We start from the raw sequence: 144,179 nt of genomic DNA on the forward strand, positions 1-144,179 counted from the left end.
ACATCAACAATCGAGTCCAATTAACGTATGAAACCAATCAATTTCACGAAAATCCTCATTGAAATCGAAAACCCCCAAATTTTCAATTTCAAAAACCCTAAATCAAAAATCAATTCGGGTTTAGCTTTTCTTACCGAAATTCTTGTGAATCCGGAGTCCTCATTGCTGTAACTCTCGTTCCCGGCGTCTCTTCCTCAGGCGGTGGTCACGGCGAGCTCGCGGCGGCGTCGCTTCGCTCGGTCGAGGCGCGCGCGCGTCCAGTGACTCCGGGTCTCGGTCTCGGTGGCTGTCGGCCGAGCTTTCTCTTCGCGAGCTCAACTCCGTCTCGCACTCTTTCTCAGTCTCTCTTTCGGCTCTCTCTCTCTCTCTCCCTCTCTCTCTCTCTCACTCCCGCTCGGTTCTCTTCTTCTTCTTCTTTCTTTTCTTTTCTTTTTTTTTCCTGGTTGCCGATTCTTTTCTTCTTCACTCGGCCAAGTGATACTTATCACTTTGAAGAAGATGAGTCATAGATGACGTGGCAAGCTAGGAAGAAAACATCTTATTCACAATCCAAACTCTTTTCCTTGTTTTCTTTCAAATGGGTCCCTTAAAAAATTGTTACAACCACGTCCTTTGACATAATTATTTAATTAAATCCATAACCGTACGGATTATAATTATAGGATTCGAACCGGGAATTTTCTCGTTCGTTCTCGAATAATTTAAATATATTTAAGGTTTCTCGGAATTAATTCTCGTCCTTAAGAATGTCTTTCTTAAATTAATTTCCGGAATATTTTCTCGGAATTAATTTATTATTCGAGATAAACTCGATAATTCCTTTACTCATTCCGAGATTTCTCATTACCTTAATATATTTAAATCACTTGATAAACTCATTGGACCATAATTCGTTCGAGAGACGAAAAAAATATAACGAGGAATCTACTTCACTAATTTCCTTCCGGATTCCTTTCACGTTGAAATCAGCTAGGTCGTTAAAATATATTTTCACTTTCACAATCCTTCTTACATTCGTGAAAATATTCTAAAACCTTATCGACCTTAATATTCTTAATTCCTCATTCTCGATTATTTCCTCGTTCCTTCGAGAAATTCCTTGATATTATTTCCTTTGAAATCTTGAAATCTCACTTGAAATGTGAACCGAGGGAGTATAGAGAAAATCTTCTCGTTTATCTGAGACGAGAGAGGAATGAAATTCTATATAAATTCAAACGAGAGAGAGAAATATAATTTCATTTATTTATTTGCGAGAGAGAGAATCATATGGAGACGGCGTTTAGAAAGTTAGGTTGTGCGGGTCTCACAACCCCTACCCCCTTAGAAAAGTTTCGTCCTCGAAACTTAGGAAAACGACGGATACTTATTCTTAAGTTCCCATATCGCTTTCTCTTATTTGTGCCATTCTCATTGCACTCCTACTAAGGGGACGATTCTGCTTCTCACAGCTTTTCTTTCTATCGAGAGTTGCCACTATCGACCCTCCTTCCACACCTTTCTCAGAAATTTACTTCTTGGTCGAGAGAAGGTCAGGAGAGATTTCTACATGCTTCCTCAGCTTGAGAGTTTCATGCACATAAAAGTGGTTACATACGCAGTACTAGCAGACAATCACTGCTACAACTTGCTCCAGGACCTCAAAGGATCCTATACATCTCGCAGCTTAACTTACCTTTTCTCAAATTCCATCACTTCATACGTTAGTGAATCATTTGGGAGCTCTTTGTCCCGAATTTTTGAGAGGTCCTTAACGCTTACTTACATAGCTTATGATTATTTTTCCATAACCTCTAAGCAAATCAAATATCTTGATCAGAAATGATAGGCAAAGGAACTCCATACAGGCGTACTTCCTCGTTGATAGATAAAATCCAGCTTACTTATCAACGGAATAGGTGGTTCCTATGGAAAGAAAGTGGCATTTCTTTGTCAATTCGTCTACAATTACCCAGACTGCATCACCGTCCTGGGGAAACCCAACATGAGATCCATCATGATCTCATCCCACCTTCTTTGTGGGACGTCCAGGGTTACCATAACCCTATGGGTTTTCGATGTTCAGCCTTATCTTGCTGACTTCTAGACGCATACTGCCACATTTCTCTTCGTATTCAGCCACCAATATACCTCTTTTCTGGGTCCTAGCACATCATTCTCATTCCTGGAAAGATAAAATAAGGAGTTCCATGAGTCCCTGATAGCGATTGGCTGCAGAGATTATCATCAGCAGGTACATGAACCTCTCCGTTACACATTACAATTCCATTGTTGTACAGTTGGAACTCGCCCCTTCACTTACCATGGGCGTCAAACCTCTTATCAAACAAATGCACGCCAACATAACGCCCTTCTTTAATCTTTATGAGAAGGGTCAATGCAGTACTAACACGTACTAAACTTTTCCTTATCAACCATAGTTGCGTTCTCTAACCTCACTCAACGTCCTTGCCTCAACAAATTATCATCATCAAATCTTAATTTCTTCGGGGGAAATGCAAGAAATGGAGTTGACATTAGACACTCATTACCTTCTGGTAATGTCCACACATCTCTATGTTCGTCCCAACTTGCTCGCGTATTCTTATCATGGTATGCGATCATTTCCCTTAATTGCTTCAGTCCTTGTTGTGTCATCTATACCTCATTCTTTCAATGAGGACATCACTCAAAGGATTATCTCTTCAAGCCAAGACTCACACTTTGAGAGTCTGGCCTAGGGTCATTTCTCTTGAATTCCACTAAAATTGACCTTTACATGTTATTCATACCTCGCTCTAGTCTCCCGAGTATATGAAGATATCGTCCACAAGGACGATCATGAGTTTATCTAGAAATTCCTCACACACTTGGTTCATCGAATTCTTAAACGTGGTAGAGACATGAGTAATCCAAAAGACATGAAAATAACTCACGATGCCCAAATTGCTTCCAATCAGTTGTCGTCAAGGTATCTCCACCTTGAATCTTAGCTACTAGTACCTTGATCGTAGCTTGGTCTTTGAGAAGACTGTCGTTCTCACTAGCTGGTTGGATAGACTATTGTCCAAACATGATACATATTCGTTCTTAATCGTCACTTGGTTTATGACATCCTTGTCATTACAAATCTCAGAGTTCGTTAGCTTGGTTAACGTATAAAACACCTTGAGCGTAAGAAAAACTCTTATCCATCAACCCTTCCGGATACCTCTTTGAGTTCTTTGAACTATGTTAAGGTGGTTTGATACATATCTCGCTATATGGCATATCTCGATGAGTTAGCTCCATACGCATCTTAATTTTAATTTTTTTTTCATGTGGAATTCGTATCACGTTGTCCAAGGATACTTCCAAAAAGTCACTTATGACACAGATATGTATTGGCTCGATCTATCTTGTTGATATCGCTTACGTTCGTTAGGGATTCAAAAGCGTTAATCCATAGCACTCCCTTATTTTAAAACTATCAAAGGGAACAATCTTCAGAGCCACCCATGAAAGTAATATGGCTTACTTCCGAGAGCACGTAACTCACCCTTGTCCATGTTAGGGTTTACAACTATGAAATGCCTACACTTGTTAGTCCATTATGAGTATTACGTCATATCGACTTGTCTAGGCTTACCTAGATGAGTCGCTAAGTGTCAGCCTTGGGCATAGACAAGTACGTTCTCAACTTTAACGTAAACTCAGAAGATCTCTTTCTAGACTAAACTTGTTACACAAAGGGTTTAATCCTCAAACTACACATGCTTGTTACTCAAATTCATGCCACCCTTCCTTGAGTGTTCGCCTATTCCATAAAACTTCACGTTCTTTTATTGAGTCATCTTACCACTCCTTGGTTGAGACCTAGTGCTAAATTCCTTTTGGCCTCAACGATCAAAGCGTTGCTGGAAGTAATTCTTCCTTTGTTTATGCTAGCAAACGGTGGTAACATCACAATGACTGCGACTTCCAAGTCTCCTTGTCAAACATTAATCCACCATGCCCTCTGAACTACAAGGGCGTAGATCCAGAGTCTGGTCTTGCCTCTACTTGCTTCACCGACGTGATAACCAACTTATGCATATGCTTGATTTCCCTCGCTTGATAAGTTGAAACCAGAGCTGAAGATGATTGAACTAGTTCATTGATCTCGCATCTTTTCATTGCATGGATCTATGTGCTCGTGGATCCTCCTTGTCATACCAACTTCACTTGAACACCTTTTGTTAACAAAATGGCTCTCATTATTGTCATCTTGGTATCATGCATTGCCATGAAAATTTTACTAGCTTATAGGTCATTTAGACCCACTAGTAAACAATATGCGACACGTTATGTGCATTCTAGCTACATATAGCCAATAGCGGCTGAATATTTTCACTCCAATTCTCAACAACTGGTGGATCATGACTTATGTTAAACACTGAAGACTCTGCTTCCAGAATTGCATGTCCACTGTCTCTTCCACTTAAAGGTCACCTTAGGAAAACGGTAGTGCGGCTTCTTCGCCTTTAATCCCAAAATTAGGTGAAGAGCTCATACGACTTGTTTTCGACAACTGGTCCTTGGACTTGGCCAAACTACCAATCCAGATTGAGCGATTGCACCATCCAGCGAGTTTGTTGCCCCTCTTCTCATCATGACATTTGAGCTCTCTAACGATCGCTCGACTTCAGTTACTCGAGCATCGAGGGTCACACTTCCCTCAACCTGTTTATTTGAAATTTGATCACACCAAGTGATACTAATGTACATTGGAGTGATAACACATACCCTTACACATCACTCAGAGTATGTACAATCCTGCAGGATGGTCTCTTTAACTCGCTTCGGCAAGCATAACCATTTATCTCACAAGGATCCTTCATAAGTTCCTTGGCTATCGACTAGTCTGTTCACAGCTAGTCAAGACTTTTTCTTAACTAAGTAACCATATACTCAAAATTGTTTATATTATCATCCAAAATCATTAGGCGATCATGTCATCTGCAAAGTGATCTTCCGCCGCTGGTCAAGGGTTCTACAACAGATCTTGCTCCTCTTATTCGGAGAAGAGATCATCAATCAGCCAAGAGTGACTGGGAATGGGGAGTGGAGTTACTTTGTCATCACATATCAGGGTACGTCAGTACTACTCATGAGTACAAAGGCCTGCAACCTCATGCATCAACCGATACCCCTTCTACGAGGATCTGTTCACAGTCCACGTAGGCATATGTCTCTTTCTAGACTCATTCGTTTAGCTGCTTCAACAGCTGTTGAGGAACTCCTTAATCCGCATTCCACACTCCATAACTGATTCTCAGCACCATGGGTTAGGCATCTTGCCTTGCGCTCCCTATTATCCAGGGTGAAACATCGCAGAACACATTGACTTATCATTTGGGATACTCTGCCCAAGACCTATTCAAGCCCATCACGGCTCCACAGAGCTCTATGCTCGTCAATTTACATGCACGAGTCTAATGAAACGGAAATAGATCACTAGCATACGATGATGGTTTAAGGATGATTGCGTACCTCCTTCGTTAAGGAATTACTCGCGTCCAGCGTTCACTTATCGTGAACTTGGGCTCCTTGCTTCATCTAGAAGCCTTAGGAACACTTCGCTGTACTCTAACTAACCAAGCGACCATCTGCTCATAAGCCGACGATCAAAGACGAAGGGGTACGAGACCACAATTACTAGTCCTGAAGATATGGAAGGTCAAGCTAAGAGATCACTTCATTCGTAACAAGAAGACCTTCTTACGCTATCACGTTTTGTCGACCCATAGCTCCCCGAATAACCATTTAAAACATGGTTAATACTGTAGATGCTCAAGCCGTAAACGAAATACTCAGTCAACCGATAGATCTCACAGTCTACAGAAACGACTAAACCTGAGCTCTGATACCAAAAACTTTGTCACGACCCGCAGGACACCCGTCGCCCTCGGACCGCGACCTTTACCTATACTCATATACTATCAACTCATTCATTATTTATAAATCACATTTTTGAAAAGAGTAGCATTAAAGTCATGAGTAGTTTGTAGAAAAATACGGTAAAATTTTTCTTTTCTTTTTAAAATGCTTTACAACTACTTATGACCGCTACTCGTAAACACGGCCTAGGCCTTCAGCGCGTGTTTACATTTTACAAAACTTTAATAAAATACTTACTTAATATCAAATGAACTAGAAACAGAGTTCGAGCTGGTTTTAAAGAAAATAAAACCTTACATGTCTTTCCTACATGTATCTGTCCTTGCCGCAGGTCGTCATGAGATCTACGTTGAGTAGCACTTCCGCTTCGCCTGAGCTTCCTTCATCTACAGGGAGGGGGTATTGTGGGGTGAGGCACACCGACTCAGTAAGCAGGATATCTAACCTAGTGCTACATGAGATGCACGAATGCAGATGATGAATACAGACAATAGATGCTGATGACGAATGAAAATGACAACAGCAGGTAGCAGATTCAGCATAATATCGATCATTCAGCATCAAGGAAATATCTAACTGGCTAACACGAACAATTCTTACCGAAGTTCATTCATTCATTCAGGAATCCGGCATTCTACGGTTCCCTCAAAATCTCATCCATCTCACGCATCCCGGCGCCTTACATCAGTGGACTGGGCCCAATCGACACTTCAGTCCGCAGCCGCTCATGAGAGATGAGTAAGCTATTCCGAAAACTCGAGCCTAGCTCTCGGAAAGCCGAAGTTTTAATGTCTGGGATCCACTAGCACATGTAGGAGGGCCTTGACGCGCGTATGGTAGAGGGGAGCTAACCCTCACCAATCCCTGATTAGTTCAGGGTTCATATTTCCCTCAGGACAGGTAAGCCACTCATCGACTTACCTGAAGCCACCCATCGACTTCCCATTAAAGGGCCTTCAGGAATGCCACTCGCTACATTGCCGACAAGAGTTCGTTATGTTTTACAGGAGCTGTCTACAGCCTACCTGCCTATCCTACTACAGGAGGAGATCTTATCGGGATAAAGCCCATCATTAACATTATTAGTTTCATTGTATGGCTCTTTACGTATTTTAGAAGGAGTTGTCGACAGCTGTGAGGCTGGACCTTCTCCTAGAGCAGTTTCTCTCGGGATTGAATCCGGAGAACACCGTCTTTCCTCCTCCTGTTGTCCTCCTCATCAGGACAAAGGGTTAAAAACCTATTACAGAAGCTCAACATAGCTTTAAAGGCTTCAAGGTTCTTAACTTGCTAATCGTTTAACCCTACCATTTCATTATCTTATTAGTTAGTGGCCGAAGCCTTATTCGGTCATCTTGTCTAACTGAGGGTTTCTCTTTGTTTAGGATTAAACGAATAAACATAAACAATTATTCTACTAGGCACCATTCCCCTTTTGGCGCCTCAAACTTAAATCCCACTTACCCGGAATAGTTCGTCGGAGAACTTGGTGAATTCCGGAGTTTTCTTGCTTTACACGCTTTCCGAGACTCTACACGTTCTGAAGCGCTAACACGTTCCGAAGCGTCGAGAAACTAAAACCCAAAATTGAAATCTCATTAGTCAATGATTCAGGAGGTGATATCAAGCTTAACGTTTGTTATCAGGATTCACTGCTAGTCGATTCAGGGGTTCGAGAATTTAATTCACTTATTTCCCGGCTTTTCGGAATTTAAACTTATTCAAGACTCGTACAAATTCGTACCAGAGAACAAGTACGAAATAAAATCCAAATCATTGATCGAGTCTTAAATAAATTAAACGCATAATCCGAAAAATCATACAAACCGAGAATTTCCAAAGCGAATTAAATTGACTTCTTTAACGTTAAATAAATAATTATAAATTATTTATTTAAATACAGAAAATACATCACATAACCAAATCAAAGAGTATTTAAACGCTATAAGCGATTTAAAAAACTCACGAGTTTATCGAGCTTTAACTACGATAACTCTTTTTCTTAGAATCTTCAAAACCGGCTTCGTCGCCTCCGCCTCGTCCGGTTTCCGTTCGTCCGTCTAGATCTGTAACCAAGTCATTGAATCCAATAACGAGTCAATTTCACAATTTCAAACTCGTACCAAAATTCCCAAACTTGTCAACAAACCCAATAACTTGTCACAAAATCCACATTGACTCAAACCCGAACCAAACCAAGCAAACACTTAACCCGAGGCTCAGAAATATCATTCCAAAATCAGATCAAATCAGTCAAAATGATAAAAATGCTCGTGGTCAACAAACCTCTGACCAAACCAAATACACGGCCAAGGAAGAACACACTTGGCCATAACGAGCATTTAATCAGAACAACACTTTCAACCCGAAAATCCAACAGCCCTGAAAACATCACAGCCTCCACAAACAGCAATCAAACCCAACTATCCAACTCATATCCAAACACATACACGGCCACAACAACAATCGGCCACGACAACAACAAAAATCAAGTATCCCGAATTCACAACCATTTTTCCTCAAAATCCAAATCAATTAACGAGCTCTACATATCACAGAAACATCAAATAATCCGCAGAATCAAAAAGCCCCAAATTTCAAACCCCAGTTCATCTAATTTTCGGCCAAAATCAACAAACCCAGAAATCCGAATTCAAAACTTCAAATTCAGGTCATATACATCAACAATCGAGTCCAATTAACGTATGAAACCAATCAATTTCACGAAAATCCTCATTGAAATCGAAAACCCCCAAATTTTCAATTTCAAAAACCCTAAATCAAAAATCAATTCGGGTTTAGCTTTTCTTACCGAAATTCTTGTGAATCCGGAGTCCTCATTGCTGTAACTCTCGTTCCCGGCGTCTCTTCCTCAGGCGGTGGTCACGGCGAGCTCGCGGCGGCGTCGCTTCGCTCGGTCGAGGCGCGCGCGCGTCCAGTGACTCCGGGTCTCGGTCTCGGTGGCTGTCGGCCGAGCTTTCTCTTCGCGAGCTCAACTCCGTCTCGCACTCTTTCTCAGTCTCTCTTTCGGCTCTCTCTCTCTCTCTCCCTCTCTCTCTCTCTCACTCCCGCTCGGTTCTCTTCTTCTTCTTCTTTCTTTTCTTTTCTTTTTTTTTCCTGGTTGCCGATTCTTTTCTTCTTCACTCGGCCAAGTGATACTTATCACTTTGAAGAAGATGAGTCATAGATGACGTGGCAAGCTAGGAAGAAAACATCTTATTCACAATCCAAACTCTTTTCCTTGTTTTCTTTCAAATGGGTCCCTTAAAAAATTGTTACAACCACGTCCTTTGACATAATTATTTAATTAAATCCATAACCGTACGGATTATAATTATAGGATTCGAACCGGGAATTTTCTCGTTCGTTCTCGAATAATTTAAATATATTTAAGGTTTCTCGGAATTAATTCTCGTCCTTAAGAATGTCTTTCTTAAATTAATTTCCGGAATATTTTCTCGGAATTAATTTATTATTCGAGATAAACTCGATAATTCTTTTACTCATTCCGAGATTTCTCATTACCTTAATATATTTAAATCACTTGATAAACTCATTGGACCATAATTCGTTCGAGAGACGAAAAAAATATAACGAGGAATCTACTTCACTAATTTCCTTCCGGATTCCTTTCACGTTGAAATCAGCTAGGTCGTTAAAATATATTTTCACTTTCACAATCCTTCTTACATTCGTGAAAATATTCTAAAACCTTATCGACCTTAATATTATTAATTCCTCATTCTCGATTATTTCCTCGTTCCTTCGAGAAATTCCTTGATATTATTTCCTTTGAAATCTTGAAATCTCACTTGAAATGTGAACCGAGGGGGTATAGAGAAAATCTTCTCGTTTATCTGAGACGAGAGAGGAATGAAATTCTATATAAATTCAAACGAGAGAGAGAAATATAATTTCATTTATTTATTTGCGAGAGAGAGAATCATATGGAGACGGCGTTTAGAAAGTTAGGTTGTGCGGGTCTCACAACCCCTACCCCCTTAGAAAAGTTTCGTCCTCGAAACTTAGGAAAACGACGGATACTTATTCTTAAGTTCCCATATCGCTTTCTCTTATTTGTGCCATTCTCATTGCACTCCTACTAAGGGGACGATTCTGCTTCTCACAGCTTTTCTTTCTATCGAGAGTTGCCACTATCGACCCTCCTTCCACACCTTTCTCAGAAATTTACTTCTTGGTCGAGAGAAGGTCAGGAGAGATTTCTACATGCTTCCTCAGCTTGAGAGTTTCATGCACATAAAAGTGGTTACATACGCAGTACTAGCAGACAATCACTGCTACAACTTGCTCCAGGACCTCAAAGGATCCTATACATCTCGCAGCTTAACTTACCTTTTCTCAAATTCCATCACTTCATACGTTAGTGAATCATTTGGGAGCTCTTTGTCCCGAATTTTTGAGAGGTCCTTAACGCTTACTTACATAGCTTATGATTATTTTTCCATAACCTCTAAGCAAATCAAATATCTTGATCAGAAATGATAGGCAAAGGAACTCCATACAGGCGTACTTCCTCGTTGATAGATAAAATCCAGCTTACTTATCAACGGAATAGGTGGTTCCTATGGAAAGAAAGTGGCATTTCTTTGTCAATTCGTCTACAATTACCCAGACTGCATCACCGTCCTGGGGAAACCCAACATGAGATCCATCATGATCTCATCCCACCTTCTTTGTGGGACGTCCAGGGTTACCATAACCCTATGGGTTTTCGATGTTCAGCCTTATCTTGCTGACTTCTAGACGCATACTGCCACATTTCTCTTCGTATTCAGCCACCAATATACCTCTTTTCTGGGTCCTAGCACATCATTCTCATTCCTGGAAAGATAAAATAAGGAGTTCCATGAGTCCCTGGTAGCGATTGGCTGCAGAGATTATCATCAGCAGGTACATTAACCTCTCCGTTACACATTACAATTCCATTGTTGTACAGTTGGAACTCGCCCCTTCACTTACCATGGGCGTCAAACCTCTTATCAAACAAATGCACGCCAACATAACGCCCTTCTTTAATCTTTATGAGAAGGGTCAATGCAGTACTAACACGTACTAAACTTTTCCTTATCAACCATAGTTGCGTTCTCTAACCTCACTCAACGTCCTTGCCTCAACAAATTATCATCATCAAATCTTAATTTCTTCGGGGGAAATGCAAGAAATGGAGTTGACATTAGACACTCATTACCTTCTGGTAATGTCCACACATCTCTATGTTCGTCCCAACTTGCTCGCGTATTCTTATCATGGTATGCGATCATTTCCCTTAATTGCTTCAGTCCTTGTTGTGTCATCTATACCTCATTCTTTCAATGAGGACATCACTCAAAGGATTATCTCTTCAAGCCAAGACTCACACTTTGAGAGTCTGGCCTAGGGTCATTTCTCTTGAATTCCACTAAAATTGACCTTTACATGTTATTCATACCTCGCTCTAGTCTCCCGAGTATATGAAGATATCGTCCACAAGGACGATCATGAGTTTATCTAGAAATTCCTCACACACTTGGTTCATCGAATTCTTAAACGTGGTAGAGACATGAGTAATCCAAAAGACATGAAAATAACTCACGATGCCCAAATTGCTTCCAATCAGTTGTCGTCAAGGTATCTCCACCTTGAATCTTAGCTACTAGTACCTTGATCGTAGCTTGGTCTTTGAGAAGACTGTCGTTCTCACTAGCTGGTTGGATAGACTATTGTCCAAACATGATACATATTCGTTCTTAATCGTCACTTGGTTTATGACATCCTTGTCATTACAAATCTCAGAGTTCGTTAGCTTGGTTAACGTATAAAACACCTTGAGCGTAAGAAAAACTCTTATCCATCAACCCTTCCGGATACCTCTTTGAGTTCTTTGAACTATGTTAAGGTGGTTTGATACATATCTCGCTATATGGCATATCTCGATGAGTTAGCTCCATACGCATCTTAATTTTAATTTTTTTTTCATGTGGAATTCGTATCACGTTGTCCAAGGATACTTCCAAAAAGTCACTTATGACACAGATATGTATTGGCTCGATCTATCTTGTTGATATCGCTTACGTTCGTTAGGGATTCAAAAGCGTTAATCCATAGCACTCCCTTATTTTAAAACTATCAAAGGGAACAATCTTCAGAGCCACCCATGAAAGTAATATGGCTTACTTCCGAGAGCACGTAACTCACCCTTGTCCATGTTAGGGTTTACAACTATGAAATGCCTACACTTGTTAGTCCATTATGAGTATTACGTCATATCGACTTGTCTAGGCTTACCTAGATGAGTCGCTAAGTGTCAGCCTTGGGCATAGACAAGTACGTTCTCAACTTTAACGTAAACTCAGAAGATCTCTTTCTAGACTAAACTTGTTACACAAAGGGTTTAATCCTCAAACTACACATGCTTGTTACTCAAATTCATGCCACCCTTCCTTGAGTGTTCGCCTATTCCATAAAACTTCACGTTCTTTTATTGAGTCATCTTACCACTCCTTGGTTGAGACCTAGTGCTAAATTCCTTTTGGCCTCAACGATCAAAGCGTTGCTAGAAGTAATTCTTCCTTTGTTTATGCTAGCAAACGGTGGTAACATCACAATGACTGCGACTTCCAAGTCTCCTTGTCAAACATTAATCCACCATGCCCTCTGAACTACAAGGGCGTAGATCCAGAGTCTGGTCTTGCCTCTACTTGCTTCACCGACGTGATAACCAACTTATGCATATGCTTGATTTCCCTCGCTTGATAAGTTGAAACCAGAGCTGAAGATGATTGAACTAGTTCATTGATCTCGCATCTTTTCATTGCATGGATCTATGTGCTCGTGGATCCTCCTTGTCATACCAACTTCACTTGAACACCTTTTGTTAACAAAATGGCTCTCATTATTGTCATCTTGGTATCATGCATTGCCATGAAAATTTTACTAGCTTATAGGTCATTTAGACCCACTAGTAAACAACATGCGACACGTTATGTGCATTCTAGCTACATATAGCCAATAGCGGCTGAATATTTTCACTCCAATTCTCAACAACTGGTGGATCATGACTTATGTTAAACACTGAAGACTCTGCTTCCAGAATTGCATGTCCACTGTCTCTTCCACTTAAAGGTCACCTTAGGAAAACGGTAGTGCGGCTTCTTCGCCTTTAATCCCAAAATTAGGTGAAGAGCTCATACGACTTGTTTTCGACAACTGGTCCTTGGACTTGGCCAAACTACCAATCCAGATTGAGCGATTGCACCATCCAGCGAGTTTGTTGCCCCTCTTCTCATCATGACATTTGAGCTCTCTAACGATCGCTCGACTTCAGTTACTCGAGCATCGAGGGTCACACTTCCCTCAACCTGTTTATTTGAAATTTGATCACACCAAGTGATACTAATGTACATTGGAGTGATAACACATACCCTTACACATCACTCAGAGTATGTACAATCCTGCAGGATGGTCTCTTTAACTCGCTTCGGCAAGCATAACCATTTATCTCACAAGGATCCTTCATAAGTTCCTTGGCTATCGACTAGTCTGTTCACAGCTAGTCAAGACTTTTTCTTAACTAAGTAACCATATACTCAAAATTGTTTATATTATCATCCAAAATCATTAGGCGATCATGTCATCTGCAAAGTGATCTTCCGCCGCTGGTCAAGGGTTCTACAACAGATCTTGCTCCTCTTATTCGGAGAAGAGATCATCAATCAGCCAAGAGTGACTGGGAATGGGGAGTGGAGTTACTTTGTCATCACATATCAGGGTACGTCAGTACTACTCATGAGTACAAAGGCCTGCAACCTCATGCATCAACCGATACCCCTTCTACGAGGATCTGTTCACAGTCCACGTAGGCATATGTCTCTTTCTAGACTCATTCGTTTAGCTGCTTCAACAGCTGTTGAGGAACTCCTTAATCCGCATTCCACACTCCATAACTGATTCTCAGCACCATGGGTTAGGCATCTTGCCTTGCGCTCCCTATTATCCAGGGTGAAACATCGCAGAACACATTGACTTATCATTTGGGATACTCTGCCCAAGACCTATTCAAGCCCATCACGGCTCCACAGAGCTCTATGCTCGTCAATTTACATGCACGAGTCTAATGAAACGGAAATAGATCACTAGCATACGATGATGGTTTAAGGATGATTGCGTACCTCCTTCGTTGAGGAATTACTCGCGTCCAGCGTTCACTTATCGTGAACTTGGGCTCCTTGCTTCATCTAGAAGCCTTAGGAACACTTCGCTGTACTCTAACTAACCAAGCGACCATCTGCTCATAAGCCGACGATCAAAGACGAAGGGGTACGAGACCACAATTACTAGTCCTGAAGATATGGAAGGTCAAGCTAAGAGATCACTTCATTCGTAACAAGAAGACCTTCTTACGCTATCACGTTTTGTCGACCCATAGCTCCCCGAATAACCATTTAAAACATGGTTAATACTGTAGATGCTCAAGCCGTAAACGAAATACTCAGTCAACCGATAGATCTCACAGTCTACAGAAACGACTAAACCTGAGCTCTGATACCAAAAACTTTGTCACGACCCGCAGGACACCCGTCGCCCTCGGACCGCGACCTTTACCTATACTCATATACTATCAACTCATTCATTATTTATAAATCACATTTTTGAAAAGAGTAGCATTAAAGTCATGAGTAGTTTGTAGAAAAATACGGTAAAAATTTTCTTTTCTTTTTAAAATGCTTTACAACTACTTATGACCGCTACTCGTAAACACGGCCTAGGCCTTCAGCGCGTGTTTACATTTTACAAAACTTTAATAAAATACTTACTTAATATCAAATGAACTAGAAACAGAGTTCGAGCTGGTTTTAAAGAAAATAAAACCTTACATGTCTTTCCTACATGTATTTGTCCTTGCCGCAGGTCGTCATGAGATCTACGTTGAGTAGCACTTCCGCTTCGCCTGAGCTTCCTTCATCTACAGGGAGGGGGTATTGTGGGGTGAGTCACACCGACTCAGTAAGCAGGATATCTAACCTAGTGCTACATGAGATGCACGAATGCAGATGATGAATACAGACAATAGATGCTGATGACGAATGAAAATGACAACAGTAGGTAGCAGATTCAGCATAATATCGATCATTCAGCATCAAGGAAATATCTAACTGGCTAACACGAACAATTCTTACCGAAGTTCATTCATTCATTCAGGAATCCGGCATTCTCCGGTTCCCTCAAAATCTCATCCATCTCACGCATCCCGGCGCCTTACATCAGTGGACTGGGCCCAATCGACACTTCAGTCCGCAGCCGCTCATGAGAGATGAGTAAGCTATTCCGAAAACTCGAGCCTAGCTCTCGGAAAGCCGAAGTTTTAATGTCTGGGATCCACTAGCACATGTAGGAGGGCCTTGACGCGCGTATGGTAGAGGGGAGCTAACCCTCACCAATCCCTGATTAGTTCAGGGTTCATATTTCCCTCAGGACAGGTAAGCCACTCATCGACTTACCTGAAGCCACCCATCGACTTCCCATTAAAGGGCCTTCAGGAATGCCACTCGCTACATTGCCGACAAGAGTTCGTTATGTTTTACAGGAGCTGTCTACAGCCTACCTGCCTATCCTACTACAGGAGGAGATCTTATCGGGATAAAGCCCATCATTAACATTATTAGTTTCATTGTATGGCTCTTTACGTATTTTAGAAGGAGTTGTCGACAGCTGTGAGGCTGGACCTTCTCCTAGAGCAGTTTCTCTCGGGATTGAATCCGGAGAACACCGTCTTTCCTCCTCCTGTTGTCCTCCTCATCAGGACAAAGGGTTAAAAACCTATTACAGAAGCTCAACATAGCTTTAAAGGCTTCAAGGTTCTTAACTTGCTAATCGTTTAACCCTACCATTTGATTATCTTATTAGTTAGTGACCGAAGCCTTATTCGGTCATCTTGTCTAACTGAGGGTTTCTCTTTGTTTAGGATTAAACGAATAAACATAAACAATTATTCTACTAGGCACCATTCCCCTTTTGGCGCCTCAAACATAAATCCCACTTACCCGGAATAGTTCGTCGGAGAACTTGGTGAATTCCGGAGTTTTCTTGCTTTACACGCTTTCCGAGACTCTACACGTTCTGAAGCGCTAACACGTTCCGAAGCGTCGAGAAACTAAAACCCGAAATTGAAATCTCATTAGTCAATGATTCAGGAGGTGATATCAAGCTTAACGTTTGTTATCAGGATTCACTGCTAGTCGATTCAGGGGTTCGAGAATTTAATTCACTTATTTCCCGGCTTTTCGGAATTTAAACTTATTCAAGACTCGTACAAATTCGTACCAGAGAACAAGTACGAAATAAAATCCAAATCATTGATCGAGTCTTAAATAAATTAAACGCATAATCCGAAAAATCATACAAACCGAGAATTTCCAAAGCGAATTAAATTGACTTCTTTAACGTTAAATAAATAATTATAAATTATTTATTTAAATACAGAAAATACATCACATAACCAAATCCAAGAGTATTTAAACGCTATAAGCGATTTAAAAAACTCACGAGTTTATCGAGCTTTAACTACGATAACTCTTTTTCTTAGAATCTTCAAAACCGGCTTCGTCGCCTCCGCCTCGTCCGGTTTCCGTTCGTCCGTCTAGATCTGTAACCAAGTCATTGAATCCAATAACGAGTCAATTTCACAATTTCAAACTCGTACCAAAATTCCCAAACTTGTCAACAAACCCAATAACTTGTCACAAAATCCACATTGACTCAAACCCGAACCAAACCAAGCAAACACTTAACCCGAGGCTCAGAAATATCATTCCAAAATCAGATCAAATCAGTCAAAATGATAAAAATGCTCGTGGTCAACAAACCTCTGACCAAACCAAATACACGGCCAAGGAAGAACACACTTGGCCATAACGAGCATTTAATCAGAACAACACTTTCAACCCGAAAATCCAACAGCCCTGAAAACATCACAGCCTCCACAAACAGCAATCAAACCCAACTATCCAACTCATATCCAAACACATACACGGCCACAACAACAATCGGCCACGACAACAACAAAAATCAAGTATCCCGAATTCACAACCATTTTTCCTCAAAATCCAAATCAATTAACGAGCTCTACATATCACAGAAACATCAAATAATCCGCAGAATCAAAAAGCCCCAAATTTCAAACCCCAGTTCATCTAATTTTCGGCCAAAATCAACAAACCCAGAAATCCGAATTCAAAACTTCAAATTCAGGTCATATACATCAACAATCGAGTCCAATTAACGTATGAAACCAATCAATTTCACGAAAATCCTCATTGAAATCGAAAACCCCCAAATTTTCAATTTCAAAAACCCTAAATCAAAAATCAATTCGGGTTTAGCTTTTCTTACCGAAATTCTTGTGAATCCGGAGTCCTCATTGCTGTAACTCTCGTTCCCGGCGTCTCTTCCTCAGGCGGTGGTCACGGCGAGCTCGCGGCGGCGTCGCTTCGCTCGGTCGAGGCGCGCGCGCGTCCAGTGACTCCGGGTCTCGGTCTCGGTGGCTGTCGGCCGAGCTTTCTCTTCGCGAGCTCAACTCCGTCTCGCACTCTTTCTCAGTCTCTCTTTCGGCTCTCTCTCTCTCTCTCCCTCTCTCTCTCTCTCACTCCCGCTCGGTTCTCTTCTTCTTCTTCTTTCTTTTCTTTTCTTTTTTTTTCCTGGTTGCCGATTCTTTTCTTCTTCACTCGGCCAAGTGATACTTATCACTTTGAAGAAGATGAGTCATAGATGACGTGGCAAGCTAGGAAGAAAACATCTTATTCACAATCCAAACTCTTTTCCTTGTTTTCTTTCAAATGGGTCCCTTAAAAAATTGTTACAACCACGTCCTTTGACATAATTATTTAATTAAATCCATAACCGTACGGATTATAATTATAGGATTCAAACCGGGAATTTTCTCGTTCGTTCTCGAATAATTTAAATATATTTAAGGTTTCTCGGAATTAATTCTCGTCCTTAAGAATGTCTTTCTTAAATTAATTTCCGGAATATTTTCTCGGAATTAATTTATTATTCGAGATAAACTCGATAATTCCTTTACTCATTCCGAGATTTCTCATTACCTTAATATATTTAAATCACTTGATAAACTCATTGGACCATAATTCGTTCGAGAGACGAAAAAAATATAACGAGGAATCTACTTCACTAATTTCCTTCCGGATTCCTTTCACGTTGAAATCAGCTAGGTCGTTAAAATATATTTTCACTTTCACAATCCTTCTTACATTCGTGAAAATATTCTAAAACCTTATCGACCTTAATATTCTTAATTCCTCATTCTCGATTATTTCCTCGTTCCTTCGAGAAATTCCTTGATATTATTTCCTTTGAAATCTTGAAATCTCACTTGAAATGTGAACCGAGGGAGTATAGAGAAAATCTTCTCGTTTATCTGAGACGAGAGAGGAATGAAATTCTATATAAATTCAAACGAGAGAGAGAAATATAATTTCATTTATTTATTTGCGAGAGAGAGAATCATATGGAGACGGCGTTTAGAAAGTTAGGTTGTGCGGGTCTCACATGCAGGCAGCGAGAGCTTGTCGGAAAGCCTCGAGGTAACACGGGCTTTTGGCTCCCCCTCCACACTTTTCATGATTGAATAGAATCTCATTGAAGTCCCCTCCACACAGCCAAGGCCCCATGGCTGAATCGTAGACCCTTTTCATAAGTTTCCAAGAGTGTTTTCTTTGGGACGCGTTCGGGTTACCATAGATGCCCGTAAAACGCCACCATTTGCCATCCTCTTCCGTTATCGCCACGTCCACATGGAATCTAGAAAACGACCTCACGTGGATATCAACACCGTCTTTCCAATAGAGGGCTAAACCCCCACCCAAACCTACCCGGTCCACCGCAAGACACCCATCATATCCAAGTTTCACTCGAAGCCTCTCGGCCGAGGCCTTCGCAAGCTTCGTTTCAGAGAGAAAAATGAAATGGGGCGAGTGGTCTTGGACGTGGAGCTGTAGGGTCTCCACCGTCTAAGGATTGCCGATCCCTTGGACGTTCCACACTAATCCGATCATTGCTCCCGGTCGCCCCGGGTAACGGGGGGCGCCGATATCAAATTTTGGGTGGCCACAGTAGAATCTCCTTGGAGAGAAACTTCCGTACCCGATGAAGCGACGATAGTAGAGCCTGAGGAGGGCCCGTGGTCTGTCTCCTCTTCTTGAACCCACGAGGAAGTTTTCCTCTTCTTCCATCTTTCCGCGGTGGTTTCAGACTTAGACAACCCGGAGAAAATATTCTTTTTGGCATGTGGACACCTCTTTCTCGCCTTTGCGGTTGCCTGGAGCTGTCCATTGGAGAACAAATTCTGATTCTTGATGCTAGACGCTGAGAACACACCATCATCTTTAGAAAAAAGCGAAGGCTCAGACAGACAAAATGGTGCGTTCTCAATTTGAGTAGGGGGTGCGGGCGTATTGGGCTTTGAAAACCCATACTGAGGCCCAAAAAAGGTTTACAAGGGGAGAGGCCCACCTGGCCCTAAGCAGACATAATGGTTGGGCCCGCCGAAAGAAGCCTACCTGCTGATGTCTCTACAAGAGGGCTAGCGTTTGAATCATGATTCCCAACCCTAGATTTCCCTTTCGTAGCTCTCAAAGAGGAATTCCCATATACTCCGGTTTCTCTGCCCCTATGCGTCAGATCATCCTCCTCTCCAGATCTGGAAATCATTTTTCCCCGCTCCTGTATAGTACTCAGAGGCACAGCGCTCGAAGAGTTGACCTTCTCCGGTTGTGCACTATGTTCAAGGCGGGTTTCCCTCACCCGATGGGTGTCTCGCGTGGTCCCCACCTCCTCAGGCCTTGCCGGGTCTGCCAGCACATCCTTCCTCGTCTTTTCTTCTTCCTTCCCGGCGGTCCGTTTCCGGACTTCCTCCGAGAAACATGAACGAATTTCAGAGGAGGCTAAAAGCCACCATAGTACGGCACCTGGAGGAAGCCTTCTTTACGAACCACCAACTCCGTCGCCCTGGTGCACTCCGATTTTCCATGACCCAGCCGGCCGCACTTGAAGCAAAAATTGCCCAAATTTTCAAATTTGGCTTGGATCCAGGTAGGTGGTTGATTTTCCCTGTCCATGAAGAAGCCATGGACGATGAGTTTGGAGATGTTAATCTCCACTTTGAATCTCACCCAAGCCCCGTGCTTATCCTGTGGTCTTATTCTGTATTCCACCATTTTCCCGAAGAAAGCCGCAACCCGCTCTACCGTCTTCTGGGCCAGTGTCATCGTATGATGACGCCATATCGTATGATGAAATATATGATTTTTATTAACGTTTTATATGCATGACACTCAAAATAATCAAAGTGAAAAAATAAGCATTGAGAGTCGTGTCACCTCGAGCTAATTAAGAAAATGATAAATAAGAATTTTTTTTAGCTGATTTACATATATCCAAAAGAAGAAATGTCTCAAATGATATAAGCTTAATAAGATTGACAAGAGTAAAGTACCGTTTTCACCCAATATTGACCAATAACATGAAACAATGAACTTGCATGAACTTGCCTACGGTATCGGACTCGAGGTACGAGAGATACCATGATAACGAGATTAATACCGTATAGATAACTATAAAGCCTATGATGCGGTAGTATATAGATGCAGCCATTGTATTAATACCCCTGACATTGGGAATTATATAAGTTAAGTTGTATGAAGAAATAGAAGCACGGCTCACCTCACTATCGGCATAGACCGGTTATTGGTAAGAAAAGATTTTTTTTTTAACAGCTTGGGGAATGGAAACTGAACTTCCTTTTGGTTCTCCACGAAAACAACTTTCCTTTTTTTAACCTATTTTTAAAGAACTAAAAAAAAATGTAAAAATAGCTTTTTTAGAATTATACAAATTTTAAAAGAACGAATCCTATTTTTTATAAATAAAACAATTCCACAAAAATTATGATTTATTTTTATTATAAAAAAGGCGAAGAAATAGACTCATCATTCCATTCCAATGGATTCAAGAACGAGAAAAAAAACAACAGCCTCGTTCTAGTATTTCAATTGAAATACCGATAAATGGTATTTTCGGAGAAATAGTAAAGCAGCTATATAGTTAATGCGAGTCAATGTTTTTCCCAGTTTGATGAAAACTCCGCTCATTTCATAAAGTATTCTACCAGGTTTAATGACAGCTACCCAATATTCATTATCGAAATATATGTACGAGTACTCCAAGGGAACCCCAAAATAAAGTGTGATAAAACACTACTACAAATCGAGCTATTTGCGTCGCTCGAAAAGTGACGCAATAGGTCATTTGCGTCACTTTATAGGCGACGCAAAAGGCACTGCCGCAATAGGTCTGGGACGTCGCTTTTAAAAAAGCGACGTTCCACGTGGCGCCACGTCAGATCTAACGCACAAATCGGTTGGGGCGTCGCTTGGTTAAAAGTGACGCAATAGGCTCCGCGTCGCTCGAAAAATGAGCGACGCAACAAGTATAAAAGCGACGCAATAGGCCCGACGTCACTCGTTTATCAAGCGACGCAATAAATAATTTATTTTAAAAAAAAATTACTTTGAGCGCGAGATTCAAATTTTAAATTTTAAAATTCAAATCTCATGCCCTCCAAAAGTAAAATTCGAAAAACTTAAAACCACAAATAAAAATAATTAAATTAGAATTTTAAAATAACTTACTGGGATGAGAGGCTCGGCCGTAAGCATGGATACATGGTCGGAGTGGCTAAAGGCGGTCGAGGAAGTCAACACCGAGTAAAAATCTTGAAACCACAAGAAAATATGCATTATAATCGAAACCTAAAATTAGGCCGAAACCTCATAAAAATGTTAGTTTAAAAAAAAAAAACCAATTATATAAATGACCACAAACATACCTTTGACGGAAACAATGATGGTCAAAATCGTGAGTACCTGACGAACCTTCCAAGACCGAGTAAAGGAAACCAAGGTTGAAAATCGTGGGTTTGACAGTGATGAAAAACCTTGGGTGGTCTCGTAAGAAAAATGAGTGAAGAAGAAGAAGAAGAAGAAGAAGAAGAAGAAGAAGAAGAAGAAGTGTGGTTGAATTCGCTATGTTCGGATTTTATACATGGAATCGTGCGTCGCTCAATTTAAAAGCGACACCCTAGATGATAAAAAGTGACGCAATAGATCAAAAGTGATGCATAGATTTAAAAGCGACGCAATAAGTCAAGCGTCACTCATTTATTGAGTGACGCAATAGGTTGGGGGCGTCACTCGTTTATTGAGCGACGCAATACATAAAAAGCGACGCAATAGGCAGGGCGTCACTCGTTTATCAAGCGATGCAATAGGTAAAAAAGTGACCCCCGCCACATGTCACCATATAATTGGACTTTGTGAACTTTCTAGCGTCACTTATTTAATAAGCGACGCTCAATTTAATCCCGCCAATCTAGCGTCGCTTTTTTACAAAACGACGCCCGATTAATTACACGTGGCGAATTGTGGCCACGCCACATCATATTTTGACAAGAAAAAGAGCAATTGCGTCGCTTAAAAACAGCAGTGACGCAATAGGGGCGACGCAAATAGCCCTTTTTGTAGTAGTGAAATTATATAAAGATAAACCACTGTTTACAGTTAAAATACTAATAATCGCTTCATGCATCATCTCATCACTTACCTATTTTTTTTTAGTTTTATGGTGTTCTCGTTGTAGCTCATTTTTACGAAAAATGTTGTGGATGTGTTATAAGTAAATAATCTACTTCATTTGAAATGAGTGTGGACCAACAACTTCGATGGAAAGACACTACTACAAAAGTGACTTTTAGAAGCAACGCTTGGAAACAGCAGCATCAAATGGATAAATTTAATAAGCAAGTAATGCTACGATTTAGAATGCACCTATGAGTCATAATGGGATAAATTTAACAAAAAAAAAACACTTACGATGTTAGTTGCGACGTGTGATTGGAAGTTCATGGAGATATACACTTTCATTTACTTGTCGGAAGATAAATCGCCAAGATAACCTAATCATCTACTAAATATAAAGAGACATAGATAAACCCCACATCCACACATGGTTAGACACATACTTCCCTGTTGATAGAGTCCCAACTATGACCTTTAGCGATATCAATTGTTTTCTCTAGTCGTAGTCATCGAGATTATCAAAAAATTTCCATTCATCATATAATTTTTAAGACATATTTAGGAAGTAGGCCTTCATCGTTGTGCATGCATGGGCGACTTCAATGTATTTCCTTTTCTTCCTCAAGTAGTAGAATAGTACATGAACGTGCTACTTACAACCGAACATGTCATGTAAAACTATTAGAAGTGTAGGTCTAACTCACACTCAAAAGCTAGATCAACAGTGGAATAATGTCACACACTTATAAGAAGCACATTTCATAATTACCCAATCGATGTGAGACATTCTAATACACCCTATCACGCCAAGATAGATAACTGGAGCGTGAATTTTGTGAAAATGAACATCCACGGGTGGTCCTACAATCAAAATTGGGGCTCCTCTGATACCATATTGGAAGTGTAGGCCTAACTCACACTCAGAAGTTAGTTCAGGAGTGGATGGATGTCACACACATGTATGGAGCACATTGCTCAAGTACGCAATCGATTTGGGACATTCTAATAAAAACTGTAGTTCATGACAAATGTTCATGAAAAAAAAGAAACATGTCATTAAAAAATTTATTTAATGACATACATGTTATGGAAAAACTTTAATTAAGGACAAGAATGTTAGGAAAAAGTGTATTTAATGACAAAAATGTCATCCAAAAGTGATATAATAACAATTTGTACACCATAATCCAGTGATGTTGGCAATATGGTGCTTTGTGAACGATAGGGTTTTCCCCAATTTTAAATAAACATGTTACTTACAATCGAACATGTCATGAAAAACTGCAGTCCACCATGACAAACATTCGTGAAAAAAATTTCATTTTGTGAGAAACTTGTCATTAAAAACTTTATGACATGTTTCAAATAGCAACACTTGAGAAGTTCCCCCCTCGTATTTACCTGCCCTCATAAGTCATGATAATGTGGTTGAGTATCTGGGATGATAGAGAACTTCAATATATCAAGGAAATGCCCAAAACATGATTTAGTGAAGAGTTGATACTCTTTATTGCAGCATTGCCTACAAATTTCTCTATAGCACCAAAAAAAGAATATTACCTCTAGTATCCCACCTAATTAATTTGGTCAAAGCCTTCAAACTATTCATGTATTTAATTTGAAGGTTGTTATTAAAATAGAGAAAATGTCAATAGATCTTCAACAATTTTATTACCAAGAAGAACTAAAATCTTAATTTTGTAAGCATGAAATACCTAAAATTGTATCATGCGAAACATAAAATTCTAAAATGCAATATTGCAATCGAGGTCTCAAAGAGAATGTAGAGAAGAAGAAGAAGAAGAAAGAAGAAGAAGAAGAAGAAGAAGAAGAAGAAGAAGAAGAAGAAGAAGAAGGAAAATGATTCTTCGATAAAATGAAAAAGAAAATATACAAAGTATATAACACGTGGGCAACAATAGCCAATAAGAATCCTTAGAGGTTTGATGATAGTATTGAGGCTCATATTCTGCAGATATATAAAGGATATAGTGTTTATATTAGGGAGATAAGTGATCATAATCAACCACTGTATTCAGGGTGTAAGCAGGTGTAAGAGTTGACTCTTGAGTTTTGATTAGTCTGCAATGGAAATCATGAAGATATGTGGGAGCTTTGACAGGCCTTGTGGGTCGTCTAACAGCAGTACTAGGTTAAGTGGTAGATGACTGACTAGTATGTTTGATCATCTAAGTGATCTTGATAATGATCTCTTTGGCTGTAAGTCTCAAAGGTTGTTGATTGTCTGCAACAATTGGACAGTTTTTTCTGAGCTGATTGGTGATCTATATGCGCATCATCTTGGCTGATCAAATGTGAATATTTCTCATCTAGTTGAGTTGATTGTGTGTACTCAAGATGATCATCTGCAGTTCTATCATCAAAGCAATGGGGTGAAACTAAATTGGGAAACAAGTTATCATCAGGGTGAGAGTTAGAGATTGTAGTGAATGGAAAAATAGATTCATGAAAATCACATCTCTAGAAATGAAAATTTCTTGAGTGGTTAGGTCAATGAGTCTATATCCCTTCATGCTAAAAGGATAACCAATGAAGACACATCGTCTTGCACGAGGATCAAACTTTGATCTATGACCCTTGAGAGTGGAAGCAAAACAAAGGCATCCATAAACTCTCAAAGGGTGATGGTAAAAAATTTGTTTGTCAAGACTGTGTAAGGTGATTTATTGTGAAGAACGGGTGTTGGTGTGTGATTGATGAGATAAACAGCAGCAAAAATACACTCAGGCCAATAAGAGATAGGAACTCAAGATTGAAAGTAAAGGGCTCGTGCAACATTAAGAATGTATTGATGTTTTCTCTCCAGAGCTGAATTTTATTGTGGAGTTTCAGCACACGAATATTAATGCACGATACCTTTTTGTGAGAAATATTGATCAAACACAAGCTCTTTTGCATTATCAGGTCTGAAAGCTTTAATAGTTCTAGCTAGTTGTTTTTCAATCTTCCACAAGAGTAAAAAAAATATCTATAGCCAGAATGAGACTGAACATGAAAAGGCCCCCAGATATCACAATGAATGATGTCAAGTAAATTGTCACTCAAGTGATTAAAACTATGAAAAGGCAATCTTTTTTGTTTAGCTAGAGGACATATGCAACAAGGCCTAGATTTATTATCAGACACGAAATGTAAAAGTGGGTTGAGAGACTCCAATCGCTTATAGGAAAAATGCCATCGGCGATTGTGCCAAACCTTAGAAGATATGTTGTTGATGGCAGCTTCAGAGCAAGGGTTAAGGATGTAGAGGTCATCTTGGTAATCACCATTGCCAATCGTCCTCAAAGTCTGAATGTTCTGCATAATAAAACAAGTGTATGTGAATGTAACTTTGACATTGGAGTTTTCTGTTAGTGCACTAACGGATAACATTCTTGAGAGTGAGCAAAAAATTGATTCTAATGTCACCAAAATGATAAACACTGATCACGGTGTGATTTGGCAATGTAAGAGTGGAATTGAGAAGAGGCTTAAGGCTGACAAACATAGATTTATGAATGTAAATGTGCTTATACGCTCCTGAATCTAATAGTCACTGCCAATCAATTAAAGAGAGATCATCACAAATTTTAAAGGAACAACGCGCACCTGAGTCATATAAGGCAAGATTGATCTCAAAATTTGTAGGAGCACCAGATTTGGAAATAATGCAGTTAGCTTGTTGGAGATCAGGTTGATCAAGCGATGACATTGTGCATCGGAGAGACCATCAATGGATTTCAGCTGATCATCCTCCACATACACTGCTACATTGGTTTGACTCTTGATTCACTAATTGTAACTAGGAGAATATCCATAGATTTTGAAGCACTAGTCTATGGTGTGACCAAGAATCTTACAATGCGTACAATAAGGACGATCTTGTGAGAGGTTGGACAATTCTCGACACAGTTGTAAAATGCGTGGTCCGTTGCTCTGCTGGAAATGCTCTTCAAGCTCTCGCCAAATTTCACTCGCCAAGTTCCTTCCATAGACGATGCTCGAAGAGATTTCTTTGTTGAAGGAATTGAGAATCCAATAAATAACGATATTGTTATTTTTAGTTCAAGAATTAAGCAAGAAAGCGTCAGATCCATCAGGTTTCTTGATTGAGCTATCAATAAACCCTAGTTATACTTCACCGAAATGGCCATGAACATAGATCTTGACCACGAGGGATAATTTTCGCCATTGAGAAGCTGAAACACTAGCACCGCTCTGGGATTGTCTGGACTGGTGTAGGAAGTAAGGACTGATTGGATCGTAGATTGGAGACTTCGTCGACGATGCTATTTGGGGAAGAATTTCTTGAATAGACTTAAGCGCTCTTTCCGGCATCGTCATGATGCTGAACTACGCAAGGAAGATGAAGATCTCTGTGACTACTGAGACTCGAATTTATGAAGAAGAATTGTGGAAAAATTATGCTCTGATACCATATTTCAATCGAGGTGTCACAGAGAATGCATAGAAGAAGAAGAAAGAAGGATAATGATTCTTCGATAAAATGAATGAAAAGATACAAAGTATATATTGGCATTGAGCTCCAACGGTAAGAAACACGTGGGCAACAATAGCCAACTAAGAAAGAAGACTGCTAAGCGAGCAGTAAAAACAAATAAAAGAATAAAACAAACGACAATTAAATAAGAAATGGCTGAATATCTATTTCTATAGCTGTGTCGTATTATGTAAAATCTAATGTTCAAATACATGTGAATCGGGCTGTAAACAAATTAATTACCCAAACATTTTAACCAAAACTACTAACTTTGATGAAGATGTCTTTTGAGTTACAAGCTTTACTATGAAATCATCCCATGAAACAAGCTTAGAATCTGCATACTCAACACTTGGGGGACTCAAAGTTTTGGCATTTTGCTAATATATTCGGCGTTCCATTCCTCTTTGTTTCGACCATTGTCACGCACCTTCTTCTTTCTTTCAATTAATAGCATTCCTCTTCGTTTCAACCACTACCGTTGGTTCTTTTATGATGCCATTCTTCGCCGTTGTCGTCATCCTCGAACTTTTGTGCAACAACGAGGATTTTGTGGTCTCTAAAGGATTTTGACCGCCGATATTTTTGTGTCAGTTTAGGGTTTTTGCTTTGTCATGATGTCAAATCAATATAGATTAAGATGAGATGAAGGGGACGAGAGCATGCAAGAAACGTCGCGGAGATAAATAAGATAGAAGAGCGAGAAATCCGAATGTAGAAGAGTGAGATAGAAACAGTGCATGAGTTTGAAGAAGTGAGAAATCATACATACGTACCGTTATAGAAGTAAGAATAAAAATGAGTCTTTTAGTTATATAGTCATTTCATTTATAGCATTTTGTATAATAACTAACATTTTGTTAATTTTATGTATAAAGTCACATTGACTTATTTACGGTACTCAAAAATACAAAAAAAAAAAAAAAAAACTCAAATAGACGAGAATGTTTTTGGGCGTATTTTTGTATTTTTGAGTGCTGTTAATAAATTGAGGTGTCTATTTACAAAAAAATTACAAAAAAGTTGGCTATCTAACAATTCTTAGACTTTCGGTGACTTATTTGACTAATTTTTTGTAAATCGATAAACATATACAAAAGGTAATTTTGTCATTTTTCACCTCATTTTCAAATAAAAAGTCATTTTTCACCTCATTTTCTAAAGGTAATCAATCATTATGCTTTTGGCCGTTTCCCAATTTGGACAGATTTAGGGCAAATTTTATTTAACAGTCAAGCTTTGCTTTTAATTATTATTATAGCCGATCGAGTTGTTTGTAAAATCGTACATGTACATCCGCGATAGGTCGAGGATTCTAACTTCTAAAGCACCAACTGTTTTATGCTTATTCTGGTGCGTAGTTATATTTTATTCATAATAAATAATAATTATAATCACAAATAATAAGCTAGCTAAAAGTTTCTAACACGGACGGGTATAACAGTCGAGCGAAAAAGTAATTTCAGACACTTGTCAATGTTTTGTAGTGGTGGTCTTCTGTAAACGACTGACACGCGGCAGCCCTAACTGTTAGGAATATATAGGACAAGACATATCATACTTAGTGTTCTCGTTTGTAGTAACGGACAAACACACACAAACAAAAACATAAAAGAAATTATAAATTATAAATGATAAATAGAGAAGTGATATGTAGCATTTAAAGCCACATTTTTCTCTTCTCAAAAAAAAAAAAAAAAGCCACATTTTTCTAGTCATATGGTAAATGAATGAATATTTAAAGTTAAGAAGATAAATAGTAACACGTGTACTGTCTTATTCTGTCGCAGTTATATGTTTTTACTTTTCTTGGAATCTTAAGAACTAATAACACAAAGTTAACTGATTGTAGAGCTAAAACAAAAGTACATGTAAACTAAAATATATGACATTAATTAGCAAACCCTTTTTCTTTCTCCGGATATGGTGTTCTTTTATCGTTTCCTCTCTTGAACACAAAAACATATTGGAGCCTATAGTTAGCGATCGTACGGCTTTTGCATAAGAGGACCTGAAAATAAAATAGACCCTAAAAGAGGAAGAAGTGGAAGATCGCACAAAAGAAGAAGAAGAAGCATAAAAAATAAACACAGTGGTATAAATATGGGAAGAGGAAAAGTAGAGCTGAAGAGAATCGAGAACAAGATTAATCGACAAGTCACTTTTGCGAAGAGAAGGAATGGGCTTTTGAAGAAAGCTTATGAGCTCTCAGTTCTGTGTGATTCTGAGGTCGGACTCATTATTTTCTCCAATCCTGGCAAGCTCTACGAGTTTTGCAGTGGCTCTAGGTATATATATTAATTGATTTTTTTTTTCTTCATGTGATTATATCTACTATTGTGTATATACAGATCTACTTTTAGGTATAGTTGTGTGAGAATTTTATGGTGTTGGTATATTTTTGGTATTGCGATCTTGGGTTTTGTACTACGTTTTGCAGGTATTGTCGTTTTTTTTCTTTTCCTTTTCTTTCTAAAAAAATATTCACACCATAGATGAGATATATTTCTGAGAACTGAGTATTTCTTTACTCCTCTTCAATGATCCAGTGAGTAAACTCTGATTTTGTATTTTCATATAAAAAAAATTGTTTCACTTTATAGCATTTTTGAATCAAGAGATCTGCTTCAAAATGATAGCTCCTTTAATTATCAATCATAAACTGTCACAAAAATCCGTGTCTTGAAGGGGGATTATCATATATATGATTTTTGTTCCCTAAGTTATTTGGTTTGTATTCTCTGCTATGTGTACTCTTTTTCTTATTTCTACTATCTTCTTTTCCATTTCTTTTCTGAATTTCTACATGTGCAATCTACCTGAAGGTGATGAAACTACCACTTCAAATTGTGTAACATGATTTTTAAATCCATATAATTTAATACATGTGAACTACAATACTTTTGATTTTTGTTTTCTTTTCTATTCTATTTTTAACTATAACATATGCACAAAGGTCCTGTTTTCCAAATCATCATTTATATTACTTTCTAGAGTTTTTTCATCAGATGTAAAACTATAATTTATGATATTTTGTACTTAAACTTACGTTTGGTGAAGCATATTCTTTTAGGACGTAAATTTGCTTGCAATGTATTCTGTTATGTGTAAAAGATTCAAGAATAATAAAAAATAAATTCAACCGAGTCTATTCTGTTTTTTGACTCGATCCATGATCAATATGTACTAAATTCGTTCTGGAGTGACGTGATTACTTTTAATATATGACTTAGTTTCCTGGGATTTAAAGCATATATTTGGGACTTGTTTTAAGATTTTCTTAGAGAATTTTCCCATGATTATTGATCAACTCGATTTAGTTTTTTTTAATAGTATTTTTATGCTTTGGTCAAGTGATCCTGTGTGCACTTTTCCTTAGGTTTTTCATGTGTGCGGTTGTTTTTTAATTTATGATTTATTTTGAAGAATATTCATGATATATGGTGGCTATTGAGATGATTTTTGCATGTATTCACTGAACTGGATTTTGTTCTTCTGAGTTGCATATACAAGATAATGCAATACGCAGAATATTTGTGATATACAGCTTGTAATTTATTGATGTGAATGAGAGGCCATATGTGTTTGATTCTAGAGAAAATTATAAATCAAAATAGGCATCACCTTCCTTTTCTTCATTTCTTTCCCTATGCTAAAAATTTAGCCATCACCTATAATGAATCTAACACATACATGTCAAACACTTTGATTCATATTTTTTTCTTCCTAAAAGTTTACTATTTATGCCTTGGTCAATTTGTTGCGCTTGTTCATTGGTTCACTCCTTCTCTGGATTGCTCGTGATAAGTTGTTGCTCTTGCTTATGGTTGATTTTATGATTCATAAGAAATTTCTATAGCGTTTCAAGTAATTTCCCAAAAAAAGTTTTTTTATTTGACAATCTGAATTGCTATCATTGAACTTCAACTCTAATTTAATAAGAAACTCCTTTAAAAAGTAGATATTTTCTTGCAAACAGGTACGTACAAAGAATACATATCATATATATAGTTCTCATTTAAAAAAAACTAACGTAAACAGGATGGAAATGAAGTACATCTTTGGTCGATATCACTAAGTATTTTTTTTTATAAGTTTCCTGATATAAAACTTTTCTTCCAAGAAAGTAAGGAAAATAGATAAATAGTTAATAGTAGTATAATACACACACGTATGTATATACATATATATATATATATACATGTAAAACTAATATTGTTGGTATAGTTTATTGTAAATAAATCTATATATCTTTAAGCCTATCTGATAGAGAGGTGTATAAAATACATTATATACTGAATCAGACCTCTCTATGATAAAAACTATATGACTTTGATTAAGTCCAAGTGACATAAATTGAACAGTATACAGTACACTACACATATATAGCATAATAAACTAATAACTAATGAGCAGTATTTTTTTTTAAACGAATGAGCAGTATTATTACGTTGTACTGATAAATCATCATCAAGATCAGTCCATGAGATTTGAATCAGTACATCTTTAGTTAGAAATTAGTGGGTCCCACTCTTAGGCAGCTAAATATTGTTGATAATCATGATCCAGTATGGCCAAGACAATTGAGAGATATGAAAGCTGTTGCTATGGAGGTCAGGATGGGAAACAATCTGGAAAGGAAAATATTTCACAGGTACATACATACGTAAAATATTTACACAAAAAGCAAAGTTGTGACAAATGTGATGGTACCTAATAATTTAAAAAGAGAGACGTAAAAGTATTTCTAATACGTCATAATTCGGTTGTAATTTTGTCACACCCCTAATTTATTTTAACCTGGCCAGTTCTGCGAGACAGTGATATACAAATTATATTCATTGAAAAAAAAATGTTGCTTATGTATATGCACCTACTAAAAAAAACCATATGATTGCAAAGCAATATATAGTAGTAAAGGCTATTAAACCTATCTTATTAATTTGTTTGTGCTGTATATGTTGTTGAGATGATCTATATATATATTAATAGAGCTTATATTACATATCTATATCAGTAATCATGGTGATGAGTTTCCCAATCAGCAGAGCAGCTACCAAGAGTACTTGAGGCTGAAAGCAAAAGTCGAGAGCCTGCGAAAAACGCAGAGGTATAATAACCTATTATTTAAAGTCGATAATAATAAGTGTAGGTTTAATTAATTTAGAATTCATTAATTTTTTTCGCTTGCTAACAGTGCGACGATGTACATATATATGAGTTCCACGTTGATTTAATTTTTTTTTTTTTAATTTCTCACATTTTTAGGCACCTTCTTGGGGAGGATTTGGAGCAGTTGGGGCTGAAAGACTTTGGACATCTTGAGCATAAGCTTGACATGTCGTTGAAGCAAATTAGGTCAATAAAGGTATTCTGAATATATTGTCTTGACTACTAATATATATATATATATATATATATATATGTGTGTGTATGTGTATATATATATGTATATATATAATATACATGATCATATGAAGCATGTGTGATCAAAACTAAAATTATAATAATATCAATTTTATTTCGCTCTTGGATTTACCCCAAATGGCAACAAATAAGTTATATTTGCAATATATATGAGTTTAAAAGCCGTGGTAGGTATCACGGTATTTTAGATTTATCTTGAGAAATATTTTTTGCAGGATTATAAGCATAATATATAAGAACGTACATGCTTACTCTATATCCATCATTAGAAAAATTAAATTATTACGAGATATCTAATTATAGCTCAAAAGTAATGACACTTTTAATAACTAGGTTTCACAACTTCTACGTATCCGAAAAATTCAAGTACATGAATATAATTGACGAAAAAAATCACGATTTTATTAGACTTGGCTAATAATTATCTGTCCGCTATAACTTATTAATCGATTATTAACTATTGACCAATTTATGGATTGAATCGTCTAATTAATTTATTAATACATATAATTTTGGCCATTAGATTGAAATAATTCTAATGTTGGATACCTAAATGGTTTAATATAAAAATCTAATTGAATCGCATAACACAAGTAATATACCCTAATGAATATTTTATTAGGTATGTTCAAATATATGATGATGGATATAATTTAGGGCTAAACTCGATTTGATTGACAAGTTATATTTAATAATTCGGAATCCACCATGAAATTCTCTCATGATTCAATATTTCAGATTAGAGAAAAAATTGAGGGCCGGATTGAAAATTTAAATTTAGCAAACCGAATAAATTTTAACATTTTTTGGTTATAGGGCTAGAAAATTTACCTCTAGCAATACAAGAGGCTTACGCTTGTAAGGCAAGCGAGAATGTCGTGCTGGTCGAAATGGAGAAACTTGATGTCTGGTCTAGAGAGAGAAAGTATCAAAGGCGGGAAGGAGAGGCCATGACGTGGCCATAAATATTTATCTCCTACTTTGATCCATTTGTTTACCAAATTTAAATACATGGCTAACCTTAAGTGGTTTAAACGAGCAATGATTTGACATATCGGTTTAGGTTAAAAGTTAAAACGGATTTGGGAAGAAAATAAACTAAGAGGTTAAATTCATGCCCTCGTACGTATGTGAGCATAACTTTTTGTGACGATATAGACGAGTCTGGATGGGTATATTTTTATACCACTAGACAATGTCATTTTCTGATTGTGATAATTTTGACTTCTATATGTCAAATTCGGCGTAATGTAATTTGTCACTGCATATCACACTAATATAAATAGTTTCCAGAGAAAAACTAAGCTTGGATTGCCTATACTTTTATGTTATTTTCTAAATAGGTCTTATATTTCATCTATTTTTAAGAACATGTTGACTGTATCTTGCCTTTCACGACTAGTTATGCATGAAAGGAAGGTAATTTAAATGTTTATTGTTATTTAATGAACATGCAGGAACAAGAGCTGATTGAAGCAAACATTGAACTAAAAAGGAAGGTAATTTAAATGTTTATTGTTATTTGCTTTACGTTAACAATAAAATTTGTGTATTTGCTGCTATGATATCATTGATGCTTTTTTTTTTTCAATGAATTGAAATTTTATAAAAAAAAAAAAAAAAAGTAATTGCTTCAACCACCACCGTTTGATAAGTTTTTTCAAATTTCCACCAAAAGTTTAATTTGATCAAAATTACCAATAAGTCACTTGTACAAATACAATTTTATCTTCAACATGATATCAACAATTGACATTTATTATTGACATAGATGTCTACAATTAACGTTTATTGTTGACATCTGTGAGTTTTGAGTTCTCTGTTTGTTGATATAAATGTCAACAATTGACATTAATTGTTGATGGTAAACTTGTATTTGTACAAGTGATTTAATAGTATTTTTGGTCAAATTAAGTTTTTGGTGAAAAATTGGAAAAAAACTTATCAAATGTAGTAGTTAAGATAATTTCTCTTTATAAAATGAGGTGCATATTTCCTAGAAGCACATTGTCTAATTATATACTAGTGTTATAGCAACGACATTTATAAGATTACAAGTTAATTGTATTATTGTCAAACGAATTTGAGATTCTCATGATACTTAACAATGTTACATAACAAAGATATCTATATATATATATATATATATATATATATATATATATATATATATATATCAACCACTACTACAAAACTGAGATTCTACAACACTTAAAAACAGTTGTAGAATGATTCTACAACGTTTATTAAGCGTTGTAGAATCCTGCGTTGTAGAAGCTTCTACAACGCTTATGGATCCGTTGTAGAAGCTTGAAGGTTTCTACAACGCTTACGGATCCGTTGTAGAAGCTTCAAGGCTTCTACAACGCTTACGGATCCGTTGTAGAAGTTTCAAGGCTTCCAAAATATCTCGCCGCGGCGATGTACATTTCTCGCCGCGGCGAGACTTTCTACAACGGATCTCTAATCCGTTGTAGAAAGTCTCGCCGCGGCAAGAAATGTACATCGCCGCGGCGAGAATTAAAAGTCGCTTTTCAATAGAGCGACTTGAAATATTCGTTTTACAAAGTTATATTTCTTTTATTTCAACCCAAATATTTTCCAAAATGTCATAGCAATTAAAAGAATATATTTTATATTGCACCAACGTGAAAAAAATGTATATATTGAAAATTCTCAGAGAAAATTTACAAGAAAATTGCAGAGAAAAGTTACACAACGGAAAGAGGCTGAACAAGATGTTACCGGTATCCACACTGACGGGTTTTCTTTGATAGTACAAGCCATTATGAATATAAGGAAATTGAGGCTCCTTAATAGTGATATAGGAAATTGTGGCTCCTTAATAGTGATATAAGGTACGTGCTGAAAATAAAAAAAAAACATAAAAAAAAATCTAAAGCTTTCAGGTTAATTGTATACTAGTGTTATAGCAACGACATTTATAAGATTACAAGTTAATTGTATTATTGTCAAACGAATTTGAGATTCTCATGATAAAGTAACAATGTTACATAACAAAGATATCTATATATATATATATATATATATATATATATATATATATATATATATATATCAACGAATCACATATGTAATCTAACTATATGTGTGTGTGTGTGTGTCGTGTGATGCATATCATTAATAGTGTTGTTATATTAATAAACTATGTCTTCTTTAATTTTCGTAGGCGTGTACTCTTGCAAAAGGTAAAGAAAATTAAAAAGTAAATGCTTCACATATGAACCTTAGAAGAGTGTTTACCAGACATGATGATGAAAATTTATGGGTTTGTTATACACCCCCACTTGTTAATTAGTTGGTAATTGGTTGTACATAATTCTCTCACTTAAATAGATCAAGTTTGAGTATTAAACGAGTGTTTGCCCGATTGGGACGCAACATATATTGAAATTTGACTCATTCACACACATAATACTAATTTTTACTAATACTATTCCACCATTCCATAAATACTTTGCTACATTTAATCTGTCATTTGAGCATCAAAGTAATTTAAAAAAAAAACACTAATATATAAAGGGTATAGATCTCTTTCATCATCTGTCTGATGGAAGAGAATAAAATATCAAATAGGGTCTAATAAAATTTGCTGATCATGATCATATGTAGTTGGAGATTCTTAGTCTATGTGAAACCAGAGGGCAAAATGGTACATTCGAGAACCAACCGATGCAATTCAACTTTGAGCGTCTTCAACCTGATTATGCTATGCATACTAGGTAACAAATATCACTCTTCCTTTAAATGATTATTTTTGTTTGGGTCGATTTAATAATAATGATACAAAGTTAGGTGTAATTTTGTGTTTTTTAAACAAAAAATAATTAATTATTTATCACCTGTATATTTAATTTAATTTGTATTTATTTTCCTTAAATTTCTTGTTGCTATTAAACTGCAGTTACAATGATAATCTCCACTTTGCGGATAGAGAGCAAGCGAGGGTGCAAAACCTCATGGATAGGTCTGCTTGTCTAGATAGATGTTTTGATCTTTAAAGGTCTTTATTGCTCTTTAAAATTATTATTATTATAATATTATGTTTCCTGTGGGGCAACAAGACAATACGGACTTTTTTCTACTTTGCGTGTGATTTGCGTGGAATTGGTAGCTTGTGAGCTGAAAGAACAATTTATGGAATTGGTAGCTTTGCGTATGAATTTATATTCTGACTTGGAAATATGGTTGTATATTAAATTGCACATGGGATGCGCTTCATGGTTGATAAACAAGTACTGTACATTAAAGTGAGTGTTAAGTGATTGTCCTAGCCCTAGCCCTAGCCCTAGCCCTAGCCCTAGCCCTTACATTAAATTGCACGTGTACGTATTTATTAAGAGTTTGGTATCCCTTCAATGTTTCCTGGTCAAACTAAAAAGCTATTAAAGTTTGAACAAGGAAAAAAAAAAAAATACATGCACTACATGTATATTCTTACATGTGAAAAAAGAAATGATCGTATAATACTATTATCTGTATGAATTTATATTCTGACTTGGAAATATGGTTGTATATTAAATTGCACATGGGATGCGTTTCATGGTTGATAAACAAGTACTGTACATTAAAGTGAGTGTTAAGTGATTGTCCTTTCTTTAATCTTTTGATTCTTTCCTCCTTCCTTCTTTCTTTCCAAAGAGCATCTATATCTAGTAAATGAACAATTTTATTTTATTTATTTATTAGATGGTAGAAAATAGGTTGTAATAATGCATATTTCAAACCCTAAGGTATAATTATTAATTAATTGCCAATATGTTGTATATTTTGTTTGGAGTTTTCGCTTACTCTCACGGATGAAGTTTGATAATATTAGAGATACTTTCTTATTCTCGAATCAATTCTTTTATGCCACGTGTACTTTGTTCGGCAAAATGTTTATTTTCTAAAGAACTGGACATCTTCTACGTTCCCTCAAAATATCTGTGGAAAATACATTTACACTTTAAGGTTAAAGAGCTATGTGTCAAGCTAATTAATTACTTCGGTGGTCAGCTAAGTATTTCAAAGCTCTCTCTCTCTCTCTCTCTCTCTCTCTCTCTCTCTCTCTCTCTCTCTCCAATGCGTACAGCTGCGAATATTATGTAACGAAAATGCAAAAAAAAAAAAAAAAAAATCAAGAATCTTCCCTTGGATATATGCATCTAATAATAATTATCTAGATATATTTTGTTATGCTAATAACATGACATTTTAAATGTGGAACAAAAAAAATAGATATATAACATATATTGGAAAGGAAAATCATGATGTATAATCAACGTATATACAAAGAAGAAGAAGATAATGTATAACCAACGTATATACAAAGAAGAAGAAGAAGAAGAAGAAGAAGATAAAAATAGAGCCTAAATGATCTCATCATCAACTTCTTGCTCCTCTAAAAGAAATTGGAGTATGTTGTAAATTATTGTGCTAATCAAATATCAATACGCATCATATATTTAGTAATCAGCAGTTTTATTTTTCTACTAGGACAATTTAATTATCATAACTGTACACTTTTTTTAGAACATGCTGACAATTTTAAAAGTGGGGCTATTCAGTTAAACTGTTTTTTCATGATCAAAATAATAAACAATACTTGTTTAGTATGTTTTTAAATGGTCAAAAGGGATACTTGTTTAATATGTTTTTAAATGGTCAAAAGGGACGGAGCTCATTTTTTTTTTTTTTTAGAGAGAGAAAAGGTCCACACAGACCTTGAGAATTTAATTGGTCATTTCATCCAATACTTCCTCTTGCAACTCAAGAGGAAGAGTACAAATCCAAGATACATCAACATTACAAATCCAAGACATAGATACAAATATAAAAATAGTAGGGAAGGGAAAGGCAAAATCAACCACGTAAATATGGGTAATTTAAATAAATAAATAAATAATTTGCTTTTCGAATATTACACACTTCAGTGACTTCACTGCAGAGTAGTCACTTGGACCCATCCTTGTACTACAAAAGAGAAACCATTTTTTTCTTTACAAAATATTGATCCAATGGTGAGAGTGAGACAACAAAAAATTTAGACTCTTTCCCACGACATAGCCCTAGCCCTAGCCCTTACTAGGGGTAATATAGGAATACATGACAAGACAAAGGTGTAAATAAAAAAGTAGCGATAACATATGTATAAAAAAGTGAAGAAGAATCTATGGTAGATTGGTGGTAGATAAACGCCGTCAACAGAAGCAGTGAATGTTTTATTTTGTGTGTGTGTGTGTGTGTGTGTGTGTCCGTACAAGACCCCTGAAAAATCTCATCCTCTCTCTCTCCACTGCAGCCAATAACGACATGCACACACTTAGACAGCCAATCATAGATCGACAACGCATCATAAAAAACCACCGTTGATTTTACCTCAAAACCACCACATCTCTAATCTCTCTCTCTCTCTTTCTCTCTCAAATAAGCCACGCTGAATTCACAATTAACACAAAACCCTCCATTTCAATAAGTTTTCCTTTTTATTAATTACCTAACCCTTTCTTTAAATATAGTGTACCCATTTATTTCTCATGCTATCTGAGACACCTTCACATTTGGCAAACAAGAAACGCTTTCCTTTCCCTCTCTTAAATTGGGGGTTTTTAGTTTCCAGGTTGGATATTTGTTTCTTTTTATGTTCGAGGACTTTCCTTCTTTGTGCTTTTTATTTTCCCCACAAGCAATAATAATTATTATTATTAGGGAGAAAATAGAAATAAATAAAATGGGAAGAGGTAGGGTTCAGCTGAAACGGATTGAGAACAAGATCAATCTGCAAGTGACTTTTTCCAAAAGGAGAAATGGTTTGATGAAGAAAGCCCATGAGATCTCTGTCTTGTGTGACGCTGAAGTTGCTGCCATTGTCTTCTCTAACAGAGGAAAGCTCTTTGAATACTCCACTGATTCTGGGTAACAATTAATCACTCTTACACATATATATAGTTTTCTCTCTCATATCATATAAATCATATACCCTGATTATTAATTCATTTTTATTTTTCTGGGGGTTCTTCTCTTTCATTGCATTCTTTGTTAGAGATGTAAAATTTGGTTCTTTATTTATTTTGGGAGTTTTTACTGAAGTATATAGAGTGATCACAATCATGAGTCAAAATGGAAGATTTGACCAGTAATGCTATTTTATGGATTTAGGATAAGCTTAAAGATATATATATTTGGATTATATTTTACCAGTTATATATGTTTATTCTGGGTTAAGGGTTAGGTTAAAGATATGTTCATCGATACTGATCAGTAGGGTTGGATTAGATTTCGCTTTTGAATCCGATCTATAATATATAGTGATCTTCACTTCTATAACTCTCTCTCTCTCTCTCTCTCTCTCTCTCTCTCTCTCTCTCTCTCTCTCTCTCTCTCTCTCTCTGTGTATATTTCTTTGTCTTATTGTTACCAGCTTTCTCTTACCTAATTATATTTAAAGTAGAAATTGTTTGGATTTGACCAAACGAGCTGTTGGTAATACAGTGATATGGTGTGGGAGATTCGGATAGATCTTTCTGGTGAGCTTTATGGCCTAATTTTGTGTAGCTTTATATAAATCAGAGGGTCTTTTCTACTAACCCTAGCACTAGTTTATTAGTCTTGCTTAATATGATCTGATAAAATTTTCATTACAGCACCAAAAAAAATTATTTAGCGCATAATATGTGACTCTTAGAATCTGCTCTACAATTGCTAAAAATAACATAAATATATCGTACATATACAATTTTTATAATATATTTTTATATTGACTAGACTTTTACTTATTTTTCTCTACTGGAATTGTACCTCTTGTAAATTTGCTGGATATAACTGTTTAGAAATAAAAAGATTTTATGTATACTTTAAATATTTATATTCAAAGTATGTTAAAACCTAGATTTAGTATTTATAATCGATCTAGTGTTTTACAATTTCTTATAATAACAAAATCAAATGCTGCATATTAAAACATTAGACTGTTTATCAAACTCCAAGCCTAATTTTTATACTAAATTAAGTAATTACAAATAACATGTGTGCTTCTATGAAGATCAATTTAACTTGCTTCCAATGGCTTTTTTCACTTATGGTTTTAGCACGTCCTAACTTATATCAAACACTAAAAAAATGTGTAAATTGCAATAAAAAAAAATGTTACCACTCCATCGAGACAAGGTACAGTATGCTATAATCGTATGATATATAAATGTTATTTTTAGGATTTGTACAATAGATTTGAAGGATCATATATTATGAGTCAAAATATGTTAGAGCCGTAAGTAAAAATAATAATAATAATAATAATAATTATAATATTGACAAAGTATTCAGGAGTTTTTTTTTTTAAAAAAAGGTATTCAGGTTGTTGTTTTGAACTATTAGATATACATATATGCACATTATGTTGCAATTCTAGCTACATGGAGTATTGAAAATGCTTCAATCAAGTAAGTATATCATTGTGGCTATGTTGGTACTGTTTCATTGTTTATTATTATTGATGTGGGTTATAACAGAATGGAGAAGATATTGGAACGCTATGAGCGGTGCTCTTATGCAGAGAGATCTTTGTCAACAATGCAGTCTCAACCTAACTTTCAGGTTTCTCATATATTATCTCTCTCTCTCTCTCTCTCTCTCTCTAAGCAGGTATCAAGAACTAGTTTACCTACATTGTTAACTTCTGTTTTGAAATTAGCATGCTGATGTGTTTTCTTGTTAATTTTTCTACTGTTAAAAAAAAAAAAGCTATGTTGTCTAAGAGAACTTCTAGTTCTAACTATGTCTAAGAGCCCCTATATATATTATATAACATCATAAGTACAGATTTGCCTTCACTTTTCTGTTGATGGTTTAATATAATCATTCTTGACAGTTTTTGCAAGTTCTTGCACTACTAGAAATCATGCTTTTCACAGCACATGTTTTCACGGCGTTTGGCAAAAAAACGCTGTTAAAACATCATTTTTTTTATTGTCGAATCGTAAGAAGACACGTGGCTTGTGAAGAGAAACGCTGTGGAAAACATAAGACAGCGCTTATATATAAGCGCTTTCATTTTATTCCCTCGAATTACAAGAAGCCATGTGGAGAAGACGTGGTTTGAAAAAAAAAGTTTTGACAGCGTTTATATACAAACGCTGTGAAAAGTTAATTTACAATTATAACTTGACACGTGTAAGTTTCAGAATTTAATTTAATTGTATTTGTTTATATCGTTAGTTTTTGTTTCACAGCGTTTATGGGAAAAGGCTGCAAAAATATGGCAGTTTATTCTTTTTTTTTTTTTGAAAACCAGGCAGTTTATTCTTTCATTCTATTTCTAAGCATAGAAAAAACCCCTAAATCTGAGTATATACCCTTCTTCTCCATTTCTCCAAATACTCACGTTCTCCACGGACGCACCCTCTTTGCTCACTCTTTGTCGAGTAATGTCAAGCCATTGACAACCATTACCGAATCCTCCACCCTGTCAACGACGCCTACGGCCTCTGGCTCACCTCCATCATCTGCGAGATCTGGTTCGCCGCCTCCTGGGTTCCCCAAGTGGTGCCCCATCGTCCGCGAGACCTATCTCAACCGCCTCTCTCTCAGGTCTCTTTCTCATTCTCTCTCTCTCTCTCTCTCTCTCTCTCTCTCTCTCTCTCTTGCAACGCACCCCACCCTCTTTACTCAGCTTCCTAATCTCAATTCCATATCCACGGTTTCGTTGGTCGGGGCATTTTTTTGAAGCTGAAGTGTTTGTGGATGGTTGACATTGTGGCTTGTGTTCTGGTCTTGAGAAAATGTGGTATCATGGATTTGCAACAGAATGAAATTTCGGTACCGGAATGCGATTAGGACTGTGGATTATTGATCTATTTTCGATTGGTTAACTTACATCTGATCACTGTGAAGGCCTAGTCAGGGAATGAAAATAAGTTTTATTTTTTTTATTTTTTTAAAGATGAAATTGCAAGTCTCTTCGGAGACACCGAGAAAATAAGATGAAAATTGCTAAGTTATGGGTATAAAAAACGTTCTTTCTTTCTCTGAAAGCTCTTTAATTGGTTTGCTGAGAGTTTTGTGGGTATGCAAAGGAAGCTTTGTTTCTGGTGCTTCTTCTTTCTTCTTCCACTGTTCCTCTCATCTCTTGTTCTCTCCACTCACCATGGTACTTTTTTCATCACACTCCTCATCTATTTCTTTATTTTTCCACTGTTTACTCTCGATATAATACTAAGAAGTCTCTAAACTTTTATCTTCTTAATTTTTTATTTTTTTTAAATCCTCTAACCTTGTTTTTAGAATTTCATTTCTTCGCCTTTTACCAGCCAGTTACACATACTAGCATACTCCAATTTGAACTTTACTATTTTCTATATTGTAATTTCACTTGAGACCAAGCTATAGTTTTATGGGCCATTTTTGTTACAGCCCATGAAAATTGAGGATTTTATGAGTACTTAGGTTTTTGTATACTGGTTTGTTTGTGATAGCTATTTAAATTCAGGAGTTATGCATTGCTCTCTTTTGTTCTTACAAGGATGATTATTGTTTAGGAAACTGCATGAACACCATTCAAGTTTTTAGCCAAAACTGAATATGCAAAACGATTACACTCAGTCGAGACATTCACTGAGACTTGTCATGACTCGTGATGGGAATAAATGTTGAAACTTGAACATCTTTATTTTTTTAAGCTTCATATACAGATTTACTAAACTTATCTGGACTGTGTGTAGTGAAAATTTCTTATTTTTATGCTTAATGGAACGTATTGTTATCAACAGCTTATTCATTTATCTATTCAATTAGTACTCTGGCTTTTCATTTTGATTACAAGAAAAAGAGTTTGGTACATACCCAACTCAATATAGCTCATGTACTAATTACGCCAAAAAGCCAGAATTGCCTATACTCCAATTTCATTAAAAAAAAATATTTGAAAACGCAGAAAACCCCGCGAACATTCTGGTGGACATGATCAACAGAAACCGAACTGCTCGGAAGCTTCCGAAGCTAAACGACAGTCCGGGACTCGGCTGCATGGCCTTGCAGTTCGCGGAGTCGTGCAATAAGACCAACTGCAGCGAGAACGGCACATCAGATTGCAGCCCGTCGGAGGACGACTTCACCGAGATTTTCGCCCCCAACTGTGGCGTGGAGCTCCCGACTCTCGGGCCCATCACGGGCCGGATCGTGGCCTGCCGGAGAAACTACGCGGGCCCGCCGATGGCATTCTCGGAGCTCCTTTTCCGGCCCAAGGTTCTCGCAAACAGGTCTCACTCTGTGGTCGGTGTGGGATTGGTGGGCGGCCATCACTTGCTTTTACCTAGTTGTTTTTGTTAGTTAATCTTTTTGTTCCAACTTTGTTTTGTGAGCACGTCTTTGTTGGAATGAATCTTGACTTGATAATTTCTGATCTAAGTCATCGATCATTTTCTTTTATTTATTTTTTTTCCTTTTCTGGAGAGCAGTACAGAATGCCAGATGCCTATGATCAGGAGGGTGTCGTTAATCAGGAAAAGAGATTTGCTGTGGCCATCCAACGTTATAGGTCAGCATTCAACTCTTCTTAGGAGTGTGTCCATGATTTCAGTTAATTAGCATTACAGGAATGCTTAACAGTAACACTAATATACTATACATCTCGACTCTATTTTATCTTTGTCTTATGTAGAGACCCCACTGCCTCAGAGAAAATGAACCCTTTCACAGAACAGGAGGCCTGGGAGGATCACCAAATCGGTGAGTTCTTTTGGTTCAAATGTCCTTATTGGGGGAGGGTTCATTTCGATTTAAGCTAAATAAATTTATCCTGAATTTGGCATTTTAGGCAAGGCAACCATGAAGTATGGTTCAAAGAACAAAAAACAAGCGACTGATGATTATCAGTGAGTTTATTTTCCTCCTTTTTTTTATTCTTAAATGGTTCTGTCCTCATTTTTGAGTGAGACAAATCTTTCAAGCTTGACCCTTTGTATAGTTGACACTCGATTCTTTCTGCTTTAGGTTTGTGTTTGAGGACCAGATTGAATTTATCAAGGCAGCCGTTACGGATGGCGATGAGGTATGTTAATAGCATTTCATTGTTACTGTATGATTTATTGTTGCTATTGCTTTTAGTTCTCGACAGTTTGATGGCTCATCTGTTTGTTTCATAATTTTTTTTCCACCCAGTTTGACAGAGAGCAGCAGACTGAAATAGAGAAATCAAAAGCCCAATCGGAATTTGAAAAACTTCAGGTTGATTTTTTTTTTTCTTGTGTTCCTGACAAACTATGTTTTTCCAGATATTTCATTCGGAACAGAAGTCACTAGAAATATGTAAACTGTTTGAGACACATCATAAATTCAAGGAAAAAAGTACTATAAACTGATATGCTTTAGATGGTGTACGATGAATGTTAAAAACAAGACTTGCCTCATTGCATACATAGTGTTGTTGCCTTGTGTTGATGTTACCTTTTTTTTTTTTTTTTAAATAAAAACCATTCAGGAGGATAGAAAAACTTTGCCCATGTTTAAATAAAAACCATTCAGGGCTCAGTCTGGCTTTCCCTAGCTCATTCTAGGCACCGTGATTTTAAATCAATCCATCTTTGCCAATTGTTATTAATAAAATAAATCTGCTTCTGTTAAGGAAAAAAGTATGTCACAGGTATTTAGAAAAAAAATTCTTCATCTGATTCAGCTGCTTGCTGTTATAAAGGAATCCTCTTACTCTATTTACAACCAACTCTTTGCTTTTATAATTTCTTCCCATTCTGGGTTTTTAATAACTAAAGAAAGAAAATTTTGGAACTAGATAGCATCATAGGCACTTGGAGATCTCTTGTTTTGTTTTTTTAAGAATAGATTGTTTTGGAGAAGATTCAAAACGACAACCTATAGTGCTCTAGGCCTGACCTCCAAGTTACAACCTGTAATGCTCTTAATCCTGAAATTCAGATAGCCTTTACTACATCTTCAAATTTGTAAAATCTTACGATGTCTCACTTGTCTTGTCTTTCAATGTTGCAGTGTTGTGATGGTGGACGAGGCTCACGAAAGAACACTTTCTACTGACGTTCTTTTTGGATTGGTAAAAGTAAGTAGAATATGATTCTTTAACTCATATTCATAGTAATTGATTTTGGACTATTTTCAGAAGAAGGTTAAGGGTATTGGAAATGACGGTTGACAGGATATCGGACTATTTTCTGAGCTGATTAGCATTTTGACATTGAACCATTCTCACTAAACAGACTTGCCATAGTTTGATTTATAGGAAATTCTCTGACATTCATGGTTTCTTGGAACAGGATATCGCGCGGTTCAGACCAGATCTAAAGCTGCTCATCTCCAGTGGGAGACCACCTTGCATTACTTAAGGTTTGGATCACTGCTGTTCATTTTCATTCGTTTATTTTATTTTTGACGTAAAACAGTCCTGATCAAGTTTTCTCCTCATGCATATTCAATACGTAATATATTGTTTCACTCACAAACAACTCGTTTTTATATATTATTAGTTTGAAAAGTTGAAGAGTTATACGGATGAGGCAATAGATGCGTATCGAGAAGAATGGTACCAAATGGTGTTAAACTTTATGGACACGGAAGTCAAATCGTCAAATGTGAATGTAAAGTGAGTGTGTTTCTGGTGCATGAATATTCGTTTACATGGTTTGATATGTTTCGGTTTAAAAATACGGTACAAAGTACGAATAATAGAATTTGATTTTGAAATTATTGAATGGATTATTAAAAATTTGTATTGGTATGTTTAGGTTCGGATTTTGGAATATATATTGAAACTGTGTGCATGAATTTTTTGTAATATTCAAATTTTTATATATATATAAAAAAAATTACATTACACAACGCTTGTAAATAAACGCTTTTAAAATTTATCACCTTCCAAAACGACACGTGGATGGCACTTTTGAAAAGAATAGACAACGTTTGTATATAAACGCTGTGAAAATTTCTTACCCGCCATGAAGACACGTGGATGCCACGTTGGAAAAGAATAGACAGCGCTTATATACAAACGCTGTGAAAAACATTAGACAGCGCTTATATACAAACGCCGTGAAAACTTTTTCGCCCAAATTCTTATGTGGCTCCTACGTGGCACCACTTTAGACAGCGTTTATTTTAGGCGCCGTGGAATACTTTTAACATCATGCGATACAACAGCGTGCAAAAAACGCCTTCAATCATATTTCACAGCGTTTAAAAAACGCTGTTAATCAATGTTTTTGTAGTAGTGTTGGATCTATATTTTAGATTAGGAGATATATACACATTAGTTAAAAGAAAAACACTCCTAATATTTATAATTTCATACTATTCTTTCTTTTTCTCATGCACTAACTTTCTAATACAGGGTAACTGGACTGTTGAATTTGCTAGGCTCTCGTCTAAGATTGATCTTTTTCAACAAAACCGAAGGTACAGTAACTATTTTTGTATGTTTTCTTATATGTTATTTCAATAATTAGTCTATCATCACTCTTATATAAATTAATTAAATAATCTCTTTTGAAACCTTCAGGCATTACTTGGGAGAAGATCTACACACTATGAATCAAAAGGACCTCCAGACTTTGGAGCAACAGCTTGAAACTTCTCTTAAGCATATTCGATCAAGAAAAGTAGATAATCTTATATATCATATCCCATCATATATAAACAAACGTGTTAAATAACCAAAAAGCTGATACAACTCCTATAATGTAATTGCAGAATCAACTCATGTACGAGACCATATCCGAGCTTCAAAAAAAGGTAACGTGTGTATATATATATATATATATAACGCATTATTTGGTAACGGTAAACATATCAAATAATATCGAAATCATAATTTATTAATCACAACAATATAAGATATGATTAATTTGGTATCTTACAAATGATTAATTTTTAGGGGAGCGTTGAATATATTTCTAGTTACATAATTTGTAAGTATTTCAAAGGTTCTAGCTAATTTGTTTACAATTGTCAAACGTATCAATATGATAATTTTTAAAGTCTCAGACTGTGATATAGCTTCCTTAATTGTGTTTTTCTTCAGGAGAAGACAGTGAGAGACCAGAACAACATGCTTGAAAAACAGGTACAATGTTTTGAAAAACAAGTATACGTATCAATATGATCATATAATGTATCAGCATGCTTGTTAATCCGGTATTTTATTTATGTATGCTCAGATTACAAATTAGATTTTCTGTGGTAAAAACATATACTATATAGACAATCAAAATTAGAGGTAACATTTAAATGTAGGAAAAGAGACTGATGGACGAAATTTTGTATTGAAAGTTTATAATTTTGTGGTATTATGTATATTATAATAAACAATTATTCTTCTGGATTGATTAACAATAGATCAAGGAAAAGGAGAAAAACGTTGAGCAGATGCAATGGGAGACACAAACCCATGTGACAAATTCCTCCTTTATGATTCCTCCAACTCCAATTAATCCCTGCTTGAATATGGGGTAAGTAAATATATATATATATATCATCCTTACCCTGAAATATCTTATATAAGTTGCTCTAGCTAAAATTCCAAATGACTTGTAATTATATCAAACTTGTCAAATGGCGTATCATTTGTATATTTAGAAATATATAGAGTGATCACAATCATGAGTCAAAATGGAAGATTTGACCAGTAATGCTATTTTATGGATTTAGGATAAGCTTAAAGATATATATATTTGGATTATATTTTACCAGTTATATATGTTTATTCTGGGTTAAGGGTTAGGTTAAAGATATGTTCATCGATACTGATCAGTAGGGTTGGATTAGATTTCGCTTTTGAATCCGATCTATAATATATAGTGATCTTCACTTCTATAACTCTCTCTCTCTCTCTCTCTCTCTCTCTCTCTCTCTCTGTATATTTCTTTGTCTTATTGTTACCAGCTTTCTCTTACCTAATTATATTTAAAGTAGAAATTGTTTGGATTTGACCAAACGAGCTGTTGGTAATACAGTGATATGGTGTGGGAGATTCGGATAGATCTTTCTGGTGAGCTTTATGGCCTAATTTTGTGTAGCTTTATATAAATCAGAGGGTCTTTTCTACTAACCCTAGCACTAGTTTATTAGTCTTGCTTAATATGATCTGATAAAATTTTCATTACAGCACCAAAAAAAATTATGTAGCGCATAATATGTGACTCTTAGAATCTGCTCTACAATTGCTAAAAATAACATAGATATATCGTACATATACAATTTTTATAATATATTTTTATATTGACTAGACTTTTACTTATTTTTCTCTTGACTGGAATTGTACCTCTTGTAAATTTGCTGGATATAACTGTTTAGAAATAAAAAGATTTTATGTATACTTTAAATATTTATATCCAAAGTATGTTAAAACCTAGATTAGTATTTATAATCGATCTAGTGTTTTACAATTTCTTATAATAACAAAATCAAATGCTGCATATTAAAACATTAGACTGTTTATCAAACTCCAAGCCTAATTTTTATATTAAATTAAGTAATTACAAATAACATGTGTGCTTCTATGAAGATCAATTTAACTTGCTTCCAATGGCTTTTTTCACTTATGGTTTTAGCACGTCCTAACTTATATCAAACACTAAAAAAATGTGTAAATTGCAATAAAAAAATGTTATCACTCCATCGAGACAAGGTACAATATGCTATAATCGTATGATATATAAATGTTATTTTTAGGATTTGTACAATAGATTTTCAGGATCATATATTATGAGTCAAAATATGTTAGAGCCGTAAGTAAAAATAATAATAATAATAATAATAATAATTATAATATTGACAAAGTATTCAGGAGTTTTTTTTAAAAAAAAAAAGGTATTCAGGTTGTTGTTTTGAACTATTAGATATACATATATGCACATTATGTTGCAATTCTAGCTACATGGAGTATTGAAAATGCTTCAATCAAGTAAGTATATCATTGTGGCTATGTTGGTCCTGTTTCATTGTTTATTATTATTGATGTGGGTTATAACAGAATGGAGAAGATATTGGAACGCTATGAGCGGTGCTCTTATGCAGAGAGATCTTTGTCAACAATGCAGTCTCAACCTAACTTTCAGGTTTCTCATATATTCTCTCTCTCTCTCTCTCTCTCTCTCTCTAAGCAGGTATCAAGAACTAGTTTACCTACATTGTTAACTTCTGTTTTGAAATTAGCATGCTGATGTGTTTTCTTGTTAATTTTTCTACTGTTAAAAAAAAAAAAGCTATGTTGTCTAAGAGAACTTCTAGTTCTAACTATGTCTAAGAGCCCCTATATATATTATATAACATCATAAGTACAGTTTTGCCTTCACTTTTCTGTTGATGGTTTAATATAATCATTCTTGACAGTTTTTGCAAGTTCTTGGATCTATATTTTAGATTAGGAGATATATACACATTAGTTAAAAGAAAAACACTCCTAATATTTATAATTTCATACTATTCTTTCTTTTTCTCATGCACTAACTTTCTAATACAGGGTAACTGGACTGTTGAATTTGCTAGGCTCTCGTCTAAGATTGATCTTTTTCAACAAAACCGAAGGTACAGTAACTATTTTTGTATGTTTTCTTATATGTTATTTCAATAATTAGTCTATCATCACTCTTATATAAATTAATTAAATAATCTCTTTTGAAACCTTCAGGCATTACTTGGGAGAAGATCTACACACTATGAATCAAAAGGACCTCCAGACTTTGGAGCAACAGCTTGAAACTTCTCTTAAGCATATTCGATCAAGAAAAGTAGATAATCTTATATATCATATCCCATCATATATAAACAAACGTGTTAAATAACCAAAAAGCTGATACAACTCCTATAATGTAATTGCAGAATCAACTCATGTACGAGATCATATCCGAGCTTCAAAAAAAGGTATCGTGTGTATCTATATAATATAATAAGTCAGAATGATAATTTACTATTCATAGACCCTTTGTGAACTGCCTCCGTAACCGCGTTGCGAGATCAGGTCATGACGTAATTCAGGGCGAACGTGTTCGCTACGTGAGGCACGGAGCCTGAGGGTGTGTTGGATAAGAAAACAAAGTGGATATTTCTGGGAGAAGTACCAGATTCAGTTGAAGTATGCTAGTTGGCTGCCCTCCAAGCTGGAAGCTCAACAAAGCCAGCCTCTATTCCGATAGAGATCTGTACAATTGCTAAGGGGCAGCGTTACACAAAAAGATTGAACGAGATGTAAGTTCGTAATATGCTCAAAGCAACTTGCCAACGCCCCCATGAGAGGGAAAAGAGCATAACCAACATGGCCAATGCTAGTCGCAAGATCGAAAGAAAAGGTGTTGAGCAATTTGGAATGCAAGTCCATAATGCAATGGTCACAACCTCCCTCACTCTCTCAAACTGCTCTCTAAAACCATCTCTCTCTCTACATTCTCTGTAATCCAAACACCACCGAACACAATGTCTCGTCGCGGTGGCGGTCGAGGATTCGTCCCTCGCCAGGACGAAGGAGGACGACAACAAAGAGAACGAGAATGTTACGATTCTCGATCGCCGCGCTTTCTCGGTGAAGGATTTCCTTCTAGGTTTCGCATTTCTTGACACACACTCTCTCTCTCAAAACTTACTCTCACCTCCGACTCTCTCTTTGTCTTATTTTTATTTTTGGCGCTATAAACACAAAATCGCGGTGACTATCCGACGGCCCCTCGTGGCGGCTCCACCGGCGAGGCCGACGTCTGAGCCGGAGCGGCTCTCGCTGCTGGTGGCGCAGCTGCCGCTTCAGATCTTGCGGCCGGTGCCGGAGCAGGAGAGGCTCGAGCGGCCGGAGCAGGCGCGGGACTTGATCCCTGAGCCGGAGCGCCGCGACCGCGACCGCGACCACGCATGGCGCCGGAGCCGTCGCAAGGGGCCATCGGAGCCGGCTGGTCCTGGCGAGGGACGAATCCTCGACCGCCTCCATTGTGCTCGGTGGTTGTGATGAGATCGATGCCGCTTCCATTGTCGAATAGGATTCGAGAGACTTCGCATCCGGAGATATCTAAGGTTATCACGAGGGCGTCGTCTGGTCCATCTAGCTCGTCTGTATCTCTCTTACGCGCCGCTTCCGTTGTTGACTAGGATTCGAGAGACTTCGCATCCGGAGATATCTAAGGTTATCACGAGGGCGTTGTCTGGTCCATCCAGCTCGTCTGTATCTCTCTTACTGAATGAGATGATGTCTTCTGGGTAGTTTGTCTGGGTCGCTCGTTTAGCCGAGTCGTTTCCTCTGGTGTGTCTTGATCGAGTTCACCAATTTTTGATGGAGCCTCGATCCGCCCATGATTACCTCGACATGGGTGGATGAGGGGTATGACTGCGCCCTTTGTGAACTGCCTCCGTAACCGCGTTGCGAGATCAGGTCATGATGTAATTCAGGGCGAACGTGTTCGCTACGTGAAGCACGGAGCCTGAGGGTGTGTTGGATAAAGAAAACAAAGTGGGAACTCGACGTCTGGCGGTGTAGTTCGCCGCGATCTTACTTCTCTTTACCTTTGTTTTCACAATTGTTTCTTCTCCCAAAGACGTATAAATTCATTCAACAGAAAATGCCGACCAGTCACGATTGATGTCATACTTCTTCCTGCACAATCAGATCTATGGAGCCCGTCAACCAATTGATGTTCTCCCTTGGTGATAGTGCACAACAAATATCAGTTGCTCAATATTTCTGGGAGAAGTACCAGATTCAGTTGAAGTATGCTAGTTGGTTGCCCTCCAAGCTGGAAGCTCAACAAAGCCAGCCTCTATTCCGATAGAGATCTGTACAATTGCTAAGGGGCAGCATTACACGAAAAGATTGAACGAGATGCAAGTTCGTAATATGCTCAAAGCAACTTGCCAACGCCCCCATGAGAGGGAAAAAAGCATAACCAACATGGCCAAAATGCTAGTCGCAAGATCGAAGGAAAAGTTGTTGAGCAATTTGGAATGCAAGTCCATAATGCAATGGCCACAACCTCCATCACTCATGTTATAAACACTCTAAACAGACATTCACCCTTACTTCATTGCTGGAGCTTGCCGGAGGACAACATCCAACACTTGTATGGTTTCTTGCGGCATATCGTGCTGTCTTCCTTGAAGAAACTGGCGCAGGTGATGGAGGTCGGGCTTCGACGCAAACTTGACGACTACCTTGAATTCCAGGTCTCGCCTACGTTATCTAATTTGATAACGAAATCCTTGGACTGGAATTGAAGTTCTCCTGCAGTGTACAGACTCTTCATTCCATCGTAGGCGGGTTTCTTACCACCCATGTTTGATTCGCTAAAGAGAGTAACCATCTTCTCTACCACCTTTCTATTAAGGTTTTTCGATATAACCTCGGGAGTTATGGTTACCTAAAATGACAACCAACAAAATTCTGGTAACACAAAATTACAAAATAACTTTTGTTGTTTTAGGTCATAATTGGGACGAATCCTCGACCGCCGCCGCGACGAGACATTGTGTTCGGTGGTGTTTGGATTACAGAGAATGTAGAGAGAGAGAGAGAGAGAGAGATGGTTTTAGAGAGCAGTTTGAGAGAATGAGGGAGGTTGTGGCCATTGCATTATGGACTTGCATTCCAAATTGCTCAACAACTTTTCCTTCGATCTTGCGACTAGCATTCCAAACACTGATCACGGTGTGATTTGGCAATGTAAGAGTGCAGTTTGAGAGATCGAAGGAAAAGTTGTTGAGCAATTTGGAATGCAAGTCTATAATGCAATGGCCACAACCTCCATCACTCTCAAACTGCTCTCTAAAACCATCTCTCTCTCTCTCTCTCTACATTCTCTGTAATCCAAACACCACCGAACACAATGTCTAGTCGCGGCGGCGGTCGAGGATTCGTCTCAATTATGACCTAAAACAACAAAAGTTATTTTGTAATTTTGTGTTACCAGAATTTTGTTGGTTGTCATTTTAGGTAACCATAACTCCCGAGGTTATATCGAAAAACCTTAATAGAAAGGTGGTAGAGAAGATGGTTACTCTCTTTAGCGAATCAAACATGGGTGGTAAGAAACCCGCCTATGATGGAATGAAGAGTCTGTACACTGCAGGAGAACTTCAATTCCAGTCCAAGGATTTCGTTATCAAATTAGATAACGTAGGCGAGACCTGGAATTCAAGGTAGTCGTCAAGTTTGCGTCGAAGCCCGACCTCCATCACCTGCGCCAGTTTCTTCAAGGAAGACAGCACGATATACCGCAAGAAACCATACAAGTGTTGGATGTTGTCCTCCGGCAAGCTCCAGCAATGAAGTAAGGATGAATGTCTGTTTAGAGTGTTTATATATGTTGGATGTTGTCCCAGGGTCAGGTCGAAAAAAGACCTCCCAACAACAGTATACCTGCATCAAAAAAACATATGTATAAGAAAACAAAAACATATATAACAACAATCACTGATAGTATTTAAACACTCTAAACAGACATTCACCCTTACTTCATTGCTGGAGCTTGCCGGAGGACAACATCCAACACTTGTATGGTTTCTTGCGGCATATCGTGCTGTCTTCCTTGAAGAAACTGGCGCAGGTGATGGAGGTCGGGCTTCGACGCAAACTTGACGACTACCTTGAATTCCAGGTCTCGCCTACGTTATCTAATTTGATAACGAAATCCTTGGACTGGAATTGAAGTTCTCCTGCAGTGTACAGACTCTTCATTCCATCGTAGGCGGGTTTCTTACCACCCATGTTTGATTCGCTAAAGAGAGTAACCATCTTCTCTACCACCTTTCTATTAAGGTTTTTCGATATAACCTCGGGAGTTATGGTTACCTAAAATGACAACCAACAAAATTCTGGTAACACAAAATTACAAAATAACTTTTGTTGTTTTAGGTCATAATTGGGACGAATCCTCGACCGCCGCCGCGACGAGACATTGTGTTCGGTGGTGTTTGGATTACAGAGAATGTAGAGAGAGAGAGAGAGATGGTTTTAGAGAGCAGTTTGAGAGAATGAGGGAGGTTGTGGCCATTGCATTATGGACTTGCACTCCAAATTGCTCAACAACTTTTCCTTCGATCTTGCGACTAGCATTCCAAACACTGATCACGGTGTGATTTGGCAATGTAAGAGTGCAGTTTGAGAGATCGAAGGAAAAGTTGTTGAGCAATTTGGAATGCAAGTCCATAATGCAATGGCCACAACCTCCATCACTCTCAAACTGCTCTCTAAAACCATCTCTCTCTCTCTCTCTCTACATTCTCTGTAATCCAAACACCACCGAACACAATGTCTCATCGCGGCGGCGGTCGAGGATTCGTCTCAATTATGACCTAAAACAACAAAAGTTATTTTGTAATTTTGTGTTACCAGAATTTTGTTGGTTGTCATTTTAGGTAACCATAACTCCCGAGGTTATATCGAAAAACCTTAATAGAAAGGTGGTAGAGAAGATGGTTACTCTCTTTAGCGAATCAAACATGGGTGGTAAGAAACCCGCCTATGATGGAATGAAGAGTCTGTACACTGCAGGAGAACTTCAATTCCAGTCCAAGGATTTCGTTATCAAATTAGATAACGTAGGCGAGACCTGGAATTCAAGGTAGTCGTCAAGTTTGCGTCGAAGCCCGACCTCCATCACCTGCGCCAGTTTCTTCAAGGAAGACAGCACGATATACCGCAAGAAACCATACAAGTGTTGGATGTTGTCCTCCGGCAAGCTCCAGCAATGAAGTAAGGGTGAATGTCTGTTTAGAGTGTTTATATATGTTGGATGTTGTCCCAGGGTCAGGTCGAAAAAAGACCTCCCAACAACAGTATACCTGCATCAAAAAAACATATGTATAAGAAAACAAAAACATATATAACAACAATCACTGATAGTATTTAAACACTCTAAACAGACATTCACCCTTACTTCATTGCTGGAGCTTGCCGAAGGACAACATCCAACACTTGTATGGTTTCTTGCGGCATATCGTGCTGTCTTCCTTGAAGAAACTGGCGCAGGTGATGGAGGTCGGGCTTCGACGCAAACTTGACGACTACCTTGAATTCCAGGTCTCGCCTACGTTATCTAATTTGATAACGAAATCCTTGGACTGGAATTGAAGTTCTCCTGCAGTGTACAGACTCTTCATTCCATCGTAGGCGGGTTTCTTACCACCCATGTTTGATTCGCTAAAGAGAGTAACCATCTTCTCTACCACCTTTCTATTAAGGTTTTTCGATATAACCTCGGGAGTTATGGTTACCTAAAATGACAACCAACAAAATTCTGGTAACACAAAATTACAAAATAACTTTTGTTGTTTTAGGTCATAATTGGGACGAATCCTCGACCGCCGCCGCGACGAGACATTGTGTTCGGTGGTGTTTGGATTACAGAGAATGTAGAGAGAGAGAGAGAGAGAGATGGTTTTAGAGAGTAGTTTGAGAGAATGAGGGAGGTTGTGGCCATTGCATTATGGACTTGCATTCCAAATTGCTCAACAACTTTTCCTTCGATCTTGCGACTAGCATTCCAAACACTGATCACGGTGTGATTTGGCAATGTAAGAGTGCAGTTTGAGAGATCGAAGGAAAAGTTGTTGAGCAATTTGGAATGCAAGTCTATAATGCAATGGCCACAACCTCCATCACTCTCAAACTGCTCTCTAAAACCATCTCTCTCTCTCTCTCTCTACATTCTCTGTAATCCAAACACCACCGAACACAATGTCTAGTCGCGGCGGCGGTCGAGGATTCGTCTCAATTATGACCTAAAACAACAAAAGTTATTTTGTAATTTTGTGTTACCAGAATTTTGTTGGTTGTCATTTTAGGTAACCATAACTCCCGAGGTTATATCGAAAAACCTTAATAGAAAGGTGGTAGAGAAGATGGTTACTCTCTTTAACGAATCAAACATGGGTGGTAAGAAACCCGCCTATGATGGAATGAAGAGTCTGTACACTGCAGGAGAACTTCAATTCCAGTCCAAGGATTTCGTTATCAAATTAGATAACGTAGGCGAGACCTGGAATTCAAGGTAGTCGTCAAGTTTGCGTCGAAGCCCGACCTCCATCACCTGCGCCAGTTTCTTCAAGGAAGACAGCACGATATACCGCAAGAAACCATACAAGTGTTGGATGTTGTCCTCCGGCAAGCTCCAGCAATGAAGTAAGGGTGAATGTCTGTTTAGAGTGTTTATATATGTTGGATGTTGTCCCAGGGTCAGGTCGAAAAAAGACCTCCCAACAACAGTATACCTGCATCACAAAAACATATGTATAAGAAAACAAAAACATATATAACAACAATCACTGATAGTATTTAAACACTCTAAACAGACATTCACCCTTACTTCATTGCTGGAGCTTGCCGGAGGACAACATCCAACACTTGTATGGTTTCTTGCGGCATATCGTGCTGTCTTCCTTGAAGAAACTGGCGCAGGTGATGGAGGTCGGGCTTCGACGCAAACTTGACGACTACCTTGAATTCCAGGTCTCGCCTACGTTATCTAATTTGATAACGAAATCCTTGGACTGGAATTGAAGTTCTCCTGCAGTGTATAGACTCTTCATTCCATCGTAGGCGGGTTTCTTACCACCCATGTTTGATTCGCTAAAGAGAGTAACCATCTTCTCTACCACCTTTCTATTAAGGTTTTTCGATATAACCTCGGGAGTTATGGTTACCTAAAATGACAACCAACAAAATTCTGGTAACACAAAATTACAAAATAACTTTTGTTGTTTTAGGTCATAATTGGGACGAATCCTCGACCGCCGCCGCGACGAGACATTGTGTTCCGTGGTGTTTGGATTACAGAGAATGTAGAGAGAGAGAGAGAGAGATGGTTTTAGAGAGCAGTTTGAGAGAATGAGGGAGGTTGTGGCCATTGCATTATGGACTTGCACTCCAAATTGCTCAACAACTTTTCCTTCGATCTTGCGACTAGCATTCCAAACACTGAGCACGGTGTGATTTGGCAATGTAAGAGTGCAGTTTGAGAGATCAAAGGAAAAGTTGTTGAGCAATTTGGAATGCAAGTCCATAATGCAATGGCCACAAACTGCTCTCTAAAACCATCTCTCTCTCTCTCACTCTACATTCTCTGTAATCCAAACACCACCGAACACAATGTCTCGTCGCGGCGGCGGTCGAGGATTCGTCCCAATTATGACCTAAAACAACAAAAGTTATTTTGTAATTTTGTGTTACCAGAATTTTGTTGGTTGTCATTTTAGGTAACCATAACTCCCGAGGTTATATCGAAAAACCTTAATAGAAAGGTGGTAGAGAAGATGGTTACTCTCTTTAGCGAATCAAACATGGGTGGTAAGAAACCCGCCTACGATGGAATGAAGAGTCTGTACACTGCAGGAGAACTTCAATTCCAGTCCAAGGATTTCGTTATCAAATTAGATAACGTAGGCGAGACCTGGAATTCAAGGTAGTCGTCAAGTTTGCGTCGAAGCCCGACCTCCATCACCTGCGCCAGTTTCTTCAAGGAAGACAGCACGATATACCGCAAGAAACCATACAAGTTTTGGATGTTGTCCTCCGGCAAGCTCCAGCAATGAAGTAAGGGTGAATGTCTGTTTACAGTGTTTATATATGTTGGATGTTGTCCCAGGGTCAGGTCGAAAAAAGACCTCCCAACAACAGTATACCTGCATCAAAAAAACATATGTATAAGAAAACAAAAACATATATAACAACAATCACTGATAGTATTTAAACACTCTAAACAAACATTCACCCTTACTTCATTGCTGGAGCTTGCCAGAGGACAACATCCAACACTTGTATGGTTTCTTGCGGCATATCGTGATGTCTTCCTTGAAGAAACTGGCGCAGGTGATGGAGGTCGGGCTTCGACGCAAACTTGACGACTACCTTGAATTCCAGGTCTCGCCTACGTTATCTAATTTGATAACGAAATCCTTGGACTGGAATTGAAGTTCTCCTGCAGTGTACAGACTCTTCATTCCATCGTAGGCGGGTTTCTTACCACCCATGTTTGATTCGCTAAAGAGAGTAACCATCTTCTCTACCACCTTTCTATTAAGGTTTTTCGATATAACCTCGGGAGTTATGGTTACCTAAAATGACAACCAACAAAATTCTGGTAACACAAAATTACAAAATAACTTTTGTTGTTTTAGGTCATAATTGGGACGAATCCTCGACCGCCGCCGCGACGAGACATTGTGTTCGGTGGTGTTTGGATTACAGAGAATGTAGAGAGAGAGAGAGAGATGGTTTTAGAGAGCAGTTTGAGAGAATGAGGGAGGTTGTGGCCATTGCATTATGGACTTGCACTCCAAATTGCTCAACAACTTTTCCTTCGATCTTGCGACTAGCATTCCAAACACTGATCACGGTGTGATTTGGCAATGTAAGAGTGCAGTTTGAGAGATCGAAGGAAAAGTTGTTGAGCAATTTGGAATGCAAGTCCATAATGCAATGGCCACAACCTCCATCACTCTCAAACTGCTCTCTAAAACCATCTCTCTCTCTCTCTCTCTACATTCTCTGTAATCCAAACACCACCGAACACAATGTCTCATCGCGGCGGCGGTCGAGGATTCGTCTCAATTATGACCTAAAACAACAAAAGTTATTTTGTAATTTTGTGTTACCAGAATTTTGTTGGTTGTCATTTTAGGTAACCATAACTCCCGAGGTTATATCGAAAAACCTTAATAGAAAGGTGGTAGAGAAGATGGTTACTCTCTTTAGCGAATCAAACATGGGTGGTAAGAAACCCGCCTATGATGGAATGAAGAGTCTGTACACTGCAGGAGAACTTCAATTCCAGTCCAAGGATTTCGTTATCAAATTAGATAACGTAGGCGAGACCTGGAATTCAAGGTAGTCGTCAAGTTTGCGTCGAAGCCCGACCTCCATCACCTGCGCCAGTTTCTTCAAGGAAGACAACACGATATACCGCAAGAAACCGTACAAGTGTTGGATGTTGTCCTCCGGCAAGCTCCAGCAATGAAGTAAGGGTGAATGTCTGTTTAGAGTGTTTATATATGTTGGATGTTGTCCCAGGGTCAGGTCGAAAAAAGACCTCCCAACAACAGTATACCTGCATCAAAAAAACATATGTATAAGAAAACAAAAACATATATAACAACAATCACTGATAGTATTTAAACACTCTAAACAGACATTCACCCTTACTTCATTGCTGGAGCTTGCCGGAGGACAACATCCAACACTTGTATGGTTTCTTGCGGCATATCGTGCTGTCTTCCTTGAAGAAACTGGCGCAGGTGATGGAGGTCGGGCTTCGACGCAAACTTGACGACTACCTTGAATTCCAGGTCTCGCCTACGTTATCTAATTTGATAACGAAATCCTTGGACTGGAATTGAAGTTCTCCTGCAGTGTACATAATCTTCAGTCCATCGTAGGCGGGTTTCTTACCACCCATGTTTGATTCGCTAAAGAGAGTAACCATCTTCTCTACCACCTTTCTATTAAGGTTTTTCGATATAACCTCGGGAGTTATGGTTACCTAAAATGACAACCAACAAAATTCTGGTAACACAAAATTACAAAATAACTTTTGTTGTTTTAGGTCATAATTGGAACGAATCCTCGACCGCCGCCGCGACGAGACATTGTGTTCGGTGGTGTTTGGATTACAGAGAATGTAGAGAGAGAGAGAGAGAGAGAGATGGTTTTAGAGAGCAGTTTGAGAGAATGAGGGAGGTTGTGGCCATTGCATTATGGACTTGCACTCCAAATTGCTCAACAACTTTTCCTTCGATCTTGCGACTAGCATTCCAAACACTGATCACGGTGTGATTTGGCAATGTAAGAGTGCAGTTTGAGAGATCGAAGGAAAAGTTGTTGAGCAATTTGGAATGCAAGTCCATAATGCAATGGCCACAACCTCCATCACTCTCAAACTGCTCTCTAAAACCATCTCTCTCTCTCTCTCTACATTCTCTGTAATCCAAACACCACCGAACACAATGTCTCGTCGCGGCGGCGGTCGAGGATTCGTCTCAATTATGACCTAAAACAACAAAAGTTATTTTGTAATTTTGTGTTACCAGAATTTTGTTGGTTGTCATTTTAGGTAACCATAACTCCCGAGGTTATATCGAAAAACCTTAATAGAAAGGTGGTAGAGAAGATGGTTACTCTCTTTAGCGAATCAAACATGGGTGGTAAGAAACCCGCCTACGATGGACTGAAGAGTATGTACACTGCAGGAGAACTTCAATTCCAGTCCAAGGATTTCGTTATCAAATTAGATAACGTAGGCGAGACCTGGAATTCAAGGTAGTCGTCAAGTTTGCGTCGAAGCCCGACCTCCATCACCTGCGCCAGTTTCTTCAAGGAAGACAGCACGATATACCGCAAGAAACCATACAAGTGTTGGATGTTGTCCTCCGGCAAGCTCCAGCAATGAAGTAAGGGTGAATGTCTGTTTAGAGTGTTTAAATACTATCAGTGATTGTTGTTATATATGTTTTTGTTTTCTTATACATATGTTTTTTTGATGCATGTATACTGTTGTTGGGAGGTCTTTTTTAACTAGGAATTTCCGATGAAGATCATCGGAATCCATCGGATTCCGACCGAATCCGATGGATTCCGATGGTCTTCGTCGGAATCCATCGGAAATTTCCGATGAAGACCATCGGAATCCATCGGATTCGGTCGGAATCCGATGGATTCCGATGATCTTCATCGGAAATTCCCAGTTTTAAAAAAAAAAAAAAAAAATTCACCTCTAAATCTCATTCAAATCAACCTTAAAAAAAATTAACCTCCAATTCGGTCGAATTTGGTGTGGTGGGCGTTGGAACTCGTCGGATTTAGTGTGGTTGGGCGTCGGAATGGGGCTCACGTCGGATTTGGTGTTCTTTGGTGTGGAGAGAAAATGAGAGTGAGAATGAAATAGATGGAAAAAGATGGAGAGAGGGTTTATTTTTGAATTAAGGGTATTTTCGTCCAAAATTGGTACAAAAGTCCAATTTTGGATATTTTTTAACTAACGGGTCTAATTGAGATATTTCCATAACTTTTGAGTCTAGAAAATGAAATTTCTCTATAACAGTCGAGCGAAAAAGTAATTTCAGACACTTGTCAATGTTTTGTAGTGGTGGTCTTCTGTAAACGACTGACACGCGGCAGCCCTAACTGTTAGGAATATATAGGACAAGACATATCATACTTAGTGTTCTCGTTTGTAGTAACGGACAAACACACACAAACAAAAACATAAAAGAAATTATAAATTATAAATGATAAATAGAGAAGTGATATGTAGCATTTAAAGCCACATTTTTCTAGTCATATGGTAAATGAATGAATATTTAAAGTTAAGAAGATAAATAGTAACACGTGTACTGTCTTATTCTGTCGCAGTTATATGTTTTTACTTTTCTTGGAATCTTAAGAACTAATAACACAAAGTTAACTGATTGTAGAGCTAAAACAAAAGTACATGTAAACTAAAATATATGACATTAATTAGCAAACCCTTTTTCTTTCTCCGGATATGGTGTTCTTTTATCGTTTCCTCTCTTGAACACAAAAACATATTGGAGCCTATAGTTGGCGATCGTACGGCTTTTGCATAAGAGGACCTGAAAATAAAATAGACCCTAAAAGAGGAAGAAGTGGAAGATCGCACAAAAGAAGAAGAAGAAGCATAAAAAATAAACACAGTGGTATAAATATGGGAAGAGGAAAAGTAGAGCTGAAGAGAATCGAGAACAAGATTAATCGACAAGTCACTTTTGCGAAGAGAAGGAATGGGCTTTTGAAGAAAGCTTATGAGCTCTCAGTTCTGTGTGATTCTGAGGTCGGACTCATTATTTTCTCCAATCCTGGCAAGCTCTACGAGTTTTGCAGTGGCTCTAGGTATATATATTAATTGATTTTTTTTTTCTTCATGTGATTATATCTACTATTGTGTATATACAGATCTACTTTTAGGTATAGTTGTGTGAGAATTTTATGGTGTTGGTATATTTTTGGTATTGCGATCTTGGGTTTTGTACTACGTTTTGCAGGTATTGTCGTTTTTTTTCTTTTCCTTTTCTTTCTAAAAAAATATTCACACCATAGATGAGATATATTTCTGAGAACTGAGTATTTCTTTACTCCTCTTCAATGATCCAGTGAGTAAACTCTGATTTTGTATTTTCATATAAAAAAAATTGTTTCACTTTATAGCATTTTTGAATCAAGAGATCTGCTTCAAAATGATAGCTCCTTTAATTATCAATCATAAACTGTCACAAAAATCCGTGTCTTGAAGGGGGATTATCATATATATGATTTTTGTTCCCTAAGTTATTTGGTTTGTATTCTCTGCTATGTGTACTCTTTTTCTTATTTCTACTATCTTCTTTTCCATTTCTTTTCTGAATTTCTACATGTGCAATCTACCTGAAGGTGATGAAACTACCACTTCAAATTGTGTAACATGATTTTTAAATCCATATAATTTAATACATGTGAACTACAATACTTTTGATTTTTGTTTTCTTTTCTATTCTATTTTTAACTATAACATATGCACAAAGGTCCTGTTTTCCAAATCATCATTTATATTACTTTATAGAGAGGTGTATAAAATACATTATATACTGAATCAGACCTCTCTATGATAAAAACTATATGACTTTGATTAAGTCCAAGTGACATAAATTGAACAGTATACAGTACACTACACATATATAGCATAATAAACTAATAACTAATAAGCAGTATTTTTTTTTAACGAATGAGCAGTATTATTACGTTGTACTGATAAATCATCATCAAGATCAGTCCATGAGATTTGAATCAGTACATCTTTAGTTAGAAATTAGTGGGTCCCACTCTTAGGCAGCTAAATATTGTTGATAATCGTGATCCAGTATGACCAAGACAATTGAGAGATATGAAAGCTGTTGCTATGGAGGTCAGGATGGGAAACAATCTGGAAAGGAAAATATTTCACAGGTACATACATACGTAAAATATTTACACAAAAAGCAAAGTTGTGACAAATGTGATGGGACCTAATAATTTAAAAAGAGAGACGTAAAGGTATTTCTAATACGTCATAATTCGGTTGTAATTTTGTCACACCCCTAATTTATTTTAACCTGGCCAGTTCTGCGAGACAGTGATCTATAAATTATATTCATTGAAAAAAAAATGTTGCTTATGTATATGCACCTACTAAAAAAAACCATATGATTGCAAAGCAATACATAGTAGTAAAGACTATTAAACCTATCTTATTAATGTGTTTGTGTTGTATATGTTGTTGAGATGATCTATATATATATATATATATATATATATATATATATATATATATATATATATATTAATAGAGCTTATATTACATATCTATGTCACTAATCATGGTGATGAGTTTCCCAATCAGCAGAGCAGCTACCAAGAGTACTTGAGGCTGAAAGCAAAAGTCGAGAGCCTGCGAAAAACGCAGAGGTATAATAACCTATTATTTAAAGTCGATAATAATAAGTGTAGGTTTAATTAATTTAGAATTCATTAATTTTTTTCGCTTGTTAACAGTGCGACGATGTACATATATATGAGTTCCACGTTGATTTAATTTTTTTTTTTTTATTTCTCACATTTTTAGGCACCTTATTGGAGAGGATTTGGAGCAGTTGGGACTGAAAGACCTTGGACATCTTGAGCATAAGCTTGACATGTCGTTGAAGCAAATTAGGTCAATAAAGGTATTCTGAATATATTGTTTTGACTACTAATATATATATATATATATGTGTGTGTGTGTGTGTGTGTGTGTATGTGTATATATATATATGTATATATATAATATACATGATCATATGAAGCATGTGTGATCAAAACTAAAATTATAATAATATCAATTTTATTTCGCTCTTGGATTTACCCCAAATGGCAACAAATAAGTTATATTTGCAATATATATGAGTTTAAAAGCTGTGGTAGGTATCACGGTATTTTAGATTTATCTTGAGAAATATTTTTTGCAGGATTATAAGCATAATATATAAGAACGTACATGCTTACTCTATATCCATCATTAGAAAAATTAAATTATTACGAGATATCTAATTATAGCTCAAAATTAATGACACTTTTAATAACTAGGTTTCACAACTTCTACGTATCCGAAAAATTCAAGGACATGAATATAATTGACGAAAAAAAATCACGATTTTATTAGACTTGGCTAATAATTATCTGTCCGCTATAAATTATTAATCGATTATTAACTATTGACCAATTTATGGATTGAATCGTCTAATTAATTTATTAATACATATAATTTTGGCCATTAGATTGAAATTCTAATGTTGGATACCTAAATGGTTTAATATAAAAATCTAATTGAATCGCATGACACAAGTAATACACCCTAATGAATATTTTATTAGGTATGTTCAAATATATGATGATGGATATAATTTAGGGCTAAACTCGATTTGATTGACAAGTTATATTTAATAATTCGGAATCCACCATGAAATTCTCTCATGATTCAATATTTCAAATTAGAGAAAAAATTGAGGGCCGGATTGAAAATTTAAATTTAGCAAACCGAATAAATTTTAACATTTTTTTGGTTATAGGGCTAGAAAAATTTACCTCTAGCAATACAAGAGGCTTACGCTTGTAAGGCAAGCGAGAATGTCGTGCTGGTCGAAATGGAGAAACTTGATGTCTGGTCTAGAGAGAGAAAGTATCAAAGGCGGGAAGGAGAGGCCATGACGTGGCCATAAATATTTACCTCCTACTTTGAGCCATTTGTTTACCAAATTTAAATACATGGCTAACCTTAAGGGATTTAAACGAGCAATGATTTGACATACCAGTTTAGGTTAAAAGTTAAAACGGATTTGGGAAGAAAATAAACTATAAGAAGTTAAATTCATGCCCTCGTATGTGAGCATAACTTTTTGTGACGATATAGACGAGTCTGAATGGGTATATTTTTATACCACTAGACAATGTCATTTTCTGATTGTGATAATTTTGACTTCTATATGTTAAATTCGGCGCAATGTAATTTGTCACTGCATATCACACTAATATAAATAGTTTCCAGAGAAAAACTAAGCTTGGATTGCCTATACTTTTATGTTATTTTCTAAATAGGTCTTATATCTCATCTATTTTTAAGAACATGTTGACTTATCTTGCCTTTCACGATTAGTTATGCATGATCTATACTAACCATACTGTTTGTTATTCACTACCTTTGCAGAACCAGTTTCTAAGTGATGATCTGTCTACTCTTCGAAAGAAGGTATATATGAGCACTTTATGTGTTGTAAGAAAAACAATATTGATAAAAATAAATGCTATATATTTGATATATGGCTCTGAGAGAAAAAAAAATGTGGATTTAATGAACATGCAGGAACAAGAGCTGATTGAAGCAAACATTGAACTAAAAAGGAAGGTAATTTAAATGTTTATTGTTATTTGCTTTACGTTAACAATAAAATTTGTGTATTTGCTGCTATGATATCATTGATGCTTTTTTTTTCAATGAATTGAAATTTTATAAAAAAAAAAAAGTAATTGCTTCAACACCACCGTTTGATAAGTTTTTTCAAATTTCCATCAAAAGTTTAATTTGGCCAAAATTACCAATAAGTCACTTGTACAAATACAATTTTATCTTCAACATGATATCAACAATTGACATTTATTATTGACATAGATGTCTACAATTAACGTTTATTGTTGACATCTGTGAGTTTTGAGTTCTCTGTTTGTTGATATAAATGTCAACAATTGACATTAATTGTTGATGATAAACTTGTATTTGTACAAGTGATTTAATAGTATTTTTGGCCAAATTAAGTTTTTGGTGGAAAATTGGAAAAAAACTTATTAAATGTAGTAGTTAAGATAATTTCTCTTTATAAAATGAGGTGCATATTTCCTAGAAGCACATTGTCTAATTATATACTAGTGTTATAGCAACGACATTTATAAGATTACAAGTTAATTGTATTATTGTCAAACGAATTTGAGATTCTCATGATACTTAACAATGTTACATAACAAAGATATCTATATATATATATATATATATATATATATATATATATATATATATATATATCAACGAATCACATATGTAATCTAACTATATGTGTGTGTGTGTGTGTCGTGTGATGCATATCATTAATAGTGTTGTTATATTAATAAACTATGTCTTCTTTAATTTTCGTAGGCGTGTACTCTTGCAAAAGGTAAAGAAAATTAAAAAGCAAATGCTTCACATATGAACCTTAGAAGAGTGTTTACCAGACATGATGATGAAAATTTATGGGTTTGTTATACACCCCCACTAGTTAATTAGTTGGTAATTGGTTGTACATAATTCTCTACTTAAATAGATCAAGTTTGAGTATTAAACGAGTGTTTGCCCGATTGGGACGCAACATATATTGAAATTTGACTCATTCACACACATAATACTAATTTTTACTAATACTATTCCACCATTCCATAAATACTTTGCTACATTTAATCTGTCATTTGAGCATCAAAGTAATTTTACAAAAAAAAAAACACTAATATATAAATGGTACATAGATCTCTTTCATCATCTGTCTGACGGAAGAGAATAAAATATCAAATAGGGTCTAATAAAATTTGCTGATCATGATCATATGTAGTTGGAGATTCTTAGTCTATGTGAAACCAGAGGGCAAAATGGTACATTCGAGAACCAACCGATGCAATTCAACTTTGAGCGTCTTCAACCTGATTATGCTATGCATACTAGGTAACAAATATCACTCTTCCTTTAAATGATTATTTTTGTTTGGGTCGATTTAATAATAATGATACAAAGTTAGGTGTAATTTTGTGTTTTTTAAACAAAAAATAATTAATTATTTATCACCTGTATATTTAATTTAATTTGTATTTATTTTCCTTAAATTTCTTGTTGCTATTAAATTGCAGTTACAATGATAATCTCCACTTTGCGGATATAGAGAGCAAGCGAGGGTGCAAAACCTCATGGATAGGTCTGCTTGTCTAGATAGATGTTTTGATCTTTAAAGGTCTTTATTGCTCTTTAAAATTATTATTATTATAATATTATGTTTCCTGTGGGGCAACAAGACAATACGGACTTTTTTCTACTTTGCGTGTGATTTGCGTGGAATTGGTAGCTTGTGAGCTGAAAGAACAATTTATGCATATTTGTTATAAGATCCTTTTTTTTATTTCTCATCATAAATACCTCAAAAATTCAATTGTATCTAAGACATACATATAACTAATTTTAGATGTGGTTCATAACTTGGTCTAGTGGTAATTCTTATACCGTTTCTCATCACAAGTGAAAAATGACACTCCTAATAAAAAAAACGACAAGCAAACGACTCTTAAAGCTGAGTCATGAAACGGCTCTGGAGGCTGAGCTGCAAATGACTCCGAAGGTAGAGCCTCTACTAGCTTTGAGCTCCAAATGTTCTCACAAACGGTTTTGAAAGCTGAGTCGCAAAACGGTTTTGGAGGCTAAGCCACAAATGGCTCTGAAGGCAGAACCTCTAATGTTTTCACAAACGACTCTGAATGCTGAGCCACAAAATGACTCTGGAGGCTAAGCCACGAGCTTCTAACGGCTCCGAAGGCAGAGCCTCTAACGGCTATGAGCCCCTAATGTTCCCACAAGTGTGAAACCACAATCCGAGACAACTCAAAGCTCAACTCTCCCTATGAATATCATCCATGATGTAGAAGAAAGGACAACCAATTCTAAGAGAAGAAAAATACTACAACTTCTCTCTCTTTATTCTTCTCTCTTTCTCTCTATAAAAATTCACTCAACACATACCCACAAAATAATGCTAGAATTACTCCACATCTCTCACAGTTGATTTATAAAAACACAAAAGATGAATGATCTACTTATTTTCTCTCTAGAATTGAAGAAGAATTATTCTCTCCCTCTCTCTCTCTCGTATTTTTTTTTCACAAACAAAGGCTGAAAATTATGCCACATTACATTCCTTCTAAAAATGTATCAAAGAACTTGAGAAATCAAATTCTCATGTTCTTCACTTAGTAATAGGAACATTCTATTATATATCACATTTTGTATCTTCTATTTCAGCAAAGAAAAATGAAGATCATGACAAACCACACCACCCACGTCGAGTTCCCAAAGGTCTCCACCACGGTTGTAATCAAAGATCGATACACGTCACAAGCTCGCACCTCGACACGTCATGTCTCGTGAATGTTGATAAAAAAAATGCATTAACAGTAATTCCACATTTATATCCACCATGAGGTCCTGGATTCGATCTCATGAGCTGCAAAAATGCATGCTCCTTATACTGATTAATGTCCATTTATTATAATATAATTTTGACCGATATGTGCTCTTGCATTGTGAGTATATATATCATGTAACATTGACCGATAGTACCACTTCTAAAAAATAAAAATAAAATAACTTATCTTTAGCTAATAAACCGATATACATACATAGACATGCATTAGAAAAACGAAACACCCATATCGATTGGAGAGAGTATCAAATGCAGAAGCTAAAAGTGTGCCAAGTGTGGTTGAGGAATGCCTTTTTTTGCCCTTTTAGTTGTTTTATTTATCTGCTCTCCGAAAATGGAAAATATATACATGCTCATCGTATAGTAGTCTTTTACAGAGATCCTAAACATATTGTGTTGGTCATGTAATTGAGCTTTTATCATGTTACCATTTATTGATGTCCAAATTTGAGCTCATTCTCTTCCTCCCGTGTCAATTTCTCATATGAAAGTATTTCCACGCGAAATAAACTTATCAGGAAAATTTACAGATAAAAAAGGAAATTTAAAGTACGAAACATGAGTTTGCACGTGTACGTATTTATTAAGAGTTTGGTATCCCTTCAATGTTTCCTGGTCAAACTAAAAAGCTATTAAAAGTTTGAACAAGGAAAAAAAAAAAAATACATGCACTACATGTATATTCTTACATGTGAAAAAAGAAATGATCGTATAATACTATTATCTGTATGAATTTATATTCTGACTTGGAAATATGGTTGTATATTAAATTGCACATGGGATGCGTTTCATGGTTGATAAACAAGTACTGTACATTAAAGTGAGTGTTAAGTGATTGTCCTTTCTTTAATCTTTTGATTCTTTCCTCCTTCCTTCTTTCTTTCCAAAGAGCATCTATATCTAGTAAATGAACAATTTTATTTTATTTATTTATTAGATGGTAGAAAATAGGTTGTAATAATGCATATTTCAAACCCTAAGGTATAATTATTAATTAATTGCCAATATGTTGTATATTTTGTTTGGAGTTTTCGCTTACTCTCACGGATGAAGTTTGATAATATTAGAGATACTTTCTTATTCTCGAATCAATTCTTTTATGCCACGTGTACTTTGTTCGGCAAAATGTTTATTTTCTAAAGAACTGGACATCTTCTACGTTCCCTCAAAATATCTGTGGAAAATACATTTACACTTTAAGGTTAAAGAGCTATGTGTCAAGCTAATTAATTACTTCGGTGGTCAGCTAAGTATTTCAAAGCTCTCTCTCTCTCTCTCTCTCTCTCTCTCTCTCTCTCTCTCTCTCTCTCTCTCTCTCTCTCTCTCTCCAATGCGTACAGCTGCGAATATTATGTAACGAAAATGCAAAAAAAAAAAAAAAAAAAAATCAAGAATCTTCCCTTGGATATATGCATCTAATAATAATTATCTAGATATATTTTGTTATGCTAATAACATGACATTTTAAATGTGGAACAAAAAAAATAGATATATAACATATATTGGAAAGGAAAATCATGATGTATAACCAACGTATATACAAAGAAGAAGAAGATAATGTATAACCAACGTATATACAAAGAAGAAGAAGAAGAAGAAGAAGAAGATAAAAATAGAGCCTAAATGATCTCATCATCAACTTCTTGCTCCTCTAAAAGAAATTGGAGTATGTTGTAAATTATTGTGCTAATCAAATATCAATACGCATCATATATTTAGTAATCAGCAGTTTTATTTTTCTACTAGGACAATTTAATTATCATAACTGTACACTTTTTTTAGAACATGCTGACAATTTTAAAAGTGGGGCTATTCAGTTAAACTGTTTTTTCATGATCAAAATAATAAACAATACTTGTTTAGTATGTTTTTAAATGGTCAAAAGGGATACTTGTTTAATATGTTTTTAAATGGTCAAAAGGGACGGAGCTCATTTTTTTTTTTTTTAGAGAGAGAAAAGGTCCACACAGACCTTGAGAATTTAATTGGTCATTTCATCCAATACTTCCTCTTGCAACTCAAGAGGAAGAGTACAAATCCAAGATACATCAACATTACAAATCCAAGACATAGATACAAATATAAAAATAGTAGGGAAGGGAAAGGCAAAATCAACCACGTAAATATGGGTAATTTAAATAAATAAATAAATAATTTGCTTTTCGAATATTACACACTTCAGTGACTTCACTGCAGAGTAGTCACTTGGACCCATCCTTGTACTACAAAAGAGAAACCATTTTTTTCTTTACAAAATATTGATCCAATGGTGAGAGTGAGACAACAAAAAATTTAGACTCTTTCCCACGACATAGTCCTAGCCCTAGCCCTTACTAGGGGTAATATAGGAATACATGACAAGACAAAGGTGTAAATAAAAAAGTAGCGATAACATATGTATAAAAAAGTGAAGAAGAATCTATGGTAGATTGGTGGTAGATAAACGCCGTCAACAGAAGCAGTGAATGTTTTATTTTGTGTGTGTGTGTGTGTGTGTGTCCGTACAAGACCCCTGAAAAATCTCATCCTCTCTCTCTCCACTGCAGCCAATAACGACATGCACACACTTAGACAGCCAATCATAGATCGACAACGCATCATAAAAAACCACCGTTGATTTTACCTCAAAACCACCACATCTCTAATCTCTCTCTCTCTCTTTCTCTCTCAAATAAGCCACGCTGAATTCACAATTAACACAAAACCCTCCATTTCAATAAGTTTTCCTTTTTATTAATTACCTAACCCTTTCTTTAAATATAGTGTACCCATTTATTTCTCATGCTATCTGAGACACCTTCACATTTGGCAAACAAGAAACGCTTTCCTTTCCCTCTCTTAAATTGGGGGTTTTTAGTTTCCAGGTTGGGTATTTGTTTCTTTTTATGTTCGAGGACTTTCCTTCTTTGTGCTTTTTATTTTCCCCACAAGCAATAATAATTATTATTATTAGGGAGAAAATAGAAATAAATAAAATGGGAAGAGGTAGGGTTCAGCTGAAACGGATTGAGAACAAGATCAATCTGCAAGTGACTTTTTCCAAAAGGAGAAATGGTTTGATGAAGAAAGCCCATGAGATCTATGTCTTGTGTGACGCTGAAGTTGCTGCCATTGTCTTCTCTAACAGAGGAAAGCTCTTTGAATACTCCACTGATTCTGGGTAACAATTAATCACTCTTACACATATATATAGTTTTCTCTTGTAAGAAATAATAGTCTCTAATCCAAACACATATGATTAGAAACATAAGCCTTAAAGCGGAAGCTAAATGGATCAAGCGTTTACCTCCGGCCATTGTTGTCGGAAAAACGTCGGAGCTTCAACGGTGCTTCGGAATGGCTTCGCCGGCGTCTCGCACTCCACGGAACGTCGTTTTGCTCTTCTAAACCTTGATAATCTCGAACTAGATGGTGTGTGTTTTATGAATGAGAGTTATCGGCTTAGGGACCAAAACGATCGGTCTCAATTTATAACCCCGAATTCTTTCCCATCAAAGTAAAACGGAAATGAGACATTAATTGGATATTATTTCGTTTGATTTAATAGACCATTATTATGAGATTATATCATAACGTATTCCTTAATATAGAATATATTGAATATACGATATTAATGTATATGTATATTCTATATACGTTAATTATATCTTACATTCTCCCACTTGGTCTATAAAATCTAATATACGTCACAAAGAAAAAATTAATATATGGATCATGGCGATAGGTCCTCTATAAATAAGTATTATCTTCCATGTATCACATATATAATTTCTTTCACATAATATCCCATCAAATATAATGAATAAACCATATGTTTATTCTAGGTCCAAACTTAAGAAAATACTTCTCAATTCAATAATGAAAATGAATGTGCACAAACCATACGAGAAATATTAAACTGAATACGAGTTTCATAAATGGAAATGTAGCGTACTATGAAAAATTACATTATGGAACCAAGTCCCATATTTTCCACATGATCCTTAAATTTCTTTGGTGGCATGCCTTTAGTCAAAGGATCGGCAATCATCAACTCAGTGCTAATGTGTTGGATGAGCATTTTACCATCCTTAACACGTTCTCTTATGGCTAGATACTTGATGTCGATATGCTTACTTCGACTTCCACTTTTATTATTCTTAGCCATAAAGACAGCAGCTGAGTTGTCACAGTACAACTTAATAGGCCTAGAAATAGAGTCTACAACTCTAAGTCCAGATATAAAACTCTTCAACCAAACACCATGTGATGTAGCTTCAAAACAAGACACGAACTCGGCCTCCATGGTGGAAGTAGCGACCAGTGTCTGCTTCGTGCTTCTCCAAGATACAGCTCCGCCGGCTAGCATAAACACATATCCTGAAGTGGATTTTCTGGAATCTATGCAGCCTGCGTAGTCAGCATCAGAGTAGCCAACCACCTCCAATTCATCGGTTCGTCTGAACATAAGCATGTAATCCTTTGTTCCTTGAAGGTATCTCATAACCTTCTTTGCAGCTTTCCAATGGTCAAGACCTGGGTTACTCTGATATCTACCCAATACTCCAACAGCATATGCAATGTCAGGTCTGGTACAGACCTGAGCATACATAAGGCTTCCTACAGCGGAAGCATATGGAATATTCTTCATTTGATCACGCTCAAGATCATTCTTTGGACATTGATCAAGACTGAATTTGTCACCCTTCACAACAGGTGCTATACTTGGCGAACAATCTTTCATCCGAAATCTCTCTAGAACTTTGTTGATATAGGTCTCTTGAGACAAACCCAAAATGCCTCGTGATCTTTCTCTATGGATCTTAATGCCAATGACATAAGATGCCTCACCCATATCTTTCATATCAAAGTTCTTAGAAAGAAATTGTTTCACCTCGTACAACATTCCATTATCATTAGTCGCTAACAAAATATCATCCACATATAAAACAAGGAAACATATATTACTCCCACTGACCTTCTGGTATATACATTGATCCATGACATTCTCTTCGAAACCGAAAGAAGTGATGACATCATGAAACTTTAAATACCATTGGCGGGAGGCTTGTTTTAAGCCGTAAATGGATTTATTAAGTTTGCAGACTAAATGCTCACCGTGACTAGAGGAGAATCCTTCAGGTTGTTTCATGTAAACCTCTTCCTCTAGATCTCCGTTAAGGAAGGCCGTTTTCACATCCATTTGATGTAGCTCGAAGTCAAAATGAGCTACTAATGCCATAATTGTGCGAAGTGAATCTTTCTTTGATACGGGCGAAAATGTATCAGTGTAATCAATTCCTTCTCTTTGAGTGAACCCTTTGGCTACAAGTCTTGCTTTATGTCTCTCGATGTTGCCTTGTGAGTCTTTCTTTGTTTTAAAGACCCATTTGCATCCGATGGCTTTTACACCATCAGGCAACTCGACAAGATCCCAGACTTGATTCTTTCCCATAGAGTTCATCTCCTCAATCATAGCCTCGTGCCATAAGTTAGATTCTTTAGAACTTACAGCTTGTGAAAACGTTTCAGGATCATTCTCGGCTCCAATGTTGCCATCCATTTCTTGCAGATATACTTCATAATCACTAGGGATTGCTGAATTTCTAACTCTAGTAGATCTTCTTAATGGTGCTTCATCATTCTCTTGATGATCTTGTTGTTCAACAGGCTGTTCAACATGATCTCGATCAGCAACTTGATCTACAGGATCAACATTATCAGCTCGTGGAACTTCAATAGTTGGTTGTCGTACACACGATTGAACTTGAGGAGTGTGTATGATAATCAATCTATCACTTGAACTAGAGGGTTCAGCTTCATCGTGATCCATTGCAGGGACCGAATCATGCAATGGTTCACTCCCACTAATCAAGTCATTCTCAAGAAATTTTGCATTCCTTGATTCCACAATCCTAGTACTATGAGACGGACAATAGAATCTATAACCTTTAGACTTCTCGGCATATCCAATGAAATACCCACTAATAGTCCTAGGGTCTAGTTTCTTTTCTTGTGGATTATAAATTCTCACTTCACACGGGCATCCCCAAATGCGTATATGTTGCAAACTGGGTTTCCAACCTTTGAATAACTCAAAAGGCGTTTTCAAAACAGCCTTGGTTGGAACTCGGTTTAATATATACACAGCCGTCTTTAGTGCTTCAGTCCACAAGAATTGAGGAAGTTTCGTGGTACTCCTCATACTTCTCACCATATCCATTAAAGTTCGGTTTCTTCTTTCTGATACACCATTTTGATCTGGAGTACCAGGCATCGTGTATTGGGCAACAATCCCATGTTCTCGAAGAAACTTCGCAAATGGTCCAGGTGCTTGTCCATTCTCTGTATATCTACCATAATACTCACCACCTCTATCTGATCTCACTATCTTAATTTGCTTACCGCATTGTAACTCTACTTCAGCCTTGAAAACTTTAAAGGCATCTATAGCTTCATCCTTAGAACGAAGTAAATAGAGATACATATATCGTGAGAAATCATCTATGAAAGTGATAAAGTATTTTGGACCACTAGCATCCATGTCTGGACAACAAATGTCAGTATGTATGATTTCTAACAATTCAGTACTTCTCTTTGCACCCTTTTTAGACTTATTGGTTTGCTTTCCCTTTATGCAATCCACACAAGTCTCGAAGTCAGTGAAATCAAGAGTACTAAGTACCCCTTCATTCACCAACCTCTTGATTCTTAAAATGGAAATATGTCCCAATCTCCGGTGCCACAATAGAGAAGAATTTTCCTTCATAATACAACGTTTCAACCCAGCAGTAACATTCAAAGAGTTATAAGCAGTATTATTTTGCAAAGTAACAGAATAAAGACCATCATGAGACAATGTACCATAACCAACAATTTTGGATTTATTTAATAATGTAAAACGATCATCCAAAAAGTTAAAGCCAAAACCAAAAGGTACAAGTCTCGAAACTGAAATTAAATTCCTTGAAAAACTAGGAACATAAAAAGTCTTTTCCAAATGCAAAATAAAACCAGTACTCAAAACCAAATTGCAAGAACCAACAGCCTCCACATGTGAGCTCATTCTCCCTCCTGAGAGGATGTAGCACTCACTTCCCACTGGCTTCTGTAGGTTTTGCAATCCCTGCAAGGTATTTGAAACATGGATTGTAGAACCAGAGTCAATCCACCAAGTATTATGACCAACATCAGTTAGATTTGATTCATAACATACAAACGAAAATTGAATACCTTTCTTCTCAAGCCAATTCTGGAACTTAGAGCATTCTTTCTTCATGTGTCCTTTCTTATTGCAAAAGAAACACTTTGGCTCTTTCTTAATGTCCGGTTTGACAGAGAGCTTGCCTTTGCCTTTGGCACGATCTTTCTTCTTCCTTTCGGAGAAAGTCAGATTCACTTTCTCACCCTGTTCCATAGCCAACCTATGCTCCTCTTGAACACACATGGTCATGAGTTCATTAATTGACCATTTATCCTTATGTGTGTTATAAGAAATCTTAAATGGACCATATTGTTGGGGCAGAGTGCACAGAATGAAGTGAACCAGAAAGGTTTCAGACATTTCAACTTCCAGCGTCTTTAATTGAGCCGCAATATCCCTCATACGCATGATATGATCACGCATACCTCCTATTCCAGTGAGCTTAATGGATGAGAACTGCATGATGAGAGTACTTGCCAAAGCCTTATCTGAAGTGACAAATTGATCGTCAATTGCTTTCATTAAGAGACGAACATTGTCATATTCCTCAATTGAACCCCTAACCCCAGCAGATACTTTGGTCTTTATGAACATAACGCAGAGGCGATTAGATCGCTCCCACTTTTCATAAAGATCAACCTGATCAGGGGTACTTTTCTCAGTGATTTTAGGGGGTTCAGCCTTCCTTATGGCATAGTCAATATCCATCCATCCCAACTGAAGGAGAACTCTTTCTTTCCAAACCTTAAAGTTGTCCCCTTTGAGTTCGGGAACATCGCACTTAACATCAGAGTAACTAACAGTTTGACTAGCTGCAATTTAAAGAAATTAAACATGCTTATTAAACTTATGTTTTGAAGAAATTAACTATATCATGATTTACCAATGTAAAACATGTACTTAATGAATCTAGAGACATAAAATTTGCCTGTGGGCTGAAATTCTAATTCCATTAGATTCACACGTTATGATAAAACTAACAAACTATGTTCCTTTTCCTAATACCTGTGGGTTAATTAGGGAATATAATTTGATATTTTATCCTAATTAATTATACAAATATTATAAAATTTCTTGTGGGTATATTTTATAATATATTATATAATTAACTACAACTATTGTTTTATGTGATTTTATTTCTAAATTATAACTTAAATTAATTAAAGATGCTGTGGCTACTCTCTAATTAATTAAGATTATATAAATCACTTGACCTTATAATTATTTTAATAAGATTCTAACAATATAACCGTAACTGTATTATGCTAAATGTTATACATATATTACAAACGGTAATAATAATAAAGTGTACAACACAAATAACTAGCACAATATCATCGTATACAATAACACTTAAAATTTGCATATAAACTCCATCAAGCAAATTAAAGAGCAGCATATGTATATATACGATTAAAAAACATTAAATAAAACAATCAATATATTTCATGTACAGAATTAAAAGTAATGCTATTTGTAAGAACAAAAACAAAAAGCATAACCGTATTGATGTATTACTAAAGTCAAAATTGATAAAATATAACAACTCTGCTTTATCAATCAATTCGTACATCAGTGCCATTATTTTAAACCGAATACTAGCTTAATGGGTTAAAAAATAAAAAAATAAAAAATAAAGCCCAATTAATAAAATACACAAACCAAAGCCCAAAAGAGCCAAGCCCGTAACATTAGAAACAAGACAGCATAATGCTTTAAACGACATGATGAATAAAAAACGACAATAATATTTTTAACAGCGTAAAACAAAAAACTACATGTCGTTTTTAGTCGTCTTCAACCTCCAGACGGGTTAAGATAACCCGGTTGAGACCCGTTTAAAGACCCGACTCGTTCTCCCTCATTACAGCACCAAATTAAGTGGTTCAAAAGCCAAAAAAATCAGAAAACAATTTTCCAAAAGATTCGTATAAAAATATTCGTGTTTTAACGTCACAAAATTAGAATCCGAAAAGCTCCATGAAAAAGTTTTCCAAAAACAAGACAAAGGTTTATGAATGCTCTGATACCAAATGTAAGAAATAATAGTCTCTAATCCAAACACATATGATTAGAAACATAAGCCTTAAAGCGGAAGCTAAATGGATCAAGCGTTTACCTCCGGCCATTGTTGTCGGAAAAACGTCGGAGCTTCAACGGTGCTTCGGAATGGCTTCGCCGGCGTCTCGCACTCCACGGAACGTCGTTTTGCTCTTCTAAACCTTGATAATCTCGAACTAGATGGTGTGTGTTTTATGAATGAGAGTTATCGGCTTAGGGACCAAAACGATCGGTCTCAATTTATAACCCCGAATTCTTTCCCATCAAAGTAAAACGGAAATGAGACATTAATTGGATATTATTTCGTTTGATTTAATAGACCATTATTATGAGATTATATCATAACGTATTCCTTAATATAGAATATATTGAATATACGATATTAATGTATATGTATATTCTATATACGTTAATTATATCTTACATCTCTCTCATATCATATAAATCATATACCTTGATTATTAATTCATTTTTATTTTTCTGGGGGTTCTTCTCTTTCATTGCATTCTTTGTTAGAGATGTAAAATTTTGTTCTTTATTTATTTTGGGAGTTTTTACTGAAGTATACAGAGTGATCACAATCATGAGTCAAAATGGAAGATTTGACCAGTAATGCTATTTTATGGATTTAGGATAAGCTTAAAGATATATATATATATATATATATATATATATATATATATTTGGATTATATTTTACCAGTTATATATGTTTATTCTGGGTTAAGGGTTAGGTTAAAGATATGTTCATCGATACTGATCAGTAGGGTTGGATTAGATTTCGCTTTTGAATCTGATCTATAATATATAGTGATCTTCACTTCTATAACTCTCTCTCTCTCTGTGTATATTTTTTTGTCTTATTGTTACCAGCTTTCTCTTACCTAATTATATTTAAAGTAGAAATTGTTTGGATTTGACCAAACGAGCTGTTAGTAATACAGTGATATGGTGTGGGAGATTCGGATAGATCTTCTGGTGAGCTTTATGGCCTAATTTTGTGTAGCTTTATATAAATCAGAGGGTCTTTTCTACTAACCCTAGCACTAGTATATTAGTCTTGCTTAATATGATCTGATAAAATTTTCATTACATCACCAAAAAAAATTATGTAGCGCATAATATGTGACTCTTTAAATCTGCTCTACAATTGCTAAAAATAACATAAATATATCGTACATATACAATTTTTATAATATATTTTTATATTGACTAGACTTTTACTTATTTTTCTCTTGACTGGAATTGTACCTCTTGTAAATTTGCTGGATATAACTGTTTAGAAATAAAAAGATTTTATGTATACTTTAAATATTTATATTCAAAGTATGTTAAAACCTAGATTATTTAGTATTTATAATCGATCTAGTGTTTTACAATTTCTTATAATAACAAAATCAAATGCTCATATTAAAACATTAGACTGTTTATCAAACTCCAAGCCTAATTTTTATATTAAATTAAGTAATTACAAATAACATGTGTGCTTCTATGAAGATCAATTTAACTTGCTTCCAATGGCTTTTTTCACTTATGGTTTTAGCACGTCCTAACTTATATCAAACACTAAAAAAATGTGTAAATTGCAATAAAAAAAATGTTATCACTCCATCGAGACAAGGTACAATATGCTATAATCGTATGATATATAAATGTTATTTTTAGGATTTGTACAATAGATTTGAAGGATCATATATTATGAGTCAAAATATGTTAGAGCCGTAAGTAAAAATAATAATAATAATAATTATTATTATAATATTGACAAAGTATTCAGGAGTTTTTTTTTCAAAAAAAAAGGTATTCAGGTTGTTGTTTTGAACTATTAGATATACATATATGCACATTATGTTGCAATTCTAGCTACATGGAGTATTGAAAATGCTTCAATCAAGTAAGTATAGCATTGTGGCTATGTTGGTCCTGTTTCATTGTTTATTATTATTGATGTGGGTTATAACAGAATGGAGAAGATATTGGAACGCTATGAGCGGTGCTCTTATGCAGAGAGATCTTTGTCAACAATGCAGTCTCAACCTAACTTTCAGGTTTCTCATATATTATCTCTCTCTCTCTCTCTCTCTAAGCCGGTATCAAGAATTAGTTTACCTACATTGTTAACTTCTGTTTTGAAATTAGCACGCTGATGTGTTTTCTTGTTAATTTTTCTACTGTTAAAAAAAAAGCTATGTTGTCTAAGAGAACTTCTAGTTCTAACTATGTCTAAGAGCCCCTATATATATTATATAACATCATAAGTACAGTTTTGCCTTCACTTTTCTGTTGATGGTTTATTATAATCATTCTTGACAGTTTTTGCAAGTTCTTGGATCTATATTTTAGATTAGGAGATATATACACATTAGTTAAAAGAAAAACACTCCTAATATTTATAATTTCATACTATTCTTTCTTTTTCTCATGCACTAACTTTCTAATACAGGGTAACTGGACTGTTGAATTTGCTAGGCTCTCGTCTAAGATTGATCTTTTGCAGCAAAACCGAAGGTACAGTAACTATTTTGTATGTTTTCTTATATGTTATTTCAATAATTAGTCTATCACCACTCTTATATAAATTAATTAAATAATCTCTTTTGAAACCTTCAGACATTACTTGGGAGAAGATCTACACACTATGAATCAAAAGGACCTCCAGACTTTGGAGCAACAGCTTGAAACTTCTCTTAAGCATATTCGATCAAGAAAAGTAGATAATCTCATATCATATCCCATCATATATAAACAAACGTGTTAAATAACCAAAAAGCTGATACAACTCCTATAATGTAATTGCAGAATCAACTCATGTACGAGACCATATCCGAGCTTCAAAAAAAGGTAACGTGTGTATATATATATATATATATATAACGCATTATTTGGTAACGGTAAACATATCAAATATTATCGAAATCATAATTTATTAATCACAAAAATATAAGATATGATTAATTTGGTATCTTACAAATGATTAATTTTTAGGGGAGCGTTGAATATATTTCTAGATACATAATTTGTAAGTATTTTAAAGGTTCTAGCTAATTTGTTTACAATTGTCAAACGTATCAATATGATAATTTTTAAAGTCTCAGACTGTGATATAGCTTCCTTAATTGTGTTTTTCTTCAGGAGAAGACAGTGAGAGACCAGAACAACATGCTTGAAAAACAGGTACAATGTTTTGAAAAACAAGTATACATATCAATATGATCATATAATGTATCAACATGCTTGTTAATCCGGTATTTTATTTATGTATGCTCAGATTACAAATTAGATTTTCTGTGGTAAAAACATATACTATATAGACAATCAAAATTAAAGGTCACATTTAAATGTAGGAAAAGAGACTGATGGACGAAATTTTGTATTGAAAGTTTATAATTTTGTGGTATTATGTATATTATAATAAACAATTATTCTTCTGGATTGATTAACAATAGATCAAGGAAAAGGAGAAAAACGTTGAGCAGATGCAATGGGAGACACAAACCGATGTGACAAATTCCTCCTTTATGATTCCTCCAACTCCAATTAATCCCTGCTTGAATATGGGGTAAGTAAATATATATATAATATATATTATTCTTACCCTGAAATATCTTATATAAGTTGCTCTAGCTAAAATTCCAAATAACTTGTAATTATATCAAACTTGTCAAATGACGTATCATTTGTATATTTAGAAATATATGGTAATAATTGAATATATAACTAGTCACCTAAGAGTTGTTGGCCAGTGCTAATGTTATGCCTTAGTCAAAAATGTTGGCGTTAAGTTCAAGTCCCTAGAAAGGTAACCGTTTAGCAGTTGTCAAGTTTACCAAAGGTTGTGAGGCATGAACGAGACCTATATGGCTAAACTAAACCCTATTTTAAAGTATATATTACGGCTAGTCAAAGACAATTTATTGGTGAATAATATTAATGATATATAATAGTATATAATCAAGTAATAAGATAATGTATTGTAGACAGATTGACAACACTTTGGCATCTGCCTATTACTCTTTTTGAAACTTGACAATTTACCCTATACATAATAATAGTATATAGCACTTTTATTGTTTCTTTAAATGTACTAGGGAAAACTTCATAACGTTGTATTTAAATACTGTAAATATTATTTATTGCTCATTTATTAACTACATAATTCCAGTTATATGATTTTAATATTTTTATCAAATTTATTATTTTTTTTATTTTTAAATCTATGTCAGACCTTTTGGAGGGGCTATATCATTATTTTTAATGATATTATTATTATTACAATTTGTTGCAGCGGAATGTACAATAGCAACGACGAAACCCCAGAGGCTGAAAGGAGAAACGATCTAGACCTAACCCTCGAACCACTCTATTCGTGCCACCTTGGATGCTTTGCAGGTTCAAATATGTAATATAAAAATCAAAGAGTTTCTGTTCAAGTCTATATATATCGCTGAGTGTGATTTTTTTGGTTTTGTTTTTGGGAAAATGTTGGAGTCCTATATTGGCCTCTCATTCTTCTATGACTAGTTAATGTAATAAAACTAAGTAAAGAACCTTTATATGCCGTGTGATGATGACATGAGAGATACATTAAAAGAACTCATGCTATAAAATTATGAGTTTCGTAACTTTTTTTTATATGTTTATATGGTAAAGAATAGCATGAATGTGTTACCTTCTAATCGTAAAATGTAATGTTTGTTTTTTTTTTCTTTATAGGTATTCAATCATAGATACGTATTAGTTTAAGGTAAAATATATTTTAATATTTGATCTTCAAAAAAGCATGTCAATGTAAAATAAACTTTAGACAGGCCCGCCCAGTAGAGATGAAAAAATAATTTTCAATAATGTATATATAGATATTCCTGAGCTACGTTTAGTGTTTTTTTTTTTTTTGTGTGTTGAAAACTTGTATGCTGTAGATATTAAAACATATGAGTGGGTCTTATATAAAATCTACTCGTTGTAAACACAAGGACATCCATATTTAAGTATATGTATAGTATAGCTATGGGCTATAGCCAATCTGTGTGAAACCCGAAAATAGTCATTAAAAATTTTATATACATGACAATGTTGTTGTACATGTCATTTAATGAAAAAAATGGCTTTAGGTATATAAATATTCCTATATACTCTTAAACTTGGTGATCTGTTCCACCCCAATATATATGTATATATAACAAAAACAAAACAACCTTAAATGATTTTTGTCGTTTTGTAGAGGGGCTAGTGTGTTGTAGCCTAACTTGTCGTGAGAGACTCGTTTGTATATTTTGGCTTAAGTTTTCAGACGGACTCGGGATGTTGAGTATATTTTGGGCCTTAATTATGATTAAGCTTTTTAATCTCTAAGCCTACTAATAAAGCTGGCCAAGCTGACTCTAAGATTATTTTAGGCCTATAAGCGAATTTATTTAGACTACTTAATGTGATTGGGCTTAAAATATATTTATGTTTAACTTAAACAATTGTTTGACCTCCTTAGAGGTCAAGTCAACTCTATAAGATGTTGTGCGACCCTATTTTATAGGAAAAATTGTATAAAATAGTCGTTTGAAATTTAATGATTAACAATATAATCAAAATTTCAACTTTTTAGCAAAGTACCAAATTTATGTTACAGTAAAAATTAAAATGTTTGACGATTATTATAAATAATTTATCACTTAAAAAAAATTAATCTTTGGATCAAATTTTTTTTTGAAACCAGATTATTGCACATTTTGACTATTTCACTAAATTAAGATAAACCTTGTCTAATTTGCAAATTCATAACTTTAAATTGGCTATTTAGCTACATCACATTTGTTTTTATATATTATTGATACCACTCAAAAATTAGAAAAAAGAATTCATCTTCTTAAAAATGGTATGAGATTTTTGTCCCGATACCATTTAAGAGGTGAGACGGGGTTAAGATCCTCATTGAATATGTCATATTCAAATGTCATTTCAGTGTATTTTTTAAGTTGTATTTGTATTTTTATTTTCTTTACTTATTTAAGTTAATTTGAAATGAAGTAATTAATAATAAGTGAAAGAAAATTAAAATATGAGACTCTTGAAACCATAAATATCTATTGGTATCCGTCTGTCTCGAACCCTCGGAACGGTGCGACGGGCCCTCGAAAGTCTCCGGGTTGGCCCAGATAATCCACACGGCACAAAGGGATCACCGGGCCTCTGGACAGCCGGTGGTCGTCCAGGCGCCAACCCCTCGGCCTTTGGGACGATTGGCCACCGACCCATGTTGGGTGGCATGGCCTGGTTGGCCGGTGGCCGTGCAGGGGGCAACCCTTTGGCTTCTAGGTTGTTTGGCCTCTCGACCTCCAAACCCACTCGACCACGGGACTCCTCCCAGCCGCTCAGCCACATGCTCGGCATGAGTGTGCTTAAGGGTTTCTCGAATTTGCGCTCTAAACACTAAAACCTCTATTTTCCACCTCAATCTTCCATTTGACAATTCTTCTTTTCTTCTTACTTCTAGGTCATCTTGGAGGACGTGAAGGACAATTCTTGGTTAGTGACGGACTCGGGATACGAAGTTCAAGACACCCAGGCTCGAACGCGATCACTTGGTTCGACCTTGGGTTGAACCGTTGAAGTCTCTTAATAGTTATCCGAAAACGAGCGACAGTACATCTTTAATATAATATCATTTTTGGTGTCATAAAAAGAAGAAATTATATCGACTAGCCAAATAACTACACTCCATTAAAATTATAGTCAAATTATTTAAATAATTAAAGAAATAGTTCAACGTATATCTATGTCTTCATTATATAATGCATGTATCATGTCTTAGTTTTGACTAATTTCTTAATTTTTTTAAATAGCTTGACTAGAATTTTAACTTAATGGATTGGAATGGGCTATATGCCTAACTCACCCATAAAAAAATGGTTTTAGATTTTCTAAATTCTAATTTTGATGATTTCGGATGTCTCATTTCTAACAATATATATGAGACATACCCTATTTTCTCGCATTTATTATGGATATTTCCCGGAAAGTCTAATTTCTAAATATTTTTATTCAAATTAGTCTATTTGGTGAGTTTATCTGGCTCCTCGGTGTGTATATATATGTGTGTGTATATATATATATATATATATATATATATATATATATATATATATATATATTTGCACTTGCACCAACCTATATAATGATAGTTCCACGTGCTATATTAAGTCCACCTACAGCTCACCATCATTTACCTATCAATTAACGTTGTTCCTAATTTATTATAATTCTTATACTTTATATTTTTGGCAGTGTATTATATCTCTTTCATATATATTTTGGGCTGTGTACGTATTATGTCCCTTTGTAAGTTAGTTTAACCGTCATGTGGATCATATCAAGATGTGAAAAAATTGTTTTTGTTAGCTTTTTTTTTTTTTTTTTTTGCAATTTATCGCAAAAATAGTATATTTAAATTTTTTATTACGAAAATAGCTATTTTAATTTATAAACCATCATTTTTCTTGATTTTTTTTATATTTACAATTTTTCTAAAAAATTGTTAAATGTTTTAGACTCTATTCAACTTTATTTATAATTTAGAAGGAAATAATTACTTACCGTTTGAAGCATTTTTTTTAAGAGTTTGAAATAACACCTATTTTGAAATAGTATGTTGGAATAATATCACTATTACAAATTCACATTTCTGGTGCGGAAGGGTATTAGGTGCGACATGGCGCAGCTAAGCACATATTTGGTGCAACATGTCGCACCGGGAACTCATCTAGATGACTAAAAATTTCGCTTATGTTTAGTGGTATTCGGTGCGACATTTTGTTAATTAATTTTTATTTAGAAGAAATTGTATATTTGCCCCCTGATTTATGGCCTCACTGACAGAAGATGACTTATGATATAAAATCGAGGTTATTGGACCTCAATATCACGATCGACAAAATTGATGGGCCTTCCGTGTATTATAAGCCCACTCCGTCAGTTAAATGGTGACGTGGTAGTCACATGGTACAAGAGGTAAATGAATTTACGAGAATGTCCTTCAAGTAAATTGCTTTGATTTTCATTTTATTTTCAGTTCTCATTTTTATTCCATTCGAAGAGAACCCCCAAATCGATTGAGCTAGGGTTAGCGTCTCCGATTAAAATTCAAATTCATAACTTCTGCACGTCTAATTTAGGTGTCGTCGGTATGGAGAGAAGCCATAGCACGTCTAATCGCAAGAAATCCGACGTCGTTGTTGGCGAAACATCCACGCGCGAGCCGCCGACATGTTCGTGCGAATTGAAGACTGTGGAGAGGACGTCAAGGACAGGTCGTAACCCAGCAAGACGTTTTTTTGGTTGTGCTCTGTATAAGGTTAGTGTTGTTTTTTTTTTCTTCTTAAATTTGTGTGTTTGGGTAACGTGGATAATTTGTGTGTTTGATTGTGGGGGAATTGTTTGGTTTCTCAGCATAAAAATGACCCAGGTTGCGGATATTTTAGATGGATTGACCCTCCTAGTTGTACCCTATCGACAGATACAATTACAGAAATGATGAACAAAATGAACGAAAATGGGGAATCAGAAGCTGAGAGTCCAATTACCTTCGTTCATACTAGAGAGAATTTTGTCGGATTAGCTAGTGAAGCTTTTCAAATCAAGTTCTTGTTATGTGTAATTGTATTGATTTTGTGTTTGTTGTTATTCAAGTAATATGACAAGTAAAATGTGGTCTGTTTTTTACTAGGTACGTTATGTAAATTGCAGTGTAATGATATATGTATGCAAGTATTCTATGGCAGATGTATTTTGAATATGTGTTCATTTAGAAAAAGAGATATATATGTATTTTGATATATGTATGCAAGTATCCACTCAGTGTTCTAATTAAATTGAGTGGATTTAATAAGAGTAACATCACATAAAAAAAGAGATAAAATGAAATAACATATAGAAAAAGACATAACTTGTAATGTCACAAAAAAGTGGATCACAATGTTTCAATGTCACAAAAGAGTGGATTTGAAGCATTTTACAGCTTTTACATACATCAAACTGAAACAACTAGGTAAATTAAGGATGAATTCCAATGTTCCAAAATATGAACCCTTACTTAGCTTTACAAAGCTATTTTACACAGTTCTAAAATGTTCCAAAAGTGGGTTAGGGCTTTACATATTCATAAACACTACAAATTACTCGGTGAACAATCTTTTACGCCCGCGTTGAACTTCATTGTTGGTGTTGACCGTCCTGAGATTCCTAAGTCGAGGGCTCATCTGAAATCTCCAAAAACAATGAGGAAGAAGAATTTGCCACCAAATACATATTTGACCATATAAAATCGAGGTGAAATGAAATGGTCCTAATTTGCTTACCCTGATGCCAATCCTTTGACTTGGTTGACTGGGTGTTGGTTGTGTCGGCTGAGATGGTAGCGGAGGTCCGTCATCATTGTTTCTTCTGCCTCGACTCCGTGTTGGTTGTGTCGGCTGAGATGGTAGTGGAGGTCCGTCATCATTGTTTCTTCTGCCTCGACTCCGTGTTGGTTGTGTCGGTTGTGATGGTTGTGAGGTCCGCGCTTGTCTCTATTTTGCATTTACAGTGTGGGTAGTAAGTAGCAGTCAATCTTTGTAACTCAATATCAGAGTATTGAATGTACCTGTTCCTCTTGCTGGCGTCTGAAACACGTACGTGCGTTGTGACCGTCTTTGCCACATTTTGAGCATGCTGTTGCGACGTAGCGTCTTCTCATCTTCGTTCCACCGGGAGGAATAACCTCATCGTGCTCAACCCTCCTGAATTTTTTGGGTCTACCTGGTTTGACCCTGTCTTCTGGCATCTCCATGGGTGTGGATGTTGTTTTGGGCCACTGTTCTGGAGGATTGATTGGAAAAATCTTGTGCTTGTATGTCTCTCGGTAACACTCTTTTTTGTACCAATGGGAGACATAATTCAATGGTTCTTCATGCCTTTGCCATATGCAGCTAATGGCGTGTGAGCATGGTATACCTGCAACAAATTCAATCGTTAAGCTTGATAAGGAAATAGTAGGAATATAAATGGAAGACCGGGTTTACAGCATTAGTGTACCAGACAAATCCCAGCGTCCACACGAGCATGTTTGGTGACCAAGATCCACTTTATACATGCTTCCATACATGTTAGACACTTGATAATCCAAATCACCCGCCCAATGCGCAATATTTTCTGCACTTAGTACCTTGTTGGCTTCAATAACCTTGAAAATGCGTGGTCCAACCTCTGACTTCCACTTCTCACCGGCAAGTCGTTGCTTGGTGAACCTGCGAAGTATATACATTCTAATGCGCTCAAGCATAGAGAGTATTGGCTTCTCTCTAGCCAACAGAATTGCTCGCGTGCCGTTGAAACTCTCACACAAGTTGTTGAGTGAGATCTCGCACTTAGGACCGGTTCTGAAACGACTTCTAGCCCAGTGGTCAATTCCTTTGCTCATAAGCCACTCAAAGGCCTCAGGTTCCTCGTCTTTGATTAAACCCATTTCGGCTTCGAAACGAGCCGTGGAATACGACAACGCCGCGTGCATCATCTTTGTTTTCAGAAACAACCCTTTATGTACCTAGGATGCAATAGAATCAGTCAGTATATTCAAATACAAATAGAAAATTCACTGGTTCTAAGTTCACGTTCAAATCACATATCTAAGAAAATTACCTTTGTGAAGTTTTTCTGCAAATGCCGTGCACAATGTCTGTGCTCCGCTTGAACAGAGCCTTCTTCCCACATCCCTGATAAAGCTTCTTGTAGCCCTTTTTGCTTATCAGATATAAATGTCCATTGGTGGCCATTCACAATGTTCAAGTCATCTTTGAGAAAGTCCAAGAACCAGGCCCAAGAAGATTTGCATTCAGACTCGACAACAGCATACGCGATCGGAAACATGCCGTTGTTTGCATCAATTCCGATGGCCGTCAACAGTTGACCGGTATGATGACCCTTTATGTGGCAGCCATCAACCCCAATAACAGGCCTACAATATTTAAATCCTTCTTTGCAGCCTTTGAAACACACGTACATCCTTTTAAAAACCGGGATATCGTTCTCACCATTTTCAGTCTGAAACTTGACAGTTGAACCGGGATTTGTAGCCACTAACTCTGCCCCGTAGTCCCATAGCTTGGCATATTGCTGTTTGTAGCTCCCTTCAATTTCCATCAGAGCAAGCTTTTTTGCCCGGTACGCTTTATCCCGACTACACTCAACTAAAAAGTCTCTCTGCAGTTGGTTCATCACATCCCTTGCTGACCATGAATCGCAGTCTTTGAATTGTTGCATGTACGTACGTGACATCCATTTTGATGTCGCAAACCTGTTCACATTAACCCGTGGGCATGTATGTTCACTCCTGTACGTCTTGATTTGGAAAAAACCTGTTTTAACCAATAGCAGGTCAGCGACTAACTAACTAACATTCTTCAAATCCAAATCCAAATAGAAAACATTAATATAGCAGCTTATACTACTGTTTTATTTGTGACATAAATAATTAATTAATTACTACTGTTTTATTTGATAATTACTACTAAGAGAAAGCAATAATTACTACTGTTTTGATAATTAATTAATTACTACTGTTTTCTATTTGATAATTACTACTAAGAGAAAGCAATAATTACTACTGTTTTGATAATTACTACTGAGAGAAAGCAATAATTCTAAGTAGAAATGCTTATAAAAAAAAATTAATTATTATATAGTCTTTGGGCCTTGGGCAATTGGCCCACTTCAGCCGGGCCTATTCTCAAGCATACTATGAACATACCTGTTCGCGTCGACAATGAAGCAAAACACGTCCAATTGCAGCTCGGATGCTCGCACTCTGCACAGACTCTGTTGTAGTCGTTCTTCTTAAAATGAATGGCTTTACCACTGCGTATTGAGTACTCCCTTATGGCGTCCTTGAAGAGCTTGCCGGTTTGGAATGTCATACCCAGCTTGAAGACCGGGTTTTTTAATTCAGATTCTTTAAACTCCACGAAGTTGGGGAGTTTCTTTTTGAAATTCCTCGGACCACTAGAGCTTTCACCGGGTGGTCTGACCTCATCTTCAGACGATGAATCTTCAATTCCGATGTACGCATCCATGTCGAAGTCACTGTCATTCGAGTCATCATCTTCATCACTAACGTCGTTCATTCCTTTACCTATGTACGCCAGACCAAGGTCAACAGCATCACCATCAACTTCTATGTCGTCTTCACTTGCTTCAAAACCAACATCTTCAACGTCACCCTCGGCATCTTCAACGTCACCCTCGGCATCTTCAAAATCGTCAAAGCCTTCAAATTCTTCAAGTTCATGTGGCTCATCAGCTTCACGTGGCTCATCAGCTTCACGTGGCTCACCAGCATCATGTGGCTCACCAGCTTCACGTGGCTCAGCAGCTTCATGTGGCTCAGCAGCTTCATTGTGATATTGCTCTAGTTGGATCAGCTCCTCCATGTGAATCACGTCCACTGCATCAACTTGAACATCAAAGTGGTCGGATTGTACTTGCTGATCGTCCTGCTCCACCGTTGCCGGTCCAGTTGGGTGAGAACCATCGGGGTGATCACAATAAATGTGCACTTCCCATTTCGTTTTAAGAGTCTCTGACAACAGTTCTAAGAGCAACTCATCAGAGCATATGCACTCTAGTTTGTCACACAAGGTAGACTTCATGAAGTATAGCGGCCCCGTAGTGTATCGAAGCGTCACCGTCAATAGCTTGTCCAAACAAACCATCGAAATCCTATCTACGTCTACACTTTCGATGCGCTCTACAACTCCACCTTCATAGCTCCAATCACGATCAGTCGTTGCAAACAAGAGCGTACCTCCATGGTGAACGTTCAAGACAAAGCAGTTCAATGTTTCAACTGTAAAAAAAAATAACGACAGTCGAACAAAGAGCCGTTATTAGTGCAAAGGGATATCACTGCTTCAAAGAACTAACAAATCTCGTACATGAATAGAAAAACAAAACCACATAAAAGAACAACAACACAAACCCGGCTTCCAATTAAATATAGCCAACCAACCAACCAAGACTAAGCATAAATTTAATCTACCGACACTAAGGACCCACTGTATATTAAAAGGGGAAAAAAACCATCGCACACACTAAAACCATAAAAAAACAAATAAAAAACTTCTTTTCATACCCTGGACCCATTCGACAAAAGCATTGTGGTCCCCAACTATATTATCGACTTTAAATAACACTTAAAAGACACAAAAGTGTTCATACCTGTACATTCGTTCTCACTCGGTGGAGACTCCTTCGTCGGAACAGGCGATTTTTGCTTCTGTTTTGGTTTTCGAGCCGGTGATTTCTTGGGCAGTGCGGTCGATTTCTTGGGCAGTGCGGTCGATTTCTTATTCGCACTTTCTTTCCCTTTCGACTTCGAGCGAGAAGATGCCACAGACCTTCGTGCCGGTGACGACTTCCCGGGAGATTTACCTTTCGCCATTACTGGTTTTTCAGTTCTAGGGTTTTACTCGATGGAATTTGGGATTTTTACATCCGACTGTTTTTTTTTTACTTAATTACTGTTTTTCTTTATTTAATTTATTTTTACACCTCAACTTATTTAACTTAGATGAATAAACAAACAATTAAATACACTCCCTCAGCCGACTAACAAAATAACGATTTTACCCTTATTTACTAGAACACGTGCGTTCCACGTGATTATTTAACTGACGATTGGGCATCTTTTTTGACGAAAGGACCAAACTACTACTTTTTTATATAACAAGGGGTTAACAAATAGTTTTAAAAAGATAGGGGGCATTTTGCAGTAAGGCCATAAATCAGGGGGCAAATATACAATTTCTTCTTTTATTTAATTATAGATGAATTTTGATTTAATGTTCTAATTTTTAATTTTTCAATTTTTTTTTAATTAAACTAAACTATTCGGTGCGACGTGTCGCATCGAATATAATGGCGGGAAGATTATTAGGTGCGACATGTCGCACCTGATATGAAATCACCCGCCAATTTCAAGATTTTTGGCAGCAAAACATTTTGAGGTATTTTGGCACCTGAAAGAGTTGCACCTAAAGGTATCCATATTAGCGACGGATTTTTAGGTGCGACTTTGTCGCACCAAAAGTCGCACCTAATAAACTATTAGGTGCGACGTTTGAGGTATTTGATGCGACAATCGTCGCACCGGAAGACTATATTTGTTCTAGTGCTTGAGAATTTGGATAATAAATAGCATATCTTGTGAGCTTCTGATTTTCGAAAATTATGTGAATGGGGTCTACTCAAAGGAATTTAGTAATTACCGCGTATTTGAGTGAAGTCTACTTGATGATATTGAGTAATTTAGTTGATGATTGGTTATGTTATAGGTTTGGTTCGCCGGAGAAGTAATGTTGGTGTAAAGTTCTTCTCGACGTTGTTGGGAGACTTATCGTTCATCAACTCCAATATTCGTGGGAGAGCAATATAAGCTTTAAGAACCCATCGAACGGTCCTCAACGCCCTCCATTCTCATTTTCTTCCATTTTCGGGTTTAAGGTTTATGTTTATTATTTTTTGTTGTTGTTTTCTTTGTCTCCGGTTTCTACAGCAAATTAATAATCTGTTTTCTCTTTTGTTTATATTATTTCCGTGCAAACTTTCTTTATTTCCCGCTTTATAAATATTATTCTTGTAATATTTCCGGTATATTACACTTAAAAAAATATTGTTTTTGTAATTTCCTCAGATAAAATTAACCATAATTTTTTTTTTCCTGGTTAACACGAGAGTATGCAAGAAAATTACTAATAGTGTTTATAATATTGAAAAACTAATTAATGTCACATGATAATACGATGATTTTGTATTTGATATTGTTATTATATATAAAAGAGAAGAAAAATTTACTATTCACATTGAATCAGTTTATTATTCACAATTGAATCAGTTTCATATTCACGTAAAGATGTAATGATAAATTTATCTTTTAATTTCAAAATATTAACAAATTGTCATCATTGATCTAACTCTAACAACATCTAATATTTCTATATAATAGTACAGTAATAATCATCATTATATCTGATAACAACGAATGCAATTTTTTTTTAGCTAGATATTTCTAGATAATAGTATAATCATCATTATTGGTAAAAAAAAAAAAAATTAAAAAAAACTTGAATCTAAATATTTCTAGATGATTTTCATCTACATGCCTTTAGTTTGAACTAGATACTTCTAGATAATAGTATAATCATCATTACTGGATAACAATTAAAAATTTTAAATCTAGATGATTTTTATCTAGATGTCACTATAAGTAGGTTTTTTCGTTTTTTCATTTTTTTTAATTTTTGCAAAGTTTTAGCTAACATAAAGCTATTCATCATGTCGTTGTTTCTATCATTAGTCATTTTTTACACCAAAATTAAATAATTACTTTCACCATCTTCTTTTTTTCTTGCATTTTGGTGTTCGTATGTTTTCAATAAGGTAAGTATGTTAATGTTAAACAACCATCAAATGAGCAATAGCGAAAAAAATTCATTGTAAATTAGTTAATCTATTAAATACATTTAAGTTATAGCGGCGAAGCGAGTGAATGTTAGTTGTAATTAAATAGTGAACAAATACACCCATTGTAAAAATATTGTCTTTGACTATTTAAAAAAAAAAAAAAAACAAAACAAAATTCTGGCCAATTAAGAATAGTCTTATTTGGTAATATAATCATACCATTTTTAAAACTAATTTGGTTTTTTTGCAATATTTTGTTTAACTAGTTGAATTTTTTACATATAATCGAGTCTAATTTATTATTAGTCATTTCATAAAATTTATCTACGAGAAAATGGCGACAAAAAAACCTATTGTTTACGATTTGTAACACTTAAGTACCAAAATTTGAAAAGTTGTGGGAAAATACCCAAGGTCAAATATTTGTCCCTCATTAATACCTGAAACATCAAATAAGATGACATGACACGTGTCATCATCTGATTATTTTAAGTGAATTAAAAAATAAAAATAATAATTTACAAAATTAAAAGAAAATCTCTCTCTCTCACCCTTGAACAAACACCGACCCAAAATACATATATTCGTACCCAATATTTAAAATCGGAAATAACATGAAAGTGAAAAGGGTCAAAGCAAGGCAAACGACGTGGTAGCTTCACCGCCAATGAACTCACCTTCGGTACCGAAAACGATGCTCTAATCGACGTGATCGCCGCCATCCCAACACCGACGTCGCCCTCTGGCGAGTTCCGAACCTGCATCGAGAATATCGATGTCCATCGGTCCCGGCTGGTGGTTGCTTTCGTGACGGAGAACGGAGACAATATTGACGAAGACAACTTCAATATCGATTTTGATTTTCTCCGACGATCATTGACGGAGTCGAGTTCATAGGAAGAGTCTACGGACGAGAATAGTATTTGTTTGGCGGTGGAGTTGAATGAAAACATTGGATGTATAAGTTGAGTCAGTGTGTACGTTGGTAGTGGAGTTGTGTGTGTGAGTGAGAGATATGTTTTTTTTCAATTTTTTTTTTAATTCAGACAAAATGATGACGACACGTGTCATGTCCTCTAATTTAATGTTTCGGGTACTCAACGGACAAATTTTTTACTTTTGATAATCTTCCCACAACTTTTTAAGTTTGGAATATTTTATCTAAAAAAATGTCTATTAGTAATATAAAAATAATATTATAGTATTAACTATTTATGATGAGCATCACTCTATTGATCAAGCTAACGAATGGCAATTTCGATATTTCTGATAAACTGCGAGGTCAGTTAGTTGAACGAAACAAAGACAACCTTGCTATTGCTACCTTTCTTTCTTACCATCCAAGCGAAAACAATACAGCACCCAACAATCTCTCTATCTCTCTCTCTCTCTCTCTTAATAAACAAATTAAATCAAAGATTGTCTTACCAATCTCTCTCTCTCTCTCCTCTCTCTCTCTTGTTTTCCTCTGCAACAGAAAACACCTTTGAAACCCGAAACCCTAATCGAGCTTTCTCTTCCTCGATTCGGGTGTCTCTTTCTCTGATTTCTCTCTCATAGGGTTTGCGAGCGTCGATGGGACAGCAGTCTCTGATCTACAGCTTCGTGGCTCGCGGGACCGTAATTCTCGCCGAGTTCACGGAGTTCTCCGGAAACTTCACGAGTATAGCTTCGCAGTGCCTCCAGAAACTTCCAGCGACCAATAACAAGTTTACTTACAACTGCGATGGTCACACCTTCAACTACCTCGTCGACGATGGATTCTGTAATTCTCTCTTCTCTCCGATCTATTAGGATACGCTTTCTATTATCCAAGAATAGTTGTGTTTTCCGATCTCCGATTTGTTGACTTTTTTTATGTGGAAACAAAGAGATCGTTTCACTATGGCTTGTTTTCGTAATGTATTATTTGATTCTCGCGGTTTTGTTGTTTCTCAGTAGACTTGTTTTGTATAAGAAAACTGCAATCGGAATGTGCGAATTTTCAGTTTATTGGTTTCGTCTGGTTACAATTAAGGGAATAAATTAATGATATACATGACTTTGCTGTTGTTTGGTAGCAAATGTTAGCGTTGAATTACCGCAAGTTACTGGTGAAGTGAAGTCCTGAATTTAGTCAGAAATTGGGTTTTATCCAGTGAATTACGCTTGTTACTGTCCAAATTGCTGTGTATTTTCATTTCTGGACTTCACTTGCTGTTCTTGGTTGCCTTTTTTGTAACTTACGTTTGTTAATAATTTTTCCAAAAATGATCTGTATATAATTACCTAAAATTCCTACTCTTACTATAGTTTTAACTTCTAGTTAGCTGTTTGCACAGTTGAAATAGCTCTTTCCGTGTATGACTCAAATTGAATGTGATGTTATATTTACCAAATATGCAACTGATAACCCGCCACTTTTAATTTATGTATTTCTTCACACAAAAAAGGATATTTAATTCAGGACAAGGAGTAATAATTCAGTTATTTGCAGCTCTGTTATACCTTAGATAATATACTGGCTCTAAGTGATTATAAATACGTTTTCCTTGTTGTCCTTCGCCTGATTCTGCTGCTCATTTTTTCCTTTCCGGTTTTAAGACCTCAGTACATTATGTCTTGCAAGTTTGAGCTGGATAATTAATAAACGATGTTTCAGCTTACTGTGTTGTCGCTGTGGAGGCAATTGGTCGACAAATTCCAATTGCATTTCTCGAGCGAATCAAAGAGGATTTTGCCAAGAGATACGGTGGAGGAAAAGCCGCAACAGCTGTTGCTAATAGTCTGAACAAGGAATTTGGGTTAGTTCTGAATCCCTCACGATATCCTTGAATCCCGGAAATTCCCCAAATCGGTTTTTATTTCCATGAAGTAAAAAAATTTCAACCTCAAGTTTTAGATTTTTCTTACTGTAGTCATGTGCAATTATACAGCACGCTAATGCCAGTTTGGCTAACATTACCGTAGGCCTAAACTAAGGGAGCATATGCAATACTGTGTGGATCATCCTGATGAGATCAACAAACTTGCTAAAGTAAAGGCTCAGGTCTCAGAAGTTAAAGGAGTCATGATGGAGAACATTGAGAAGGTATAGGACTATTGTCAGCTTATTTTCTATAAAGCTAAACATATAACGGACTAATATTCTATTGGTTGTGTAGTTTTCTTTTTTTTACATTCTTTTATTTCCTTATGCTCAATTTAATGGGCTTGTTTTTTATGATTTTGTGGCCTCGCTCTGTTGTTTTTGGAGTGAACTGTATATAAATTGTATAGACGCGATATCAGTCTCTATAAGCCATCTTTTAATTCTGTGCAGGTCCTTGATCGCGGAGAAAAGATCGAACTTTTGGTTGATAAAACAGAAAATCTTCGCTCTCAGGTCAGCATCTGATTAAGGTTTTTCTGTTATTGATGAGTAAAATTGACCAAAACCAAGTTTTCACAGCTCGAAGCAGTGCAGGATTTTTTTTAATGCATTTTTAATTGAGTTGTTAAAATCTTCACATTCCATAATTTTTATTTATTTATTGCATCTTCTTTGAAATTTATTGCCCCTGAACTACGTACTGTTACCCATGTATAAGATGTAAAGAGATATTTGGCCTAGATTGCATCAGAACTGCCTATCAAATTAAACTGGCCGCAATAATTAATTGTCCAAAGATGTTCTGAACCTCTTAAAATTAATAAATATGATCTGTGTTATCGATTTAATTTTCATCAGACGTTGTATCTCCCAGTACTTGTTTGCCTGAATCTCTAATTTAAAGGATCATCATGAATGTGGAAATCTGTAGGCACAAGATTTCAGGCAGCAAGGAACACAGATGAGGAGGAAGATGTGGTTGCAGAACATGAAGATTAAGCTAATCGTTTTGGCCATCTTGATTGCCCTCATTCTCATCATCGTCCTATCGGTTTGCGGAGGCTTTAACTGTTGATCATCGCTCCGAACGCGTCTTTTGTGCACAATGATTTTTTGTCTCCTATTGATATATAGAGTCATGTATTGTAAGACTTGTATAGTTTGTGCTCAGATTTCGTTGTTTTCTAGTTTCATTTTTAGTGTGTGGAAGGCATGTTTTCACGTCTCTCTTGTCCCAAGTCTTTACCCCCAAAGAAGGTTTGAAACAATGGAAAAATGAAACGTAGTGTGTGATTTGTTCCACATTTCAGTAGTGTCTTTTCTTTAATTTTGTTCCGCCATTTGTGTTTTCTAGTTATCTGTTTTTACAATAGCATACCTCCCATTCTTTATATCAGACCCTCGTTACGTCTCTTCTGTAAAGTTACATCGAGTAAAAAAAATGAATTTCATGGCGACTTGAGTGTATCAAATAATTAGGTAACTAGTCATATTTACACTTTTATATTGTTATATAATCATTTTTTTTTAAATACTAAGTAAATGACGACAAATATAACGTGACATTCTTGATTTGTCTTTTCATTGAAATAAAAAAAAGTGTGATATTTACGTCAATTTATGTGTGTAATAATCGTGGTCATTTAGCTAGTATTTATGGCTAGATAATAATGTAAAAGTGTAAATATAACTATATATCTAATGACCCTAAGTTTATACGTATACTACTCTGATTCACCGACTTACAAGTACAATAATTCCATTGGTTTTTAGCATTTAGCCTAACTACTTTAAATCACGTGTACATGTTTTTAAACATGATACAAAATTAAAAGAGATTTTAACACAAATATTATTAGATTAATGTAATTTTATCAAATGTCAAATTTTGTGTTTTGGTTTATTTTGAGTTTGACATTTGACCGTCTTGGGGAATGATATTACTAGTAGAAAATTGTTGTACAACTAACTTAGTAATAGATTTATCAGTCACAAAATGATATTTCAACTAATTTGTACAAAGACTATATTACTTTTCATAGTTTCGTGACAGATTGGTCACGAAATGATATTTTTATAAGAAAATAATTATCTCTCTTGAATTTAGTAATAGAATTATCGGTTTTGAGTTGATTTTGTTAAGTGACATGAGTCGATTCGGGTTCGAACCCAGAATCTCAAAATCCTTGTGATTTCTCTGCTACATCATATTTTTTTATTACAATTTTGAACTCGTTAGTATATATCACGAAGCCAGGAATCCAAATTAGGGAGGATAATTTGCATAAAAAAAAACACAGGGGGGTGGTTTGTAAATTTTGAAGGTAATGTAAAAATAAAATAAAAAATGAGCAAAAAAAAAAAAATTGAGGGGCTATAACTCATCCTGGCTTGTCGGGACGGAAGCACACGGAAGGATGGTTTCCGAAACAGCCTGCGCGCCTGACGGAAATCCGAGTTCCGTGTGGCACGGAATTGGCGTTGTGATTTCCGTGGATCGACGAAAGTGACGTTGGGGTTTGAAGGAAGACAGCGGAAGGCTGGGTATGTGCGCATATGTTTGCTCAGAGTTCTTTGTTTTTTTTTGGCCGTTGGATGTAAAATCCAACGGCCAAGATTTGGTCTGCCATTAAAGTCTGGTTCACAGCTTGGAACTCTTATTTCCGTCAAGCTTTTATTCGGGCGATGGAAATTCCATTGCCGATAGCACGGAACTACCGTCTTGAAGTCCCGGAAATTTTCCTCTCATTTTGACTCGGAAAGGTTCGCCGTCGGACACGGTTGTGCCGATACCGTCCAATAGCCAGGACGAGCTATAACTCATCTTAGATTGGTACGGGCTATATAATATATATATATATATATATATATATATATATGTATATATTATGTGTTGCAAGTTGCAACATGAGAGAGACACAAATAAATTAATACGTTAATATATATATATATATATATATATATATATATATATATATATATATATATATTATGGGTTGCAAGTTGCAACATGAGAGAGACACACACAAATTAATACGTCAAACAGAAAAATAAAAGTTTATATAATAAAAAATAGGGAAAATGTCAACAGCATCCTCTGTGTTTAATTGAAATGCGATATTTATCCCTTCGATTTCTAGAAATATCAGACATATCCCTTCAGTTTAATATAAATGACATATACCTCCCCTAAAAAAATGTTATATTACAAATATCACCATTTTCGTTTATTTTTTACAAAAAATAATTTGAACTCCCCAAAATACCGTTGATAAAATAAATATTTATTTACTATTTTATTAAAAAAAAATTAAAATCTCTCTATATAAAAAAAAATCCTTAACTTTTTATAAAGAAAATTTTTTAATTTAATTTTTTTGTATATAGAATAGAAAATAAAAAAAATATTTCATTTTAAAAAATAAACGAAAATGGTGAAATTTGTAATATAACATTTCTTTAGGGGAGGTATATGTCATTTATATTAAACTATAGGAATATGTCTGATATTTCTAGAAATTGAAGGGATAAATCTCGCATTTTAATTAAACACAATGGATACTTTTGATATTTTCCCTAAAAAATAAAGATAGTATTCGGCTACCGGGTTTGAACCCGGAATCTCAGTCATCTTTGTGATTTACTAATGTCCTACAGCGGATTTTATGTTCTAATTGTGAACTCGTTAATATATATAAGATTATAGACTTTTGGGTTACGAATCTTACGATACAAGAGAGACAAATATAGGTATTTTAATGGGCTATGGAAAATGGATTTCTTTTTTCCATATTTGGGTTACAATTGATGACACAAAATTGGTCGAACCAAATACGATATGAATATTGATTGATAAATATTATTATGATACATCCACTAATGGTGGTTTTAATTCGTAAAAGAAATTGAGACATGAAACTCTTCCATCCTCACTATTCATATGGCCGTGAAAATCATCATAATATTAGGAAAAATTGAGAAGGAAAAACATATTTATTGAAATTGAGATGATAAGAAAAAATCATACTTAACTCGATTGCCTTAACCACACCAACGAACGAATGATATAAATATTTTAAAAATTAAGTTTAAATAATCAATACCTCTCGAATCTCGACTCCAATGGTGGAACTGTGTAGGGTCTATAGAGGTTCAATGCACCCCCTAATTTTTGAAAATTTCAATTTTACTCTATAATTTTTGCCCAAATTTATATAATATTTTAAATTTGCCCCATTAATTTTTTTTTTCACATTGAAATTCCTAGTTCCGCCATTGCTCTCCATCTTCATTTTTCTTCTCTATTTTACATCTTTACATAATGAAGGATATTTTTCATCTCCGATCCATCTCGATTTTACAAATTCTTCAAAAAATATCTTCAAGTATATTCTCTCCCGCTATAATTTTTATATTTTCGTTTTAATGCATTATTATTTCTATATATTACACATTTTCCCAAGAACATTAATTTTGTTTATATTAATCCAAATACATATATATTATATATTATTGATACTATGAGGAATATCTCCATCTCTATCTTATATTAGTGGTTCCATCCCTTCCTGCATATACTGATCAGGAATATCTCCATCTCTATCTATCTCTAAGATAGAGATGCATTATCGAGATGGTCTTGGATAATATCTTAAAAAACAAATGCCCTCGTATCTCATTCAGATAATATTACGACTACTAATTCCATTGCGTTTTATTATTCTGGTTACTTCGTAGCAAAAATAAATTAAATTTTTCTATAAATTTTTCGTACATGTTTTCAAACACAGTTCAAAATATAACATCCAATAAATAAAATTGTCAATCAGTCAAAAAAAAGAAGAAGAAGCAAGTTTCACATTTTTTTTCTTCCAAAATATAAGTTTGCAAAAGGTCAATTTTCATTTTGCAGAAAAATAAAACTGTAGTTTAACCGGCCCTTAAATTATTCTGCTCTCCATAATTTAGAAAAAGAGCCATAAACCCTCACACAGACATTCCATTCCATGGCTTTTCAGAGAGTTTTGGAATTGATTTCCACGTTATCTAAGAGCCTCACATTCCCAAACCACGCAGCGACGCAAAACACGGCCGGGTTCTTGATCTCTTCCACACCCTCCAAACTCTCTTGATCAACAATCTGCCACCATTACAAAACGTCTCACAAAATTAAATTAAAAAAAAAAAATCACATCATAAGTTAGGACTTAGGATCGTTTCGGTATGTATTAACCTCGGCGTAATCGACTCTCCCACCGGCTTCTTGTATCTCTTTGGCCACCGAGTCCCTCAACTCTCGGCACTTCGCTCGACCCTCCTTCTCAGCGGCCCTTTTGGCTCTCGACAATGACCTGTTTATCGACAATGCCTAGAGAGAGAGAGAGAGAGAGAGAGAGATGAGATTTCAGTGAATTTCAGTCCGAGTAATATAAGATTTCAAAAGCACGAAAATTTACCCGGTTTCGCTCTTCGGGAGAGAGTCGCACATTACGCGAACTCATCGCGAGCCCGTCGCTGTCTCGGACTATTTCAGACCCCACGATTCTCACCGGAAAATCAAGATCCCGGACCTGAGGACAAGAATGAGTCTCAAAACCTCTATCTACCACCAGATTTAATTCACACCACAAGAACAAAAGATTGACGAAAACTGAATAATTCGAAAACGAAGAACACATAGATTTAACGTGGAAAACACGAAAAAAAAAAAAAAAAAAACACCACAACAAGTAAACCCCTTAACACACTGCTAAGCTCATTCGGGTCACCAAATTTTAGCTATATACCCAGAACAGCCATGAAAAAAAAAAAAAAAAAAAAAAATTCCCCTTTTTCTTGCCTCTGGGGACAATCAGCCTATACAAACAAATGCATGTTTTTTTAATTAAAAAAAAAGTTTAAAAAAATTAAAAAAAAAACAATAATAAAGGTACCATCTTGGTGATGATCTTAAACTGCTGATAATCCTTCTTCCCAAAGACAGCGACATCAGGCTCAACGATATTGAGAAGCTTAGCGATAATGGTGGCAACGCCTCTGAAGAACACAGGCCTAGTCACACCACACAAGCCCTTCTCAAGCCTCTCCACCCTCACCCACGTCTCGTGCCCCGACCCGCTCTCCTCCAGACACGAACCCGCGCCGCCGCCGGCGACGGTGGTGGTCCGGCGATCGTAGACGTCAATGGGGCTGAACACGGCGGCGGCGAGGCCGGCGAGCTTGCGGAGGTCGGCGGCGAAGTCGGAGGGGTAGGTGGAGAGGTCCTCGGAGGGGGCGAACTGGGCCGGGTTCACGTAGATCGAGACCACCACGATGTCCGACAGCGATTGGGCTTCGCGGACCAGTGCCACGTGGCCTTCGTGGAGATAGCCCATCGTCGGGACGAAGCCGATGGTCATGCCACGTGACCTCACCGCTCTCGACCATTCCCTCATCTCTTCCTTGCTCCTTATCACCTCTGCCTCCATTGTTTCTGAGATTCCAAAGCTCTCTCAAGTCTCAACACCACACGGACGTTTAATTTTTTTGGGGGGTTTTTATTTAATGATTTGGGTTGGGTTTATATGGTTTGATTTTAGGAGGCGGCGTTACGGGTTTTTTTTTTTTTTTTTTTTTTTTTGTATTTTCCCAATTTCCATTCTCTCTCGTCAGCATCAGAAGAGAATATCTTTGGTCAATCGTCACAAATCCCGATACGAAAAAAAAAAGTGGAAGAACGAAAGGAGGACAAGAATGAGATGAATCAGCAAAAAGGATATTAAAAAAGGTATTGGATTCCGCTGCCGGGGTTCGAACCCGGAATCTCAAATTTGATTTACCAATGTGCTACAGCGGATTTTTAATATTCGGAATGTTTTTTATTATATAACTTAGTCCTAAACATGATTACTCAAAACATTTACGAATTTTCAAAAGATATTTGATTAAAATTTAAAAATAATGGACCTCAAATCTAAATTGAGCTTATTGATACACGAAGATATATTTTTATAACGAATCTTAAATGACAAGAATAATATTAAAATTGGACAAAACAAAATCTAACGAATCGGATAAATCGAGCTCGTTATACAAAGAAAAATATATTGCAAAATTTGCTTTGTCTAGAGAATAGAATTTCATATATTTATACTGAGGTAATCGAATAACCTCCCATGAATCTCAAGATCAATGTTTATCACACATCCAAGCTTGATGATCGCGCTTTTATGTATTGAACCGAGATAGGCCTGTCCAACTAGCGTTTCTTGGTTTTCCTTCGCGTTGGTCAACATCGTATAATTCTGCCACGTCACTTTAAGGCGTTAAAAAAGTTTTTGGCGTCACTCGATTTTGTGGGCGACGCTTTATTAGCAACTTCGAAGGGATTTTTGTAATACACTGTCAATAGTCTATAAACATGGACACAAGTCTATTCTCTCGCGCTAGTTTTTTTTTTTTTTTTTATGTTTTTAAATAGTTTATGTTTTAGGTCTTTTATTTTTCTGTTTCAAGTTTTATTTTTATAATTTTTTTTAAACGGCTTCAAACTTGGAAGATTTCCAAACGTTTTAAAAAATAATCTTACGACTCACAATTGCTTATGTTAGACTGTTTCTTCTAACAAACTTGAATTAGGAGAACCGGTCCGTCATATATATGCTTGCCTTCTTGAGATTTAAAAATATTTATTTCTCTCATTTACCTTAATATATTTAATATTAGATGTGTCTATATATGAGTTTTTCGTGATTTTTGGTAACTGTCAAGCCAATGGTGTTATCGCTGTCAATATCTCCTTTAAATAATATTAATGTGGCTTTATTATGACACCTTGACTTTTTCAAGATAAGTAAAATTGATGACATTAGTATCCTTTTACATGTAGACTTTTTCAAGAGCAGCAAAATTGATAACATGCAGATTTTGTTTTCTTAGTATCTTTCTACATGGATGCCACTTTAACATTCAGCTTGCAAAATTGAAATGACTAGGCAGTTTGTGCCTCTTTCTGAAATTGAGGAAGTCATTTAGTTAAGTAGATCACGGTACATATTTTTTTTTTTTTTTAATACATGGAAAGAAGAGAACTATACATTTGAAGTGTACACTAGACCTTCTAATTCTGCTTCAAGGTCCATAAAAATATACAAGCGGACACATTATTAAACCATACCTTATTTGATTTCACAACAACCCAATCAAATCTCAAATATACTTAACCAATAACAAACCACCCATATTCACAACACATTCTTCCATTAATATACAAATTCAACATGCTAACTGACTCAGAACTGGAGTTATCTCTTCAAAGATGGGAAGTCTCTTTGATCTAGATGGGCCTCTTTCACTCATCAGCTGTTCGAGCCCATTGACGAAATCATCATCAAAGCCCAATTGATCAAAGGGCTCAGCTGAAGGGTTTGATCTGGACTGTATGTCTTGCATCAATTCTTTGGCCCGCCTTCGAGATCGGAGCTCGTCGGAGCCGGGAAGAATGCGATGCAAAACGTCTTGAAGGACCAAAGAAGCATCCTCGTACCGGGCTTGCTTAATCAGACATAGGCCCAAATTGCAAGCCTTGTTCGCGTCCGGGTCGATCATTTGGGATTTTCTATAAACAACTTCCGCCATCATGAAGTTCATCTTTTGCATATAGGCCCAGCCCAAATTTCCCTGTCAAGAAAATTACACTCTTTGTAATTAGGGAAATGACGTCAACTAGTAGCAATTTTGATCATTTAGACCAAAATATATGAGAAATAGTCTCAACTTGACGCAATTTTAATAATTGATCGAAAATAGTAGCAACTATGTTTTTGGACACTTTTACTAGTAATTGTAGATATAAAAGTATACAGTTGTCATAAACTATAGATTTAGTCTACAATTAACAACAATTGTACATATAAGTTTAGTGTTACAAGTAAAAGTGTCCAAAAACATAATTGTTACTATTTTAGTCCAAATTATTAAAGTTGCTACTAACTGATACCATTTCTCTTGTATTTAATTATATTTCGAATATCCCATGGCCATATCGGTTTTAAAAGATAAAACTCAATTCTAATATTTCTAAGATAGTGATTGTTTCAAATATTTAAAAGAGTGTTTTTTCAAACTTATTTTCCTATGTACACCATAATAAGTTATATAAAGCGCAAAACTAAAATAAAATTATATAAGAAAAATCTATAAACATAAAAAAATAAGTTGAAAACTTAAAAACCACGCGATAAAATCTTTAGTAACGAAGATATATGGATAAGAATATCACCAAATAAATTTGGTTTAGACTAAAATTTACGAAGATATGTGATAAACTATTAAAATAACTTCATAAAATTGGGATACAAGTGTCCAAAATAAGACCTTTTGATATATATGTATTTTGTCTAAATCTTTGATATTGGGGATAATCATATCCAAATTTCTAAAATTATTTATAAATGTCAACAGACAAATTTATAATTTTTTGCATTTCGGGGGAACACATATGTTGCACTAATTTACCAATTTTATTTTTTTGAACAGGGAAGGGAAATCTCGATGACGAAAATTTAAATCCTAAAGAAATAAAACATGTAATTAAAAAATATAGCGAGTCGCTCGGATATAAAAAAAAATTAATTGTGGAGGGGTTATGACTGAAGTAGATCGATACCAATAGTCTAGAGGTCTCTTGCTTGACAGAAACCTGAAACTTTTTTCCGTGTGACCGAGCTGTCTTTGTAGCTTTACCGTGAAATGCCTGCCCTTGATATATCGCTCTCAGCTTCCTTTTCAGCAAATCAATTTGATCATCAACTCTCCCACATTTCTACAAAACGTGTCACACAGAAAAAAAAAATACTAAATTCTTTAGCATACATCAATCATAACTCAGCGTACGTCTTTATAAACAAAACATGCTTGTAATATTATTACGCTTTCATATCTACATATATGTGTATACCGTACGTGCGTACCTTGTAAAGGTCAATGAGGACATTATCGAGCGAATCCTGAGCTTGCTTAGAGCAAAGAAGTCTGAAGGATTTGACGGCTTCAATGGCTTCTTGGGTTCGGTTGAGTTGTTTCATAACAACGGCCATATCTTTTAGAGCACTATCCACTCTATCTCCCGCGTTTATTGCACTCCAAAACAGTACAATTGCTGCTTCTGGGTCTTTTTCTACTAGCTGTAGACAAATAAATACTAATTGTAATTTAACCTAGTAAAAAAATATGCATACAATTAAGGACAAAAGGATAGTGTAAGTTTTTTTTTTTTTTTTTTTTTCCGAATAGTGAAAGCCTTATTAAAAAAATTAGCAAGTTAATTTCTTTGGATTTTTATTTTACCGAACTATTCATAGGAAAACAAATCGACACCTTAGTTATATATTTCCACTAATTTTTTATAATAAAAAAATTCTACTGTACAAGGGAAAATGCTAGAGGTTTTCATGTTTGATTTTTCATTATGTTCACATTTGATTTGGCGGGGAACTGTGAAAATATTTGTACTAATTAGGAAATGGCTGGCACGAAAGAGGGACTGATAATCCGGGCAAAATGAAAGTTGGCCCGTTTAGCCATACAATCCATGACATCCATACAAACACTTGTCTGAAAATATTTGGCTTGAATTTGGGACCCACATCTTTATGTTTTTTTTTTCTTACTTCATTTATTTCATTTTGGAATTTTTTTGTTTTTTTTTTTTTGTTTTCTGATGTACATTTACGTACATGATACATCATATTATTTATTAGCTATTATACATTCTAATCACATCCATTACTGAAAAAAGATATTTGAATTCAACTTTATATTTTCTTTGAGTACGATCCTAATGTCGATTCTTCACTTGAATAAATCGGAAATGTATTGAAAAGATACTAATAAAAGATTAAGCTAAAAGTCTAAAACTCATAACTTGTTTGTTCAAGTACCCAAATGCAGTGAGTATATTTGTGTGTGTGTGTGTATATATATATATATATATATATATATATATATATATATATATATATAACGGCAAATTCTTTCGAAACTCTACTACAGATTGCATTAACTCACTTACACAATAATAAAGACAGCGATATGGCTCGTAAATTATTATTATTATTATATATATATATATATATATATATATATAAATATAGAAACCTGATTTACAATTAATCACGCTTCCAAAATCTAACGAGACTACTTAATTAAATATCTTGCCCATAAGTTCACAACACGTTGGAGATAAATTTCTCAAAACTTTCTAGGTCAGAAAATAATAAATATCATATGGGACTTGAATTCCGAATTCAATCAAACGCAATAAGTTCTAGGGTTTAATGAAACATACCTCGAAAAATATCTCAAGCAAATGAATAGATGAATTAAGGAACGAGGGTAATTTAAGTCTTCTAATTCATAAAATACTAAACACACCATTCACAGATGTAAACCTACGAAATTAAGTATTGACAAAGACATAGACTCGTGATAAGTTCTAGTCTTTGGACGAATATCCCAAAATATTGGATCTAGCTAGTTATATAATTGAGCAGATATTTATCATTTTCCGGGAAATATAACTTGTTCAGCTATACAAACCTATATATATGGTGGTGAAAAGAAAAGGAAAAAAGTTTGTAGCCCGAAAATGTAAAATAATTTAAAGAAATTGAACTAATTAACCAAAAAGATTACCTGGGCATGTTTGGCTCTAACATAAGGGCTATCACCTGAAGGCACCTTGTGAATTACATGATAAAGCTCATCTTTTTTCTCTTTCTTGTTGTTCTCTTCCATATCTCTCTCTCTAGCTTCAGATAATAATTTAACTTTATTCGTTGGGACCTATAGAGAGAGGGAAACAGATATATATAAAGAAATTGATGTGCCAGCCAGCCAAAGCCAATATACATAGATGTGTCAATGTGGGGATAAATGAATTTTGTTAAGCTATGCGTCTAGATTCATCCTCTTTATAAGCCTAATACTAACTCAACAGTCGGTAGTACTGTCGGATCGAAACGTATCATATTCTGATTCACCGTTTCTTACACTCCACTCCGTTTCTTTCTTTTGGTTGTTTTTTATTTTTATTTTGGTATACATGATGATTAGTAAGTATATTGTCCCTGATTCATTAATAGTAATACAACTTCGGTGTGGTGATGTGGACTAGAGTAAAAAGAAGTAAATAACGAATCATATCAGTATTAAGATATTATTAGTCAGCCTTGGTGAATTATTTTTCCTAAAGAGAAATAAATCTTTTTAGAAATTTATTAATGCTTGAAATAATTATATGTTCAAACTGTTGGAAGAATTGTAAATAATGAGCTTTATTTACAAGTAAATGGATGATTTGTGGCTAATATTTGAGTGGGGTCCACTCATCGGAATTTGTTAATTCTTGCGTATTCTTATTCCTCGTTGCGTCGGGTATAAGATTGATTATTTATTTGCCAAAATCATTACTATAATGAATGAGAAATTGATGCTCAAAGTATGCTTAAAGAACACATTAGTCATGTGTAAATAAAGTGAATTGCAAAAGTCCCACATGGGTTGGGTAAGTGTGTTGTGGTAGTGTTTATATACCATTCTCTCTCTTTAGTGGTCAAGCAAGTGCAAGAGAGGAGAGTGTGTGTGGGTTATCTCTTAACCCCTCACGCGCGCGCCGCCGCCGAGCCGGGCCGGGCCCGGGTTTCGGGTTTCGGGAATGTCTCGGTCTCGGGCTTGGGCCTTGGGCTTATCCTTAACTTTTTATTGCAAAGTTCACTTACGATTTCTTATAACTTTTGTGTTATGTTTGGAATTAATTTATTCTGCGTGCCTTTATTCTGGAGAATAAAGGAGACTTAATGGAGGCGTCTGCTCACGTTCAAAACCTGCAGAGTTAGTGAGCAGTAATGAGCATTATTGTATTAATTGGAGTTTATGGCTGAACGTTAGAGTTTATGGCTGAACGTTTAGATGGTTCAAATTCGGAACCTACTCTGCATGCTCGGCTATAAAAGGCCTTCGGATCTCTCATTCTGTAGATACAACGAAATCCATATATTCCCCACTTGTTCCCGTTTCCCTCTCTCTTTCCCAGAAAGTTTCTTTGTCTTGGTGATAGTACTCTCACAGGTTCAAGTTCGCTTAGGGAGTCAAGTGGTTGGTGCTCAGCTTGTCTCCGACGTCGTTGTATCCTGGGAGGCTTTCGTCCGAATTATCCTGCACCTGAGGAGGGCGATAAAAAGCTTCAAGGAAACCGTCAAACGGGCCTCGACGTTTCCGATCTTTTTTTTTTTTTTGTGTTTTCTCCGGTTCTTAGTTCAAAGGTGTAACCGGGTTTTGTAATTTATTTTACGTGTACTTTTTCTTGCATGCAATTTGTCTTTTATCCGTCTATATCAATATTATTTGTAATATTGCCGCTAACACAAACGGACTACTTTATTGGTTAAATAATTTGAATTTGTTTTATGTTATTGGTTAAATTTTTCTAAAAAATGTGAAGATAAGATTTTATTTGAATTTACGTAAAAAAACAAAATATACATAATTAATTCAAAAACAAATTTATTTATCAAATTATTTGAATTTGTTTCATTTATGAAAAAAAAATAACGAATTTATGTTATCTTAAACTTAAATAAGTTGTTAAAATGATTTAATGTCAAATTATATCTTACTGCATCATATATGAGTTATTTTCCCTTTTTTTTAGAATCTTGTATTTGTTTTATAGAACTGATAGATAACAACGTATCATCACAACAACGTAGATAAATCGTAGGCAAAATCTGTGGGTCTCATTGCACAGAATTGTGCGTCTCACTGCATGTTCTCTCTACGTTGTTCCACTGGTACAGATGATAAAATCATTTTCTCATTGTTTAAACAGAATGCGGACCGAATTTCATAAAAATCTTGTTTAGAATATTTTTCAAATTTAAGTTTTGATCAGTTAGTTCAAATAAAATGTTTCTTGATATGATCTTATTTGATTGATTTTTCTTTTCAAACTCTATACATGTGAAATAATAAAGAGAGAAAAACTAAAAAGTAAAACTATAAAGAGAGACTAAATTACCCTTACATCGTATATAATTTGTAAAAACTAGTTAATAAAGACATCATGCGAGAAGACGAGAGTTCAAACCACTTGATTCAAAATACAAAATTGTAAAAAAAAAAAAAAAAAAAAAAAAAAAAAAAAAAATTCTATGTTGCCACTCAAATGATATTCCTTGTAATGTGCAATGTAATTGATTAAGTGCTGTACATATGTACAATTAATATTTAAATCTTTGACCAAGAGCGAAATTGTTGTGAAATTATTACTGAACTATGTTTTGCACATTTTATCTTCGTTATTTATAATGTGCAAATGAGATGTTTGATTTCTCTAAACACTTCTTTTCGTAGTATAGAAATACAAAGTCTCTTGAAAGACTCGGCATTTGAAATATTTAGTTTTAAACATGCTCACCTCCAAACAAGTGAAGTGTAAAAAAAATCTCAATTTCCTGCAACTCATATCCAATTATTGGATTAAACTTGGATTGAATAATCTTAGAAACGTGGTGACGTGGCAGACATTAATTTCAGCATATATATACATATAACACACATGTATATATATATATATATATATATATATATACATATATTACTGTTTTTTATGATGCCAACGAATGAATCTGGACATATTTATGCTCTAAAGAACTTCCTGTGATGTGCCTTCAAGAAATCTCATAGTTTGTGATAAAGATAAGGTCCGTTTTGTTTTATTTCGATTTTTTAATTGAATGAAAAGCGTTGAAGATAACTATAAATTAAATATGGTTTCTTTTACAGAAAGGAACTTACAGTCGGCAGGCTTTTAAAAATCTTCGTGTATAACAAATATTTATTATGTTGCACAATTAGAAGGATCGACATCACTCAATATATTTGTCTCTATAATTATGGTCAAATAGTACCTGCATTCAGTCCAAAGAAACAAGCAAACATGATTTACTAAAATACTTGCTTCTCACAGTTAATGTCAACTTGTTTCTATAATCATTTAGGTACAAGAATTGCTTCTGTTAGAATCTAAGAAATATAGGATTTAACTTTTTGTATTTAGTAGGGAGTTAGTGGGTTAAAACTAAATATAGGATATTTCTAAGCTGTTATAAAAAGAGGCTATTTTATAATAATATTTAGATTAATTTAAAGAAAATTAAAACTAATTAAATGTGTATTTACTATGCAACCGATGATCAAAATTCAATGTCTCAAACTGAGCATCTGCTGAAAACAAGAATGGAAATATTGGCTTTGGGCATTTTTATTTTTTAAATTATTTGAGCTATATCTTTTTTTTTTATCTGAATATGTCACTTCTCGATTTTAACTGAATAGCTCATTTCTTCCCCTCAACCTCTTTTTATAGTATCGCCAAATTATGGGACAGAAAAACCCACCTCTAGCCAAAACCCTCTAGGAATGAAAAAAAAAAACGTGGATAGAAGAAAGTAGTTTCACAGGTATTCAGCGAATTCTCAAGTGCTTTTTTGCTCAAATATTCACATCACGAGGTATTCCGTAAAATATTTAAAAAAAAAAAATGTGGTGGGAATTCAGCCTCCTTTTGGAGGTAGTGACAAACAGAAGTGCTCTACAAAGGAAGTAAGTAGTCATTTTTTTTTAAATATTATTTATTATTTTGGTCTCGATTTAATTTATTTATTATTTATTATTTTATCTATAAGAAAAATAATAGATATATATACTGTTGGAAAGATCTGCTATTTTGAAATAATATAGAATAGCTATTTTTTTAGAAATATTGCACCAAAAAATCTATTTTTCCCCCAAAAAAATTAGAATCAGTTGGAGCTATTGATCACTTGGGCTTATTCTGATAACGAAATTTTATAGCTGATTTCTGGAGGGTGAAGTACATCAGTGTTGGCCATCATCACTGAAATGTGTTCCGAGCGAAGTCAAAAAAAAAAAAAGAGTGAAATGCGACCACCACTAGGGGCTATTATGATAGACGAAAGTTCATTGTAGTTTCTCCCTTGCTCTGTATAAAAAGAAAAATGCTCTTCTATGTAAAAAGGAATAAAGATATTTCGATGAACAAAATTCTAAATACAATATTTGCAGCCATTAAGGTGAACGAATTACAAGCATGAAAACCCCACTATTTTGGAACTTCTGGCTAAAACAAACTTGCCCAAATTCATATAACGCAAGAACTAAAAACATGGTACTAGAAAAGCTGCTTTTTTTTTCTCTCTTTCTTTGGAAGCCACATTTTTCCACGCTATATTAAAAACAGTACTGGATAGTAAAAAAAAAATAATTCATCCCCCAAGGCAAGAATTTCAGCTAAAAGCATAACAAGACGGAACTGAGCCCCGATCACGCCTGATTGTTTCCACCGCCGTCACCACCGTCATTAGCTTCAGCACGAGCGCCTCTTCCTCGGCCGCCCATCCTTCCTCGGCCACGGCCATATCCTCCTCCTCGAGCCCCACCACCTCTGCCTCTCTCATACCCGGCTCCTCTGTTGTCGTATCCACTTCCTCTCTCATAACCGTTTCCTCTCTCATATCCCGCTCCTGTGAGAAAATCAGTTGGTTGCTTATTCTATGCCGGGAAATGATTTCTATTTACGCTTCAACTATGAGTAGCTGAAGATATTGGCATGAAAATGAGGCAGATCTTTGTGAAGTCGGAACTTACCACGGACGCCCCAACCTCTTCCTCGCCCACCTCTGCCCCGGTTCGAGTATCCACTGTTATCTGGTAAAAAAAAGTGAAAAACACATCTGCATTTGAGAGGGTACACAGACAGCATATACAATGTGATGGTCCCTATCAAGTTCCGATTTCTATTGTTTTAGTCTTATTTAGTATGGAATAAGACATGACAAGGTGACCCTCCTGAGAAGAACTATTCAGTTAGTTATTTTAATTTTTCGTGGTGATCGGAGGAATTCGTTCACCTCTCGAACATAGAACCCAGTTGATCAAATAATACCATTGACCCCTGTTCTAAATTACGCGTGGGTACTAATATATATATATTTTTAGTATATCCGTGGGCATTGTGGCTTCGCCCAACTAAGACCACAATTCGACCAGGAGACCTTCCAGTTGCCCCAAGATTTTGAGTCTAGGAGGAATTGAACCTAAGTCCGTGCGCCTATCCACGCATCTCAAATTAATGGGTCATATGAATTCAATAAAAAAAATTTTCCCTTTACCTTGGTAGGTTCCATAATCACTCTGGTAGCTCCCATAACCACCTTGGTAGTTTCCATTCCCACCGCCCTGATAATTCCCACCGCCACCTTGATAGTTTCCACCGCCACGACCACCTTGATAGTTTCCATTGCCACGACCACCTTCATAATTTCCACTGCCACCGCCGCGACCACCATAATTTCCACCGCCACCGCCGCGACCACCTTCATAGTTTCCATCGCCACCGCCACGACCACCTTCATAGTTACCACTGCCACCTCCGCGACCACCTTCATAGTTAACACCGCCGCGACCACCTTCATAGTTTCTACCGCCACCGCCGCGACCACCTTCATAGTTTCCACCGCCACCGCCACGACCACCTTCATAGTTTCCACCGCCACGACCACCTTCATAGTTTCCACCGCCACGACCACCTTCATAGTTTCTACCACCACCGCCGCGACCACCTTCATAGTTTCCACCGCCACCGCCGCGACCACCTTCATAGTTTCTTCGGCCACCACCTTCATAGTTTCCTCCGCCGCCTTGATAATTTCCACCACCGCCACCGCCGCCTTGATAGTTTCCACCACCGCCGCCGCCACCTTGATAGTTTCCATCACCGCCGCCGCCTTGATAGTTTCCACCCCCACCCTGATAGTTGTTATACCCACCTCGGTTCCACCCCCTGCCTCGGCCCCCTCTTCCACGTCCCCGGCCCCGGTTGTTATAAGGTTCTAGAAACCAAAAGATAATCACATGTTAGAATAATATACTATAGAAGAGAAACAACTTTTTTTTACTTTTTCCCCAAGTAGAGACATTTGTCTTGAACAACACAACATTTTTAAGGTGTAACACTGTGGTTACCAGTACCACCAAGCTAACCCCTCTCGTCAGCGGAAAAGGAAAGTGTGGTTATGGAAAAGGTTTTCATAGCACGGTGAGGGAATCACCTTCGTTTCCAGAATTGTATGGAGCACGGGGTTGCTTAGGTTGTTGCAACTGCTGCTGATGGGTTTGTTGCTTCGGTTGTTCGCCGCTATACGGAACTTGGTACCTACAGTTTATTTTAACTCCCATCTAAGAAGATATCTAGACAGTTTCAACAATTCTGACTCAACAGATATTTTAATACATAATTTTTTCATGGAAACTAGGCTATTTTGTGTATCAGGAAAAATACCCGGGAGAGGCCGTGTCAAGCTCAATGGTCGAGAGAGTAATAGAAATCATCGAAACATGGCGAGTCATCTCCACTCTGCATCACATATTAACATATTAGCATCCACAATTATTTGAGAACACATGCTCTGTGCACAGGTCTGCAAAAACAAAGGCGATATTGCTCCAACACAACTATTTAAAAGCAAAGAAACATGATCTTATACACGCGGGTTAATCTAAATTCTCAAAGCTATATAAACTTACGGAACAAGACCCTCTTCCATGGGCTCCCATATATCAGTAATGCTTACTGAGCTGATAGCGGTGTCCTGATGCAACTTAGGGATTCTCTTCTGTTTATTTTTTATTCCCGCAAACAAACCAAAAGTTAGCTCAGTGACAGGCAACGATTATTGAAAAATTCACTTAATAATATTCAACCTTTATGATCTCGGAAATGGCAACAGTCTTACTGATTGCCTGCCCCATTGCTTTCAAAACTATCTCTCTTACTCGTTTTTCCTGAATATGGTAACAAGAGATACCCAATCGCACAACTCATATCAGATCAACAATTCATAGAAACCCCCGTCGGTACTAGTACAATACAAAATTAAATAAGTAAATAAATGCAAAAAACTAAAGTGTCACATTCATCAATGAAGCTCTTAGTTTCAAACCCTTCGCAATAGGAAATGATGGCATAACTTATAAATCAATCCCTTGCTATCAATGTATTCAAAAGAAATAAAAATAAAATACTAAAGCATAACATTACGGTCTATACCCATAGTTCATTCAAATTAATATATATATATATATATATATATATATATATATATATATACCAAAACATTGTAAGACGGTGTTCATCACTAAGAATGAATCCAAATAGACGTCCGAAAAACACAATTCTTATCGGAACTCATTTCACGAAAAGGTAAAATAGTTCATAATGACAACCGAATGAATACACAAATGAAACCAGGTAAGAACTATAGAAACACTGCGAAACCTTGTAAACGGTGTTTAGACAAAGAGCCGTGGTTTTACCTGAAGAAGAGTTGTGGCATAGCTGATGTAGTTTCTTATAACGCCTTGAGTGGTGATTCGGATTTCGTTCTCGTTGATTGGAGATTCAGGCTTTGGTTTCTCAACTCTCTGATACCTATCCATGGCTTCGTTTTTTCCTTTTCGCTTGCTATGGATTACGATTTTTGTTCTCTTTCTCGCAAAGCAGAGGATACAGAGAGAAATGGCTCGAAGAAAACCCTAAAACCCTAAGCTGAGGAAGAAGGGAAAAAACTAAAACTAAAGTAGGGACGAGTTTAAAAAAAAGAAATAAATAATAAATAAATTCACTGAAATAAAGATCGCGTAAGGAGTACGAGAGAAAAAAGTTGGGAATTTAGGGGAGTCCCTAAATTATTTAAGGGCTTGACAATTTCATCCTTCAAACGAGTTTACATTACATTATGTAAATAATTTTTTAAGCACATTACATTATGAATATTCAGAATATATTATTTAATATATATACAACAATAATAAGTATTACTTATTTATAGAGTTGTTAATTGGCCAAGATGCCCGCGAACCGCTCACCCCGACCCTCTTCCTAAAGGTTTTGGCCCAAGCCGCCACACTTTGAATTGGGGTCGGATTGAGCCACGGTTTTTGAAGGATTTAGGCTGGGCATGGATATAGATCCTCTACAAATATGTTAAATTAGCTTTTACAAACATCTATTTCATGTGTCCAATGTAAATGAGGAGGATAATATTATATATTTTAAATTTTTAACGGAATCTGATATTCAAATGAGACATCTCTATCCACACGTTTATGGTCAGAATGGTCGGGACGAGGTGAAACATCGACATATTGTTGGGCTCAGACTTACCTTATTGGATCATGCGACATTACCTCTAGCTTTCTAGCTCACGGGATCTAGATATATAAATCACCAATACGCTCCCAAGTCTAATATTATACCAAGTTGATCAATTGTTAATAAAACTCTAGACCAATGTTCAAAATATCGCGATATATCGTTTTTTTTAAGAGTTTCGGTAAAATATCAGCTATAATCGTTATCGTTTTATGAATATCGTTAAAATATCGATATATTTTAGTAGTTAAAAAATCCGAAATATCGTCCAAATTTGAATTTTGTTTAATAAAAGAAAATAAAATTTTCATTTTTATTTATTTATTTATTTATTTATTATTTCTTATTCTTTATATATTTTACTTATTATTATCAATATTTTCTTATTTAAATTTTATAATACATATATATATATACATGATAATACCTATTTATATGTATATATTTATATGTAAAATAAAAAATCAAGTTTTTGAAAATATATATATATTTCCATATTTTGTTATAGAATTTTTTCGATATATTGATCGGTAGTCGATATATTATCGGTACCATCAGTAATCAGTATTAAAATCGTTATTGGATAACCATCGATATATCCGTCGATATCGATATATCAATAAAATCAAAACCTCACGGTACCGATATCGATATTTTAATCCTTACTCTAGACTAAAATATCCTTAATTCTTTTAGTAGGCACTATTTTCCCATGTAAAGCCCTACAACAAGCACAATTTAGGTCCTCGAAATGTCTATGTCGCATATCTAAGACCAAGACGCATGGAGCCAAAACATGCACAACATCATCAGCTCTCACCCAAAAGTTGTCCAAGAACGACATATAAGGAATGGAAGATCCAGCGTTAAAAAATTATGATATCTAGACACTTGATTTTACACTATTTTAGATGATTAGTGGCGAGTACTCATTCCTAAAACACTTAACCAAGCAATGAAGGCCATTACTCGATTCTTGATGTATGAGGTACTAGAGGCAACTAATCGCTGCTAATTGAATTAAAGTCAACTTGAGCACTGACTAACAGCCGATAAATGTTACGAAATTCAAACCAACATATTTGGCCAACATTTAGGTAATTTAAACCATTTTTCATAATTGAGGTGACTTAATTAGTTTTTAAATGATTGTCACTGTAATTACTAGAATATAATCACAACAAGACCATTTTCATCATCGGTCGACACTATCACTCCTCTCTCTCTCTACCATTATGTATCTCTTATTACCAAAATCCAACCACCGTCAATAGCTCGCATTTGCCGCCGTGTAAGTCTCTTTGCAGTGACGGAACCAGCTAAGGCCCAAGGGGGGCTTAAGCCCCCCCTCAAATTTTATTTTTTTTTGCACTTTTTGCCCATTTTAAAAAAAATTACATTTTTTTCCCTTGAAAATTTATACTTTTGGCCCAATTTTTATAAATTTTTTACAATCAAGCCCCCCCTGAATTTTTTTTTTCAAATTAGCCCCCCCTGATGGGCTTTTCTGGCTCCGTCACTGTCTCTTTGTATATATATATCTCCCTCTCTTTCTATGGACTGCTCGTTACACCCCTTCATATGCAAATATCTCTCTCTACCTATATATATTATAGATTTTTAGTATCATATTTCATTTTATCTAAATTAGTATAATAATTTGTTCTATAAATAAAATAAAAACTATCTTATAAACACTAGAGACAACATGACATTTATAAAGACACACTCGAATATGGCATGAGATTTATGAAATCGCCGTTACTATCGCAACCGATTAGTCTATGTTAATGTTTAAAGAAGAATAGTCAGATCTAGACGCTTTAGTAACGCCGTTTTAGAGGTGACAACACTCGTCGTCTAACAACTTCTAGCAACGATCGGCGTACATTTCGCGGTGAAAAATGTCACCGCTGAATGAAATGTAAGTTGTAGTGGTTGGATAGAAGCATCATAGGAGCACTTCAGTACCTACCTTGACGAGACCGGACATATTGCACATTGTAACAATCTAATGCCAAATTCTTTGCAATGACTAATTGCTAACATGTAAATGACTATATAAATAAATAACAATGCATGAGATCCCTTTCAAACAAACAACACATTTTCTATACCTTGCTTCGTCGGCGCTAATTGGGCGTAAGTTCCCCAACCATCAGAGGTCCACAATTGCATATTGTGTTTATCTTGGAGGTTGGCTTGTGTCATGGACTTTCGGAAATGAAAACGTGGTAGCTCGCTCTAGTACGTCGCAATAGAAATGTCATGGCTAAATTAAGTCTCTTCTACATTCTACGAGAGAAATGCACATTCCGGCATCTCAAACATCTATGATTTGGCGTGACTACAATATTAAAATTTCCTCACAAGAAGCCAATTCGGTGTGCAATGCACGTAAACCTAGCTATTGGAATGGAACAAACTTAAAAAAATGTTATTCTAGTACTGTTCACATAACCAAAAATTATGTTCCAATATTGTTCATTTAGTTTTTTTTTTCCTTTAGTAAGAGATCTTTTAAATTTAAAACTTTTATTTATATTTTTTATTTCGTGAATAGTACCTAAATTAATTTGAAGGAAGGTTCCATTCTGGTTTGAGCAAAATCTTGATGATACTGAGATTATCACTTTTTGTTCTTGTCACTCTTCAATTCTGGTTTGGTTAGAGTCGAATTTTTCATTCGGTTCAATAGCTCAAATTTACGTGCACGTACCTAACACATCGATCACAATTAGACTTGTAACAGACCAAAAGAAGCATATATCTTAGTCTGGTAATTATAATAAATTAATTAAGAGCTCACAATAATTCTCGAAACTCAGTCGTCGTTTCTCTGTTACCTTCTCTTTCATCAATCTCAAACTCTGAATTGTACCAACCTTCGTGGCGCGTAACCAAAAAGAAAGCCCAGCTAGTTCTCAAATTAAACCCTATCTCTTTAAGCAATCAAATTAAATATTCTTAACCCGCTTATACATACATATAATACATGATATATTAAAGAAATATAGTAGTGGTCAATGGGCATTGATAAGCAATTTTGTGATATACATGAGTTATTATACGATGTAGGCCAATGAAGCATGAATAGATGTTACATTTAAACTTTCTAGCATCGCACAAGGAACAAATTAATTAAATAATCGAACCAAAAATACTCCCGAGTACTATATTATATATATTTATAGCAGTTTTATGTAAGACCCACGAAGCATCACGTTCAGACTTCCTTCTTCACAGCTCTAGCACCACAACTGTTTTAATACAATAATCAAGAAAATTGCACATCATCAGTTGAATATAAAAAAATATTAAAAATATAAAAAAATTAATGCACGGTTTTTACATTATTTTATTATTGAAGTAGTTTTGCAAAGACGAGTTAATAATTAATTACATTCTGAATCTGTTGTGATCCAATTTCCTTTCGCCGATGGGCAGTGATGATCTGAGTCTTGATTTTGATTAGTAGCTGAGCTTAGCGATATCAAGCCTAGATTTGGGTTGTTCTTCAAAGAAGTTACTGAGATTGTCGAAAATCTTGAGGATGTTGTTGAGCGACTTTCCACGTCCCATCTGAAGCTGATCTTTGGCGATTCAATACTGAATTGATCAAGATCTTCACTTATCACTGCTTTCGGATTCCCTCTGTTTCTGAACTGTAGTACCTGAAATCAATTTCAATCATCTCAGAATCATTTTTTGTTATAATTTATTACAGCTAAAAATTATAATTTATCTCCATTAATATTGGAAGCAGAATTATTACAGATAAATATTAAAGATTATTCATATAGATATTAATTTAATCACTGAACTTGATCATAGACTGATTTCCCTCCATACATCACAACTACAACAAAATACCATTCATGATGAAAGCGATGGCCAAGAGATTCCATAAACATACATACACACACACAGATATATGCTATAACGTCCATTTCTTTTATAAGTCATGTAACAAAAATAAATATTTACCTTTCGTCCGATGAATTTGCCTCCCTTGTTGTCGGACTTGGCCGCCGCGGCCCATTTCAAGAGCTCTTTCATCCTCGACATGGTCTTCGCTTTTTCCTTCTTCTCCAAGGCACCGCCGCCGCAAGCTTCGTCGTTTGACTTAGTCTTCGATGTTGGTTTAATCTCGTTTACGTGGATTGCTTTAGTTTTATATTTATTTATTTTAAATAAAGTCCTGGTCTTTAGGAAAGTCTGTTAGGCTAGTGGAGGACTGAGGCAAAATTAATTGTGTGATCGTGGCCGAAATTGTAGCCACTAAAGCCATGTTTTTATTCAGTTACGTTATGTTTGTACTCATTATAAATAGCAATGAAAAATCTCAGAAAAGCAGTATGTTTTCACTGCACCAAAGCTGTTTGTTGTTCTACATATTATCACTATTACGTGCATATATTTTCTCTTCTCAGGTTCTGCAACAACAAGTGGTATCAGAGCGTCTTGGTGTTCGATCCAAACCTCTGTAGCCGATCGGTGTTCGATCCGCTTCGGCAATGACAGGACAAGGAGAAGATGGCAACAACAGCAAGGCAGTGATTTCATCATCTCCGCCGAAGGCACGGCTGAGCAGCGGTGGCGGTGACGAGCTGCGCACCGTGGAGCGGGTCGTCAGGGAGAGCGACGGTGCAGCGCACTTTCCGCTCCTCACGCGTACAAATTACGCAGATTGGGTGATCCTCATGAAGGTACAACTGCAAGCGCAAGGCTTGTGGGATGTCGTTGAAGACGGTCCTGGCGATCACCGCGAAGACAGGCGGGCCATGTCGGTGCTACTCCGGGCAGTGCCGCCGGAGCTGATCCGTACACTTGGCGTCAAGGAGACGGCCAAGCAAGCTTGGGACACACTCAAGATCATGCGGGTCGGTGTCGAGCGTGTCCGGGAGGCTAAGGCGCAGACACGTTGGACCGAATTCGAGAACCTCACGTTCAAAGACGGCGAGGGGGTGGAGTCTTTCGGCATTCGACTCACAGCGATCGTCAACGACCTCGAGGTGTTGGGCGATCCGGTGACCGAGCACAAGGCGGTGCTCAAATTCCTTCGAAGCGTACCGCGCGCATACAAACAGATGGCCATGGCGATCGAATCGCTGGTGGATCTCAAGTCTTTGTCCATCGAAGAACTCACGGGGCGGCTCCTAGTCGTAGAGGAGCGCGGCGAACTCGACGACCCTCTGCCTTCCGGTGGGCGCCTACTTCTCACGGAAGAAGAATGGCAAGCCCGGCAGCGACAACGCGAGCGTGGGCAAGGATCGTTCGGCGGTGGCGACAAGAAGTGCAAGTCTCCGACAAAGGAAAAGTCATCGTCAAACGGAGGCGACAACGGCGAACGCAAGAAGGGTAATTGCCGCTATTGCGGCATAGCCGGCCATTGGGCTAAGGAGTGCCGCAAGGCGATGCGTGACCGAGAGCAGCAAGAGCAGGCCAATCTCGCGCGTGCCGAGTCGGAGGAAGACGATGAGCCGGCGCTGCTCATGGCGCAGACCTGTACTTTGGGTCAAGCTGCCGAAGAGGCGCCCGAGGCGGTGTACCTGAACGAGGAGAAAGCGGTGCCCATGGATGTGGCTGACAGCGTGCGGTACCTCGACACCGACCAATAGTCACATGATAGGCGTCAAGCAAATTGATGCAATTGATGTTGTGTAACGAGATTAAGGGGGTGATTTGTTGGTTTAATCTCGTTTACGTGGATTGCTTTAGTTTTATATTTATTTATTTTAAATAAAGTCCTGGTCTTTAGGAAAGTCTGTTAGGCTAGTGGAGGACTGAGGCAAAATTAATTGTGTGATCGTGGCCGAAATTGTAGCCACTAAAGCCATGTTTTTATTCAGTTACGTTATGTTTGTACTCATTATAAATAGCAATGAAAAATCTCAGAAAAGCAGTATGTTTTCACTGCACCAAAGCTGTTTGTTGTTCTACATATTATCACTATTACGTGCATATATTTTCTCTTCTCAGGTTCTGCAACAACATTCGACGTCGATAAATTATTAGCAGTTGTCGAATCGCTGATCGGAAGCACCTTGTTCGAGCCCGCCGGATCGTGAACCATAGCGACGACTAGTGCCTTGGAAATATTGACGTCCTCTTTCTTCATCTTCATGGAACTATTATTGTAACTGTCGACGAAATATCGTCTCGTTGTAGCGTCGATATCGCAGCTAGGGCTCTTTAGGTTAATTGTGCTGTAGAAGCAAGCTTGTGCCACGTCCTTTCTACAAAACAGAAACAGCTTCAAGTACTTCTTGTAAGTACTCACTTTGATTCCTCCTTCTTTAGAACCAGTGTGATCTCTCTTTGCATTTTCGTTCTTCAGGACTATTAATAATCCCTTTTTCTGTTGCTCGGCCTTTTTGTTACCAGTGCCTGAATAATCAATAATAATAAGAAAAAAGTGAACGTATTAGTTACATTTGGAAAGCTCAAATGGTGAATAAATCATCAAAGGGCTTTATTTGAAATATATTTACCGTCAACTTTATTTGGTTTCTGATTGGACGTAGTGGTCGTAGAAGTAGTACTTTCCTGATGATCTATTGCCTTTTCATTTGTTGACCTCGAAAGCCATTGAAGAAACTGATGATACAAGTGAGTTCATGAATGAAACATATATTCGCTCAGTTTCATGTGAATATATAATGCAAATATCAAATATGATGCTAACCTGCATGTTTGTATATAAGTATATGCCTTGGTCAAATGGTCAAATAGACAGCACCGCAAGAGATCCAATCTGTGCTGTCTTAGTGTCTATAGTACTCTCAAAGATTCCTCTACAGAAATTTAGGCTCTAGGAAGAAGAAGACAAAATATAAGATTAAGAAAAATATTGTGAATTAATGAATGTTTTTTTTTTTTTTAGAGAGAGACGGTGAGACAACAAAGCGGTGAGTTGGGAATAGGGTGTGCTTCTGATTCTTGGTAACATGGAAATTCACATATATAACATGATCGTGTGGTTGGTACTACTTGGTACTAAGGTTTATATATATGGGAGATTTCAATTGTACCTAACTGAGTTCTTATGTTTAGCATTGGTGGCTTTTTGCCAAGCCATACACTTGATCTTTCATCTATGATTCGGGTGTCTTCTTTGGTCCCCACCGTTGTATTAAATGGGTACGGAATTGTTACCGCGTCCAAGGTTTTACTTTGTGTGTAACTTTATCCATTAAATTATATATTTATTTTGGTGGATCAATATAGTAATACTAGCAATATATGTCCGCGCGTTGCTGCGAATAATTAATATATTTTAGTTTGAAAAAAGAATTATACAAAGATATGTCCATAAATATTTAGGTTTGAAGAAAATGTATTTAAAATTTAAAATAAAATCCTTTAAAAGAAAAAAAAAATAAAAGGAAAAATAAAGATTGTGGTTTAAACCAATCTTTGATCATGAGCATATAAAAATGAACTTACTAAATCAATTTTTGCGGACTTTATTCAATCTCTATAGAAAATTTAAATACAGGGCTAAGAGTCTTGTTCTTTGTGTAATTCGATCTACAAAAATAATATAGTTGATCTCTCCGGTCTTAAAGACTCCGGTTATGTCGATGTCTCACTATGCGCATGTGTTTATACAATAAATTAAAAATAAATGTCAATAATATAGAAAGTGGTTTACCATGTGGACAAGGAGCCATTTGAATACTGGTTCAAATAATTCTGTCTAAATAACTCGTTATACATTTCATGTGGGGACAAAAACAATGACTACTCTAATTGGTCCCACATGGGGAATAAATGATCAGTAAGAATATTATTAATACTAATCATAGTAATGGTTTTGAAAGTAACATGGCATTATTTTCTTGTCAAATTTGAACCATAATTTTCCATAAATAAATACATAATTCTTCTATATCTCGCTAACAAGGGGATATATATATATATATATATATATATATATATATATATTATATAATATATATATATATATATATATAGCATGGAGGTTGCTGATCTCCGACCCATCTATTTTCTGGCAAATTTATAAGGTTTGTAGCAATGACTGATGTTGATCATATGGAAATCAGTAGGCCATGGGCAAAGATATATAATTTTTTAAGAGAGTTATGCCATTTTATCTGAAAATTTCACTTCACCTCGGTTGGATGTATAGTCATGAGTTATTCATCACAATACCTTGATTACGACATGGAACCACATGATAGCTCAACAAGCTCAAGTGAGAATCCAAACAAATTTTTGAGGGAGAATGAGAATGTTACAAAAATAATCATCTCATGGAAGCATGTTAGAAATCTCACATAGAGTGAAAATGAGAAGTAGCATATTTTTATAAGGTCGTTGATTACTCATGTCCGTGTCAATCAGTTTTGAGATGAATCTCATGATACTGCGTATGGTATCACAAGTCGATACAATTCAAATTTGTCATCTGGTCCAATCGTTGTGATTTTATCCAAGATGAGTAAACGCAAAAAGCCACAATCTTGAGAGGACATGTTAGGAATCCTAACTTGAAAAAAGAATGAGGAATTACGATGATTTATAAGGTCACATGTTACTCATCTCGCTCTCAGTTCATTTCAAGATAAAACCCATGATTCCTAATGCCTACTTTCTATTTCTTTTGCAAATTTCTCTCATTTTTTGCCGTCACCTTCAACCCTCTCTCTCTTATCCACATCGGCGTCTATCCATTCTCTAGTTTTCCCGCCCTCACGGCTCTCCAATTCAACAATATCATCTCCTTGTTGTTAGTGATGATATGTGCCTACTCGCCACCTTGTCTTTTTTTTGCAAGAATCGCGCCTCCTCTATGAAGGCAAGGTAGATTCTTACTTTAACCAAGTATTTTTGTTATTTTATTCATTCGATTCACCGGACTTTGTCACCTCTGCCAAATTTGCCATGGCTCCACTCAACTCCGATGAATATTTAGCTTCCGCTGGTTGAAAATTAATTGATAGAAAGACCAACTACAACAGAAAGACAACACAATAATTATAATGTGTACATTTAATACATATTTACTAGAGATAAATCAAATGGCCAATACATGTTTACTACGGATAAAATTTCTATATGGGCCGTGTTTTCTAATTGAGGATAAGAAATAGGGAGTTTTTCAAAACTAGGAGTAAAAAAAATGCAAATGACTTTTTTGGACTTTTTTTTAAAAGGTCACAAATAGGACCTCTGACACTTTTTTCATTTACGTAATTACCATTATATCCTTATTTATTTACTTTTTGTAAATATCAATGTCTCATGGACCCCACTCTCACCTACCCCCATCTCTCTCTATTATTTGTCCTTATATGTTATAATAAAGTACACATAAATAATTAATAAAATAAACACATTTTTTTATCACGAAATTATGAGAATTCTGAGAATTCGTGACGTATTTATCACGAAAATTGGGAATTCGTGACCTTTATATCATGAAAAAATTAGAATTTCGTGACACTTTGATAGAATTTAATGATAAAACTCTTGTTTATTTCATTAAATACGGCGTAAAGGACCAATGGTTATTATAAATATAAAAATAAAAATTTGAAAATAATAAAGTACACACATAAATAATTAATAAAATAGATACATTTTTTTTTATTTTTATGAAATTAGTTTTTAATAAATAATTAATAAAATAGACACATTTTTTATTTTTTAAAATAATTTTGTGTTAATTTTCATGAAATAATAAAGTACTAACATAAATAATTAATAAAATAGACACATTTTTTATTTTTATGAAATTAGTTCGATTTAATTTACATGAAAATAATAAAGTGGACAAATAAATGATTAATAAAACAGACAAATTTTTTTATTTTTATGAAATTAGTTCGATTTAATTTCCATGAAAATAATAAAGTGCACAAATAAATGATTAATAAAACAGACGAATTTTTTATTTATTTATATGAAATAATAACACGAAACAATAAGATTTTGTGACTTTCATGTAACGAAACACATGGATTCGTGACTTTTCTGTCACGAAAAATGGGGATTTCGTGACTTTTCTATCACGAAAAATTGGGATTTCGTGACTTTCCTCTCATGAAACATTGAGATTTCGTGACTTATCTGTCACGAAACAAAGCTCTTTAATTCACGAAACAGTACGTTTTCGTGACATATCAGTCACGAAATGGGATACTTTGATGAAATTTAATGACAAATCTCTCTTTTATTTTATTAAATACGTCTTAGGTGACCAATATTTGTTATAAATATAAAAATAAAAAATTTGAAAAAATACATAGTTAGTCAAGCTCTACTTACCTAGATGATATTAAGGAACTAATGTGTCTTGTATTGTGAAGTGTGGTTGACATACATTTATTTGTCCCATTTCATCATTTCAAATTAATGGGACAAAGTGTCAAGCAATCTAAAACAAATGAACATAGGTAAATGAGATTTACTGTTATGTCGTCTGGCATGTTGTTTTCCCCTCCAACTTCTCCTTAATGTGGGGATTTATTGATAACACATTTATTGCGTTGTTAGTCCTCCAAATCAACTCATTTAACAGTCTAGAAGCAAGTTTATGAGGAACAAACGAGATCAAAAGAGCAAAAGAGAGTATGTTTCACGTAATTGACTGAGAATTCGTGACGTCTTTGTCACGAAAAAAAGGAAATTCGTGACTTTTATGCACGGAAAATAGGAATTTCGTGACTTCTACATCACAAAATATTGGGATTTCGTGATTTATTTGCCATGAAAAATAAGGATTTCGTGACTTATCTGTCACGAAACAAAGCTCTTTAAGTCACGAAACAGTACGTTTTCGTGACATACCAGTCACGAAATGGGATACTTTGATGGAATTTAATGACAAATCTCTCTTTTATTTTATTAAATACGTCTTAGGTGACCAATATTTGTTATAAATATAAAAATAAAAAATTTGAAAAAATACATAGTTAGTCAAGCTTTACTTGCCTAGAAGATATTGAGGAACTAATGTGTCTTGTATTGTAAAGTGTGGTTGACATACATTTATTTGTCTCATTTCATCATTTCAAATTAATGGGACAAAGTGTCAAGTAGTCTAAAACAAATGAACATATGTAAATGAGATTTACTGCCATGTCAAAGGAACAAATTATTTCAAACGAAAGTGTATAAGAAAGACCTTATTTCGTGACCATCTTGTCACCAAATCTTCCAATTTCGTGACAAAATGATCATGAAATCCATTATATTTGTGACCAAGTGGTCGCGAAATACATTATTTTCGTGATCAAGTGGTCACGAAAGTTCAATCTTTCGTGACCAAAAAGTCACCGAAGTCCAATTTTTGTGACTTGTTTCTCACGAAACAAATGTATTTCGTGACCTTTTTGTCAAATTTTTATGACTTGTTTGTACTTTAAATATTTAAGTACAAATTTACCCGAAAATAGTTGTTTTCAAAGTGGTAGAAGAGTGGCGTTGGGATCATGATATTATGTCTTACAAAGTTTTGTTCAAACATTTATTCGTCTAATGTTATCATTTTAAAATTTACATAAATAGATATAGTCTAAACTCATAAACTAACAACGCTAATACATGAATTATCAATAAATTCTCACATTAAAGATAAGTTAGAGGAGAAAACGACATGTCGGACGACATGACGTTAAACCTCGTTAACTTATAATCATATGTTTAGACTACTTGACATTCTTTTCCCCTAAGACCTAAGACGTATTTAATGAAATAAAATAGAGATTTCTCATTAAATTTCATAAAAGTATCAAATTTCGTGACTGAAATGTCATAAAAACGTACTGTTTCATAACTTGAAAAGTTTGTTTCGTGACACATACGTCACAAAATTCCAAATTCTCGTGATATAGAAGTCATGAAATCCTCATTTTTCGTGACATAGAAGTCACAAATTCCCATTTTTCATGACAGATAAGTCACGCAATCCCCATTTTTCGTGACAGATAAGTCACGAAATCTCCATTTTTCGTGACATAAAAGTCACGAAATTCTAATTTTTCGTGACATAAAGGTCACGAATTCCCATTTTTCGTGATAAATACGTCACGAATTCTCAGAATTTTGTGGAAGAGAAGTCACGAAATCCGAGCCAATTACGTGAAACAGGCTCTCTTTCAATCCTTTGATCTCGTTTAGTCCTCATAAATTTGCTTCTAAACTGTTAAATGAGTGGATTTGGGAGGACTAACAATCCTAATACATACGTTATCAATAAAATCCACACATTAAAGAGAAGTTAGATGGGAAAACGACATAACGGACGACATGACGTTAAACATCATCACCTATGTTCATATGTTTAGACTATTAACATTCTTTTTCCATTTGAAATGATGAAATAGTACAAATTAATGTATGTCAACAACACTTCACAATACATGACACATTCTTTCATCATGATCTTCTAAGTAAGTAGAGTTTGACTTACCATGTATTTTTTCAATTTTTTTATTTTTAAATTTATAACAACCATTGGTCTCTTAAGACGTATTTAATGAAATAAAAGAGAGATTTCTCATTAAATTTCATCAAAGTATCCAATTTCGTGACTGAAATGTCATGAAAACGTACTGTTTTGTGACTTGAAGAGTTTGTTTCGTGATAGATACGTCACGAAATCCCAATTTTTCGTGACAGGATAGTCACGAAATCCCCATTTTTCGTGACATGAAAGTCACGAAATCCCCATTTTTTGTGACAGGAAAGTCACGAAATCCCCATTTTTTGTGACATAGAAGTCACGAATTCCCAGATATATGTGTCAATTACATGAAGCATGCTCTCTTTCGTTCATTTGATATCGTTTGGTCCTCATAAACTTGCTTCTAGACTGTTAAATGAGTTGATTTGGAGGACCAACAACGCTAATACATGAGTTATCAATCAATTTCCACATTAAGGATAAGTTAGAGGAGAAAACGACATGTCGGATGACATGACGTTAAACCTCACTAACCTATGTTAATATGTTTAGACTACTTGACATTCTTTTTCCATTTGAAATGATGAAATAGTACAAATTAATGTATGTCAACAACACTTCACAATACATGACACATTCTTTCATCACGATCTTCTAAGTAAGTAGAGTTTGAATTACCATGTATTTTTTCAATTTTTTTTATTTTTAAATTTATAACAACCATTGGTCCCTTAAGACGTATTTAATGAAATAAAAGAGAGATTTCTCATTAAATTTCATCAAAGTATCCAATTTCGTGACTGAAATGTCATGAAAACGTACTGTTTCGTGACTTGAATAGTTTGTTTCGTGATAGATACGTCGCGAAATCCTTATTTTTCGTGACAAGATAGTCACGAAATCACGATATTTCGTGACAGGAAAGTCACGAAATCCCCATTTTTCGTGACAGGAAAGTCACGAATTCCCAGATATATGTGTCAATTACATGACGTTAAACATCGTTAACCTATGTTAATATGTTTAGACTACTTGACATTCTTTTTCCATTTGAAATGATGAAATTGTACAAATTAATGTGTGTCAACAACACTTTACAATACATGACACATTATTTACACATTATAATTATTTATGTGTGTACATTATTATTTTCATGGAAGTTAAATCAAACTAATTTCATAAAAATAAAAAAAATGTGTCTAATTTATTAATTATTTATGTGTGTACTAATATTCTCATGGAATAAAATCAAACAAATTTCAAATATTTATTCGTCTAATGTTATCATTTTAATATTTACATAAATAGATATAGTCTAAACTCATAAGCTTTGTAATTTAGGCATTTAAAACGTTGTAAAAATAGTGTTTGATATTCTAAAATTCACTCATTGAACAGTCTGGAAGCATGTATTTACGTCACAAATGAATTAAAAACAACGAAAGAAAGCTTATATCACAAAATTGGGGTTGTTTTCGTGACTTACGTACGGTAGCGATAGCACTGAAATGTCATGAAAACGTACTGTTTCGTGACTTGAAGAGTTTTTTTTCGTGACAACTACGTCACGAAATCCCAATGTTTCGTGACAGGAATGTCACGAAATCCCCATTTTTCGTGACAAATAAGTCACGACATCCCAATATTTCGTGATATAGAAGTCACGAAATTCTAATTTTTCGTGACATAAAAGTCACGAATTTCCATTTTTTCGTGACAAAGACGTCACGAACTCCCAGTCAATTACGTGAAACGTGCTCTCTTTTGCTCCTTTGAAATCGTTCGGTCCTCATAAACTTTCTTCTACATTGTTAAATGAGTTGATTTGGAGGACTAACAACGCAAATACATGAATTATCAATAAATTCTCACATTAAAGATAAGTTAGAGGAGAAAACGACATGTCGGACGACATGACGTTAAACCTCATTAACTTATAATAATATGTTTAGACTACTTGACATTCTTTTCCCATTTGAAATGATGAAATTGTACAAATTAATGTATGTCAACAACACTTCACAATGTACAAGATACATTCGTTCCTCAAGATCTTATAGGTAAGTAGAGCTTGGCTTACAATGTATTTTTTTCAATTTTTTAATTTTTATATTTATAAGAACCATTGGTCCCCGAAGACGTATTTAATGAAATAAAAGAGAGATTTCTCTTTAAATTCCATAAAAGTATCCAATTTCGTGACTGAAATATCACGTTAACGTACTGTTTCGTGACTTGAAGAGTTTTTTTCGTGACAGCTACGTCACGAAATCCCAATGTTTCGTGACAGAAAATTCATGAAATCCCCATTTTTCGTGACAGAAAAGTCACGATATCCCCATTTTTCGTAACAGGAAAGTCACGAATCCATTTGTTTATGGACAGGAAAGTCAGAAAAATTTTATTGTTTCGTGTTATTATTTATTAAAAACGAATTTCATAAAAATAAAAAATGTGTCTATTTTACTAATTATTTATGTGTGTAGTTTATTATTTTCATGGAAAATTAACACAAAATTATTTCAAAAAATAAAAAAATGTGTCTATTTTATCAATTATTTATTAAAAACTAATTTCATAAAAAATAAAAAAATGTATCTATTTTATTAATTATTTATGTGTGTACTTTATTATTTTCAAATTTTTATTTTTATAATAACCATTGGTCCTCTACGACGTATTTAATGAAATAAACAAGAGTTTTATCATTAAATTCCATCAAAATGTCCCATTTCGCGACTGATATGTCACGAAAACGTATTGTTTCGTGACTTGAAGAGTTTTGTTTCGTGACAGATAAGTCACATTATCCTCATTTTTCGTGACATGAAAGTAAAAAAATGTGTCTATTTTATTAATTATTTATGTGTACTTTATTATAACATATAATGACAAAAAATAGAAACAAAGAAAGGGGGGGGGGGGGGATCCATGAGACATTGACATTTACAAAAAGTAAATAAATAAGGATATAATGGTAATTACATAATTGAAAAAAGTGCCAGAGATCCTATTTGTGACCTTTTGAAAAAAAAAGTACAAAAAAATCAAAACACTTTTTTTTACTCCTATTTAGGGCAATTTCCCTAAGAAATAATTGCTTTTAGACACGCTAATTACAAAAAGAAGGAATACAATAGAATAAATATTTATTAGAGATATATCAAATGATTTATACATTTTACCCTATATAAATTTTATCAATTAACTCAAATTTTTAGTTCAAATAATCAAGAAAAATTTGCCGGAGAAATTTGGAATGGCTAATGTAAAAAAGAACCCCCACATTTGGGAAGAACCTGTATGATCATAAAGAAATAAAGGCATTTAGAAATAATTTAAAAATATATAATATTTTGGCTATTATTTTGAAAGTCTTAAATATGTAATTGCTCACAATTCCTTTATTATAATTCCATTATCAGTTTTCAAAACATCGACCCGATTTAATTTGGTCGGTTTAGACCGGACTAAAATGGTCCAGTTCGATTTCAAAAATTGACCGCGCGTGGTTTAGAACAGACTGGTCATAAATTTTTAATATTTTCAATTCTAAGACATTTAAACCTACTTATATAGGTTGGAAAATTTTAATTAACATATTTTTATATTAATATCTAAAAGTATATATTTTTTTTATTCTTCCAGTGTATCTAGTCATATGAAACGTTATAAATAGTCAGTGTTTCGTTAATTTTTTGTAAATAACCACATAAATCTATTTATGCTATCAAAATGACCAAAAATACAGAATAAATTTCTAGTAAATATGTGTAAATAACGTTGATTATATCATATTTTTAGCTATTTATGAAAAGTTTACAAAACGTTGGCTAAAATATAAATGTTTATGTTTTTATGGGTTATATCGTTAAATCTTTGTAAAAAAAGAAATGATAAAAAAAAAAATTCAAAAGGCGTAACTTGGTTCAAAAATAAACTTGTTGGAATGTGGTTAATAAATTTTATTTATTATCATGTGGATGGCTGATTTGTGGCAACAAGTTGAGTGGGTCCCACTCATCGGAATTGAATAATTCCAAGTGATACGGATTCCTCGTAACGAGGGCTATAAAATCGAATATTTGTTTGCCAAAATCGGACCTAAGATGAATGAGAAATTGATGCTCAAAGTAGGCTAAAGAAACACAATTGTTGTTGTGTTGTGGAAGTGAAAACCCAAGAGTCCCACATTGGTTGGGGATGTGTGTTGTGGTAGTGTTTATATACTATCCTCTCTCTTTAGTGGTCAAGCAAGTGCAAGAGAGGAGAGTGTGGGTGGGTTATCTCTTAACCCCTCGCGCGCGCACACACACACACACACGCGCGCCGCCGCCGCCGCCGAGCCGGGCCGGGCCGGGCCGGGCTCGGGCTCGGGCTCGGGCTCGGGTTTCGGGAATTGTCTCGGTCTCGGGCTTTCTTTTTACTACAAATTTCACTTCTTATTGATTTAATTCCTCAAGATGCGCGTTATGGTTGGGAATTAAACACCGTGCATCAATGCTGTTGGAAGATTAACGTCGTGCGTTAATGGCCTCATTAGGAGCGAACGTTGGTGGATTAACGTTGGCTTGTAACCGAGCGTTAATGGCCTCATTAGGAGCATTAAACCTGGACGTTTTGATGGGTGATTCAAATTCGCTGCCTTGGCCTATATAAGAGGTCCTAAGCTCTCATTCAGTCGTACTTGATTCCGGATTTTCCCCACTGTTCCCGATTTTCTCTTGCTCCCAGAAAATTTCCTTTGTCTTGGTGATAGTATTCTCGCAGGTTCTAGTTCGCCGAGAGAGTCAAGTGGTTGGTGCTCACCTTGCCTCTGACGTCGTTGTATCCTGGGAGGCTTTCGCTCACGATTTCCAGCACCTGTGGGAGAGCGATAAAAAGCTTCAAGGAAACCGTCAAACGGGCCTCGACGTTTCCGATCTTTTATTTTGTGTTTTCTCCGGTTCTTAGTTCAAAGGTGTAACCGGGTTTTGTACTTTATTTTACGTGTACTTTTCTTGCATGCGATTTGTCTTTTATCCGTCTATATCAATATTATTTGTAATATTGCCGCTAACAATCTTGAAGCTTTTTATCCGAGAAGACAGGTTGCGTGGAGAAAGGGATATATTTTTTTTTAATATTCTGGGTTTTTTTTTTCCAGACTTGTTTCCGATTTGTTTTTCGGATTTGTTTTGAATTTACTGACTTGTGAATTTTCTTTTGTAGAAAATATGTCTAACGTGAACGACAACGACTCGATGAATGTTGGAGGGAACGTTGGAGACAACCCCTCCGTGGTGAACACCCCGCCAACCCTTATCAACATCGGCCAAATCCCTGTGACCTTGGGACAAAGCTCGATGGCGGCTACGGCCGGGAACGGACCCGCGGGTCTTGTTCAACCTATGGCGGGTTTGGGCCTTGATGGTTCAAACGTGGGCGTGGCTCGAGGGCCTCCCACGGTGATGCCGGCCGAGAGGCCTGGGAAGTTTGACGGACTCAACTTCAAAAGGTGGCAACAAAAGATGGTTTTCTTTTTGACAACCATCGGACTTGCACGGTTTTTAACCGAAGATCCTCCGGCCACTCCTCGAGAGGGTGAAGCCGACCCACAAGTGCTTCGGGCCTATGTGGGGTGGAACGAATCCGACTATCTTTGTCGAAACCACGTGTTGAATTGTCTCGCCGACTCTTTATACAACGTGTATAGCTCTAAAGTATCTTCTAAAGAGCTATGGGATTCGTTGGATCGCAAGTACAAAACCGAGGATGCGGGCTCAAAGAAGTATATTGTGGGTCGTTTCCTTGAGTACAAGATGGTGGACACAAAGACCGTTGTGAGTCAAGTCCAAGAGCTTCAACTCATTTTCCATGAGATTCAAGCCGAGGGAATGACCATTAGCGAGTCTTTCCAAGTTGCCTCCGTGATAGAGAAGTTACCACCTGGGTGGAAGGAGTTCAAGAACTACCTTAAGCACAAGCGAAAGGAGATGAGTCTTGAGGACTTGGTTGTTCGCCTCCGAATCGAAGAAGACAACCGAGGATCCGATAGGAGACTTAGAACCGTCTCCGAGCGAGCTAACGTCGTCGAACATGGCGAGAACTCGAAGGGGAAGAAGCCCGCCCAAAAGCTTGGAGTCAAGAGTGGGACGTTCAAGAAGAAGGGCCAACAAAAGATTGTTGGTAAATGCTACAATTGCAACAAGGTCGGTCACCGAGCGGTCGATTGTAGAAAGCCGAAGAAGAACAAGGAGGCCAATGTTGTGGAGGATGATAATGACCTCCTCGTTGCTGTGGTCTCCGAGGTCAACATGGTTGACTCTAACCCGAAGGAGTGGTGGCTGGACACTGGAGCAACCCGCCACATCTGCACTGATAAGAATTCCTTCTCCACCCTCGAGCTACCTGGAGATGGAGAGAGGTTGTTTATGGGCAACTCTGCCACCTCTGAAGTCAAGGGGGAAGGTGAAGTCTTCTTGAAGATGACCTCTGGGAAGGAACTGAAGCTCACTAAGGTGCTCTACGTGCCTGATATGAGGAAGAATCTGATTTCTGGGACTGTGCTGGATAACCATGGGTTTAGGATGGTTTTAGAGTCTCAAAAGCTTGTATTGTCTAAGAATGGTATGTATGTGGGCAAGGGCTATGTCAAGAATGGCATGGTCAAAATGAATGTAATGGCCATCAAGGCAAAAGACATTAATAAAGCTTCTTCTTCCTCTTATATGATTGTGTCGTCTAATTTATGGCATGGTAGACTAGGTCATGTGAATTATGACACACTGAGAAAATTGATTAATTTGGAGTGTATTCCAAAGTTTAATATTGACTCAAATCATAAATGTGAAATTTGTGTTGAAGCCAAATTAACAAGAACATCCTTTCATAGTATTGAAAGAAGTAATGAACCTCTCGATTTAATCCATACCGATTTATGTGATTTAAAGTTCATGCCCACGAGAGGTGGTAATAAATATTTTGTGACTTTTATTGACGATTGTACAAAATATTGTTACGTATATTTGCTTAAAAGCAAAGATGAAGCAATTGAGAAATTTGTCATATACAAATTGGAAGTTGAGAATCAACTCAATAAGAAGATTAAGAAAGTGCGAAGTGATCGAGGAGGTGAATATGTTGAACCATTTGGTACTTTTTGTGCACAACATGGAATTATTCACGAAGTCACTCCACCTTATTCTCCTCAATCAAATGGCGTTGCCGAACGTAAGAATCGCACTCTCAAAGAGATGATGAATGCGATGTTGTTAAGTTCTGGGTTACCCCAAGAAATGTGGGGGGAAGCGATCTTGTCTGCAAATTATCTTCTGAACAAGATACCCCGAAAGAAGGAGGATAAGTCTCCGTCTGAGCTATTTATAGGAAAGAAACCTTCCTATAAATATTTGCGAATGTGGGGGTGCTTGGCCAAAGTAATGGCTCCCGCTCCGAAGAAAATGAAGATAGGACCAAAAACTGTAGATTGTATCTTCATTGGGTATGCACACCATAGTAATGCATATAGATTCCTTGTGTATGACTCGAAAAACCCCGATATACACAATGATTCGATTATGGAATCTAAAAATGCCTCGTTCTTTGAACATGTATTTCCTTATAAGTCTAAGGAAGATGAACCAAGTTCATCAAACCATACTCTTGAGGATATTGAGGAAATAACTCAAGATAATGATGAAGAGTCCGAAGAAGAGATAGAGTCTGAGGGACTTAGACGAAGTAAGCGAGCAAGGGTCGAAAAATCATTTGGTTCTGATTATTTCACATATATGTTGGAGGGTCCTCCTCTTAATTATAAAGAGGCCATGAATTCTGTTGAGGGTCACTTATGGAAAGAAGCCATAAGAAGTGAAATAGACTCTATCATGCAAAACCACACTTGGGAGTTGGTTAATCTTCCTCCTGGAAGTAAAACACTTGGCTCTAGGTGGATCTTTACGAGGAAGATGAAAGTCGATGGCTCAATTGATAAATATAAAGCACGACTGGTAATCAAAGGGTATAAACAACAAGAGGGTGTTGATTACTTTGATACTTATTCTCCCGTGACAAGAATAACTTCTATTAGATTGATAATTGCCGTTGCTGCATTACGCAATCTTGAAATTCATCAAATGGATGTAAAAACAGCATTTCTTAATGGGGATCTCGAAGAAGAGATCTATATGAATCAACCTGAGGGTTGTATTGCACCTGGACAAGAAAAGAAAGTCTGTAAACTTGTCAAGTCGCTTTATGGCCTTAAACAAGCCCCAAAGCAATGGCATGAGAAATTTGACAACGTCATGATGTCAAATGGATTTAAGATCAACGAGTGTGACAAATGTGTGTACATTAAAACCACTGAACATGGATATGTGATTCTGTGTTTATATGTAGATGACATGCTCATAGTGGGGAGTAATGATCGTATGGTACAATCCACAAAAGATATATTGAACTCAAGGTTCGATATGAAAGATCTGGGAATTGCTGATGTAATTCTGGGGATCAAAATTACCCGAACACCCAATGGGATTGTACTGGATCAAACACACTACGTTGATAAAATTCTAGACAAGTTTGGAAATAACGACTCTGGAGTCTCGAGAACTCCCATAGACATTAGTCAACACTTGTCTAAGAATAAAGGTGAAAGCATCTCTCAAATTGAATATGCTAGAGTAATAGGCAGTCTCATGTACTTGATGAGTTGCACGAGACCGGATTTAGCCTACACCGTGAGTAGACTAGCTCGTTATACGAGTAATCCAAGTGCTGAACACTGGAAAGCAATCGTAAGAGTATTGAGATATCTACGATTCACTCGTGATTATGGTCTACACTATACGAGATATCCCGAGGTAATTGAAGGTTACACTGATGCAAGTTGGATATCTGATATTCAAGATTCAAAGGCCACGAGTGGTTATGTATTCACTCTGGGAGGTGCAGCCATATCTTGGAAATCCTCCAAACAAACTGTGATAACGAGATCCACGATGGAATCTGAGTTTGTTGCATTGGACAAATGTGGGGAAGAAGCCGAATGGCTAAGGAACTTTGTGGAGGATATTCCTAATTGGACAAAACCGATGCCTGCAATATGTGTATATTGTGATAACCAATCTGCTATTGGTAGGGCACATAGTGTGATGTATAATGGTAAGTCTAGACATATCCGTCGACGACATAATACCATTAGACAACTTCTCTCATCTGGAATCATTAGTATTGACTATATTAGGTCCAAAGAGAACATTGCGGATCCGCTAACCAAAGGGTTAAATAGGGACCAAGTAGAGAAGACAACCAAAGGAATGGGGCTAAAGCCCATGGCAAATAAAGCCAAGGCAAAGGAAACCCAACCATGATGACTGGAGATCCCAAGATCTTGGTTCAAAGGGACAACCTAATTGTCAATGGCTTTGTGAGGTCACTGTGGGGGAAAACCCCTAATCCTATTCCTAAGTATTAAACAGTGACTCCCGTACGAGGTTAAGCTTAGAGCTTTTAATGATTCTGTGAAATCGGATCGTTGAGATTCCGAATGAGCAATGCGGGATTACTCTTAATAAAAGAATCACCTATGTGAGAGAGAAGTGGGGCCGCTTCAAAGGAGAATTAATTGGGCTTAATTCTTTAGAAACTCTTGCAGAACCAGGCTGATGTTCAGGGCCAAAATGAACATAACCATGAGAACAGAACCTGTGTCAGGGAGATATCAGTGGGGGATATGTTTATCGTTTATGCAAAACGGCTAACAGTTCAAGGACAACGTGTCTACTGAGTAGTCAGTAAAGATGGCATATCTTACCGAGGGAAGGTTCAAAGGCTTTGCCTACCTATCCTATACTGGTATTGACCGTAGAATCTATCACCACATCGAGTCGTGTCTTTATAATTGTCGTCTCAATTTCATTCATGTGGGGGATTGTTGGAATGTGGTTAATAAATTTTATTTATTATCATGTGGATGGCTGATTTGTGGCAACAAGTTGAGTGGGTCCCACTCATCGGAATTGAATAATTCCAAGTGATACGGATTCCTCGTAACGAGGGCTATAAAATCGAATATTTGTTTGCCAAAATCGGACCTAAGATGAATGAGAAATTGATGCTCAAAGTAGGCTAAAGAAACACAATTGTTGTTGTGTTGTGGAAGTGAAAACCCAAGAGTCCCACATTGGTTGGGGATGTGTGTTGTGGTAGTGTTTATATACTATCCTCTCTCTTTAGTGGTCAAGCAAGTGCAAGAGAGGAGAGTGTGGGTGGGTTATCTCTTAACCCCTCGCGCGCGCACACACACACACACACGCGCGCCGCCGCCGCCGCCGAGCCGAGCCGGGCCGGGCCGGGCCGGGCTCGGGCTCGGGCTCGGGCTCGGGTTTCGGGTTTCGGGTTTCGGGTTTCGGGAATTGTCTCGGTCTCGGGCTTTCTTTTTACTACAAATTTCACTTCTTATTGATTTAATTCCTCAAGATGCGCGTTATGGTTGGGAATTAAACACCGTGCATCAATGCTGTTGGAAGATTAACGTCGTGCGTTAATGGCCTCATTAGGAGCGAACGTTGGTGGATTAACGTTGGCTTGTAACCGAGCGTTAATGGCCTCATTAGGAGCATTAAACCTGGACGTTTTGATGGGTGATTCAAATTCGCTGCCTTGGCCTATATAAGAGGTCCTAAGCTCTCATTCAGTCGTACTTGATTCCGGATTTTCCCCACTGTTCCCGATTTTCTCTTGCTCCCAGAAAATTTCCTTTGTCTTGGTGATAGTATTCTCGCAGGTTCTAGTTCGCCGAGAGAGTCAAGTGGTTGGTGCTCACCTTGCCTCTGACGTCGTTGTATCCTGGGAGGCTTTCGCTCACGATTTCCAGCACCTGTGGGAGAGCGATAAAAAGCTTCAAGGAAACCGTCAAACGGGCCTCGACGTTTCCGATCTTTTATTTTGTGTTTTCTCCGGTTCTTAGTTCAAAGGTGTAACCGGGTTTTGTACTTTATTTTACGTGTACTTTTCTTGCATGCGATTTGTCTTTTATCCGTCTATATCAATATTATTTGTAATATTGCCGCTAACAAAACTAGACCGATTTAGAACAATTTGGTGCCGCTTAATTTAGTTATTTAAATGTTCCGGTCGTGTCAAAATATTTGCACTTGTCAATATAACATTATATACAAATATACCTAGAAATAAGAACCCTCTCTTTTTCCTCCCCTTTCTGTCTTTTGTGTAAGAGCTTATTTGGCCTTTCATTGTCGTAGCTTTAAATAGAAGACCATGTTGTCCCACACTCATTACTACTAAATGTTTTTATTTTGTGTGGCAGAAACACCACATTCGAAACCGCCATTAGTCTCCAAGCAATATATCAGTGGATGACCGATATCACATCGCACTCAACCACGTAAAGACAAAACATATGATATGTATACATATCCAGCACAGTTAATATGTACACACACATATATACACAGACACAGATCATCGTCATACGATTGAAAAGAAGCCCTTGAAATAATGCTACGCTGCCAAATGCCCTCGTGCAAACCGTTGGTGTTCATATCAGGACCTGAAGCCATGTCGGAGATAAATGTAGAGCAGTCTGGAAAGAAATAGTACGCGTTGAATAATTAAGATTATATATGTCCCTATTTATATGGAAAAGTGTTGATGTCATTTTTCATGTTTTCCTATAAAAACGGACAGAGATGTGTGTGTGTGTATATGTTTTATCATCGTGTAAGCTTTTTGGAGGGTTTTGGTGGTACGAATGCGACCACGTTCACGTCTCCATGATATGCGAAGAGAATGAAAGAGAATATATATTATTACTCATATAATTAATAAAGCATGTGCTCGGACCCTCCGAGCATGTGATCGAACGCTCCGAGAACAGTAGAAATTTAGCACTGAGCCCGAGTCAAATAGGTTTGAGAGCTTATTAAGTTTAAGGAACGATCCATTCATAAGGTAAGAACGAATCTAATCGAGCAGAACTTCGAAAAGAAGAGAAATTGGTAGGTCCAAAAGACTAGTCAAACTAAGAAAACGTGGTCACATCATAATATAAATAATAATCGTTGGAGAACACGTGCTCAACGATTACTTTAGGAAAAATAATTTCACATTATGAGTCTGATCACTTCAAATGAAGAGATATGCAAAATAACCAACCACTCTCTAGAAATAAGAAAAAGTTATAAAGTAACTATCACATTATGAGTCTGATCATCTCGTGATCTTCAAATTCACCACTATAAAAAAGAAGTAAAACAACGAATAAAAATGGGTTGAACACAAATACACGCTAGAAATCTCACTTATCACACACCACATTCATTTACATTCCCTATTTTACTATATTCATCTAATCTAAATCTTACTTGAAATTTTTTATGTTTGAAGCTTAGTGTTCTTCGCAGGATAATGTAACATTTTTGCATGTCAATATGGGCATAAAGGGTTTTGTACTACATTACGTGTAAAGGGAATTCGCAACGAGGACGCTACTTAGAAAGTAATGGCCCAACAGCACAGAGGAAAATTCTAGCTAGTCCGCAATGGCAAAGTTATTAATGAAAATGATTGTAGAAAATGACGTAAATAATTCTTAGTAGTAAAATGTAAAATAACATGCACTCATACATGCTCAAACTTTGGTTTGTCGTATAAGCTTTTTTTTCTTCTTACTTTTAATATTTAGTTAAAGATTATTTTGACCGTATCATAAAACTCTAATCAGATAAGCTATCTCACATAAAAGTCAATGTCCAAATTTAGTTCTCATGTTCCATCACAAAATAAAAATAATACACGTACATGAGTGGAATTAATGTTTTTCTTTATTATCATTTGTCCAAAAGTGACCCGATATTTGAATCAGGTAAAATATATGGTTAAAAGTGATTTCTTTGCTGTTTGGATTTCATGTACACTATTTTATTGAAATTTAACCAGACGGAAAATGCTAGAGAGCTGAAAGTTTAATATGCATGCATTTTCTATAAATTTATATATATATATATATATATATATATATATATATATATATATATATTTTTAAAGTTGGACATCGAAAGAAAAATCCCCAAATAATTCAAAGGTCTATTATTGATTTAGATTTTTTTTTCCTATGTAGTCCTACTCATATCGATGAGATTTTACTTGCCAAAGATAATATAGTTTAGTAAAAATAAAATTACGTGAGAATTGAGATATAGACATAAATGGTGTTATTGAGATTTTACTTGCCAAAGGTCTAATTGAAGCCAAACAAATTTATAATAAATATGAAATATAAAAATTAATATTATACTTGCTACATAAAAAAATGTATTGGTTTTTATATTATTTATTTTAAATTATTATCCGGTATGACCTGGCCTATGCCAAGGTCGAGATTTTTTATTTTTTTTATTTTTTTTACCGAAGAATGGCCTGGCCTTCTTTCCATGGATATCAATGACAATACGTTTATTCTTCAGATGCCAGACAAAGCGATCGACCTTCGACAGGTTCCTTTAAGACCCATTATTTCGCTACTCATATTTTCAACACCCAATAACATCAGTGTAACAGAATTAATCATAGAGATTCTCACAAATGAAACATCATCTTTGATGTCGGGTAGGATTAAAGAGAATATGGTAAATATATTCATGCTTCACGAAGCCAGGGAAGTGTCCACATATGCACGTTGGACTACTATCTCAAATTATGGTGTGTGGTTACTTTTTATATTGAGTTATTATTGTACGTAGTTGATGGAGATGTGTCGCTGATTGTTCTATTGAAGCATAAGTCTATTCCTGCATCAATTTCAGCTTGGAATTATTGGTGAGAAATTCGAGTAATTAGACCCGCTAATGAACTAAGAGGCCGTTTGGTTTAGTATTCTAAATTTGTTTTTTGTTTTTTTTTTTTAATTTTGTTTTCTGATTCTAATTTTAAATTTAGAAAACAGATTTAGAATTACATTTCAGAATATTTTAAAATGTTGTTTGGTTATGTTTTACATTCAATTGTTTTAGAGTTTAATTTAAAATATAAGAAAGATATAATAGAAAACATATTTTCATTGTTTTCTGTTTTTTAAACAAATTTCAAAGAAAAAGAAACATTATTCTAAATTTGTTTTCTAAGTACTATAACCAAACATGTTTTCTAAAAGTGTTTTCTACAATTTAGAATTTGAAAACAGAAAACAAATTTAGAATCACAAACCAAACAAACCCATAAATCTTTTAAAACTTAAGGTTACAAAATAACAAACATTTCAATAATCTTAAAAAAAAAAAAAAAAAAACGTGGCAGTTTTTATGAATTTCCCTCCTCGGTAATTTTAAAAATTTTAATTAGGTATAATTTGTGAAAAAAAGGATAATTGAGATGGCCTTATCAGACTATGCCCATTAAAATTTTAAAGTCATTCAATTAGGGATGGCAACGGGTACGGGTAAAGCCGGGTACACCTATTCCGTTACCCGTACCCGTTATAATTTTTTACCCGTTACCCGGATTTTGAGACGGGCCGGGTAACGGGGATACCCGCCGGGTAAACGGGTTAAAAATATTGGACCCGTTACCCATTTACCCGGTTTAAAAAAAGGGTAGCGGGTCGGGTAGACCCGCTTACCCGTTTATAAAATAAAAATCCATCAATAATATAAAATTTAAAAATAATAAAATTTTGGTGAAAAATATCAAAGTGCTATTACAATATAAAGAACATTAAAATTCAAAATAAATAAATGAAAAATACAAAAGAAGTCTTCATTGCAAATTGATCATCTTCATTGTAAATTTGGTCATCTTCATTACAACATATAAAAATTTATTATCTTTTTAAATATTTAAAAGTTAACGGGTCGGGTCCCGGGTAACCGGGTACGGGATGACTATTCCGTTACCCGTACCCGGACCCGTTAAAACCTTAACGGGTATTACCCGTTTACCCAAAAAAGACGGGTATTACTCGACCCGAATAAATCGGGCAACGGATCGGAATGCGGGTAACGGGTCAAATTGCCATCCCTACATTCAATGACTCCAACTATAAAAAGGATGGATGACTTGTTATATGTAAAGGATTATTTTTTTTTTTTTTTGAAGAAAACCAGACTTCATTCCAACTAAGAGAAGGAGGGACAAAGTTCAGCCAAAACAGGGGGACC

General features: G+C 35.9%; 9 protein-coding genes and 2 long non-coding RNA genes across 19 annotated transcripts; 6 read left to right on the plus strand and 5 right to left on the minus strand.

The window, feature by feature from the left end:
• Window positions 1-28,907: 28,907 nt before the first annotated feature.
• LOC149388130 (truncated transcription factor CAULIFLOWER A-like) lies at window positions 28,908-82,597 on the plus strand. 6 transcript variants are annotated; one of them, XM_089623705.1, is made up of 9 exons: window positions 38,708-39,097; window positions 39,187-39,393; window positions 40,986-41,070; window positions 46,826-46,890; window positions 46,994-47,093; window positions 47,185-47,226; window positions 47,516-47,557; window positions 47,830-47,942; window positions 82,259-82,597. In XM_089623705.1, exons 1-9 carry the CDS (start codon window positions 39,015-39,017, stop codon window positions 82,374-82,376), a joined length of 855 nt encoding a protein of 284 aa, XP_089479831.1. In that variant the 5' UTR covers window positions 38,708-39,014; the 3' UTR covers window positions 82,377-82,597. The 6 variants fall into 6 exon arrangements, with proteins under 6 accessions (XP_089479833.1, XP_089479834.1, XP_089479831.1 ...); XM_089623706.1 differs by lacking the exons at window positions 38,708-39,097; window positions 39,187-39,393; window positions 40,986-41,070; ... (3 more) ...; window positions 47,516-47,557; window positions 47,830-47,942 and adding exons at window positions 71,509-71,594; window positions 71,684-71,890; window positions 79,937-80,021; ... (3 more) ...; window positions 81,106-81,147; window positions 81,420-81,532; XM_089623707.1 differs by lacking the exons at window positions 38,708-39,097; window positions 39,187-39,393; window positions 40,986-41,070; window positions 46,826-46,890; window positions 46,994-47,093 and adding exons at window positions 28,908-29,336; window positions 31,618-31,702; window positions 32,094-32,158; window positions 32,317-32,416.
• Window positions 33,925-36,630, plus strand: LOC149388131 (uncharacterized). The gene is made up of 3 exons (XR_016300736.1): window positions 33,925-33,974; window positions 36,109-36,218; window positions 36,401-36,630. It is a non-coding gene; the product is annotated as an uncharacterized LOC149388131 (long non-coding RNA).
• On the plus strand, window positions 42,463-44,983 carry LOC149388132 (pre-mRNA-splicing factor ATP-dependent RNA helicase DEAH1-like). Its single transcript, XM_089624606.1, has 8 exons — window positions 42,463-42,622; window positions 43,406-43,758; window positions 43,929-44,008; window positions 44,132-44,199; window positions 44,288-44,345; window positions 44,464-44,521; window positions 44,632-44,697; window positions 44,951-44,983. The coding sequence occupies exons 1-8, from the start codon at window positions 42,541-42,543 to the stop codon at window positions 44,981-44,983; spliced, it is 798 nt and encodes a 265-aa protein (XP_089480732.1). The 5' UTR covers window positions 42,463-42,540.
• Window positions 45,301-46,273, plus strand: LOC149388133 (uncharacterized). Its single transcript, XR_016300737.1, has 3 exons — window positions 45,301-45,541; window positions 45,756-45,825; window positions 45,966-46,273. It is a non-coding gene; the product is annotated as an uncharacterized LOC149388133 (long non-coding RNA).
• Window positions 61,983-67,705, plus strand: LOC149388134 (MADS-box protein CMB1-like). Its single transcript, XM_089624609.1, has 8 exons — window positions 61,983-62,308; window positions 63,313-63,397; window positions 63,831-63,895; window positions 64,053-64,152; window positions 65,670-65,711; window positions 65,826-65,867; window positions 67,099-67,208; window positions 67,391-67,705. Exons 1-8 carry the CDS (start codon window positions 62,124-62,126, stop codon window positions 67,467-67,469), a joined length of 708 nt encoding a protein of 235 aa, XP_089480735.1. The 5' UTR covers window positions 61,983-62,123; the 3' UTR covers window positions 67,470-67,705.
• On the minus strand, window positions 75,399-78,395 carry LOC149388135 (uncharacterized). Its single transcript, XM_089624617.1, has 4 exons — window positions 78,033-78,395; window positions 75,926-76,725; window positions 75,724-75,835; window positions 75,399-75,472 (listed from the first exon to the last, which is right to left on the minus strand). The coding sequence occupies exons 1-4, from the start codon at window positions 78,040-78,042 to the stop codon at window positions 75,399-75,401; spliced, it is 996 nt and encodes a 331-aa protein (XP_089480743.1). The 5' UTR covers window positions 78,043-78,395.
• Window positions 82,598-94,808: 12,211 nt separating the features above from the next.
• Window positions 94,809-97,611, plus strand: LOC149388136 (vesicle-associated membrane protein 722-like). Its single transcript, XM_089622865.1, has 5 exons — window positions 94,809-95,221; window positions 96,098-96,239; window positions 96,406-96,526; window positions 96,758-96,820; window positions 97,239-97,611. Exons 1-5 carry the CDS (start codon window positions 95,032-95,034, stop codon window positions 97,380-97,382), a joined length of 660 nt encoding a protein of 219 aa, XP_089478991.1. The 5' UTR covers window positions 94,809-95,031; the 3' UTR covers window positions 97,383-97,611.
• A 3,486-nt stretch (window positions 97,612-101,097) lies between these two features.
• PANC (pantoate-beta-alanine ligase) lies at window positions 101,098-103,032 on the minus strand. The gene is made up of 4 exons (XM_089621588.1): window positions 102,241-103,032; window positions 101,764-101,877; window positions 101,541-101,675; window positions 101,098-101,447 (listed from the first exon to the last, which is right to left on the minus strand). Exons 1-4 carry the CDS (start codon window positions 102,772-102,774, stop codon window positions 101,322-101,324), a joined length of 909 nt encoding a protein of 302 aa, XP_089477714.1. The 5' UTR covers window positions 102,775-103,032; the 3' UTR covers window positions 101,098-101,321.
• A 1,273-nt stretch (window positions 103,033-104,305) lies between these two features.
• Window positions 104,306-108,126, minus strand: ATSDI1 (Tetratricopeptide repeat (TPR)-like superfamily protein). Its single transcript, XM_089623648.1, has 4 exons — window positions 107,981-108,126; window positions 106,258-106,470; window positions 105,954-106,109; window positions 104,306-104,965 (listed from the first exon to the last, which is right to left on the minus strand). The coding sequence occupies exons 1-4, from the start codon at window positions 108,080-108,082 to the stop codon at window positions 104,561-104,563; spliced, it is 876 nt and encodes a 291-aa protein (XP_089479774.1). The 5' UTR covers window positions 108,083-108,126; the 3' UTR covers window positions 104,306-104,560.
• Window positions 108,127-112,371: 4,245 nt separating this feature from the next.
• LOC149388139 (uncharacterized) lies at window positions 112,372-116,026 on the minus strand. Of its 4 annotated transcripts, none has more exons than XM_089623732.1 (9): window positions 115,742-116,026; window positions 115,130-115,210; window positions 114,953-115,041; window positions 114,708-114,782; window positions 114,478-114,581; window positions 113,929-114,258; window positions 113,539-113,868; window positions 113,015-113,074; window positions 112,372-112,890 (listed from the first exon to the last, which is right to left on the minus strand). In XM_089623732.1, exons 1-9 carry the CDS (start codon window positions 115,862-115,864, stop codon window positions 112,691-112,693), a joined length of 1,392 nt encoding a protein of 463 aa, XP_089479858.1. In that variant the 5' UTR covers window positions 115,865-116,026; the 3' UTR covers window positions 112,372-112,690. The 4 variants fall into 4 exon arrangements, with proteins under 4 accessions (XP_089479858.1, XP_089479857.1, XP_089479859.1 ...); XM_089623731.1 differs by having other exon boundaries at window positions 113,902-114,258; XM_089623733.1 differs by having other exon boundaries at window positions 113,539-113,808; window positions 113,989-114,258; window positions 115,742-116,025.
• Window positions 116,027-119,537: 3,511 nt separating this feature from the next.
• On the minus strand, window positions 119,538-123,489 carry LOC149388140 (uncharacterized). The gene is made up of 6 exons (XM_089623683.1): window positions 123,268-123,489; window positions 123,074-123,179; window positions 122,539-122,969; window positions 120,567-120,665; window positions 119,983-120,253; window positions 119,538-119,839 (listed from the first exon to the last, which is right to left on the minus strand). Exons 1-6 carry the CDS (start codon window positions 123,271-123,273, stop codon window positions 119,820-119,822), a joined length of 933 nt encoding a protein of 310 aa, XP_089479809.1. The 5' UTR covers window positions 123,274-123,489; the 3' UTR covers window positions 119,538-119,819.
• Window positions 123,490-144,179: the final 20,690 nt, after the last annotated feature.

This window comes from Urtica dioica, chromosome 8, assembly GCF_054948205.1.
Source record: "Urtica dioica subsp. dioica isolate 48M chromosome 8, U.dioica_male_clone48M_v1_H2, whole genome shotgun sequence".
Lineage (NCBI taxonomy): Eukaryota > Viridiplantae > Streptophyta > Magnoliopsida > Rosales > Urticaceae > Urtica > Urtica dioica.

What these genes read in the sequence shown, in the direction of transcription:
- LOC149388135 (XM_089624617.1), bottom strand. An exon ending in AAGGTATTCAATTTTCGTTT is followed by an intron (nt 75,836 to 75,925) that starts GTATGTTATGAA and finishes AATACCTTGCAG; the next exon opens with GGATTGCAAAACCTACAGAA. An exon ending in CAATTTGGTTTTGAGTACTG is followed by an intron (nt 75,473 to 75,723) that starts GTTTTATTTTGC and finishes TGTATTATGAAG; the next exon opens with GAAAATTCTTCTCTATTGTG.
- LOC149388132 (XM_089624606.1), top strand. Translation starts at nt 42,541, where the DNA reads ATGCAAAGGAAGCTTTGTTTCTGGTGCTTCTTCTTTCTTCTTCCACTG. An exon ending in TGTTCTCTCCACTCACCATG is followed by an intron (nt 42,623 to 43,405) that starts GTACTTTTTTCA and finishes TTGAAAACGCAG; the next exon opens with AAAACCCCGCGAACATTCTG. An exon ending in CGGAATTTGAAAAACTTCAG is followed by an intron (nt 44,698 to 44,950) that starts GTTGATTTTTTT and finishes AAAACCATTCAG; the next exon opens with GAGGATAGAAAAACTTTGCC.
- PANC (XM_089621588.1), bottom strand. Translation starts at nt 102,774, where the DNA reads ATGGAGGCAGAGGTGATAAGGAGCAAGGAAGAGATGAGGGAATGGTCG. An exon ending in TTAAGATCATCACCAAGATG is followed by an intron (nt 101,878 to 102,240) that starts GTACCTTTATTA and finishes TCTTGTCCTCAG; the next exon opens with GTCCGGGATCTTGATTTTCC. An exon ending in GGAGAGTCGATTACGCCGAG is followed by an intron (nt 101,448 to 101,540) that starts GTTAATACATAC and finishes TAATGGTGGCAG; the next exon opens with ATTGTTGATCAAGAGAGTTT.
- LOC149388139 (XM_089623730.1), bottom strand. Translation starts at nt 115,864, where the DNA reads ATGGATAGGTATCAGAGAGTTGAGAAACCAAAGCCTGAATCTCCAATC. An exon ending in CCATTTCCGAGATCATAAAG is followed by an intron (nt 115,042 to 115,129) that starts GTTGAATATTAT and finishes AAAAATAAACAG; the next exon opens with AAGAGAATCCCTAAGTTGCA. An exon ending in TGATTATGGAACCTACCAAG is followed by an intron (nt 113,075 to 113,538) that starts GTAAAGGGAAAA and finishes TTTTTTTACCAG; the next exon opens with ATAACAGTGGATACTCGAAC.
- LOC149388136 (XM_089622865.1), top strand. Translation starts at nt 95,032, where the DNA reads ATGGGACAGCAGTCTCTGATCTACAGCTTCGTGGCTCGCGGGACCGTA. An exon ending in CCTCGTCGACGATGGATTCT is followed by an intron (nt 95,222 to 96,097) that starts GTAATTCTCTCT and finishes ACGATGTTTCAG; the next exon opens with CTTACTGTGTTGTCGCTGTG. An exon ending in CAGAAAATCTTCGCTCTCAG is followed by an intron (nt 96,821 to 97,238) that starts GTCAGCATCTGA and finishes GGAAATCTGTAG; the next exon opens with GCACAAGATTTCAGGCAGCA.
- LOC149388134 (XM_089624609.1), top strand. Translation starts at nt 62,124, where the DNA reads ATGGGAAGAGGAAAAGTAGAGCTGAAGAGAATCGAGAACAAGATTAAT. An exon ending in AGCCTGCGAAAAACGCAGAG is followed by an intron (nt 63,896 to 64,052) that starts GTATAATAACCT and finishes TCACATTTTTAG; the next exon opens with GCACCTTATTGGAGAGGATT. An exon ending in AGCAAATTAGGTCAATAAAG is followed by an intron (nt 64,153 to 65,669) that starts GTATTCTGAATA and finishes CTACCTTTGCAG; the next exon opens with AACCAGTTTCTAAGTGATGA.
- ATSDI1 (XM_089623648.1), bottom strand. Translation starts at nt 108,082, where the DNA reads ATGGAAGAGAACAACAAGAAAGAGAAAAAAGATGAGCTTTATCATGTA. An exon ending in TCCTCATTGACCTTTACAAG is followed by an intron (nt 106,110 to 106,257) that starts GTACGCACGTAC and finishes CACGTTTTGTAG; the next exon opens with AAATGTGGGAGAGTTGATGA. An exon ending in AAGAGACCTCTAGACTATTG is followed by an intron (nt 104,966 to 105,953) that starts GTATCGATCTAC and finishes TTTTCTTGACAG; the next exon opens with GGAAATTTGGGCTGGGCCTA.
- LOC149388130 (XM_089623705.1), top strand. Translation starts at nt 39,015, where the DNA reads ATGCTATCTGAGACACCTTCACATTTGGCAAACAAGAAACGCTTTCCT. An exon ending in AGCATATTCGATCAAGAAAA is followed by an intron (nt 47,094 to 47,184) that starts GTAGATAATCTT and finishes ATGTAATTGCAG; the next exon opens with AATCAACTCATGTACGAGAC. An exon ending in ACAACATGCTTGAAAAACAG is followed by an intron (nt 47,558 to 47,829) that starts GTACAATGTTTT and finishes GATTAACAATAG; the next exon opens with ATCAAGGAAAAGGAGAAAAA.
- LOC149388140 (XM_089623683.1), bottom strand. An exon ending in AGAAGAGAAAATATATGCAC is followed by an intron (nt 120,666 to 122,538) that starts GTAATAGTGATA and finishes GCCTTGGAGAAG; the next exon opens with AAGGAAAAAGCGAAGACCAT. An exon ending in GATCACAACAGATTCAGAAT is followed by an intron (nt 119,840 to 119,982) that starts GTAATTAATTAT and finishes GTATTAAAACAG; the next exon opens with TTGTGGTGCTAGAGCTGTGA.